At 42.3% G+C, this 124,577-nt stretch overlaps 2 protein-coding genes across 6 annotated transcripts; one reads left to right on the top strand and one right to left on the bottom strand.

The window, feature by feature from the left end:
• Positions 1–25,120: 25,120 nt before the first annotated feature.
• LOC115157745 (potassium voltage-gated channel subfamily H member 2-like) lies at positions 25,121–66,112 on the bottom strand. Its single transcript, XM_029706186.1, has 7 exons — positions 65,997–66,112; positions 46,208–46,366; positions 44,663–44,884; positions 44,253–44,510; positions 43,831–44,042; positions 25,580–25,790; positions 25,121–25,185 (listed from the first exon to the last, which is right to left on the bottom strand). Exons 1-7 carry the CDS (start codon positions 66,058–66,060, stop codon positions 25,121–25,123), a joined length of 1,191 nt encoding a protein of 396 aa, XP_029562046.1. The 5' UTR covers positions 66,061–66,112.
• Positions 66,113–75,992: 9,880 nt separating this feature from the next.
• Positions 75,993–115,807, top strand: LOC115157088 (solute carrier family 12 member 7-like). Of its 5 annotated transcripts, none has more exons than XM_029705004.1 (26): positions 75,993–76,205; positions 96,894–96,985; positions 97,199–97,330; positions 101,026–101,172; positions 101,421–101,475; positions 101,672–101,802; positions 102,025–102,266; positions 102,525–102,736; positions 103,386–103,553; positions 103,806–103,904; positions 104,060–104,117; positions 105,255–105,429; positions 105,561–105,679; positions 105,859–105,957; positions 106,704–106,823; positions 108,269–108,373; positions 108,726–108,894; positions 109,867–110,062; positions 111,496–111,665; positions 111,813–111,944; positions 112,072–112,179; positions 112,512–112,646; positions 113,457–113,632; positions 113,998–114,012; positions 114,882–115,015; positions 115,319–115,807. In XM_029705004.1, the coding sequence occupies exons 1-26, from the start codon at positions 76,088–76,090 to the stop codon at positions 115,408–115,410; spliced, it is 3,399 nt and encodes a 1,132-aa protein (XP_029560864.1). In that variant the 5' UTR covers positions 75,993–76,087; the 3' UTR covers positions 115,411–115,807. The 5 variants fall into 5 exon arrangements, with proteins under 5 accessions (XP_029560864.1, XP_029560863.1, XP_029560866.1 ...); XM_029705003.1 differs by having other exon boundaries at positions 96,891–96,985; XM_029705006.1 differs by lacking the exon at positions 112,512–112,646 and having other exon boundaries at positions 96,891–96,985.
• The last annotated feature ends 8,770 nt before the right edge of the window (positions 115,808–124,577 follow it).

Raw genomic sequence — 124,577 nt, 5'->3', positions numbered from 1 at the left:
TGTTAGTATATTTCTGTTTATTCTAGTGTGTCTATTTCTATGTTTAGTTTCTTGGGTTGACCTTCAATTGGAGGCAGCTGTTCCTCATTGCCTCTAATTGAAGGTCCTATTTAGTAGGGGTGTTTTTCCATGGGTTTTGTGGGTAGTTGTCTCTGTGTATTGTCAGTGAACCTTACAGGACTGTTTTCATCGTTTGTTTAGTATAAGTGTTTTTGTTTTTTTCAATAAAAAGAAGATGAGCATACATATACCCGCTGCGTTTTGGTCCCATTGATGTCCTAGGACAAGGATTGGTAAACACTGTTGAAGTGTATAATTGTAATACATGTACGCAGACACAGTATCATTCAAAGACTGGAATTTGATACTCCTGGTATTGGATATGACTGAAAAATAATCTCAAAGACATTCATACCTGAACTGCACATTTTATTTGCCAAGGTAGAGTACATGATCAGTGAATATAAACTCAGCAAAAAAAGAAACGTCCTCTCACTGTCAACTGCATTTATTTTCAGCAAATGTGTAAACATTTGTATGAACATAACAAGATTCAACAACTGAGCCATAAATTGAACAAGTTCCACAGACTTGTGACTAACAGAAATTGAATAATGTGTCCCTGAACAAAGTAAAAAGTAACAGTCAGTATCTGGTGTGGCAGGGGGTGTTAAGTACTGCAGTTCAGCTGCATTAAGTACCAGCTGCATTAAGTACTGCAGTTCATCTCCTCCTCATGGACTGCACCAGATTTGTCAGTTCTTGCTGTGAGATATTACCCCACTCTTCCACCAAGGCACCAACAAGTTCCCGGACATTTCTGGGGGGGGTTCCCAGACATGCTCAATAGGATTGAGATCCGGGCTCTTTGCTGGCCATGGCAGACCACTGACATTCCTGTCTTGCAAGAAATCACACACAGAACGAGCAGTATGGCTGGTGGCATTGTAAAGCTGGAAAGTCATGTCAGGATGAGCCTGCAGGAAGGCTACCACATAAGGGAGGAGGATGTCTTCCCTGTAACGCACAGCGTTGAGATTGCCTGCAATGACAACAAGCTCAGTCTGATGATGCTGTGACACATCGCCCCAGACCATGACGGACCCTCCACCTCCAAATCAATCCCGCTCCAGAGTACAGGCCTCAGTGTAATGCTCATTCCTTCGACGATAAATGCGAATCTGACCATCACCCCTGGTGAGACAAAACCGCGACTCGTCAGTGAAGAGCATTTTTTGCCAGTCCTGTCTGGTCCAGCGACGGTGGGTTTGTGCCCATAGGCGACGTTGTTGCTGGTGATGTCTGGTGAGGACCTGCCTTAAAACAGGCCTACAAGCCCTCAGTTCAGCTTCTCTCAGCCTATTGCGGACAGTCTGAGCACTGATGGAGAGATTGTGCGTTCCTGGTGTAACCCGGGCAGTTGTTGTTGTCACGCGGTCTGCCACTGCGAGGACAATCAGCTGTCCGTCCTGTCTCCCTGTAGCGCTGTCTTAGGCGTCTCACAGTACGGACATTGCAATTTATTGCCCTGGCCACATCTGCAGTCCTCATGCCTCCTTGCAGCATGCCTTAGGCACGTTCACGCAGATGAGCAGGGCCCCTGGGCATCTTTCTTTTGGTGTTTTTCAGAGTCAGTAGAAAGGCCTCTTTGATAACTGTGACCTTAATTGCCTACCGTCTGTAAGCTGTTAGTGTCTTAACGACCGTTCCACAGGTGCATGTTCATTAATTGTTTATGGTTCATGGTTGAACAAGCATGGGAAACAGTGTTTAAACCCTTTACAATGAAGATATGTGAAGTTATTTGGATTTTTACAAATTATCTTTGAAAGACAGGGTCCTGAAAAAGGGATGTTTCTTTTTTTGCTGAGTTTATTAAATGTACAGGCTACAATGTGGGGATCTCATGGATGGTAATAATTACATGTATATACGATTTGCATCCTTGGCACAAAGTTAAATTATATTCTACTCAATCCATAAGCTTCATTAATGTCATTCAGACCGTTTTGAAGTTACAACTGACAATGATAGCCGAGGTTCATAGATAGGTTCTGAACTAAAATATATACCAAATGTTTTAGGGTCCATACACAGATCGGCTACATAGCTAGCTACACATCCATAGGCATACATGTATTTTATCCTCCACTCTACAATAAGCAAGAAAATAGTTTGCTAGCTACGTTACTTCATTTGCATTGCATGGCAAATATCAGCAATGCAAGCTTACAAAATTGTACAATCAATTTGCAGTAAATGCTTTAGCTAGCTAGATTCTTTACATCCACTGTTTCACAAGACGACAGCCTAGTTTGCCTGTTTCAGGAGTCCCTAAAACATTAAACAACCAATATTACAATTTCATACTCACCCCTAAAGCTAGCCAGCTAGCTGGCTAATGTTAGCTAGTCAGCTATCTTGCTAAATGGCGATTTTGGTAAATTAACTTTATGACAAAAAAATATGCATAAACGTTTGTCTCTACATTATCTAATATATTACTCTCAACTGTATATTTTTTGCATGACTCGCTATGATGTTATAATCACTTACATTTGCTTTCATCCTAGTATTTTTGTCAGCCATCTTTGCTGAAGATAGTCTCCAGCCTTGGGTCGCATAGTGTCAAATTCATAATGGTAACCTGTCGCTGTTGGTGATTTGCATGAAGTTGAGAAAAGTTTAACTTTTTCACCGTCTCCCACGCCATCTTGGCGCCGCCCAAAGGTCCCCCGCCCTCTCCGCTTCTCACCTCTTTCCTTCCATTGAAACTGAATGGGAAGCAGTGTTCCACTGCGCAGCCCTGCTTGCTAGTTAACACGGGGCATTAGTAGACTACAGGACACCCAGTAAGTGCACAGGTGTGTTTCTTACGTTAGGTCTAGATACGGTCTGATGCAGAATGGAAAAGGTATGACCCCTTCTGCTGCTAAAAGAGAACTGTGGAGAAAGGGTGCAAAAGAGAGTGATCGAGAGAGAGAGAGTGAGGGAGAGAGATAGAGAGAAGGAGAAAGAAAAAGAGAGTGTGCCGGGGCTAACCTAAAAGAAAAACAACAGGCTGAGGTGAACATGAAATGATACAGACGAATGGAACACAGCCGCAAGTGACACCATAAGTGTCATGTGGACACTTAGCCAGAACTTGTCTACATGGACAAGTTCTGGCCTGGTTTAGATCTTATCTGTCGGAAAGATATCAGTTTGTCTCTGTGAATGGTTCGTCCTCTGACAAATCAATTGTAAATTTCGGTGTTCCTCAAGGTTCCGTTCTAGGACCACTATTGTTTTCACTATATATTTTACCTCTTGGGGATGTCATTCGAAAACATAATGTTAAATTTCACTGCTATGCGGACGACACACAGCTGTACATTTCAATGAAACATGGTGAAGCCCCAAAATTGCCCTCGCTAGAAGCCTGTGTTTCAGACATAAGGAAGTGGATGGCTGCAAATTTTCTACTTTTAAACTCGGACAAAACAGAGATGCTTGTCCTAGGTCCCAAGAAACAAAGAGATCTTCTGTTGAATCTGACAATTAATCTGGATGGTTGTACAGTCGTCTCAAATAAAACTGTGAAGGACCTCGGCGTTACTCTGGACCCTGATCTCTCTTTTGAAGAACATATCAAGACTGCTTCAAGGACAGCTTTTTTCCATCTACGTAACATTGCAAAAATCAGAAACTTTCTGTCCAAAAATGACGCAGAAAAATTAATCCATGCTTTTGTTACTTCTAGGCTCGACTACTGCAATGCTCTACTTTCCGGCTACCCGGATAAAGCACTAAACAAACTTCAGTTAGTGCTAAATACGGCTGCTAGAATCCTGACTAGAACCAAAAAATTTGATCATATTACTCCAGTGCTAGCTTCCCTACACTGGCTTCCTGTTAAGGCAAGGGCTGATTTCAAGGTTTTACTGCTAACCTACAAAGCATTACATGGGCTTGCTCCTACCTATCTTTCCGATTTGGTCCTGCCGTACATACCTACACGTACGCTACGGTCACAAGACGCAGGCCTCCTAATTGTCCCTAGAATTTCTAAGCAAACGGCTGGAGGTAGGGCTTTCTCCTATAGAGCTCCATTTTTATGGAATGGTCTGCCTACCCATGTGAGAGACGCAGACTCAGTCTCAACCTTTAAGTCTTTACTGAAGACTTATCTCTTCAGTAGGTCCTATGATTAAGTATAGTCTGGCCCAGGAGTGTGAAGGTGAACGGAAAGGCTGGAGCAACGAACCGCCCTTGCTGTCTCTGCCTTGTCGGTTCCCCTCTTCCCACTGGGATTCTCTGCCTCTAACCCTTTTACAGGGGCTGAGTCACTGACTTACTGGTGTTCTTCCATGCCGTCCATGGGAGGGGTGCGTCACTTGAGTAGGTTGAGCCACTGACGTGGTCTTCCTGTCTGGGTTGGCGCCCCCCCCTTGGGTTGTGCCGTGGCAGACATCTTTGTGGGCTATACTCGGCCTTGTCTTCGGACGGTAAGTTGGTGGTTGTAGATATCCCTCTAGTGGTGTGGGGGCTGTGCTTTGGCAAAGTGGGTGGGGTTATATCCTGCCTGTTTGGCCCTGTCCGGGGGTATCATCGGATGGGGCCACAGTGTCTTCTGATCCCTCCTGTCTCAGCCTCCAGTATTTATGCTGCAGTAGTTTATGTGTCGGGGGGCTAGGGTCAGTCTGTTACATCTGGAGTATTCTCTTGTCTTATCCAGTGTCCTGTGTGAATGTAAATATGCTCTCTCTAATTCTCTCTTTCTTTCTCTCTTTCTCTCGGAGGACCTGAGCCCTAGGACTACCTGGCATGATGACTCCTTGCTGTCCCCAGTCCACCTGGCCATGCTGCTGCTCCAGTTTCAACTGTTCTGCCTGCGGCTACGGAACCCTGACCTGTTCACCGGACGTGCTTGTTGCACCCTCGACAATTACTATGATTATTATTATTTGACCATGCTGGTCATTTACGAACATTTTAACATCTTGACCATGTTCTGTTATAATATCCACCCGGCACAGCCAGAAGAGGACTGGCCACCCCTCATAGCCTGGTTCCTCTCTAGGTTTCTTCCTAGGTTTTTGGCCTTTCTCAGGAGTTTTTCCTAGGGAGTTTTTCCCAGCCACCGTGCTTCTTTCACATGCATTGCTTGCTGTTTGGGGTTTTAGGCTGGGTTTCTGTACAGCACTTTGAGATTTCAGCTGATGTACGAAGGGCTATATAAATAAATTTGATTTGATTTGATTTGATTTGATTTGACAAGGAAGGAGGGACTAAGAGAAAGAGAATAGAGGAGAAGTAGAGCATGATGTCAGAGCAAATCAAATCACGTTTTATTGGTCACATACACATATTTAGCAGACGCAATTGCAGGTGTAGTGAAATGCTTGTGTTCCCAGCTCCAACAGTGCAGTAGTATCTAACAATTCACACAATACACACGAATCTAAAAGTAAAATAATGGAATTAAGAAATATACTGCTCAAACAAAATACAGGGAACACTTAAACAACACATCCTAGATCTGAATGAAAGAAATAATCTTATTAAATACTTTTTTCTTTACATAGTTGAATGTGCTGACAACAAAATCACACAAAAAGAATCAATGGAAATCCAATTTATCAACCCATGGAGGTCTGGATTTGGAGTCACACTCAAAATTAAAGTGGAAAACCACACTACAGGCTGATCCAACTTTGATGTAATGTCCTTAAAACAAGTCAAAATGAGGCTCAGTAGTGTGTGTGGCCTCCACGTGCCTGTATGACCTCCCTACAACGCCTGGGCATGCTCCTGATGAGATGGCGGATGGTCGCCTGAGGGATCTCCTCCCAGACCTGGACTAAAGCATCCGCCAACTCCTGGACAGTCTGTGGTGCAACGAGGCGTTGGTGGATGGAGCGAGACATGATGTCCCAGATGTGCTCAATTGGATTCAGGACTGGGGAATGGGCGGGCCAATCCATAGTATCAATGCCTACCTCTTGCAGGAACTGCTGACACACTCCACCCACATGAGGTCTAGCATTGTCTTGCATTAGGAGGAACCCAGGGCCAACCGCACCAGCATATGGTCTCACAAGGGGTCTGAGGATCTCATCTCGGTACCTAATGGCAGTCAGGCTACCTCTGGCGAGCACATGGAGGGCTGTGCGGCCCCCCAAAGAAATGCCACCCCACACCATGACTGACCCACCGCCAAACCGGTCATGCTGGAGGATGTTGCAGGCAGCAGAATGTTCTCCACGGCGTCTCCAGACTCTGTCACGTCTGTCACGTGCTCAGTGTGAACCTGCTTTCATCTGTGAAGAGCACAGGGCGCCAGTGGCGAATTTGCCAATCTTGGTGTTCTCTGGCAAATGCCAAACGTCCTGCACCTGTGGACGTCGGGCCCTCATACCACCCTCATGGAGTCTGTTTCTGACCGTTTGAGCAGACACATGCACATTTGTGGCCTGCTGGAGGTTATTTTGCAGGGCTTTGGCAGTGCTCCACCTTGCACAAAGGCGGAGGTAGCGGTCCTGCTGCTGGGTTGTTGCCCTCCTACGACCTCCTCCACATCTCCTGATGTACTGGCCTGTCTCCTGGTAGCGCCTCCATGCTCTGGACACTACGCTGACAGACACAGCAAACCTTCTTGCCACAGCTTGCATTGATGTGCCATCCTGGATGAGCTGCACTACCTGAGCCACTTGTGTGGGTTGTAGACTCCGTCTCATGCTACACTAGAGTGAAAGCACCGCCAGCATTCAAAAGTGACCAAAACATCAGCCAGGAAGCATAGGAACTGAGAAGTGGTCTGTGGTCCCCACCTGCAGAACCACTCCTTTATTGGGGGTGTCTTGCTAATTGCCTATAATTTCCACCTGTTGTCTATTCCATTTGCACAACAGCATGTTAAATTTATTGTCAATCAGTGTTGCTTCCTAAGTGGACAGTTTGATTTCACAGAAGTGTGATTGACTTGGAGTTACATTGTGTTGTTTAAGTGTTCCCTTTATTTTTTTGAACGGTGTATATTAATATTAGGACGTGCAATGCATTGACTAAAATACAGTAGAATATAATACAGTATATACATATGAAATGAGTAAATCAGTATGTAAACATTATTAACGTGACTAGTGTTCCATTATTAAAGTGACTAGTGTTCCATTATTAAAGTGACCAGTGATTCCATGTCTAAGTATATAGGGTAGTAACCGGGTGGTAGCTGGCTAGTTGTGGCTCTTTAACAGTCTGATGGCCTGGAAATTGACGCTGTCTCTCGGTCCCAACTTCGATGCAGCAGAGGAGCAAATAACATACTCTTATTGCTGGGTATTTATTGGGGCAGAAACTATTATCCCTCAGCTCATTACGTCTGTCCAGGGATACTGCTAAGCACTCTGCACAGCTGGAACTAATGTGGGTACAAGTTATACTGTCAGGCAAATGACACGGGACCCAAATAAGCCTGTTACTAAGGCTACTGCTACTACTGTATTACTAACCCCCGGTACTGTGCTACAGCATTGGAGAATTGAAGTATTGTTACTACAGCCTATTATATTATTATTAGCCTGGTCCCAGATCTGTTTGTGCTTTTGTCAACTCCATTGCTGTCATTGTCGAGCCAAAGCCAATTCCATAAGCAGTTGGTAAGAGAGCAGAAACAGAGGGCCACCCTGCTTAATTTACCTACAATATACTACTGCAATGACAGTTGTAAACTACACCTGTACTTCTTGCTGTTGTCTTACTAATCAAACTTTATTTGCTACATGCGCCGAATACAACAAGTATAGACTTTACCGTGAAATGCTTACTTATAAGCCCTTAGCCAACAGTAGAGTTCAAGAAGAAGAAAATATTAGTAGGCTAAAATAAAAAGTAATAATAAAAAGTAACACAATAGGAATAACAATAACGAGGCTAAATACAGGGGGCACTGGTACCGAGTCAGTGTGCAGTGGTACACGCTAGTTGAGGTAATCTGTACATGTAGGTGGGGGTGAAGTGACTATGTATAGGTAACAAACAAACAGCGAGCAGCAGTAGTTTACATGGGGGGGGGGGGGGGGGGGGGGTCAATGTAAATTGTCAGATGGCGATTTTTATGAATTGTTCAGCAGTCTAATGGCTTGGGGGTAGAAGCTGTTGAGGAGCCTTTTGGTCCTAGACTTGGCGCTCCAGTACCGCTTGCCGTGCGGTAGCAGAGAAAAAAAGTCTATAACTTGGGTGACTGGAGTCTCTGACAATTTTATGGGCTTTCCTCTGACACTGCTTATTATATAGGTCCTGGATGGCAGGAAGCTTGGCCCCAGTGATGTACTGGGCCGTTCGCACTAGAGGTCGACCGATTAATCGGAATGGCCGATTAATTAGGGCCGATTTCAAGTTTTCATAACAATCGGTAATCGTTATTTTTGGACACCGATTTGCCGATTTCAAAAATAAATAAATGTACACCTTTATTTAACTAGGCAAGTCAGTTAAGAATACATTCTTATTTTCAATGACGGCCTAGGAACGGTGGGTTAACTGCCTTGTTCAGGGGCAGAACGACAGGTTTTTACCTTGTCAGCTCGGGGATTCAATCTTGCAACCTTACGGTTAACTAGTCCAACGCTCTAACCACCTGCTTTACATTGCACTCTACGAGGAGCCTGCCTGTTACGCGAATGCAGTAAGAAGCCAAGGTAAGTTGCTAGCTAGCATTAAACTTATCTTATAAAAAAACAATCAATCATAATCACTAGTTATTTACACATGGTTGATGATATTACTAGTTTATCTAGCCTGTCCTGCGTTGCATATAATCGAAGCGGTGCGCATTCGCGAAAAAGGACTGTCATTGCTCCAACATGTACCTAACCATAAACATCAATTCCTTTCTTAAAATCAATACACAGAAGTATATATTTTTAAACCTGAATATTTAGCTATAAGAAATCCAGGTTAGTTGGCAATATTAACCAGGTGAAATTTGTGTCACTTCTCTTGCGTTCATTGCATGCAGAGTCAGGGTATATGCAACAGTTTGGGCCGCCTGGCTCGTTGCAAACTAATTTGACAGAATTTTACGTAATTATGACATAACATTAAAGGTTGTGCAATGTACCAGGAATATTTAGACTTATGGATGCCACCAGTTAGAAAAAACTTTATGTTTTCGAGATGATAGTTTCCAGATTCGACCATATTAATGACCTAAGGCTCGTATTTCTGTGTGTTTATTATATAATAATTAAGTCTATGATTTGATAGAGCAGTCTGACTGAGCGGTGGTAGGCACCAGCAGGCTCATAAGCATTCATTCAAACAGCACTTTTGTGCGTTTTGCCAGCAGCGCGTCGCAAAGCTTCAAGCATTGCGCTGTTTATGACTTCAAGCCTATCAACTCCCAAGATTAGGCTGGTGTAACCGATGTGAAATGGCTAGCTAGTTAACGGGGTGCGCGCTAATAGCATTTCAAACGTAATTCGCTCTGAGACTTGGAATAGTTGTTCTCCTTGCTCTGCATGGGTAACGCTGCTTCGAGGGTGGCTGTTGTCGATGTGTTCCTGGTTCAAGCCCAGGTAGGAGCGAGGAGAGGGACGGAAGCTATACTGTTACACTGGCAATACTAAAGTGCCTATAAGAACATCCAATAGTCAAAGGTATATGAAATACAAATCGTATAGAGAGAAATAGTCCTATAATTCCTATAATAACTACAACCTAAAACTTCTTACCTGGGAATATTGAAGACTCGTGTTAAAAGGAACCACCAGCTTTCATATGTTCTCATGTTCTGAGCAAGGCACTTTAAACGTTAGCTTTCTTACATGGCACATATTGCACTTTACTTTCTTCTCCAACACTTTGTTTTTGCATTATTTAAACCAAATTGAACATGTTTCATTATTTATTTGAGGCTAAATAGATTTTATTGATGTATTATATTAAGTTAAAATAAGTGTTCATTCAATATTGTTGTAATTGTCATTATTACAAATACCTTTTTTTGGTCCTCCAATAATCGGTATCGGCGTTGAAAAATCATAAATCGGTCGACCTCTAGTTCGCACTACCCTCTGTATCGCCTTACGGTCAGATGCCGAGCAGTTACCATACCAGGCGGTGATGCAACCGGTCAGGACGCTCTCGATGATGCAGATGTAAAACCTTTTGAGGATCTGGGGGCCCATGCCAAATCTTTTTAGTCTCCTGAGGGGGAAAATATTTTGTCGTGCCCTCTTCATGACTGTCTTGGTATGTTTGGACCATGATAGTTCATTGGTGATGTGGACACCAAGGAACTTGAAACTATCGACCTGCTCCACTACAGCCCCGTTGATGTTAAATGGGGGCCTGTTCGGCCTTTTCCTTTAGTCCACAATCAGCTCCTTTGTCTTGCTCACATTGAGGGAGAGGTTGTTGTCCTGGCACCACACTGCCAGTTCTCTGACCTCCTCCCTATAGGCCGTCTCATTGTTGTCGGTGATCAGGCCTACCACTGTTGTGTCATCAGCAAACTTAGTGATGGTGTTGGAGTTGTGTTTGGCCACGTAGTCGTGGGTGAACAGGGAATACAGGAGGAGACTAAGTACACACCCTTGAGGGGCCCCAGTGTTAAGGGTCAGCGTGGCAGATGTGTTGTTGCCTACTCTTACCACCTGGGGGCGGCCCTTCAGGAAGTCCAGGACCCAGTTTCAGAGGGAGGTGTTTAGTCCCAGAGTCCTTAGCTTAGTGATGAGCTTCGTGGGCACTGTGGTGTTGAATGCTGAGCTGTAGTCGATGAACAGCATTCTCACATAGGTGTCCTTTTGTCCAGGTGCGAAAGGGCGGTGTGGAGTGCGATTGAGATTGCGTCATCTGTGGATCTGTTGGGGCGGTATGCAAATTGGAGTGGGTCTAGGGTGTCTGGGAGGATGCTGCCTTTCAAAGCACTTCATGGCAACCGACGTGAGTGCCACGGAGCGGTAATCATTTAGGCAGGTTACCTTCGCTTCCTTGGGCACAGGAACTATGGCGGTCTGCTTGAAACATCCATCTGGCCCAGCGGCTTTGTGAATGTTGACATGTTTTAAGGTTTTGTTCACATCGGCTACCGAGAGCGTTATCACACAGTCATCCAGAACAGCTGGTGCTCTTGTGCATGATTCAGTGTTGCTTGCTTTGAAGCAAGCATAAAAAGGCATTTAGCTCCTCTGGTAGGCTGCATCACTGGGCAGCTCGCGTCTAGGTTTCCCTTTGTAGTCCAGTAATAGTTTTCAAGCCCTGCCACATCTGACGAGCGTCAGAGCCGGGGTAGTAGGATTCAATCTTAATCCTATATTGACGCTTTGCTTGTTTGATGGTTTGTCTGAGGGCATAACGGGATTTATTTTCCGCTCCTTGAAAGCAGCTCATGCCTTTAGCTCGATGCGGATGTTGCCTGTAATCCATGGCTTCTGGTTGGGATATGTACATACAGTCACTGTGGGGACGACATCATTGATGCACTTATTGATGAAGCTGATGACTGAGGTGGTGTATTCCTCAATGCCATTGGATGAATCCCGGAACATATTCCAGTCTATGCTAGCAAAACAGTCCTGTAGTGTCGCATCTGCGTCATCTGATCACTTCCTTATTGAGCAAGTCACTGGTATTTCCTGCTTTAGTTTTTGCTTGTAAGCAGGAATCAGGAGGATATAATTGTGGTCAGATTTGCCAAATGGAGGGCGGAGGAGAGCTTTGTATGCATCTCTGTGTGTGGAGTAAAGGTGGTCTATGATTTTTTTTCCCGGGTTGCACATGCTGGTAAAAATTTTGAAAACTGATTTAAGTTTTCCTGCATTAAAGTCCCCGGCCACTAGGAGCGCCGCTTCTTGGTGAGCATTTTCTTCTTTGCTTATGGCCTTACAGAGTTGGTTGAGAGTGGTCTTAGTGCCAGTTTCGCTTTGTGGTGGTAAATAGACGGCTATGAATAATACAGATGAGAACTGTCTTGGTAGATAGTGTGGTCTACAGCTTATCATAAGGTACTCTACCTCAGGTGAGCAATACCTCAAGACTTTTTTAATATTAGACATCGCACACCAGCTGTTATTGACAAAAAGACACACACCCCCACCCCTCGTCTTACCAGAGGTAGCGTCTCTGTTCTGCCGGTGCATGGAAAATCCCGCCAGCTCTATATTGTCCGTTTCTTCGTTCAGCCACATCTCACTGAAACATAAGATGTTACAGTTTTTAAAGTCCCGTTGGTAAGATAATCTTAAAAGTAGGTCATCAATTTTATTTTCTAACGATTGCACGTTAGCAAGGAGAATGGAAGGCATTGGGAGTTTACTCGTTCGCCTCCGGATTCTCAGATGGATCCCCGATCTGCGTCCCCTTTTCCGGTGGCTTTTCTTCATGCAAAAGGTGTGGATCTGGGCCTGTTCCAGTGAAAGCAGGATATCCTTCTCGTCGGACTTGTTAAAGGAAAAAGCTTCTTCCAGTCCACGGTGAGTAATCGCTTTTCTTATGTTCAGAAGTTATTTTTGGTCATAAGAGATGGTAGCAGCAACATTATGTACACAATTATTTTTTAACTAAGTTACACAAAACGCAAAAATAAAATAAAAAATTGCCCAATTGGTAGGAGAATGTAAAACGTCAGCCATGTTCTTCAGCGCCATCTTTTACTACTAGTACTTATTGTGTTGTTGATGGTAATGTTTGTGAAATTCTTCAGTAATTACTCATAATTAGACATTTCTTCAGAGCAGAGTTCTCTTAACTTTGTTGAGTCTAGTCAAACACCTGAGTAAATGACGAGAGATAACTTTAATAATATGCACATCACACTATTAGAGGAAACCATGTGTAAAGTTCCCTCCAGCAAAGTACAGCAGCCTTAAATGCTGGATGTTTGACTGTATCTTGTACCACTGAGTCTCCTCTTCTCATATGTTTGTTTGCGCACTTCACAAATGAGTAACAAGTGGATATGTTGTCAGTATCTGGTTCCTACCCTCAATTGCAAACTGAAAATGAACATTTCAGTTCAGACTGCATCTTGCTATACCTCTCCAGTGCTCTTCCTACAGTAGATGTTGATGGATTCTTTTTCTCTCTGTTGATTTCGTCCTAAATTGAAAATACGTGATTTGGGGACTTTGGGGGTTTCTGAGATGGATTCAATCAGCATCTCTACAGAGATTTGTCATTCTGACTGATGGTTCCGAGAATGGAACCACCAGTCAACCGGATTCCTGTCACCATGCCTTATTAATCACAGCTCGACACCTCCTCTCTCGGTCCTTAAGCATCTCCAGGCCAGATGAGTCAAACCCTGACTCTCCCCTTGAAGCAGGTCAGAGTCCTTGGAAGCCATCCAATAGCAAGAGGGATGGGGCCTTCATCTGCCTCCAACCTCATCAACACTCTAGATTAGTCCAACCAGCTGTAACAGTGCATGACCTAAAGTGCACCCAAAGTCTGTGTCCCAAATGCCAATCCTATTCCCTATATACACTGAGTGTAACAAAACATTAGGAACACTTTCCTAATATTGAGCTACACCCTGTTTTGCCCTCAGAACAGCCTCAATTTGTCGGGACATGGACTACAAGGTGTCAAAAGCGTTCCACAGGCATGCTGGCCCACGTTGACTCCAATGCTTCCCACAGTTGTGTCAAGTTGGCTGGATGTCCATTGGGTGGTGGACCATTCATGATTCACAGGGGAAAATGTTGAGTTCCTAATGTGTGGTACACTCAGTGTAGTGCATTACTTTTGACCACAGCCTTATGGGCCCTGGTCAAAAGTAGTGCACTAAAAGCGTAGGATGACATTTTGGATGCACCCTGAAACAGATGACCCCCCATTCTACTTCAACATTCTATGTCAGCAAAGACCTGACTTGGGTTCGCGTGAACAGCGCTACCCTGGTGAAAATATCTTCTCCCATTGTCCTTTACAAAGTGTCATATAACTGAGTCATCACTTATGAACAGAGGGAGGCAACAGTGGACTGGGTTTATTCAGACTCACAGAGCAATAACAGTAATACAACAAGTTATCTTTAGCCACTCTGGTATTGGGCAGATTTTATGAGTGACTTCAGATGTGGGAGACTGAGGTGTTCATCTATTCTGTTCTATACATTTTCAGTATCTGCACTCTAGGTTTCTGATAAACAAATCAAATTGTATTTGTCACATGCGCCAAATACAACAGGTGTAGATTTTACAGTGAAATGCCAACTTACAAGCCCTTAACCAACAATGCAGTTTTAAGAAAAATACGTGTCAAGAAAGTACTTAGTAAAATCAACTCAAGTAAAAAAATATATATAATAATAATAAATAACTGAAAAATAACTAATAATTAAGGAGCAACAACAAAATAACAGTAGAGAGGCTACAGTAGAGAGGCTACATACAGTGTATAAGGTAGTTGTTGTGGAATTGTTAGGTTATATTACTTGTTAGATATTACTGCATGGTCGGAACTAGAAGCACAAGCATTTCGCTACACTTGCATTAACATCTGCTAACCATGTGTATGTGACAAATAAATTTAATTTGATTTTGATTTGATACAGGGGTACTGGTAGAGAGTCAATGTGCGAGGGCACAGGTTAGTTGAGGTAATAGGTACAAGTAAAGTGACTGAGTATGTGCATGGATAATAAACAGAGAGTAGCGGCAACATAAAAATGGGGGGGGGGGGTGACAATGCAAATAGTCCAGGTAGCCATTTGATTAGCTGTTCAGGAGTTTTATAGCATTGGGGTAGAAGCTGGTAAGAACCCGTTTGGACCTAGACTTGGCACTCCGGTACCGCTTGCCGTGCGGTAGCAGAGAGAAAAGTCAATAACTAGGGTGGTTGGAGTCTTTGGCAATTTTTAGGACCTTCCTCTGACACCGCCTGGTATAGAGGTCCTGGATGGCAGGAAGCTTGGCCCCAGTGATGTACTTTGCCGTACGCACTACCCTCTGTAGTGCCTTGCGGTCGGAGGCCGAGCAGTTGCCATACCAGGCGGTGATGCAACCAGTCAGGATGCTCTCGATAGTGCAGCTGTAGAACTTTTTGAGGATCTGGGGACACATGGCAAATCTTTTCAGTCTCCTGAGGGGGAATAGGCATTGTCGTGCCCTCTTCAAGACTGTCTTGGGGTGTTTGGACAATGATAGTTCGTTGGTGATGTGGACACCAAGGAACTTGAAACTCTCAACCCGCTCCACTACAGCCCCGTCGATGTTAATAGGGGCCTGTTCGGCCCACCCTTTCCTGTAGTCCACGATCAGCTCCTTTGTCTTGATCACAGCACGCTGCCAGGTCTCTGACCTCCTCTCTATAGCCTGTCTCCTCGTTGTCAGTGATCAGGCCTACCATTGTTGTTAGTGATCAGGCCTACCATTGTTGTGTCGTCGGCAAACTTAATGATGATGTTGGAGTCGTGCATGGCCATGCAGTCATGGCTAAACAGGAAGTACAGGAGGGGACTGAGCACGCACCCCTGAGGGGCCCCATTTTGAGGATCAGAGTGGCAGATCTGTTGTTACCTACCCTTACCACCTGGGGGCAGCCTGTCAGGATATCCAGGATCCATTTGCAAAGGGAGGTGTTTAATCCAAGGGTCCTTAGCTTAGTGATGAGCTTTAAGGGCACTATGGTGTTGAACGCTGAGCTGTAGTCAATGAATAGCATTCTCATGTAGGTGTTCCTTTTGTCAAGGTGGGAAGGGCAGTGTGGAGTGCAATAAAAATTGCATCATCTGTGGATCTGTTGGGGTGGTATGCAAATTGGAGTGGGTCTAGGGTTTCTGGGATGATGGTGTTGATGTGAGCCATGACCAGCCTTTCAAAGCACTTCATGGCTACAGACGTGAGTGCTACGGGTTGGTAGTCATTTAGGCAGGTTCCCTTGGTGTTCTTGGGCACAGGGACTATGGTGTTCTGCTTGAAACATGTTGGTATTACAGACTCAGTCAGGGACAGGTTGAAAATGTCAGTGAAGACACTTGTCAGTTGGTACATGTCCTGGTAATCCGTCAGGTCCTGCGGCCTTGTGAATGTTGACCTGTTTAAAGGTCTTACTCACATTGGCCACGGAGAGCGTGATCACACAGTCGTCCGGAACAGCTGATTCTCTCATGGATGCTTCAGTGTTGCTTGCTTCGAAGCAAGCATAGATGTTATTTAGCTTATCTGGTAGGCTTGTGTCACTGGCCAGCTCACGGCTATGCTTCCCTTTGCAGTCCGTAATAGTTTGCAAGCCCTACCACATCCAACGAGCGTTGGAGCCAGTGTAGTTCGATTCAATCTTAGTCTTGTATTGACACTTTGCCTGTTTGATGGTTCGTCGGAGGGCATAGCGGGATTTCTTATAAGCATCCGGGTTAGAGCCTCGCTCCTTGAAAGCGGCAGCTTTACCCTTTAGCTCAGTGCGGATGTTGCCTGTAATCCATGGCTTCTGGTTGGGATATGTTTGTACAGTCACTGTGGGGATGACGTCATAGATGCACTTATTGATGAAGTCAGTGACTGATGTGGTGTACTCCTCAATGCCATCGGAAGAATCCCGGAACATATTCCAGTTTGTGCAAGCAAAACAGTCCTGTAGCTTAGCATCTGCGTCATCTGACCACTTCCTTATTGAGCGAGTCACTTGTACTTCCTGCTTTAGTTTTTGTTTGTAAGCAGGAATCAGGAGGATAGAGTTATGGTCAGATTTGCCAAATGGAGGGTGAGGGAGAGCTTTGTAGACGTCTGTGTGTGGAGTAAAGGTGGTCTAGAGTTTTTTTCCTCTGGTTGCACATTTAACATGCTGGTAGAAATTAGGTAAAACAGATTTAAGTTTCCCTGCATTAAAGTCCCCGGCCACTAGGAGTGCCGCCTCTGGATGAGCATTTTCTTGTTTGGTTATGGCCCTATACAGCTTGTTGAGTGCTGTCTTTGTGTCAGCATCGGTTTGTGGTGGTAAATAGACAGCTATGAAAAATATAGATGAAAACACTCTTGGTAAATAGTGTGGTCAATAGCTTATCATGAGATACTCTACCTCAGGCAAGTAAAACCTTGAGACTTCCTTAATATTACATTTAGTGCCCCTTGTCTTACCGGAGGTAGCTGTTCTGTCTTGCAGATGGACCGAAACCCAGCCAGCTATATGTTATTCATGTTGTCGTTCAGCCACGACTAGGTGAAACATAAGATATTAGTTATTAATGTCCCGTTGGTAGGATAGTCTTGATCGGAGTTCATCCACTTCATTATCCAATGATTGCACGTTGGTTAATAGGACTGATGGTAAAGGCGGATTACTCACTCGCCGTCAGATCCTTACAAGGCACTGCAACCTACGTCCCCGATATCTCCGTCTCTTCTTCATGCGAATGACAGGCATTTGGGCCTTGTCAGGTGTCTGAAGTCAATTCTTCGCGCCCGACCAGTTAAAGAAAAAATCTTTGTCCAGTACGAGGTGAGTAATCGCTGTCCTGATATCTAGAAGCTCTTTTCGGTCATAAGAGACGGTGGCAGAAACAAAATAAGTTACAAATAACGTGAAAACACACCCACAATAGCGCAATTGGTTAGGAGCCCGTAAAACAGCAGCCATCTCCTCCGGTGACATCTTAATGGACCAATGTTGGATACCAGCTGAAACATCAAACAAATACATAGACACTAAAGACTGCTCATTGACAACAGCACAGATATAGGATCTTAAATACATTTGTACTGTATTTTAGGCTTAAAAAGGCCTCTGAAGTTTGTAATTTCCACTTTAGCAATTTCTCACTTGATTTTCCCTTACAGTAAAATGTATCAACCTCTACAAAAATGTCCATTAATTATAACCGACATGTCCTGTTGCTGCAGGATAATTTTCCTGCTGTAGCAAACTGGCTCAAATTAAGATCCTACATCTGTTCACAAGACAATATCATTACTAAATTATATTATACCCAGTGCTAGGGGATTGACATAACTTTGCAAAGTATCACTGACATACAGTAGACGATGAGGGAATACTTCCAACATCCAAACCTCTATTTGTCCTTTTGTGGTAGAAACTTCTAGTCACAGTAACAAGCAAGCGCCTCTGCTTTACCGCACAGCACAAGGGAAGCCCACTTACCCAGCCTGAAATAAATCTCCCCGCACAAGGGCCCCTGGGACATGGGATGCCATTTGACATTTGCCTGATGAAGTATAGTGTTCAAGGGCACTGTTTTGCCAAAATGGATGTTGGTGCCTTGACCGGGGAAACTCCCCTTCAGTGCACTATACTTAGTTTGATGAGCTCTTTGGTCTTCAACACCATAACCGATCTGTGTCTCAAAGTATGGAGCTTACTATGATGAACCATTACTATAATTAATCTCATGAGACCCATTTTGCTATTTTTTTGGACAGCAGGCAAACATATTTTTTCACCTTTGCGAAACATTGCTGGATTTGTTTTAAATTCACCAAGCTTTGCAGCAAGAGGCTTGTATTCTTTCTGTTAACACTATGGAGAGATTAATGGCATGCAGAAGATAAAACTAAACACTGTCTCTCGCAGACTTACGACACTCAATTCCAGCATGTAATGCTAGCAGTATCTGTTTACAACATCAGATTCCTCCCAATTTCTAAGGGCTGCTCAGGGGTGAAGTTTCCTCTAGGTACAGATATAGGATCAGCTTCCCCTCCCCCAATTCTAACCTAAAGCCTCAGTGCAGTCAAAAACATGATTTCCTTGTGTTTTATACATATATATTTCCACACTATGAGGTTGGAATAATAATGTGAAATTGTGAAAATGCTGATAATGCCCTTATAGTGTAAGAGCTGTTTGAAAAGACCGCCTGAAATTTCTGCCTGTTTTGGTGGGATGGAGTTTCACCAGGCGGTAAATTAGTTAATAGACCAAAAAGAAAGAGAGTTCCAAACCACTCTGAGGAAGACGTCAGCTTGACGTCGGAACTTCAGTCACCCGTTTGCATCGTGTATAATGGATTAAAGTAAGCTAAAAGAAATCAAATCGCTCCTTTTTTGTTGTTGAGTGCTCCAACTCCTTTCTACTTCATATTGGTCCATTTGGAAGTGTTTCTTTTTTTAATTGGGCACAGGAGAGGGTAATCTATTTTTGGATTCGCCCTTTTTCAGGTTTTACTATATCATTTCTTCCATTGTAGACAAATTTCCTCATCTGCTTGCATGCACCTCCCCTATAATCAAGGTGTTTTGCTAGTTCCATTATGCACTACACTTTTCCAAACACTAACTATACTACAGGCCAGTATCATCTACCAGTCTAACTGTCTATCCTGCCCTCTATCCACAAACAAACATCGTTTGTCCAGATCTGCAATATGCTAACTAGCAATCATACCACATATAAAATCCTTCAAAGCTGCACCCATTTTCAATGTAAGCGGAGAGGACTTGTGTGTCATTGCGCATGAAAGAACAGTGAAGACATGAGACACGCAGCTCAAAAAGCTCCCCTATTGATCTAGTTTAGAGACAATAGAATTATCCTACCTAGACTAGCCTAGAACAACACAATGCAATGAATAATTGCATTATTGTTTTCAAGCGAGTACAACATTCTACTCTAGGCTGTAAACTGTAGTTAAAATGTCATTTGAATAATGGAGAAAAAGCCCTGTGATTTGAATATTAAATTCCATTTGGATCAGTTGCGGGTCTACTCCTGACAGTTTATAAGGCCTAGAAAGCCACAGTAGCAGGCCAGTCTGGCTGTATTTTAAGTACTGAGATGCGCTGTCTGTTGCAGATCATCATTTTCCCAAGTTGTCCTATATTAATGTGGCCACATATGCTCCTAGCAGGCCCAGTTATTCAAATGTCTCCTGTAGGCTACCTGCGCACGTTAGTCCAAAATATAATTCAGGCATCCAAACTGTGCAGATTGTGGTATTGAAAACGCAAACCATGATGTTGAAGCACCTGAAGTCAGTATGATTTGCATTGGAACAGAAACCTGTTGGTGGAAAATGTTGCATATATTTTCACTGATCATATTCTCATCTGATCATTGTCTGCAGCCCGCTCTGACCATAGTGTAGGTCTAATGAAACAGGCAGGGAAAGATACCTTGTCCGTGGTGGTCGACAAACCCTCAGCATTCTGGTCTACAGCCCTGTGTGGCATCTACTGTGCCACAAAAGCATGCTGAAGTGGCAAAGTTGATATCCACGTTTATAAACACAGGGTCACTACAGTTATTATTATTTGTGGTCATAAACATTATTTGGAATTAAATCTACGAGAGGGGAGGGTGTGACCCTTTTTTTACAGTACAGTGGAGGGTTGTGTGAAAATATTTATTACGCAGGGTTGGGTAGGTTACTTTGTACATGTAATCCGTTAAAGTTACAAGTTACCTATCCAAAATTGTAATCAGTAAGGTAACTTTTGGATTACACAAACTCAGTAATGTAATCCGATTACATTCCATTACATTTAGATTATTTTCCCCTTAAGAGGCATTAGAAGAAGACAAAAATGTATGTTACAAATTGAAAGACATCTATTGCAGGATACATGAATGTTAAAGTTTACATAGCTGGCCATATATGGACGTTCAATTTTACTTTATGGGTTGGTTATGTAGGCTTCTTCTAACCCATCACTTTCTACTACATATAATAATACAATTCATTCAAATCAAATCAAAGTTTATTTGTCACGTGCGCCGAATACAACAGGTATTCCTTGCAGTGAAATGCTTACTTACAGGCTCTAACCAATAGCACAAAAAAGGCATTAGGTGAACAATGGGTAAGTAAAGAAATAAAAACAACAGTAAAGACAGTGAAAAATAACAGAAGCGAGGCTATATACAGTAGCGAGTCTATAAAAGTAGCAAGGCTACATACAGACACCGGTTAGTCGGGCTGATTGAGGTAGTATGTACAGTCGTGGCCAAAAGTTTTGAGAATGACACAAATATTAATTTTCACAAAGTCTGCTGCCTCAGTTTGTATGATGGCAATTTGCATATACTCCAGAATGTTATGAAGAGTGATCAGATTAATTGCAAAGTCCCTCTTTGCCATGCAAATGAACTGAATCGCCCAAAAACATTTCCACTGCATTTCAGCCCTGCCACAAAAGGACCAGCTGACATCATGTCAGTGATCCTCTCATTAACACAGGTGTGAGTGTTGACGAGGACAAGGCTGGAGATCACTCTGTTATGCTGATTGTTATTCGAACTCAGACTGGAATCTTCAAAATGAGGGTGGTGCTTGGAATCATTGTTCTTCCTATGTCAACCATGGTTACCTGCAAGGAAACACGTTCCGTCATCATTGCTTTGCACAAAAAGGGCTTTACTGGCAAGGATATTGCTGCCAGTAAGATTTAACCTAAATCAACCATTTATTGGATCAACAATGAGAGCGGTTCAATTGTTGTGAAGAAGGTTTCAGGGCGCCCAAGAAAGTCCAGCAAGCTCCAGGACCATCTCCTAAAGTTGATTCAGCTGTGGGATCGGGGCACCACCAGTACAGAGCTTGCTCAGGAATGGCAGCAGGCAGGTGTGAGTGCATCTGCACGCACAGTGAGGTGAAGACTTTTGGAGGATGGCCTGTTGTCTAGAAGGGCAGCAAAGAAGCCACTTCTCTCCAGGAAAAACATCAGGGACAGACTGATATTCTGTAAAAGGTACAGGGATTGGACTGCTGAGGACTGGGGTAAAGTCATTTTCTCTGATGAATCCCCTTTCCGATTGTTTGGGGCATCCAGAAAAAAGTGGAAAAAAGAAGACAAGGTGAGCGCTACCATCAGTCCTGTGTCATGCCAACAGTAAAGCATCCTGAGACCATTCATGTGTGGGGTTGCTTCTCAGCCAAGGGAGTGGGCTCACTCACAATTTTGCCTAAGAACACAGCCATGAATAAAGAATGGTACCAACCCATCCTCTGAGAGCAACTTCTCCCAACCATCCAGGAACAGTTTGGTGACGAACAATGCCTTTTCCAGCACGATGGAGCAACTTACCATAATGCAAAAGTGATAACTAAGTGGCTTGGGGAACAAAACATCGATATTTTGGGTCCATGGCCAGGAAACTCCCCAGACCTTAATCCCATTGAGAACTTTTGGTCAATCCTCAAGAGGCGGGTGGACAAACAAAAACCCACAAATTCTGACAAACTCCAAGCATTGATTATGCAAGAATGGGCTGCCATCAGTCAGGATGTGGCCCAGAAGTTAATTGACAGCATGCCAGGGCGGATCTTGAAAAAGAAGGGTCAACACTGCAAATATTGACTCTTTGCATCAACTTCATGTAATTGTCAATAAAAGCCTTTAACACTTATGAAATGCTTGTAATTATACTTCAGTATTCCATAGTAACATCTGACAAAAATATCTAAAGACACTGAAGCAGCAAACTGTGTGAAAATGAATATTTGTGTTATTCTCAAAACTTTTGGCCACGACTGTACATGTAGATATAGTTAAAGTGACTATGCATATATTATGAACAGAGAGTAGCAGTAGCGTAAAAGAGGGGTTGGTGGGTGGTGGGATACAATTCAGATAGCCCGGTTAGCCAATGTGCGGGAGCACTGGTTGGTCGGGCCAATTGAGGTAGTATGCACATGAATGTGTAGTTAAAGTGACTATGCATATATGATAAACAGATAAACACAATGCAAATAGTCCGGGTAGCCATTTGATTACCTGTTCAGGAGTCTTATGGCTTGGGGGTAAAAACTGTTGAGAAGCCATTTTGTCCTAGACTTGGCACTCTGGTACCGCTTGCCATGCAGTAGTAGAGAGAACAGTCTATGACTGGGGTGGCTGGGGCCTTTGACAATTTTTAGGGCCTTCCTCTGACACCGCCTGGTGTAGAGGTCCTGGATGGCAGGCAGATTAGCCCCAGTGATGTACTGGGCCGTACGCACTACCCTCTGTAGTGCCTTGCGGTCGGAGGCCGAGCAATTGTCGTACCAGGCAGTGATGCAACCAGTCAGGATGCTCTCGATGTTGCAGCTGTAGAACCTTTGGAAGATCTCAGGATCTCAGGGCCAAATTAAATTACATCTTTACATTAAAAACCAAAGTCTATCAGAATTGCAGTCATTCCAATAAATGTTATACCCCTTGATCTTCAAGAATAGGACTTGGAAATATGGAAGTACAGATTAGCCAAATTGTTTTACGTGAGCATGACCCCAAAACTAAGGACTTATTAGCCAGTCCTACTGTGTTGTTTATGGAGGACTGATTGGGCTCATTGATTTGAGTTGAAAAATAAATGCTGTGCTCATGGAATGGCATGCTTTGTCAAGAGTGTGCATCAAGGCAAAGGGTGGCTACTTTGAAGAATCTAAAATGTATTTCGATTTGTTTAACACTTTTTTGGTTACTACATGATTCCTTATGTGTTATTTCATAGTTCTGATGTCTTCACTATTATTCTACAATGTATAAAATAGTACAAATAAATAAAAACCCTTGAATGAGTAGGTGTGTCCAAACTTTTGACTGGTATTGTATATATAATTTATAAGTAAAAAAATAGATGTAGCAACTACTGGTTGCCCCTTTAAGTCTATCAAAAGTGTACAGGTTTGAGCATGTGTCCATTAGGCCTATGGATTTTTTTTGTTTTTGTCAGCATGAATTAGATTGAGCAATAAAAGCCCCACTTTTATTCCATAGGCTGGGATCCACACTATGCAGCTGTTGCAAGAGTGCATTTTTCACTGGCTGTTCACTGGTTTCAAAAACAATGATTGATAGGCAGCTTAAACTTCTTGATTTCAACCATTATTGGGTTCAAACACACATTTAGATTTGTGAACAGCCATTCACAACAACCACAATCCGTAAGACGTAAATAGCTATATGAGAGAGCAGCAGTGTGATTCACATCAATGCGCTTACATTATGTAGATATCAATAAGAAGTGATATCCGTATCGCCGTAGACTACACCACTACTGTCATCCTCACCGCCAAGCGTGTATTTAAGTTGCATATTGTTTGGATGCCGACAGTAGTTGCATCATTGTAAGACATAGCTTGGACTGTAGCCTACAAAAGCCTATTCCTGCTCTTTTCCCGCGATCCATCAAACACATTTTGTGTGTCATCATAGTGGTCTCTGACTTGTGGTCAGACTCGCTCAGATGGAACAAACTTAAACTTGTGCCTTTTTTCAATGCTGATTTGAATGTCATTGAGAAAACAGAGAAGTGTCCAAAAAATGTTGACAAACATCCTTTCTGAATTTAAAAGTAATCCTTGAAGTAATCATCTAGTTTTTCAAAAGTATCGGTAATCTGATTACAACAGTTTTGCTCGTAATGGATTACAGTTAGCATTTATTTTGTAATCCCTTACATGTAACGGATTACATGTAATCTGTTACTCCCCAACCCTGTTTTTACGTTGGGGAGGGGGTCCATTGTTTTATGACACCTCGAGTTGGAGCGTCACTGACTGGAGTTAGCATAAAATAAACTTTAATGGATCAAATTAACACAAAATGGCCTTAATTACAGTAAAACACACCAAGGAACCACAACCTGTCTGGTTTTAAACTAACCTCTACAGACTGAAGCAAACTGAATAGGCTTTATACTGATGTAAGTACACTGTCTGGAACCATATGAATCTTCTTTGAATAAGTCTCAGGTATGACACAAACTGTTCAAGAACCCTGTGCAGGTGAGTTAGAGAACCAATGACCCAAACAACTGTAAAAAAATAAGGTAATAGGCTCTATACGCTATTAAGGTAATACACAGATAATGTAGGCAAATGCACATAGCAAAATAACAGTTGTGAAACTCCTTCAACAGCAATTAATTAGCCTCTGTTTTACTGAACAATAATCCTTGACAGACCAAATGTTAAAATGAAAAAAATCCTAAAAGTAAGGATTTATTTGGATGTCCTTCGTCTCTCCCAACAGATAAGGTCTCAGTCCCACTACTCACCTCCTGAGCCACAATGCTGGAGATGTGGACAGCCCTCTTCACCCGCGTGTTCCTGCGCTCATTACTGACCACTGGCACCCCGTACTGGGATATATGGCCCTTTCCCCTGAGGGACATGATGGCAGTGCCCTCCTCTTCCCTCTATCTCTTTCTCCTCCACGCGACTGCCTCCTATCCTCCCAGACTCATCTCCCCAACCTCACACCCCCATCCCCTCCCCCTGGGAGAGCTCACACTCACAGGCTCTCCCTGTGATTCTCTGTGCTGTGAATCCACACAGGACTGTTTAGGATTCTGTCCAACTCCAAAGAGAGATGGACCATAAGTTTTGTCTATCTATGTTATTCTTTTGTGGGTGAGTCATGTCACTCATTTCAGTTTAGGTCTAGAAGCAAAATGCTAATGTTCCTTCTCTTAACAATCTGACGGGTCACGGGACAAGAGGTGCACCAGTGTGGTTCCACCTAATGAGCATCGTTGTGATCTTCATGGTCCTTTCTTATCATTTTCTTCTATAATGCCTCCTCCACTCCCTTCTCTGCCTTGTTCAGGATCAGAGTATCAGTTAAGCAATGTCCAGAGCCAGAGGTCTCTCTCTCTGAGTAGTCTCCACTGTACTTTTTTAGTTGCTTCGCTGTATCTGTGAGGTCCCACTTACCCTTCTCTCCCCCTCTCTCTTTTTCCATCTTCATTCCCATATTCTCTCTCCCTCTTTCTCTTTCCCGCCTCTGTAATTGCAGCTGGCTCTCTGATCCTCCTCTCCTCCTCCTCTCCACTCCATCCTCAGGCCAGCTGCACGACTTGATTGATTTCCCCAAATGAACACCAACAGGCATCCATAAACCTTCTCTCCCTCCTTCGTTGTCTCCCTTAGTCACACACAAGCCACATACTGTATGTTAATGCTCTTAAAAAAATGCATGTAAACAGTGTTAATATTTTTTAATTGAAGATTGCTGCGGTTGAAGCAGCAACAGTGGCAAGGATAATTCCCCCACTGACACCAGGTAGTAGCGATCCTTTCACTGCACTCACCATCCAGCTGCTAACATGTGTTAAATCTAAGCTGATGTTGTATGTTAAATAATGTTTTATTATTTTGGACTCCGATACACCAGACACTGTAGTATAGTCAATAGAGACCTTCTCAACAGGTCAATGACTACAGACTGATTCTCCTCTAGTATTTAAACAAGTACTGTTTTCCACATCTTGGCTAACTCAGGCATGACCTTGGGGCAAACATTGTTACTCTAAACCAATCTCATCTTTTATTGATGCTGACAAAACATTATTGGGCTGATAAAATACATTCCATTTCAACCACTGTGAATAGGAATATAGATTATCAACACAGAGATAATCAATCACCATAACTTCGCCACATTTTCGCCCTCCAATTCTCATACATTTTAGAACGCACTTGTGTGAAGAAAAGCAGCTCGCCAAAGTATAGATGGCAGTCAGTCCGTGAGGAATTCATTTCAGCCTAATCTCAACTGGGAAGTATAGTATTGGGATTTAACAATCAATCCAGTTGATAATGTGTGTAAAGAGAACCCATGCTTCGTTATCTTTCCATCCCATCTATAACCTTCCATAAGCCAGGAGCTCATCTTGCATCTGTGTTACCGCCAGTCAATTCAGCCTTACCCAAGGGCACTATCGATGTGAAGAAGAATCTATGGTCTACCAGAGAGTGACTGGGAGCAATGTTATTTATTACCTTGCCCAGGGGAGTTAAGCTATTTGAGCAAAACTGCTAATAAGCCGGGATTCTCTAAAAGGCTACACAGTCAGTAGGCGTTAAAAATCAACATGTTTGAGCTGAGCCTCCGCATTCAAAGGCAAAGCTTTTAAGAGAGTGTTTTAAACTAGTATGCCAACAGTGTTGTAAACTCTAATATCTTTAAAAAAAATACTCAACTTTTGCTCATAAGTACTGGATATTTGAACTATTGGTCAACTATTGTGCAGAGTAACCAATAAAAGTACTATTACTGTCAGGAAATGAAATGTCCATGAACAAAGCGACTATTGTCTATGAATCACAATAAAATTCCCCAAAAAATACACACACATTAAATAGCTGACATGTGGGGAAAGATCACTGGTTTGAATCCCCGAGGTGACTAGGGGAAAAATATGTCGATGTGCCCTTGAGCAAGGCACTTAACCCTAATTGCCCCTGTAAGTCGCTCTGAATAAAAGCATCTGCTAAATGACTAAAAAGTTGTTAGTCAGAGCTGTACTTTCCCAGACAAAACATAAGCTATATCCTATATGCCAAATGTGTTACAGTAAAATATCAGTGTTAAGCACTGAGTCTGCAGTACACACACAGTGCTCTCAATTTTGCTTCTGCTTGCTAAAACTGGAACTATTACGTGAGTGATTCACTCGAGTAGAAACATGATAAAATTTACCTAGGTTTAAAATGTAGCACATTATTGAAAAAGAAATACAGAAATATCTAATTTACATAAGTATACACATCCCTGAGTCAATACTTTGTAGAAGCACCTTTGGCAGCAATTACAGCTTTGAGTCGTCTTGGGTATGTCTATCAGCTTTCCACATCTGAATTTGGGGATTATCTTCCATTCTTCCTTGCAGATTTTCTCAAGCTCTGTTAAGTTAGGGAGTGGCGGTGAACAGCAATCTTCAAGTCTTTGCACAGATTTTCAATGGGATTCAAGTCTGGGCTTTGGCTGGGCCACTCAAGGACTTTCACATTCTTGTTCTGAAGCCATTCCAGTATTGCTTTGGCTGTATATGTGGGGTCAATGTCCTGCTGGAACATAAATCTTCATCCCAGTCAAAGGTCGTTTGCACTCTGAAGCAGGTTCTCATCAAGATTAAGGATTTGCCTGTATTTGACTCCATTTATTGTTCCCTCTATTCTTACTAGTCTCCTAGTCCCTGCCGCTGAAAAGCATCCCAATAGCATGATGCTGCCACCACCATGCTTCACTGTAGAGATGGTGTTAGACAGGTGATGAGCTGTGCCTGGTTTTCTCCAGACATAGTGCTTCATATTCAGGCCAAATAGTTACATTTTTGTTTCATCAGACAACAGAATATTTAGCCTTATGCTCTCAGAGTCTTTCACATTCCTTTTGCAAACTCCAGGCATGCTGTCATGTGCTTTTTTTTCTCAGGAGTGGCTTCACACTCCCACAAAGCCCAGATTGGTGATGTGCTGTAGAGACTGTTGTCCTTCTGGCAGGTTCTCCCATCTCAGCCAAGGAACTCTGTAGTTCTGCCAGAATGGCCATTGGGTTCTTGGTCATCTCCCTGACCAAGGTCCTTTTTCCACAGTTGCAATGTTAAGTCAGATGGCCAGCTCTATGCAGAGTCTGGGTAGTTCCAATTTCTTTTATATTTCCCAACAAATGGAGACATGTGTGCTCTTGGAAACTTGTAACACTCTATAAATGGTTTTATACCCTTCCCCAGCTATATGCCCTATCACAATTGTATCTGGGAGATCTACGGATAGTTCTTTGGACATCATGGTATAGTTTCTGCTCTGACATGCACTGTCAACTGTTGGGACATTATATAGACAGGTGAGTATCTTTCAAAATCATTTCCAAACTATTGAATTGGCCACAGGTGGACTCCAATTAAGTTTAAGTCACACCTCAAGGATGATCAAAGGACATTTGGAGTGTCATAACAAAGGGGTGTGAATACTTAAGTAAATTCAATATTTATGTATTTCATTTTCAATACACTTGCAAGCATTTCACTGTAATTATGGGGTATTGTGGATTCAGGCTGTAAGAAAACAAAATGTGGAATAAGTCAAAGGGTATGAATACTTTCTGAAGGCACTGTAGCTTGTAAAAACAGAGGAGTTTCTTCATGTTCTTCATGAGTCTTCATATTTGACACAGTCCATAAAAAGAACCAAAGAATTTCCTTCCAATCTCTTTTTTTCAACAGCAATATGCATCCAGCTGCTATGCAACGGCTCAATGCACAGAATTAACATTCCCAATTCAACTCCAGATGCAGTTCACTTGCATCTCAGCAGGGTCTATTCTTCACCTTGACATCTCCTCGGAGATATGCTTTATTATGGACACACTTGAGTTAGAACCATCTACAATCTCAGGTTCTAGGGCTTCGTTGCATCATTTAGCTACACTCCCCTCCATATGTATTTGGACAATGAAGCTTGCATTTTATATGTGGCGGCTCTATACTCCAGCATTTTGAATTTGAGATCAAATGTTTCATTTGCGGCGACAGTACAGAATGTCACCTTTTATTTGAGGGTATTTTCATATGTACAATATATACAGTGCATTCGGAAACTATTCAGACCCCTTCACTTTTTCCACATTTTGTTACTTTGCAGCCTTATTCTAAAAAGGATTAAATCATTGTTTTCCCTCATCAATCTACACACAGTACCCATAATGGCAGAGCATAAACAGGTTCAGAAATTTTAGCAAAATTAATTACAAGTAAAAAACTGAAATATCACATTTACATAGGTATTCAGACCCTTCACTCAGTACTTTGTTGAAGCACCTTTGGCAGTGATTACAGCCTTGAGTCTTATTTGGTATGACACTAAAAGCTCGGCACACCTGTATTTTGGGAGTTTCTCCCATTCTTCTCTGCAGATCCTCTCAAGCTCTGTCAGGATGGATGGGGAGTGTTGCTGCACAGCTATTTTCAGGTCTCTCCAGAGATGTTCAATCGGGTTCTAGTCCGGGCTCTGGCTGGGCCAATCAAGGACATTGAGACTTGTCCCAAAGCCACTCCTGCATTGTCTTGACTGTGTACTTAGGGTCATTGTCCTATTGGAAGGTGAATCTTCGTCTTCTGTCTGAGGTCCTGACCGCTCTGGAGCAGGTTTTCATCAAGGATCTCTCTGTACTTTGCTCTGTTCATCTTTGCCTCGATCCTGACTAGTCTCCCAGTCCCTGACGCTGAAAAACATTCCCACAGCATGGTGCTACCACCACCATGCTTCACCGTAGGGATGGTGCCAGGTTTCCTCCAGAAGTGACGCTTGGCGTTCAGGCCAAAGAGTTCAATCTTGGTTTCATCAGACCAGATAATCTTGTTTCTCATGGTCTGAGAGTCTTTAAGTGCCTTTTGGGCTGTCATATGGCTTTTACTGAGGAGTGGCTTCAATCTGGTCACTCTACCATAAAGGCCTGATTGGTGGAGTGCTGCAGAGATGGTTGTCCTTCTGGAAGGTTCTCCCATCTCCACAGAGGAACTCTAGAGCTCTGTCAGAGTGACCATCAGGTTCTTGGTACCCTCCCTGATCAAGGCCCTTCACCCCCCCGATTGCTCAGTTTGGCCGGGAGGCCAGCTCTAGGAAGAGTCTTGGTGGTTCCAAACTTCTTCCATTTAAGAATGATGGAGGCCACTGTGTTCTTGGAAACCTTCAATGCTGCAGACATTTTTTGGTACCCTTCCCCAGATCTGTGCCTCGACACAATCCCGTCTCGTAGCTCTATGGACAATTCCTTCGACCTCATGGCTTGGTTGTTGCTCTGACATGCACTGTCAACTGTGGGACCATATATCGACAGGTTTGTGCCTTTCCAAATCATGTCCAATCAATAGAATTTACCACAGGTGGACTCCAATCAAGTTGAAGAAACATCTCAAGGATGATCAATGGAAACAGGATGCACCGGAGCTCAATTTCGAGTCTTATAGCAAAGGGTCTGAAAACGTATTTACATAAGGTATCTGTTTTTTGTGTTTAATAAACTTGCAAACATTTCTACAAACCTGTTTTCACTTTGTCGTTATGGGGTATTGTGTGAAGATTGCTGAGGAAAATGTTTTATTTAATCAATTTTAGAATACGGCTGTAAAATAACAAAATGTGGAAAAGGTCAAGGGGTCTGAATACTTTCCGAAGGCACTGTATACAAAAGTATTTAGACACCCCTTCAAATTACTGGATTCAGCTATTTCAGCCACACCCTTTGCTGCGAGGTGTATGAAATCGAGCACAAAGCTATTCAATCTCCATAGACAAATATTGGCAGTAAAATGGCCTTACTAAAGAGCTCTGACTTTCAACGTGGCACTGCCATAGGATGCCACCTTTCCAACAAATCAGTTCTTCAAATTTCTGCCCTGCTAGAGCTGCCAGGTCAACAGTAAGTGCTGTTATTGTGAAGTGGAAATGTCTCAGAGCAACAACGGCTCACCCGCGAAGTGGTAGGCCACAGAAGCTCACCGAACAGAACCACCGAGTGCTGAAGCACATAGCACGTAAAAATCATCTGTACTCGGTTGCAACACTCACTGCTGAGTTCCAAACTGCCTTTGGAAGCAACGTCAGCACAATAACTTTTCGGCGGGAGCTCAATGGCATGGCCGAGCAGCCGCGCACAAGCCTTTTACACGGAGGTCACCATGTGCAATGCCAAGCATCGGCTGGAGAGGTGTAAAGCTCTCCGCCATTGGACTCTGGAGCAGTGGAACCGCGTTCTCTGGAGTGATGAATTACACTTCACCATCTGGAAAGTCTGACGGATGAATCTGGGTTTGGCGGATACCAGGAGATTGCTACCTTCCCCAATGCATAGTGCCAACTGTAAAGTTTGGTGGAGGAGTAATAATGGTCTGGGGCTGTTTTTCATGATTCGGGCTAGGCCCCTTAGTTCCAGTGAAGGGAAACCTTAATACTACAGCATACAATGAAATTCTAGACGCTTCTGTGCTTCCAACTTTGTGGCAACAGTTTGGGGAAGGCCTCTTCCTGTTTCAGCATGACAATACCCCCATGCACAAAGCGAGGTCCATACAGAAATGGTTTGTCGAGATCAGTGTGGAAGAACTTGACTGTCCTGCACAGAGCCCTGACCTCAATCCCATCGAACACCTTTGGGATGAATTGGAACGCAGACTGCAAGCCAAGCCTAATCGCCCAACATCATAGCCCGATCTCACTATTGCTCGTTGTGGCTGAATGGAAGCAAGTCTAGTGGAAAGTCTTCCCAGAAGAATGGATGCTGTTGTAGCAGCAACGGCGGGGACCAACTCCATATTAATGCCCATGATTTTGGAATGAGATGTTCAACGAGCAGGTGTCCACATACTTTTGGTCATATAGTGTATCTGTTTTATGTAAACACTATGTATCTAGTCCCCCCATTTGTGGAAGTCATAAATATTTGGACCAATTCACTTATAGTGTATTAAAGTAGTCAAAAGTTTAGTATTTGGTCCAATATTCTTTGCACACAATGACTACATCAAGCTTGTGACTTTACAAACTCATTGGATGGATTTGCAGTTTGTTTTGGGTTATGTTTTGCCCAATAGGAACTGAGTATTTTGTGTAGATCGTTGACAAAAAAACATTTAAATCTATTTTAATCCCACTTTGTAACACGTGGAAAAAGTTAAGAGGCGTGTGAATATTTTCTGAAGGTACCTAGTCCCCCCATTTGAGGAAGTCATACTGTACATAAAGTTGTTTCATTTCTAAAAGGTAAAACAGATACATTGGGGTCTAAAATTAATCGACAGCCTTGATAAAGATGAGGAAAAATAACAGTTTAAAATAAATCATTAAAATACAGAGGTATTTTGTATGCTCCAAAAAATGTATTAGCAATTTCTTTGTGGATTTTGATGTGTGCTTGCGGTTATTGTCTTGCTGAGTGTCCCCGATTTTCATTTACTATGTTGCGTCTAGTCTATGAGACCAGCCTGGTGGCCCTTCTTAAGGTCAATGGCATCATGAACTTTATCAAGTACCAGGACATTTTAGCCAAAAACCTGGTTGCCTGTGCCAGGAAGCTGAAACTTGACAGCAAGTGGATTTACCAGCAAAACAATAACCCCAAGCACACATCAACATCCACAAAGAAATGGTTAATTGTGCACAAAATCAACATTTTGCAATGGCCATCTGTCTCTGGACATAAACCCCATTGCATTTTTTAAAATACAATAAAGCTCAGTATTTGTATTATTTATGTTAATTAACCAGTCATTTTTGCTCATCCTTATCAAGGGTCCAAATAATTATGAACCCCACTGTATATATGCGTCCTCCATCCATTACCTGTATCCAAATGTGTCTGAGCCTTAGCAATAAGAAAAATATTCCAACATTGGGGGACACTGGAAGAGATGGCAAGGTTGTCCTTTACTGTACATGATATAGTATCCAAAAACATCTCTCACACAAAAAAATATATATACAGTTGAAGTCGGAAGTTTACATACACCTTAGCCAAATACATTTAAACTCCGTTTTTCACAATTCCTGACATTTAATCCTAATAAAAATTCCCTGTCTTAGGTCAGTTAGGATCACCACCTTATTTTAAGAGTGTGAAATGTCAGAATAATAGTGGAGAGAATGATTTATTTCAGCTTTTATTGCTTTCATCACATTCCCAGTGGGTCAGAAGTTTACATACACTCAATTAGTATTTGGTAGCATTGCCTTTAAATTGTTTAACTTCGGTCAAACATTTTGGGTAGCCTTCCACAAGCTTCCCACAATAAGTTGGGTGAATTTTGGCCCATTTCTCCTGACAGAGCTGGTGTAACTGAGTCAGGTTTGTAGGCCTCCTTGCTCGCACACGCTTTTCAGTTCTGCCCACAAATTTTATATAGCATTGAGCTCAGGGCTTTGTGATGGCCACTCCAATACCTTGACTTTGTTGTCTTTAAGCCATTTTTCCACAACTTTGGAAGTATGCTTGGGGTCATTGTCCATTTGGAAGACCCATTTGCGACCAAGCTTTAACTTCCTGACTGATGTCTTGAGATGTTGCTTCAATATAGCCACATCATTTTCCCTCCTCATGATGCCATCTATGTTGTGAAGTGCACCAGTCCCTCCTGCAGCAAAGCACCCCCACAACATGATGCTGCCACCCCGTGCTTCACGGTTGGGATGGTGTTCCTTGGCTTGCAAGCCTCCCCCTGTCACGCCATGACCTTAGATTGCCGTTTATTTTCTCTTTTTTGGGGTTAGGTCAGGGTGTGATGTGGGGTGGGCATTCTATGCCATTCTGTTTTCTATTTCTTTGTGTTGAGCCAAGTATGGTTCCTAATCAGAGGCAGCTGTCTATTGTTGTCTCTGATTAGGAATCATACTTAGGCTGCCCCTTTTCCCTCCTTCTGTGTGGGATCTTGTTTCTGTCAGCTCAGTAAGCATGCAGAACGTAATGTTCGTTTTTCCTTGGTTTGTTATTTTGTTTGAGTGTTCTGAGTTACAATAAATATAAATATGAGCACTTTCCACGATGCACCTTGGTCTACTCATTTTGACGATCGTCACACCCCCTTTTTCCTCCAAACACAACAATGGTCATTATGGCCAAACAATTCTATTTTTGTTTCATCAGACCAGAGGACATTTCTCCAAAAAGTACGATCTTTGTCCCCATGTGCAGTTGCAGACCGTAGTCTGAATTTTTTTATGGCGGTTTTGGAGCAGTGGCTTCTTCCTTGCTGAGCGGCCTTTCCGGTTATGGCGATTTAGGCCTCATTTTACTGTGGATATAGATACTTTTGTATCTGTTTCCTCCAGCATCTTCACAAGGTCCTTCGCTGTTATTCTGGGATTGATTTGCACATTTCGCACCAAAATATGTTCATCTCTAGGACGCGTCTCCTTCCTGAGCGGTATGACGGCTCCGGGGTCCCGTGGTGTTTATACTTGTGTACTATTGTTTGTACAGATGAACGTGGTGCCTTCAGGCATTTGGAAATTGCTCCCAAGGATGAACCAGACTTGTGGAGGTATACAATTTTTTTTCTGAGGTCTTGGCTGATTTCTTTTGATTTTCCCATGATGTCAAGCAAAGAGGCACGGAGTTTGAAGATAGGCCTTGAAATACATCCACAGGTACACCTCCAATTGACTCAAATGATGTCAATTAGCCTATCAGAAGCTTCTAAACCCATGACATCATTTTCTGTTATTTTCCAAGCTGTTCAAAGGCACAGTCAACATAGTGTATTTAAACTTCTGACCCACTGGAATTGTGATACAGTGAATTATAAGTGAAATAATCTGTCTGTAAACAATTGTTGGAAAAATTACTTGTGTCATGCACAAAGTAGATGTCCTAACCGACTTGCCAAAACTATAGTTTGTTAACAAGTAATTTGTGAAGTGGTTGAAAAAGGAGTTTTAATGACTCCAACCTAAGTGTATGTAAACTTCCAACTTCAACTGTATATATTGATAATTTGATCATTGCCTTGAGTTTTCATCAAGTAAAACAAATATTTGCAGAGTTATGGTGTCTCTTATCCAATACTGAATTACAATCACCTCACATTTCTGTGCCATGTACAGTAAATCTATCCATCCACAGTAACACACCAGAGCATTGCGGTGCACTGTACAGGGTGTAAATAAATTCTATGCATGCATATGTCTCAGCTGTCCCTAGACCTAATTAAAGTTTGCTGTAGTAAACAAGCTCCCAGCACACAGATTGATTTGACTGCCCGGGCCCTCCTGCAGTACAGTATAACTAATCTGTATGACCATGGACTGTCTCACTGACTTATAACTCCAGCCAGGCTGTTCTGTTCTGTTCTGCCTCACTGGGATAAGCCCCACTCTGAATATGGATGGGAGAGGAGAACTGGGTAAGCGTATGATGCTAACGATTAATTGAGAATGGGTGAGGGCTGGGTTAGTGAATGATGCTAACAATTAATTGAGGATGCCCTGCATAGGTATGCTAGATCTAGCTCACTGTTGATGTCATGGGAGAACTATTATAGTAAATGAGACTCTGGGGCTGTAGGGAGGGATTACCTGTGTTTCTGTGTCTATGCAACAGTAGTGTCACCAGCTTAGTTTTACTGGCAGTATTTCACTGCCTTTAAAATATTGACTATATGTTGAGATTAAGCGTATTCTACTCCAGTCAACACTGTTAGTGTCTTTTATTTAGTACAGTAAAAAAAATAAAAAATGATTCATGAGCTTGAGGTAAACATAAACTACTGTCCTGCTGAAGCCCTGCTAAACATCCCTGAAAACCTGGAGGTCTCCATTTTAGTTTGCAAAACCCTTTCAAATTTCTTTCAACCATTGCAAAGCTGTAGTTCAGACTGAAGTCGGCAGAACAATCAGTGAACTCCAGACAGATAGGTGACTCACAGTGACTTTGATTGGAGCACTGTGTGATTGGAGGTTGTATTTGTGTGTCCTGGGTGTCCTAACACCTCAGTTACTCATACATCCCAGAACACTGCTCCTAGGACCGAGGAAAATGTGTGAAAAATAACAAGCTCCAGCCAAAACAATATGGTTTTATAACATTTCCTACAGACTCAAATTTGAACCCAGAACCAAATCAGCTGCTTGGCTGTCACAAGAGACAACCTTAAGACCAAAGGAACAAGCTAAGATACTTACAGTATTTGCCTCCTTTCTGATTGTCTCTATTTTAGAATATTTTTGACACTAAATGTTAACAGATCTTCAGGTAAGGGAAACTGAGTTTGCAAAGAAAAAAAAAATGGATACTTATTTTATTTATTTAATTAACACAGTCATGCAACAACCAATTCCCCATTGTGAAAAACAAATTGCCCCCTTACACACTCAATAACTGGTTAGCTGGTTAGCTGCAATGACTGCAACCAAATGCTTCTTGTTGTTGTTGATCCGTCTCTCACATCATCATTGTGGAGGAATGTTGGGCCACTCTTGCATGCAGAACTCCTTTAACTCAGCAACATTTGTGGGTTTTCTAGCATGAACTGCTCATTTCAAATCCTGCCACATCTCAATTGGGATTAGGTCTGGACTTTTACTAGGCCAGGTATTCTCAAACTGGGGTACGCGCAATGCCGTTTGGGGTAGGCCAAATAAAAATGTGCTTGACATTTAAAAATATATTTTTTATTTTTATTCTTCACATTTTCAAACAGTCCATTTATATTTTCCAACGGGGCTATACATTTGGGTGAGTTTTTTTTCCTCACCTGAGTAGCCTCTTTTCACTGCCAAAAATCAAATGAAACCATCTAGTGTTCAACAAAATAACAACACAATGTCAAATACAGGTAGCCTAGTCAAATAATTAACATCCAATCACATTAACCGTTACTCTCTCGCGGGAATTCCACTAACGTAGCTGCTGCTCATTCCGTTTGCTCGAAAATGGATAAATGATTTTAAAAAGTAAGCCCCCCCCTTCCAAGGAGACACATAACAGCTTACTGGTAGTACTGCTACAACCAGCAGTACTACACCTGCACCTGTCGATGACACAAGTTGTTCTGCTTCCACAAGCACATCCAATGCTAGCATTAGTAATTCTACATTTGTTGTTAGCCCAGCTAGTATGGACACTGAAATTTGTGAATTTGATGCAGTCGAAGAGCTACTGCCTCCTTACCCGGGAAAGTACCGAACAACAGACAGGGACGCTGGACCATCGAAGAGGAGCAAATACGATGAGAACTACATTGATTTGGGGTTCACTTATATTGGGAGTAATACCTTTCCTCAGCCACAGTGTGTTATATGTGCAAAAGTACTATCTCACAACTCGATGAAACCTTCACTATTGCGCAGACATTTAGAAACTAAACATGACAATTTGAAAAATAAGCCACAGGAGTTTTTTGAGTAAGAATTAAGACGACTTTCGAGTAGTAAGACATGTATAAAAGCAAGAGAAACCATTAATAAGAAGGGGCTAGAAGCATCTTACAGTTGAAGTCGGAAGTTTACATACACTTAGGTTGGAGTCATTAAAACTCGTTTTTCAGCCACTTCACAAATTTCTTGTTAACAACAACTTTAGTTTTGGCAAGTTGGTTAGGACATCTACTTTGTGCATGACACAAGTAATTTTTCCAACAATTGTTTACAGACAGATTATTTCACTTATAATTCACTGTATCACAATTCCAGTGGGTCAGAAGTTTACATACACTAAGTTGACTGTGCCTTTAAACAGCTTGGAAAATTCTAAAACATGTCATGGCTTTAGAAGCTTCTGATAGGCTAATTGACATCATTTGAGTCAATTGGAGGTGTACCTGGGGATGTATTTCAAGGCCTACCTTCAAACTCAGTGCCTCTTTGCTTGACATCATGGAAAAATCAAAAGAAATAAGCAAAGACCTCAGCAATTTCCCAACACCTGAAGGTACCACGTTTATCTGTACAAACAATAGTATGCAAGTATAAACACCATGGGACCACACAGCCGTCATACCACTCAGGAAGGAGACGCGTTCTGTCTCCTAGAGATGAACGTACTTTGGTGCGAAAAGTGCAAATCATTCCCAGAAAAACAGCAAAGGATCTTGTGAAGATGCTGAAGGAAACAGGTACAAAAGTATCTATATCCACAGTAAAACGAGTTCTATATCAACATAACCTGAAAGGCTGCTCAGCAATGAAGAAGCCACTGCTCCAAAACCACCATAAAAAAACGACTACGGTTTGCAACTGCACATGGGGACAAAGATCCTACTTTTTGGAGAAATGTCCTCTGGTCTGATGAAACAAAAATAGAACTGTTTGGCCATAATGACCATCGTGGTGTTTGGAGGAAAAAGGGGGAGGCTTGCAAGCCGAAGAACACCATCCCAACCGTGAAGCACGGGGGTGGCAGCATCATGTTGTGGGGGTGCATTGCTGCAGGAGGGACTGGTGCACTTCACAACATAGATGGCATCATGAGGAGGGAAAATGATGTGGCTATATTGAAGCAACATCTCAAGACATCAGTCAGGAAGTTAAAGCATGGTCGCAAATGGGTCTTCCAAATGGACAATGACCCCAAGCATACTTCCAAAGTTGTGGAAAAATGGCTTAAGGACAACAAAGTCAAGGTATTGGAGTGGCCAACACAAAGCCCTGACCTCAATCCTATAGAACATTTGTGGGCAGAACTGAAAAAGCGTGTGTGAGCAAGGAGGCCAAGAAACCTGACTCAGTTACACCAGCTCTGTCAGGAGGAATGGGCCAAAATTCACCCAATTTATTGTGGGAAGCTTGTGGAAGGCTAACCGAAACATTTGACCCAAGTTAAACAATTTAAAGGCAATGCTACCAAATACTAATTGAGTGTATGTAAACTTCTGACCCACTGGGAATATGATGAAAGAAATAAAAGCTGAAATAAATCACTATTATCATTCTGACATTTCACATTCTTAAAATAAAGTGGTGATCGTAACTGACCTAAGACAGGGAATATTTACTAGGATTAAATGTCAGAAATTGTGAAAAACTGAGTTTAAATGTATTTGGCTAAGGTGTATGTAAACTTCTGACTTCAACTGTAGATGTACAGAGGGGTCTGGAATTATTGACACCCTTGATAAAGATCAGCAATAATGACTGTATGAAATACACTACATGACCAAAGGTATGTGGAAACCTGCTCGTTGCACACCTCATTCCAAAATCATGGGCATTAATATGGAGTTGGTCCCCCCTTTGCTGCTATAACAGCCTACACTCTTCTGGGAATGCTTTCCACTAGATGCTGGAACATTGCTGCGGGGACTTGCTTTCCATTCAGCCTCAAGAGCATTAGTGAGGTCGGGCACTGATGTTGGGCGATTAGGCCTGGCTCGCAGTCGGCGTTCCAATTCATCCCAAAGGTGTTCGATGGGATTGATGCCAGGGCTCTGTGCAGGCCAGTTAAGTTCTTCCACACCGATCTCAATAAACCATTTCTGTATGGACCTCGCTTTGGCCACGAAGGCATTATCATGCTGAAACAGGAAGGGGCCTCCCCAAACTGGTGCCACAAAATTGGAAGCACAGAATAGTCTACAATATCATTGTATGCTGTAGCGTTAAGATTTCCCTTCACTAGAACTAAGGGGCCTAGCCTGAACCATGAAAAACAGCCCCAGACCATTATTCCTCCTCCACCAAACTTTACAGTTAGCACTATGAATTTGGGCAGGTAGCAATCTCTCGGCATCTGCCAAACCCAGATTCGTCCATCGGACTGCCAGATAGTGAAGCGTGATTCATCACTACAGAAAACACGTTTCCACTGCTCGGTAGTTAGTGTTGCAAACGAGGACAGCCGATTTTTACGCATTACGCGCTTCAGCGGTCACATTCTGTGAGCTTGTGTGGCCTACCACTTCACGGCTGAGCCTTTGTTGCTCCTAGACGTTTCCACTTCACAATAACAGCACGTACAGTTGACCGGGGCAGCTCTAGCAGGGCAGAAATTTGACGAACTGACTTGTTAGAAAGATGGCATCCTAAGATGATGCCACCTTAGAAGTTACTGAGCTCTTCACTAAGGCCATTCTACTGCCAATATTTGCTCGACTTCATACACCTGTCAGCAACGGGTGAGGCTGAAATAGCCAAATCCACTATTTTGAAGGCTTGTCCACATACTTGTGTATGTACAATGTAAATAATTCAAATACTGAGCAATATTCTACTCAATTTTCTGGGGTGAAAATTATATTATTTTATACTAATACAATTGCTCAGAGAAAGAGATTTTGTTCAACAAGGAAAAATGTTCTCAAAGGAGTAGGGGTGAAAATCATAGACACCCCTAAAGATTCTTAGAAATGAGATAGTCAAAAGCGTAGTATTTGGTCCCATATTCCTGGAACTCAATGACTACATCAAGCTTGTGACTCTACAAACTTGTTGGATGCATTTGCAGTTTGTTTTGGTTGTGTTTACAGATTATTTTGTGACCAATATAAATTAATGGTAAATAATATATTGTGTCATTTTGGAGACACTTCTATTGTAAATAATGATAGAATATGTTTCTAAGCACTTCTACATTAATGCCGATGCTACCATGATTGCGGATAATCCTGAATTAATCGTGAATAATGATGAAAGTTACAGAGGGTCAAAGATCATAATGGTGAAAGGTCAGCGTGACTTGAATTAATATCCATGGGGCAACCATTGCCTAATACATCAGTGTTACAATACACACAGGGCCTATTCTCAATTAGATTTTCTCAACTCCTCCATCCTCTCTCCTCCGTCCTCTCTCGCCTCCTTTTGAAAACGGTCAAGGGTAATCAGGGAGCGGAAGCGAGGAGAGGAAACGTGGATGAAAATGCGCTTGTATGAAATGAGATTCTGCTTCTCCACTCGCACGTCATCAGGCAAATGTCGTTTATAGGTGTGGATCCCAAAATAAATGTGTAAAGTGCTTAAAACAAATTAAGTTAGTTGTGCACAAGACTTTATAGATAAAAACAATATTATTGTTTTAAACGTGTGCATGTTTTCTCCTCCGACAAAACAAAAGCTGAAACAAAGGGGGTGTGGCAGATTTCAAAACACTTCCGCGAAGGACTCACGTAGGGTATACATGACCGTCCTCGATGAAAAGTGGCTTTCGAGGAGCGGAGGGCCTTTTCTCATTTGGACAAGTCTGTCCTCCACCATCTCTCCGTCCTTTCTCCTCTGTGACCTGGAAAACAATAAGTGGTCGAGTGGTCGAGGATAGTGTCAATTCGTTAGTAGGCAAACGGTTGACGGTCCTCCCCTCATCGATAGCCTCCTTTTGGTGAGGAAGTACAATTCTACAGTGGTGGAAAAAGTACCCAACTGTCATACTTGAGTAAAAGTAAAGATATCTTAATAGAAAATGACTCAAGTAAAAGTAAAGGTCAACCCAGTAAAATTCTACTTGAGTAAAAGTCTAAAATTATTTGGTTTAAAATATACTTAAGTATCAAAAGTAAAAGTATAAATAATTTCAAATTCCTTATATTAAGCAAACCAGATGGCACCATTTTCTTGTTTTTTTAATTTACGGAAAGCCAGGTGCACACTCCAAAACTCACATATCATTTACAAACAAAGCACTTGTGTTTAGTGAGTCCACCAGATCAGAGGCAATAGGGATGACCAGTTCGGTTGATAAGTGTGTGAATTTGACTATTTTCCTGTCCTGCTAAGCATTGAAAATGAAACAAGTACTTTTGGGTTTCAAAGAAAATGTATGGAGTAAAAAGTACAATATTTTCTTAAGAAATGTAGTAAAGTAAAAGTAGTCAAACATATAAATAGTAAAGTACAGATACCCCAAAAAATGACTTAAGTAGTACTTTAAAGTATTTTTGCTTAAGTACTTTACACCACTGCAAGTGTATGCTACCTGAGTCCTTCGCGAAAAAAGTTTGGAAATCTGCCACACTCTCTTTGAATCAGCTACTGTTTTCTCAAAGGAGAAAAGCATGCAAACATAAAAAAACTAAATTCTACTTACCATAATTTCCGGACTATTAAGCGCACCTGAATATAAGCCGCACCCACTGAATTTAAAAAACATATATATTTTGAACATAAATAAGCCGCACATGTCTATAAGCCGCAGGTGCCTACCGGTACATTGAAACAAATGAACTTTACACAGGCTTTAACGAAACACGGCTTGTAACAAAAAATAAAAAATTTGCAGTAAGCTTTAGTTGTCTTTTTGCACTGAGTCAATTCCTCACGCTGCTGTTTCCAACGTCTTATCATCAACTCATTAATACCAAGCTCCCGTGCAGCAGCTCTATTTCCTTTTCCAACAGCCAGATCAATCGCCTTCAACTTGAAAGCTGCATCATATGCATTTCTCCGTGTCTTTGCCATGATGAGGGTGACAAAATGACTACCGTAATCAGAATGATGGGAAGTTTGAGAGCGCTCGATTTAATCTAAACAGTAAACAAAAAAGTTGTTTGACCTTAACCCGTTCGGCAATTTCATTGGTCTAATGAAAGCTTCATGGCGCCAAAAAACTGAGCATGTCACAGAATGTGTTTTTTTGGAAGAAAAAAAATTAAAAGGGGGAAAAATCCATATATTAGCCGCGTCATTGTTTAAGCCGCGGGGTTCAAAGCCTGGGAAAAAAGTTGCGGCTTATAGTCTGGAATTTACGGTATCCTTTTATCTATAAAATGACTTGCACAACTAGCTAAGAGATGTTTTTATCACTTTAGACATTTATTTTAGGATTCCACCCTGTAAACATCAATAAGAGTCTCATTTCATAAAAGTGCATTTTTGACCACTTTCCCTCTCCTCGCCACCTCTCCTCGATTACCTCTGACCTTTTCCAAAAGGAGGCCAGAGAACGGAAGAGAGAGGACGCAAGAGTTAAGCAAACCAATTGAGAAAAGGCTATGGACACTCTTCAGTTTGCCTACTAACGAATTGACATCTCCTCAACCACTCAACCACTTGGTTTCCGGGTCACATTGGAGAGAGAACGGTGGAGACTTTAGCCCAAATGAGAAAAGGCCCCATGACTAGTGAACCTCATCATATCTCTCTCTTCACAGCTGTCCACTCCATTAGGCAGGATTAATCAAACTCCTCCCAGGTGGTGTGGTGGGCTGCAAGCCTGCTACAGTGTGTTACTGGGCTGCTACACTGTGTATAATATCGCTTCAGCTCTGTCCAACCGCCAGAAGTGTTTGAACAAGAAACATTAGTGTTGAAAGAAACGGAAATGCTTCCATTTGAAATTGAAGATGCTCTGAGCTGCATCTTCACTCCTAGTACTAGAGTGATGCTGGTGTATAGGGTCTGTGAGAGTTTTCAGGCCTTTTGATTTAGACCTGAGCACTTTGTGAGGTGACTTTGTTCAACAAAATCACTTAAATTAGTGGATAAGCTGATTGAGGCACAATACAAAAGCAACCGACTCCATGTTTTGCAATATAACCATAGTCATTTCGTCAACCTCTGTACTCTACAGTGACAAGTTCACCAGCAGCGATTGAATTTAGAGCAAACCTATCTGGATAGTGCTGCCACCATCAGGACAGATACTGCAATGGCAGACTACTTAAGGAGCAAGGTGTCTGTGAAAGCCTCTCGATACTGCAGTTTGTCATGAAATAGTGTCATCCCATCCATACACATCCACTAGTAAGAGAAGAGCAGCGACTAACCTGAGTGACTTTCTCAGTGACCCCGTGTGTGCGGTCCATTAGTTTACAGGGGGCGATGATGTCAATCTCCGCAGACGGGAGGGCCACCAAGGGGTCTGGCCTGTTGTCCAGTGGGTTGAGCTGGGTCACGTGACTTAAGGTCCGGAAGCGGATAAGGTTGGGGTCAGACGTGGAGTCAGATGTAACATTACGCGGACTGGACTTCATTCCGCCTGAGAAGGAATAAATATAGATGGATATTTCATTGCCTGTGACTTAAGAGTTGAATGTGCTGAGTGCAAGATACAGCATAAGGAGATATTGAACAGATGGAACATAAATGTAAGACAAGCATTAATCAATTACATGTTCTTTGATCCTCAAATTTCGTTATGCCACCCGCGCTTTAAACCTCCTTCGTGTGTCCCATACATGTCCTCTACCTGTGCTGCTGGGCCGCGTCTGGAGCTTCCCGTGCCAGCTGGACCGTCCCCTGCGTGTCTTGATGCCGTCCACAGATGAGGCGTGCAGCGGGCTGCAGAGACTCTCATAGGAGCGGCTGGGCATCACGCTGCAGTTGGAGCCACACTCCTCGTCCACCCAGAGGCAGTGCAGCCTGGGGGAGGACTGGGAGAAGCCCATGGCCAGGGACAGGGCTTGAGGGGCATCAGAGGGGTCCCCGGTGGGAGAGACGGGGTCACCTATAAACATGCCATTTAGCAGACACTTTTATCCAAAGCAACTTACAATGAGTGCATATATTTTTGTATTTGACCACAGTGAGAATCAAGCCCACAAGCATGTTATTGCTAGCATGATACTTTTACCAACTGAGCCACACAGGTCTACTCACCTCCCAGCAAGGCCCTCTGGTCCTCGTCCCAGAGTAGTACCCCGGTGCCCCCCAGCCGCCGCCGCTCTGGCAGGGACAGCAGCTTGTCCAGGGCTACAGACTCATGCCCCAGGGCAGAGCGGTCCCGCTGGTGGCCCAGCTCGGAGTCATCCTCCAGGGAATGTTTACTGCTGCTGAGGGAGCGGAGCAGGGCGGAGGGTAGGCGGAACCTATGCCGACGTGCTGCAGGTCAGAGGGGAAAGGTCAGAGGGAAAAGGAGATAGGTTTCTGACTACATTACACACCGCACCAACATCATTAGTAAAACAATGACTTAATTACTACACTCTTAGAAAAAAAGGTACTGAATTGTACTTAAAGGGGTACTAACGCATGTGACTGTAGTGGTACCCTGTGTCCATTGTGCCATTAGTTATAGGTACATAATTGTAACCAGTTTGAGGTTAAAAGTTTGTTCCTTTATTTTATTTTTTTAAATAAGATATTTTTGTGGATTTTTCCTTCCTCTATGGGATCGGTCCCCCTCCCCATGGGACGGTTGAGCTAACGTTGAGGTTGTAAGTAACAAAATAATTCCCAGGACATAGACATATCTGATACAGGCAGAAAGCTTACATTCTTGTTAATCTAACTGCACTGTCCAATTTACAGGTGCTTTTACAGTGAAATAATACCATGCTATTGTTTGAGGAGAGTGCACAATTATGAACTTGAAATTGTATTAATAAACCAATTAGGTACATTTGGGCAGTCGTGTACATCATTTTGAACAGATATACAATGGTTCATTGGATCAGTCAAAAACTTTGCACATACACGGCTGCCATCTAGCGGCCAAAATATAAATTGTCCTTGGGCTTGAATAATACATTATGGCCTTTCTCTTGCATTTCAAATAATAATAAAACATGTTTTTTTCTTTATATTATCTTTTACCATGTCTAATGTGTTATATTCTCCTTCATTAATTTCACAATTCCACAAACTTCAAAGTGTTTCCTTTCAAAAGGTATCAAGAATATGCTTCAGGTCCTGAGCTACAAACAGTTAGATTTGGGTATGTCATTTTAGGCAAAAATTTAAAAAAAGGTCAGATCCTTAAGAGGTTTTAAGGTCACTACAATATTAATTAGAGCTCTTTGTTGTCTCTTATGTAAGCCTTTATAAAGACTTCAGAACTGAAAGCCAAAAAGCTCAACTTTAATTAACATAAACAGAGACCACAAACACTTCCACTCACAGGTGGCCAAAAAGAACAAACTGAAATCCACGCCCCACTAAGCCACGCCTCCAATGATTGTACAAAAATTGACCATTATAATACAGTACATTATCCACACATACCGGAAATGGTACCGAACAGTACCATGTGAGATCATATGTGTACCTCTGAAGGTGCAAGATATGCATTTCTATCTTCTTGTACCCAAGAGAAAAATACTGTACCCTAAAAACTCTGGACCCCACTCATTACCTCAATCTCTTCCTGACTTACTAGAACTAGATTTTTTAAGGTTTTCCACACAGAGGATCTTCATTGTTTACCTAGGGGAAGCCAGGGGATGGGCAGCTTGTTGAGCTCTCTGGTCGGGGAGCTGGGAATAGGTGGATCAGTGGGCAGCTCAAAGTTGAGGATGAACATGATCACCAAGCCATCCTCATTCTTCACTGGCACCACATCAATTTTACAGGAGAAACACATACCTGAACACAGAGACACACACATCACCACCAAAGTGAGAAAACACCTGTATTTAAAGCACATGAATGCATACCAAAGTTCTCCTCTAGAGAGAGACACACAACAGCAGATGGCCAACTGGGCAAAAACTGGTTGAATCAATGTTGTTTCCACGTCATTCAAAAAAACGATCAATGTGATGGCATTGAATCAACGTGGAAAACTGATTGGATTTGCAAAAAGTCATCAACTTAAGGGCATTTCGTATTTTTGTCCTACAACTTTTAACCTAAATTCAATGAGATTATTATATATTTTGTTGATTTCACATTGAATTCAACAAAAATGAATGATCTGCTGTTATCATTCAATATTCAGGATAGTATTGTAATAGGCTCCATAATAATGTAAATAACGTATTTTGATGTAATTTGCTGAGAGAGAGAGGCACTGACTCCTCCACATCGTCCACCTGGCAGAGCGCTACAGCTATGCCAGGAGCCAAATCAATCTGGCTTCCCCTGGGAGAATGGGAGAGAGAGAGAGAGAGGTCACTGACTGACTGTGGAGGGATGGGGAGGAGGTAGTCAGATAACGGGTTAGCAGGAAGGACACATAGGACAGGCCTGACAGGAACAGTAGGAATATACTGTATCATCATCATCCCCTCCCGGATTAGAGCTCTAACATGGCCCCTTATCTTACCTAATTCATCTCATTGAAATCACACAGTCATCTACTGTACTGCAAAACCATCTGCTACTGAACACTTTGTTCCGGGACGCACCACATCCTAAATCTGTACAGATTTATATGCACATTGGTTTAGTCACCTTTTACATGTGGAGCACACCTGAGAATACTTCAATTGCTAGGTATAATAACAATGGTGACCCTATCAAAAACTGAGTGAAGGTCTTCAAGGGACTTTACTGAAATCACTGGTTGGAATTAAAAGTGTTCAAGTGGAAAATATGACCTAAATACATTTTTAAGACTACTGGTGAACATTTTTAAATAAACATTAGCATAATGTATATCATATTTTCTGCACCTGCAGGGGATCAGTAGACTATATTACAAAAGAGCCAAGGACAATTATCAGGGGCAATATGGAAAATGGATCATACTTCTCATGAAGACCACAAGCACCATATAAACCAAAATAAATTATATGATTATATCCCCCCTCCCATCTCTCTTTTCCTCTCTCTCCATCTCAGTCCCCCCCCCCCCCCCTTCTCTTTCTTCTTTCCACCCTACCTCTCCCTCATCATCACAAACTCTGAATTACTCATTGGAGATTTCTCTCTCTCTTTCCCTTCATGAAATATTTACATATTAGCCTGAGGAGAGAGCTGAACTATTGATCTGTCTGTTCCTCCACTATTTCATCTCTGTCTGCAATAACACTGGCAGGCAGGGGACAGCAGAGTTGTTCAAACCGTTTAAAACTTCGCCAAGACCAGAGATGAGAGATGCCTGACACAATGATGGATATACATGCTAGACTCAGCCAATAAAACTACTCATCTAGCCTGCATGAATGCATATCATTAAGTGATGGAGGAACAATGACAAATCAATGACAGACAGCTCTTGCATTCCAGCAGTGCCCAACTCAGATAAGCAGCTGAGAATGAGTCCGTCTGATATACACTACCGTTCAAAAGTTTGGGGTCACTTAGAAATTCCCTTGTTTTTGAAAGAAAACACATTTTTGGTCCATTAAAATAACAGTAAATTGATCAGAAATACAACATTAACAATGTCTACACTGTAAGTGACTATTGTAGCTGGAAACGGCTGATTTTTTATGGAATATCTACATAGGCGTACAGAGGCCCACTATCAGCAACCATCACTCCTGTGTTCCAATGGCACGTTGTGTTAATAGCTAATCCAAGTTGATCATTTTAAAAGGCTAATTGATCATTAGAAAACCCTTTTGGAATTATGTTAGCACAGCTGAAAACTGGCCTTCTTTAGACTTGTTGAGTATCTGGAGCATCAGCATTTGTGGGTTCGATTACAGGCTCAAAATGGCCAGAAACAAAGACTTTCTACTGAAACTCGTCAATCTATTCTTGTTCTGAGAAATGAAGGTTATTCTAATGTGAGAAACTACCAAGAAACTGAAGATCTCGTACAACGTTGTGTATCTTCACAGAACAGCGCAAACTGGATCTAACCAGAACAGAAAGAGGAGTGGAAGGCCCCGGTGCACAACTGAGCAAGAGGACAAGTACATTAGAGTGTCTAGTTTGGAAACAGACGCCTCACAAGTCCTCAACTGGCAGCTTCATTAAATAGTACCCGCAAAACACCAGTCTCAACGTCAGCAGTGATGAGGCGACTCCGGGATGCTGGCCTTCTAGACAGAGTAACAAAGAAAAATAATATATTAAATATTCACAAAACCAAATTCATCACAAGTGTGGACACTGGATTGGATCATTGACTGGGTACTAATGATTGATACTAGGTGTGGATACTGTTCATGAAGATGACACTTAAAGACATCCAGTGATATTTGAACTTTTCCTGTTGGAAAGCGATAAACCAAGTATAAATACAGTAAAGCACACACACGAAAGGGTATCAAAAATTTGTTTTGAGAAAAATAATGTTTTTTAGACAACTGCAAACTTCAAGGAGTAGAGCATTCAAGGAGTTGGTCTGTTGGTGCCCGCTGATGTCATCGGCCTCCAGCCTTGCTTGAGGAACACTAGAGGAGCAATAGAGAGCAAAAGAGGAACCCCTCCCCCCATGTCATGAGGCACCTGGACCACCTATTGAAATGCCACTTGTGCCTTTTGTTAAGTAAACAAGTGTTAAATGAGGTGAAAATGAGAGTAGGACTTTAAGGGTTTGCCAGAATAGAGCTGGCTGTGGTCCTGTTCAAAAGTAATGCACTATCTAGGGAATAGGGTGCCATTTGAAATGTAGCCTATCTATTAGAGTTAATGAGCCTTGGGGATAATTGGACAATTAATGCTAATAAAACACTGATTCTGCTCTCAGGGGAGAATCACCTTATTATCTGTGGAAGGAAGTCATCATTGTTCTCACTGAGGAGAATTAGAGATAGAGACTAGGACCTAGGCCCTATTGGAAATAAGAAGTGTTCATCAATGTGAAGCCCTTAAAACAACAATTACTTTGTGTGAGGTTCTCTATCGAATACCTAAGAAAAGGAAAACAAGAATTCCTCTAAAACAGATTTTAAGACAGATCCACCTTTGGCCCATCCACAAAATCCTACTGAAACAATGTTTCACTTCAACAATAGTCAAACAGTTTGATTTAGTTTGGATTCCGAGGATACCTTTGGCCTGCTAAAAATAAAGCACCAACAACCACTGAGCCAATCCTTCATTCAGAAATATACAGTTATTTTAGAGCCAAAAAAATAATCCCACTATCGGAATTTGGCTTTACGTGTGAACACACATCTATGAAAAGTTAGACATGACTAATGTACACTCATAATAGCCATTCACAACGCCCTGTAAGTCATCATCACTCTACCTAATAATAACCTTAGGAGTCAGCCAATAATAGATCAGTGAGATTTACAGTGTGTGGGGTCATTCCTCACCCATAGAATATTAATCTGGTTTGGTGTGAGTGCCTTACATTGAGCCTTCCACAGCATCTTTCTAACATCACACTTTCCACATCTCTGATGTTATTGATCTGCATTATATTTTACTACACACAACATCAATTCAGGGCTGGGGATGGCAGAATTACCGGATAACCATGTAACCAACGGTTATGGATGAAGACCGTCGTGAAAATAAAATAACTGTCATAACTGTTTAAATCAGTGGAGGCTCCTCAGAGGAGGAAGGGGAGGACCATCCTACTCAGTGAATTTCAGAAAAATGTAAATAGTAAAACATAAAAAAAGTGATCCTTTTTAGATAAAACTATAGTAAATATATTCACATCACCAAATAATTTATTAAAACACACTGTTTTGCAATGAAGGTCTACAGTAGCCTCAGAATCACTGTAAGGTAGCATCATAGTGTAACCGGAGGACAGCTAGCTTCTGTCCTCCTCTGGGTACATCGACTTCAATACAAAACCTAGGAGGCTCATGGTTCTCACCCCCTATCCATAGACTTACACAGTAATTATGACAACTTCGGGAGGATGTCCTCCAACCTATCAGAGCTCTTGCAGCATCAATTGACATGTTGTCCACCTAATCAAACGATCAGAGAATTAATCTAGTCCTGAAAGCATAAACTACAGCTAGCTAACACTGCAGTGTATAAAATGTGGTGAGTAGTTGACTCAAAGAGAACAAAAGATAATAGTTGAATAGTTTTGAACAAATTAATTTCTTTCAAAATGAAAGAGAAGCAAGAGAGAGAATTAATAGTATATATTTTTTACTTTCACGTACTTAGCTAGCGTCGAATGCAGCTAGCTAGTTTAGCCTATTCAAACACCTGGCTCAAACATAGAATGATTCTATGTTAGCTACCTGGCGATGGCTATCCAACACTGGAACTCTTCCAAGTCAAGGTAAGCTTTTGGTTTTATTAATTTATTGCCACAGGGGCCCGCTGGTGTAACTGCCAAATTGCTTGCTGCATGACTGTAGCGATTTACTAAAGCGTTAGTTCTAGTAGCTACAGTGCATTCGGAAAGTATTCAGACCCCTTGACTTTTTACACATTGTGTTACTTTACAGCCACCAAGACTCTTCTTAGGGCTGGCCGCCTGGCCAAACTGTGCAATCGGGCGAGAAGGGCCTTGGTCAGGGAGGGGACCAAGAACCCGATGGTCACTCTGACAGAGCTCCAGAGTTCCACTGTGGAGATGGGAGAACCTTCCAGAAGGACAACCATCTCTGCAGCACTCCACCAATCAGGCCTTTACGGTAGAGTGGCCAGACGGAAGCCACTCCTCAGTAAAAGGCACATGACAGCCCGCTTGAAGTTTTCCAAAAGGCACCTAAAGGACTCTTAGACCATGAAAAACAAGGTTCTCTGATGAAACCAAGATTGAACTCTTTGGCCTGAATGCCAAGCGTCACATCTGTAGGAAACCAGGCACCGTTCATCACCTGGTCAATACCATCCCTACGGTGAAGCATGGTGGTGGCAGCATCATGCTGTGGGAATGTTTTTCAGAGGCAGGGACTGGGAAACTAGATGGGATCAAGGGAAAGATGAACGGAGCAAAGTAGAGAGATCCTTGATCCCTGCTCCAGAGCGCTACGACCTCCGACTGGAGCGAAGGTTCACCTTTCAACAGGACAAAGACCCTAAGCACACAGCCAAGACAACGCAGGAGCGGCTTCGGGACAAGTCTCTGAATGTCCTTGAGTGGCCCAGCCAGAGCCCGGACTTGAACCCGATTGAACATCTCTGGAGAGACGTGAGAATAGCTGTGCAGCTACGCTCCCTATCCAACCTGACAGAGCTTGAGAGGATCTGCAGAGAAGAATGGGAGAAACTCCCCAAATACAGGTGTGCCAAGCTTGTAGCTTTATACCCAAGAAGACTCGCGGCTGTAATCGCTGCCAAAGGTGCTTCAACAAAGTACTGAGTAAAGAGTCTGAAAACCTATGTAAATATGATATTTCAGTTTTAGATTTTTTCATACATTTGCAAAAAATTCAAAAAACCTGTATTTGCTTTGTCATTATGGGGTAATGTGGGGAGATTGATGAGGGGAAAAAACTATTTCATCAATTTTAGAATAAGGCAGTAACATAAAATGTGGAAAAAGTGATGTGGTCTAAACTCTTTCCTAATGTATAAAATTGAGCACCAATCAATGCCATCTCCATAGACAAACATTGTCCGTAGAATGGCATTACTGAAGATCTCAGTGATTTTCAACGTGGCACCGTCATAGGATGCTACTTTCCTTCAAATCTCTACCCTGCTAGAACTGCCCCAGTCAACTGTAAGTGCTGTTATTGTGAAAGGGAAATGTCTAGGAGCAACAACTGCTCAGCCGCGAGGATGTAGCCAACACAAGCTCACAGTACAGGACAGCCGAGTGGTCCTTCCACATATTTTCCCCAATTTCGCACTAATGCAATTCCACAAAATATACAACATGCATAGCAGCAGATTAGCAAAAAAATGTAATAGCACATTATCCAAACAGGTTGTCGCATAGAAGCCTTTAGCCTAACGTATTTACTTCACACAACGGCGCAATAAATTCAAAGCACGCGCACAATTGACACTGCCAGACTGCACACACAACCCGAATGCAGTTAATAAACTCTACAGGAAACCTCTACAGTATAGCCTATAAAATAACATGTACCTCTTTGAGCTGTTATTGTGACTCTTCGGACAGTCACACATTTTATAGGACAATGCACAATTCACTTCATAGGCATCTAAGTCACAGACATGAAATCTGTGAGGAGAGCCAGCTCTCCTGTCCTAGAGCCAAGGCTATTTCCCTATCCAATCCCAATACCACTGAAACCCAAAATGCAGATTCCTGTCTCACATGAAAATTCCTAACTTTATTCTGTAATCCATAGGTTGTAAAGCATTATCAAAGCACGTCTCTCGCCTATGCATGTCAAAACACAGCTATAACATTATCCCCGCTGTCTCGTACTTGCTGCCCATGAGAGCTTCACTAGAGAATGTGTGAATAACAAACGGTTTGAGAGTAGATATGGATATGTTTAAAACAGAGTTGGTCCTCGTTAAGAATAAGATACCTTCCCACTGGGCACAGACGTCAGCTCAACGTTTATTCCACGTTGGTTCAATGTAATTTCATTGAAATGCCGTGTAAACAACGTTGTTTACACCAGTGTGTGCCCAGTGGGTTGATATTTAAACTACTTCCACTCTTCATCTTCATTATCTGTATAATCATCAGCTAGATTTTGCCAAATATAGGAGATATTCTGTCTCGGGGTGCGCTTTGTGCGTCTTGAGCGTGCTCTGTGTCGAGATAACCTACTGCTGGAATGCGCTGAATTAATAGAGGACTGATATCGCTCCGTATTTATGAACGGCCGGTCTCGCAATTCACAACAATGTCATTGGTGAGAAAAGATAGTTACCCTATCATTACTAAATATCAGTTGAATTTGCTCTGAAATCTTTACATAATGGTGCTGCCAAGCCGACAAGGTGGCACAGCACCCATCTCGGGAGAGAGCTGACGCTTAATTAAACCAACTAGTAAAAACCTAAAACGGACCCTTACCTTAACCAAACCCTCAACCCTGACCCTAATTTTTTAAATTCTGAAATGAAATATAGATTTGGGCGTGTGTCTTTATAGCGATCAAGAATTGAACCTCTGCATTTTTTGAGCTTCAACGCTGCCATTGGACATGACTCAACACAACCGCAACACAGGCAGTATAGCAGCTTTCGCTGATTTAAAAGGAAGCATTCCCTCCCTGTCTGATGGCAATGCTGGACGCCCCCCTGGCTGTAGTGTAGCAGAGCCGTGATTTGAGGAGAACCCTGGCATAGTGACCATCTTGGTTTTAAATGGGTACTTCCGATTGTTGCTGTACTTCCTGGGACTATCGGGATAAATATGAATTATTTTCGGTATTGAAACTTGGTGGATTTTCGGGAAAATATTCATCCCTACTCCCTATCTGCCTATGCAACTTTATTTTTGTTTTACACAAAATGCTCTCAAACGTTTAAAAACACCCTCCACGGCATTCAGCGTGTTTATTATGAAAGCTGAATGTCAAAACGGTCAAGTGAACCAAAGAGAGTAATTAAGGGGAGAGACTGGGGAGCTCAGCTCATCATCAGACCTAAATCTAAAAAGGTCTCCCAGGCCTCTCTCTCTCTCTCCCTCTCTCCCTCCCGCAGGTCTTGGAATGGGTGTGAGGTTCTAGAGTCAAGTTCGGGACAGGATGGGACAAAATCGACAGCCCACAGGAATGGGCAGCATAGGAATAGTTATAAACTGAGGGGGGCAGATGGGTTAGAAATATGTCATGTGTGGAGCATTGCAACCAACAAAAACTGTGTATAGGCCTAATATAGTTTACTTAATAAAAATCGGAACAATTTCTGCATATTGCACCTTTAATAAAACACAATTTCCACCACGCTAGAATGGCTAATGCTACTTGAGCCAAACAGGTTGCAGCAGTCTTTGTACTGCAGTTTAACAGACGCCCGGCCCAGAAAGACAATTTCCATACGTAACAGTATAGCTTCCGTCCCTCTCCTCGCCCCTACCTGGGCTCAAACCAGGGACCCTCTGCACACATCAACAACAGCCACCCTCAAAGCATCGTTACCCATCGCGCCACAAAAGCCACGGCCCTTGAAGAGCAAGGGGAACAATTTCTTCAAGGTCTCAGAGCGAGTGACGTCACCAATTGAAACGCTATTAGCGCACACCTCGCTAACTATTTCACATCGGTTACACTCACCCCCCTTTTCCGCAGCAACGGGTCATGGCACCAATGTAACAGTATAGCTTGCGTCCCTCCCTGGGCTTGAACCGGGGACCCTCTGCACACATTGACAACAGCCACCCTCGAAGCATCGTTACGCATCGCGCCACAAAAGCCACGGCCCTTGAAGAGCAAGGGGTCTCAGAGGTCTCAGTGAGTGACGTCACCGATTGAAACGCTATTAGCGCACACTCCGCTAACTAGCTAGCCATTTCAGGTCGGTTACACATACACTGCCACATATAGAAGTCAGATTTGAAAATTCCTAATAAGACATCACCTTTGTGCACAAAACGTCCATTCAATTATTCAAATAATTGTTGCAGAGGCAGATTCTTTTAAATTTTTATTATTCATCCAATGTCTGCCATGTTTTTGGATGATGTGATGACGTCATCGCTGCTCGAGCTGCTCCCGGTGCACACTGTGTGCTAGTGTGCATGTGATGTTGGTCTGTATAAACCAGATGCAACCCGAATATAGACGGTCCATGAATCGGCGTATGTGAATATCAATAGATTACCTTGAAAACAACGGGTAGACATCTTGGATGCAGTCTCCAGTTCTTATTATACCTCAGTAGTGTACAGCCAGCTGCATACTTGTCTTCGGTCTCTCTTTATGTAGTGTTGCCTCTCTTGTCGTGATGTGTGTTTTGTCCTATATTTTTATTTTATTTATTTGTATTTTTAATCCCAGCCCCTGTCCCTGCAGGAGGTCTTTTGGTAGGCCGTCATTGTAAATAAGAATGTGTTCTTAACTGACTTAACTGCCTAGTTAAATAAAGGTGAAATAAAACATTTCAAAATACAGTCCAGTTGGACACAGATGACATAATAGGAATAATAGTGCCACCTGCCAGCTGGTTGGGCTAGTGGAAACCCCCAGAGCAGGGGACAAACAGACGAGCACTTAACAGAGGAAGATATTTCAGATTACTACAAGTACACATGAGCATGGGACAGGACTGATTTTAATCGGGATGGGAAAGTTCTGGGGTTATAGAACTGTTGCAGGATCAAGACAGCACGGGAAAATTTTGACAGGACAAGACAGGAATGAATTTTCACTCCTGTGTCAACCTCTAACTCGGTATCCCAGTCACCGGTATTCAACCATAGTGAGAACCCCTCTGATCGTTACAAAATAATGGGCTTTCTAATAGCTAACCTTAGAGTTAAGAAGAGACAGTCATTCAAACTACACTCTTTTCAAGAAGAAAATAACTGTACACTTAACACTAAAAGTAGTTTTGGTATTACAGTACGTTGAACTGTGACATAAGCCATAGTTGTAAAAAACAGTCGTTTCCCAAATCGGACTTCCGAGATTGGTTTATTTCAGTGACAAGCCAGTATAACAGAACCCCAGTTTAGAGTAGATACTGTTCTTCCCATTACAGCGGGACAATTTCATTACCCCATGCCCAGACGTAGTAATAAACGACTCACACTGCGGCCTGTGGCAGAAATTGCACTGCAGATTTATAATATATCCTGTTCTGCTCCTACTGTATGCATCTGTCAACCTATGACATCAGAGAAATATCACTGAATCGTGACTTGTTTTGAATGAGAACTTCAGGAAGGCTGTAGGCTACAGTATGTCTAGAAACGTCAGAATAGTGACATACACCAATTCACAGGTTAGCGTGAAGAAATCACTCCATGAGATATGTTTATAGAACAACATCATTCTTATGACAATAACATTAGTGTAAATATATTTTGGGACGTGTAATATGTCCATAGCATTCTGATTTAGACCCGAAAAAGGATCTCATTAAGTTCTGTTTAGTTGTGGTCATATGTCTATATGACATGTTATTATCCTCATGGGGGCTTCCATCTCATACAGTAGCTAAAGAAATAGTAAGTACGTAGCCTTAGCTTGTGCGAGCCAGAACGGCTAATAGGGCAGGAACCCATCTCCTGTTTCTGTAGCATGAGGCAGCTTGACGTACAAGTACACCCCGTGGACAGGACCCTAGTCTATCGCGGGGCCATACCCCAAATCTATCTCCTTAATGCTGAGTGCCAAGCGGATATGCATCAGGTCCCATTTTTATGTCTTTCATATGACTCGTCGAGGGAATGAACTCGCAACCTTCAAAAAAACATATTACATGTTTTGTCATGCATCAGACGCTCTTATCCAGAGCAGTATAGTATATCATATATCTCAACACACACATCAATTCAGGCAAATGCTCTCTCTGTACTGTATAGCCAATAGACTTTACCAAGACAAGTGTGTTACTCTTATTAGCATAACTATAGTTTTAATTTTAAGATTAAGATTATGTGTCTCTAATGTCCATGCTAATGTTTTAGATACATGCAAATTGTAATGTATTTTTGTCTGTGGTCTTTTTCATTATGTCACGGACCCCAGGAAGACTAGCTGTCGCCATTGTCGTCGGCTAATGGGGATCCTTATAAAAATCATAAATTACTTCATGGGTTGAATGCTCTGGTTGTAGTACAGGACATCATGATAACCAAGACTTTAAATTTGTATTATTGACTATGGTGATTCTACAGGAAAAGAGTGAAAGAGCCACAGTAACTAATTTCCTGTAATAATTACCAGCTTGGCTTGGCCCTATCCCCCTTTAACAGGATTTAGCATTTATCCTCCACTCCTAAACCAGATTAAGGTCCCATAATAATGACCCAAATAGAAATCATTACTCTCTTCCAAGTCTTCTGCTCTAATGCTAATAATGAGAGGATGGAATCTTCAGGAGTTCCAGTCCCAAATCTCTGTCTCGTGGATGGAAGGCAGCCAAAAGACATGGCGCGAAAACACGCTGCTCCCAAATTGAAAAGCCAATTACACACAAACCACAGGAGAGATAGACGACCAGTGTAATGTGCCAGTGCGTCCTTGTGCTTCATGTGGTGCCTCACACAGAGAAGCAACTAGAGAGGGATTACTACCATATCAATGTGCTTTAGATGGGGGGTTAGTGTAGGCACTGAAACCCAACTATAGTTACACTTCAGTACAGCTAACTGGACCCTAAATATTGACTCAACATAGGATGTCAACGGAAATTATTTATCCTCTCTCTATGTACAGTTGAAGTCAGAAGTTTACATACACCTTGGCCAACAACATTTAAACTCAGTTTTTCAAAATTCCTGACATTTAATCCTAGTAAAAAAAATCCCTGTTTTAGGTCAGTTAGGATCACCACTTTATTTTTAGAATGTGAAATGTCAGAATAATAGTAGAGATAATTATTTATTTCAGCTTTTATTTCTTTCATCACATTCCCAGTGGGTCAGAAGTTTACATACACTCAATTAGTATTTGGTAGCATCGCCTTTAAATTGTTTTTGGGTCAAACATTTTGGGTAGCCTTCCACAAGCTTCCTACAATAAGTTGGGTGAATTTTGGCCCATTCCTCCTGACAGAGCTGGAGTAACTGAGTCAGGTTTGTAGGCCTCCTTGCTCGCACACGTTTTTTCAGTTCTGCCCACACATTTTCTATAGGATTGAGGTCAGGGCTTTGTGATGGCCACCCCAATACCTTGACTTTGTTGTCCTTGCCACAACTTTGGAAGTATGCTTGGGGTCATTGTCCATTTGGAAGACCCATTTGCGACCATGCTTTAACTTCCTGACATGTCTTGAGATGTTGCGTCAATATATCCACATCCACATATTGTTCCTTCCTCATGATGCCATCTATGTTGAAGTGCACCAGTCCCTCCTGCAGCAAATAACTCCCACTACACAATGCTGCCACCCCCGTGCTTCACGGTTGGGATGGTGTTCTTCAGCTTGCAAGTCTCCCCCTTTTTCCTCCAAACATAACGATGGTCATTATGGCCAAACAGTTCTATTTTTCTTTCATCAGAACTGAGGGCATTTGTCCAAAAAGTAAGATCTTTGTCCCCATGTGCAGTTGCAAACCGTAGTCTGGCTTTTTTATGGCGGTTTTGGAGCAGTGGCTTCTTCCTTGCTGAGCGGCCATTCAGGTTATGGCGATATAGGACTCGTTTTACTGTGGATATAGATACTTCTGTACCTGTTTCCTCCAGCATCTTCACAAGGTCATTTGCTGTTGTTCTGGGATTGATTTGCACTTTTTACACCAAAGTACATTAATCTCTAGGAGACAGAACGCATCTCCTTCCTGAGTGGTATGACGGCTGCATGGTCCCGTGGTGTTTATACTTGCGTACTATTGTTTGTACAGATGAACGCGGTACCTTCAGGTGTTTGGAAATTGCTCCCAAGGATGAACCAGACTTGTGGAGGTCTACCATTTTAGCTGATTCAGGTCTTAGCTGATTTCTTTTGATTTTCCCATGATGTCAAGCAAAGAGGCACTGAGTTTGAAGATAGGCCTTGAAATACATCCACAGGTACACCTCCAATTGACTCAAATGATGTCAATTAGCCTATCAGAAGCTTCTAAACCCATGACATCATTTTCTGTTATTTTCCAAGCTGTTCAAAAGGCACAGTCAACATAGTGTATGTAAACTTCTGACCCACTGGAATTGTGATACAGTGAATTATAAGTGAAATAATCTGCCTGTAAACAATTGTTGGAAAAATGACTTGTGTCATGCATTAAGTAGATGTCCTAACCGACTTGCCAAAACTATAGTTTGTTATCAAGAAATTTGTGGAGTGGTTGAAAAACGAGTTTTAATGACTCCAACCTAAGCGTATGTGTCACGTCCTGACCCTTGTAAGATGTCATTTTCTATAGTAGAGTAGGTTTGGGCGTGACAGGGGGTGTTTTTGGTTGGTTTTCTATGTTTTCTATTTCTATGTTTAAATTCTAGGTTTCTATTTCTATGTTGTTGTTTTTTGGGATGATCTCCAATTAGAGGCAGCTGGTCCTCGTTGTCTCTAATTGGAGATCATATTTAAGTAGTTTTTTTTTCCACCTGTGTTTGTGGGCAGTTATTTTCTGTTTAGTCTCTGTACCTGACAGAACTGTATTCTGATCGTTTGTTATTTTGTGTTTCAGTTAATAAATATCATAATGAGCACTCAACACGCTGCGCATTGGTCCCCTCTATATGACAGCCGTTACAGTATGTAAACTTCCGACTTCAACTGTACATAATATACTATACACAGCTGTTTTGACTTTGAGCCCAGTTTGAAAGGACAATACATCCAATAATTTACTAAAAGCACAACAATGAGCATGCATTTAATTGACTGCTACTACTTCAAACTGCTAGTAGTAATCTAAATGCAGATTGCTTGCTTAAAAATACTCATCCCAGTACAGGGAGATGAGATGTCATCATATCCAAAGTTACCTTGAGCCTCAATCACCCTGGAAGAAAGCTTTACCATGCGGTAACTTTACACTATCATATTTCAAAGCAGATTAAATTGGGCTTGTTCTATGATCCAAAGAGATTTAGGCAGCAGGGAGATGCTAACCTGAGCTTTGTTGTGCTTGAACTGGGCCCAGAAGACAGCATTCACAAAATCCAGATACATTTTGGAATAGTTCCCCTGTTACTCCTCCGCAATGTAATTCACAAGAAAATCAACATTAAGCTGCTGCGACATTCTTTACAGAAAAAAACAATCCAATTAGCACCCCCCCCCCCAAAAAAAACACCCGGTACATTATCATTTACGGCGCATACTCTCATGGGGTTAACTAGGATTAAACTGAGGATGTAGTGAACACCAAGGTTATCTCCATAGCCATTAGGATATTCCAGCTATATTCTACAGTATTATCTACACCTTTAGCGAGGTCATTACTACAATCCCCTCAAGGAGATCTCAGTCACTCAGGAACTCACTAAATAGGCACTGTATTTTGATACTCAACATTATATGGCTCAAAGGTGTAAAATACATCAGTTGCCTGCAACTTTTAAATGCAACACATTGCAGCGTTACCAGGTTTCACACTGATTTCCGGGGATTGCTGCTCATTTCTGAGAATAGGTTTACTGATTTGCAGCAGGTAGCCTAGTGGTTAGAGCATTGGGCCAGTAACTGAAAGGTTGCTAGATTGAATCCCTGAGCTGACAAGGTAAAAATCTGTCGTTCTGCCCCTGAACAAGGCAGTTAACCCACTGTTCCCAGGCCATCATTGTAAATAAGTATTTGTTCTTAACTGACTTGCCTAGTTAAATAAAAAAATTTGTCGTCAGTATATTTGAGTTCCTGGGATGAATGACTACTCTGGTGGGCAATTCACCTGTGCTTTAATGACCTCTCATGAGAGATGAACTGTGAGGACTGAGACACACTGTGTAAAAATTTTTGTTTCCAAAGACCATTTCAATCTAGTGGGAGTTTAGGTATATTAGTAGGGTCTCTCACTGTGTATATGATGAGATCATCGATTCACCTGCCTGCATGAGAGCTTGGCTGACTATGAACTCCCTGATCTTAACTAACGAATGACTGAATCCAATGCCTATGCATGCTGTGCCACTGTTATTAAATTTAGCTCAGTCTACTTTGATAAAGAATGTTATGCAAAAGGATTTATAATTATGAATGTATTAATCTCTCGTAAAAAATGAACACCTACGTACGGTATAAGTCTCCAGCACACAAAAAGTTAAATCTGCCATTTACATGATACAATACTGTCTCCCGCCCCCTGCTCTGCTTCTCCTAGCCTTGAAACAGACAGAGGGCATTGTGTGTTTTAGACTCTTATGCAACTATTTGAAAATCCAGGGGTTACCTTTGGGATTTGAGCGCCATAGTGAGTAATCGTCCTTCAAGCCATCCCCAGCTAGCACATTTGGTTCCTTGGAAGTTTTTGGTTTCACATTGGTCTGGGAACAAAGCCATATGTTTCTTGACCAGTAAAAGTGAACGTTTTTTAAACGTTCTGACAACAGAAGTGAAAATATTGCCTGTTCTGCGAACATACATTTTTAGGTTGCAGGGAGGTTCTGAGAATGTTTTACTATGGTTCCCTAAAAGTTTTCCTGGGAGGTTTTATTAACGTTCTGAGAATGGAAATGATAGGTTATTTGATGGTAATTAAAAAAAATGTTCTGAGAACATTCTAAATGTTGTGAATAAAATGTAAAGGTTATTTGGAGATTGTTGAATAACTTCCTCAAAACCTTCACTGAATGTTACAATAACACTGCTAGCTTAGTTTGGGTTAACTTTTTTGAACTCCAAGCACAGATAGGACACATGGAAATTAATTTGCTTAAGCCGGGTGTACACGAGTTTGGCCCCGATTTAGCTGTGCCAGACAGGTTTTGGAGATCGGAAACAAAATCCCCATGTCGTTCCCTACTCGGGGTAAGCGGCCGTTCCCAACGCTTGGTTAATGTGAGCGGATCAGAGACGCAATCTGAGGGCTACCGATCCGGTCTTTGAGCAGTCCCAGACATCCCGATATTTTCAAACACTTGATTTTATCGGCACTAAATCTGCAATGCTCTTGTAGTATGAGATATGCAACGACAAGATTTGAGATCGGTGATCAGAAACAGCCAATTAGAGCTCTCCAGAGGAGGAGCTAGTGAGATGGTAGAGCATGGTGTGGCTCAGTTGGTAGAGCATGGTGAGCATGGTGTTTGCAACGCCAGGGTTGTGGGTTCGATTCCCACGGGGGCAAAAAAAAAAGTATGAAATGTATGCATTCACTACTGTAAGTCGCTCTGGATAAGAGCGTCTGCTAAATTACTAAAATGTAAATGTAAATGCCGTATCAGATCACCCAGAATGTGTACTCTCGAGCAGGAGCAATGACCAGTACTAGTATGCGTTTGTACTTGCCATAGTGTCAAATTGTTACAGCTCTGACAAGCTCTTTACACACAATGTTATTCAACTCAAAATGTATTGGCTAGATATTTCAACTCATTATGGCAAGCGTGAATGTCTGACTGAAAATGTTTATGAGGCTGCTTTGAGCCAAAGCTCGTTCTAGCTATCTAATCACATGACATCCTTGTTGCGTGAGACAGTGTCGTATCGAGAATCATCACGTCCAAGTGAAGAATCTTCTAGTGTGTGATGGCCCGTCTGTGCCACTACATTGGCAAGACAAAAAACTACAGGAAAGATGGTTGTTTAATGTGAGAGGCTCAGCAATGTTAGAATTTTAAAAGTTGTGTAGTGTCCACCTGGCATTAGGCATGCAAACACATTTATTTTATTGTGTCACAGCATCACTGAAATTTAAACCTATGATCATCTGTTCTCTATTCATGGAATTAGTCCACTGCGCCACCAGGATGTAGCTAGCATGCCATGTTTTTTTAAACTCACACAAAGCTGTTCATTTTTGTCTATTCAAAAGGACCCCATTTTAAAGAGAACAAGCACTCATTAAGATCAGGTGTGGCCAATTAGTGGGCGTGGCCAACACACCTGAACACACTTAACAAGATAGAGGATAGAGAGAGTTTTGTTGACTGAGAACGGAATGTATGTTTTTAAATAACATTCTTAGAAAGTTATTTAAATGTTTTCTTGTGTTTTTTTTATGTTACCCTAGTGGTTAAAAGCGCTGGTTTGAATCCCCGAGCAGACTAGGTGAAAAATTGGTCGATGTGCCCTTGAGCAAGGCACTTAACCCTAATTGCTCCTGTAAGTCGCTCTGGATAAGAGCGGCTGCTAAATGACTAAAAATGTACTGTAAATATAAACATTGCTTTAAATTGAAGAACCATGAGGAAAACTGTGGGAAACATTATGCTGAAGTACTGATATTCTCACAGAAGAACGTTTTTTTCATAACATTGTCAGAACAATTTGAGAACATTACTTTAAATAAAACCATGAAAAAACCTGTAGGAAACGTTATACTGAAGTATTGAAATTCCCACAGAAGAACGTTGTTTCAAAACGTCCTCTGAGCTATTGGAGAACATTTCCCATGTCAAACCATTTGGAGAACGTTCCTAGAACATTACAAAAAATTTAACCATGTTTGAACTTTTAGGTAACGTTCTGTTTAAAGTTAAAAAAATATATTTTGTCAAGTTCCTTAAAACTGTTGAGGCCAGGGGGCAGGATCTTATCCCGGTATTGGGATTCATTGTCATGTGACCATGGCGGGGAATTCAAAACTGCAAGAGTAATCATTTCAAATAATCAAATAATCAACTATTTTCCTCCATTTGAAAGATATATCTCCTAAATCTAACCACGCTGTCCGATTTTCAGAGGCTTTACGGAGAATGCATAAAGTTAGGTTATGTGAGGAGAGTACATTGACAATAGCTGCATGTAATGTTTAGCCAATTCAAAGAAGGGCATCAACAGACAGAAAACTAGCTAGAATTATGCACTTACCTTTGACAATCTGCATCAGATGACACTCATAGGACATTATGTTAGACAATACATGCATTTTTAGTTCCATCAAGTTCATATTTATATCCAAAAACAGCATTTACAGTCACGGTGAAATTCAGAATTTTTTCGGCTCGAATGCTCCCAGTAAATCCAGCATTACAAATCACGGAATTACTATTCGAAAACATTGGTAAATTATAATATTGTCATTCAAAGAATAATATATTATCATCTCGTAATTGCTACCGAATGGCCAGATCTCAAAATAACTTTACTGGGAAATCACATTTTGCTATAAACTGGGTACTATGCTAACAACATAAGCTAAGCTATAAGCTAAGCTAAGCTATACCGTTAGCATTAGCATCATCTAATATCGATAATAACATTCTAAATATCCCCTTACCTTTGATTATCTCCATCAGAAGGCGCTGCCAGCGATCCCAGGTCCAGAACAAATGTGGTTTCTTTTGATAAAGTTCATAATTTATGTCCAAATAGTTAGCGTTCAGTAGGCTCCCACAAAATGAGGTGGGCAGTGTAAAGTCACGCCGAAAAGCTAAAAAAAACCTAGTAAATCTATTTATGTTTGTTCAAACATGTCAAACGTTGTTTAGCATTAATCTTTTGGTCCATTTTTAACGTGAAACATCAGTAAACATCAGTAATATTTTCACACAACCTATCAAGTGTCTAGAATAAACGATTATGACAAAGACACTCTTCTCAGATTCATGCGCAGGCGCAAAAAATGAAGTGATGACGTGTCAACTTGTAAGCATTCTAATTCGGTCTGTATTCATCACAGATGCTTCAAACAACTTTCTAAAGATCGTTGACATCTAGTGGAAGCCTTAGGAGTTGCGAACTGAATCCTTTCTCACTATGGTATCTTTAAAACAATGACACTAAATAGTACAGTCACAAAATTCTCATTTTTTTAATCTATTTTTCACAGGTTTTTGCCTGCAATATGAGTTTTGTTATACTTACAGACACCATTCAAACTGTTTTAGAAAATTCAGAGTGTTTTCTATCCGAATGTGTTAATAATATGCATATCCTAGCTTCTGAGTTGGTGTAGGAGGCAGTTAAAAATGGGCACATATTTTTTTCAAAATTCTCAATACTGCCCCCGTGGCCCGTAGAGGTTAAATGTGCTGAGAATGTCCCAAAGACAAGCAACTATCCTCCACCATAGGACAACCACACTCCCTACAAGCTCTAAGAAACATAACACTGAATGTTATGAGTGAGCTGGGTCACAACTCATTGTCTTTTGTTACTATTGTTTTGATTCCGCTATTCCCACCTGCCCTGTGTAGGGTGTGTGTGTGTGTGTGTGTGTGTGTGTGTGTGTGTGTGAAGGGGGCTGTGTGTGCTGTGTTTCTGAGTGTAGGAGGCATCATGTCCATTTAGAGTACAGTGGAGAGGCATGAGGCAGGCACTGAAGAGAGCAATCAAGATGTCATAAAAACACTATCTATAGTTCATTGCTTTCCTATCTCTTCTTGTAATTGGCACAGCTGTGTGCTGGAACCTATGAGAGAAATCATAGTGTCACATAAGCACATGGACCATTTGGACATTGAGAGGGGAAATGGAATGTTCAATATGCACAACTCATTCTCCAGCTATATGGTCCAAAAACATCATCCATTTCTGTACCATCGTCAAGACAGTGTTGTGGTCCTTATGACAGAGCATTCAAGTGTTACTAAACTAGGATTAACCAATACCCAAAGCCTTTAAAAGGATCTCATTATCTCAATAAAAGCCTCTGGCATAACCTAACAAAATCACCCAAAATGAAAGATTAAACACTGATGAATGAAATACTTTATAACCACTATTCCTATGTGTGTTTTATGTTTAAAAATAAAATGAGTCATGCTGAAGCCCTGGCGGCTGTGCCGGGTCGTACCATCTTTGGCGTAGAGGGAGATCTCCACCTTCCTCTCCTCGGAGCCCAGCAGAGCCTTGGCCATTTGGGCCACGGCAGGCCTCTTGGTGTGCGGCCCGTACAGGAAGCTGCAGGTGCACGGCTTCTGCATGACCTCAGCGCGCGTGTACCCGCACATGCCACAGAAGGCGTCGTTACAGAAGATGATGGCGCAGTTCTCCACGCGAGCATTGGCGATGATGAACTTGCGATCTGAGGAGGGAGGGAGTAATAGATCAATATTGTTTTAATCTAAAGAGTCATTGCAATTTGTCATCACATATAATACAGTCTACTACAGCTAAAACAGGTTTTTAGAAATGTTTGCAAATGTATTAAAATACAAAACTAAAAAAATCACATTCACATAAGTATTCAGACCCCTACTCAGTACTTTGTTGAAGCACCTTTGGCAGCGATTACAGCCTAGAGTCTTCTTGGGTACGGCACTACAAGCTTGGCACACCTGTATTTGGGGAGCTTCTCCCATTCTTCTCTGCACATCCTCTCAAGCTCTGTCAGGTTGGATGGGGACTGCCGCTGCACAGCTATTTTCAGGTCTCTCCAGAGATGTTCAATCGGGTTCAAGGGCTCCGGCTGGGCCACTCAAGGACATTCAGAGACTTGTCCCGAAGCCACTCCTGCGTGGGCTTGGCTGTGTGCTTAGGGTTGATGTCCTGATGGAAGGTGAACCTTTGCTCCAGTCGGAAGTCCTGCGCGCTCTGGAAGAGGTTTTCATCAAGGATCTCTCTGTACTTTGCTCTGTTCATCTTTCCCTCGATCCTGACTAGTCTCCCAGTCCCTGCTGCTGAAAAACATCCCCACATCATGATGCTGCTACTTACTTGTTAGATATTACTGCATGGTCGGAACTAGAAGAACAAGCATTTTGCTACACTCGCATTAACATCTGCTAACCATGTGTATGTCACAATTAAAATTTGATTTGAACATGCTTCACCGTAGGGATTGTGCCAGGTTTCCTCCAGACGTGACGCTTGGCGTTCAGGCCAAAGAGTTCAATCTTGGTTTCATCAGACCAGAAAATCTTGTTTCTCATGGTATGAGAGTCCTTTAGGTGCCTTTTGGCAAACTCCAAGTGGGCTGTCATGTGCCTTTCACTGAGGTGGCTTGGTGGAGGCCTGATTGGTGGAGTGCTGCAGAGATTGTAGTCCTTCTGGAAGGTTCTCCCATCTCCACAGAGGAAACCTGGAGCTTTGTCAGAGTGACAATCAGACTCTTGGTCACCTCCCTGACCAAGGCCCTTCTCCACTGATTGTTCAGTTTGGCCAGGAGGCCAGCTCTAGGAAGAGTCTTGGTGGTTCCAAACATCTTCCATTTAAGAATGATGGAGGCCACTGTGTTCCTCGGGACCTTCAAATGTTCAGAAATGTTTTGGTACCCTTCCCCAGATCTGTGCCTCAACACAATCCTGTTTCGAAGCTCTATGGACAATTCCTTCGACCTCATGGCTTGGTTTTTGCTCTGACATGCACTGTCAGCTGTGGGACTTTATATAGACAGGTGTGTGCCTTTCCAAATCATGTCCAGTCAGTTGAATTTACCACATGTGGACTCCAACCAAGTTGTAGAAACATGTCAAGGATAATCAATGGAAACAGAATGCACCTGAGCTCAATTCCGAGTCTCATAGCAAAGGGTCTGAATACTTCTGTTTTGAATTTTTTATACATTTGCAAACATTTCTAAAAACATGTTTTTGCTTTGTCATTGTGGGTATTGTGTGTAGATTGTTGAGGAAAATTTTTTATTTCATCTATTTTAGAATAAGGCTGTAACGTAACAAAATGTGGAAAAAGTCAAGGGGTCTGAATACTTTCTGAATGCACTGTATTTCCCTTCATAGTTTGCTTGCCTATGCATGACCATCCATCATCCACATACCTCATTTTTACCAAACTTAGCTTTTTTGTGTCAGCAATTGGACATTGTTCTTAGGGGGGGCTAGTTACCCCACATTACCCTATGCTTACTGGATACATATAAAGCAATCATTCATTCCAGCCTTATTGATTGAACCTTTCGTAAACTAAAATACAATTTAAATTGGTTATTCTACTTGACCAAACATGCCATATCAGTGACACCAAGGCATGTAACCCTGCATGAGAACTAAGATGGGAGAATCTGTAAGGTGCAAATCTGTTTTCACATTCAACTGCTAAACTTGCTGTTTATATCAAAACTATAAACTGTTTAGAGCCTTAGAAAAACAAGTAGATGACGTTTTGGTATCAAAATATGTCCCCAGAAGGAAACATTCAGTGATGGATTTTAGTTATTGAAATGTAGCTGCTTTACTCTCTCCCATCCTGCTTAGAAATGCAGCTCGGGTTCTTCAGGTCCTGCTGTGATATAAGCCATATTTATGCTCTGACAGACACTGCTGCCCTATTTATATCCACTTGAAATATTGGTCTCCCAGTAAATGTCAGGTAGAAATGTAGCCATGCCTTTATCATTAGACTATGTGTGTAAAATTCTAATACCAAGAGGGTAAACATAGAATTACCCCTGAGATTACACAATCAAATGTGCGGCATACTGTACATCTTTAATCTTCATCTATATTATTTGGTTCAATATTTGCAAAGTCATATCAAGGCTAAATTTTGCAGAGACAATACGCTCCTTTTTACAGGACAATCATAACACTATATAATAGAAAGTGGTCACATCTCATGAAACCTTTAACTTTATTGAACACAGGCTGACTACCTACAATAATAGCCTAGTATTTTCATTTTAATCGGGACAAATTGCATTTAAGAAGCATTTTGCAAATCGAAAGACACGGTTTGCATTACATTTCAAACCACAGCATGGTTCCCCAAAATTAATCAATATTGAAGAAAAAAAGTTCTTACTCTGTCCTTCGAATTTTCGGATGATTGTATCCAGAAAAGTGTTCTGGGGAGCCACGTGTCCCCGCCGAACCGGCATCTTTTGGGCGGTATTTCCCTCGGTTTGGAAAGTTGGACCGCAGGCTCTTGTCTAGATCTCGCACTCTGCACCACTGTAGCCCCTATAAAAATCCCAAAGTAGCTGGAAACATGTCACAGCCACCACCAAGTCCTGCGACGTGACGTGTCAACTACTTTTTTAATCACTTTCTAAAGCAGACACTCCGACGATTGTATTTATACATTACCCAAACAAATAGTATATTTGGCCGTGTATCAACCGACCTGCTTTGATGTTTACGGATGATGTATCCATCCTTTACTTTCCTGCTTGGAAGTAGCACCGCCTCTTCAGTGAAATCGGCAATTCCAAATCACAGGTGCCAACAGGACTGTTGCTGCCCATTAGTAGATCATCTTTGACATTACTGCTCTATTATCCTGTTTCACTGTCAGACCGTGGCTGCAACCTCTGCTTTTGAAATGACGATGGTCTATCAAATAATGGATCGAGTTTTCAGGTATATAATCATTTTGGGGAGGGGGAGTTGGGATATGCAAGAAACTAATTGCTGTTAGTGTAACAGGACAAATAGAAGTACCCCCTGCATCTCTGGCAGATGCGTCATGCCCATTTTTTTGTGTTATTTCTCTGCAATACTACTAGCCACCTAGCAATTGTATGAAGTTGGCTTCAGCTAGCCCAGATAGGTTCCCAAACTCTCAACCTCATAACTAGCTGCCAAGAAGCTATTTCAGCTAGCTTGTCTAATTATCTTAGCTAGCATGCCTGCTGGCAAGGTTGGTTGATTTTAGAAAAGAAAGCAATAACTAAATGTCCTGAATAATACTCAAATTCTTTTCAAACATTTACACAATTGTTTTTGCAGAGATGCAGAGAAGCATATTTTCTTTAAAAAAAAGTCAGGATACAGACAGCTCAAGTGGTATGCTTAGATATGTAGAAAAAAAAATGTTTTGCATAGAATTAAGCACACTGATTATGGCTCTAGGTTGCAGGAAACAGCTGTTTCAGGTGTTTGGAAAAGGCAAAATTCTCCAACTTTCACCTCGCTCCCCTCCTGACCTCCACCCTGGCCTATGTCATGTACATTGGTCTCCCCCTAATTTAATGTACTTTGTGCCCCATAGGATTTTTGTCTCTGTCCATTGTCCAATGAGTGTTTTTGTCTTCTTGTTGTTATACAGTCAAACTCAGGTTGACAATTTCAGAAATTACTTTATGGAACAGGAGATTTCCTTTCTGTGTGTTAAAAATGGATTGTGATATTGCAAAGGGTAAAACTTCTACATATAGGCCTCGATCAGAGATTCATGCTTTGTTAATTATTTAAAATATATGCTATTAAATAGCATAATTTACTCACCACCAGGACTATGCTCATTCACATTGGACCATGTGCCATCATTCCAGACTGAATAATGAAGGGTGTGATTGCCATCTAGAGACACAGAAAGCACATTACTAGAGGGTTTATGGTAGGTTACAGTATGACCCTATGACCAGCAGGTGGCAACAGCAGGTTATAAATGGCCAGGTTTGAATGCTAAACATTTTAGGATTTTGCTCTCATATGCAATTGACCTCGTCTGTTTATGCTCCACTGTCTACAGGTTCTGCTTTGGCATTTGATTCAGCCATTATGTTCATTACACTTAACAATGGCTATAACGGAAATATGAAGCTCTACCTGTGTGAAAGCTTGTCTCTCAAACCAGGGCCCGAGAGACAAGCTTACACCCAGGTTGAAGTTCATATTTCCTTTATAGCCCTTGTTATCAAAATCAAATCAAATTTATTTATATAGCCCTTCGTATATCAGCTGAAATCTCAAAGTGCTGTACAGAAACCCAGCCTAAAACCCCAAACAGCAAGCAATGCATGTGAAAGAAGCACGGTGGCTAGGAAAAACTCCCTAGGAAAAACTCCCTAGAAAGGCCAAAAACCTAGGAAGAAACCTAGAGAGGAACCAGGCTATGAGGGGTGGCCAGTCCTCTTCTGGCTGTGCCGGGTGGATATTATAACAGAACATGGTCAAGATGTTAAAATGTTCATAAATGACCAGCATGGTCAAATAATAATAATCATTGTAGTTGTCGAGGGTGCAACAAGCACGTCCAGTGAACAGGTCAGGGTTCCGTAGCCGCAGGCAGAACAGTTGAAACTGGAGCAGCAGCATGGCCAGGTGGACTGGGGACAGCAAGGAGTCATCATGCCAGGTAGTCCCGAGGCATGGTCCTAGGGCTCAGGTCCTCCGAGAGAAAGAAAGAAAGAGAGAAAGAGAGAATTAGAGAGAGCATATTTAAATTCACACAGGACACCGGATAAGACGAGAATACTCCAGATGTAACAGACTGACCCTAGCCCCCCGGCACATAAACTACTGCAGCATAAATACTGGAGGCTGAGACAGGAGGGATCAGAAGACACTGTGGCCCCATCCGATGATACCCCCGGACAGGGCCAAACAGGCAGGATATAACCCCACCCATTTTGCCAAAGCACAGCCCCCACACCACTAGAGGGATGTCTACAACCACCAACTTACCGTCCGAAGACAAGGCCGAGTATAGCCCACAAAATCTCCGCCATGGCACAACCCAAGGGGGGGCGCCAACCCAGACAGGAAGACCACGTCAGTGACTCAACCCACTCAAGTGACGCACCCCTCCCATGGACGGCATGGAAGAACAGCAGTAAGTCAGTGACTCAGCCCCTGTAATAGGGTTAGAGGCAGAGAATCCCAGTGGAAAGAGGGGAACCGGCAAGGCAGAGACAGCAAGGGCGGTTCGTTGCTCCAGCCTTTCCGTTCACCTTCACACTCCTGGGCCAGACTACACTTAATCATAGGACCTACTGAAGAGATAAGTCTTCAGTAAAGACTTAAAGGTTGAGACTGAGTCTGCGTCTCTCACATGGGTAGGCAGACCATTCCATAAAAATGGAGCTCTATAGGAGAAAGCCCTACCTCCAGCCGTTTGCTTAGAAATTCTAGGGACAATTAGGAGGCCTGCGTCTTGTGACCGTAGCGTACGTGTAGGTATGTACGGCAGGACCAAATCGGAAAAAGATAGGTAGGAGCAAGCCCATGTAATGCTTTGTAGGTTAGCAGTAAAACCTTGAAATCAGCCCTTGCCTTAACAGGAAGCCAGTGTAGGGAGGCTAGCACTGGAGTAATATGATCACATTTTTTGGTTCTAGTCAGGATTCTAGCAGCCGTATGTAGCACTAACTGAAGTTTGTTTAGTGCTTTATCCGGGTAGCCGGAAAGTAGAGCATTGTAGTAGTCCAGCCTAGAAGTAACAAAAGCATGGATTAATTTTTCTGCGTCATTTTTGGACAGAAAGTTTCTGATTTTTGCAATGTTACGTAGATGGAAAAAAGCTGTCCTTGAAACAGTCTTGATATGTTCTTCAAAAGAGAGATCAGGGTCCAGAGTAACACCGAGGTCCTTCACAGTTTTATTTGAGACGACTGTACAACCATCCAGATTAATTGTCAGATTGAACAGAAGATCTCTTTGTTTCTTGGGACCTAGAACAAGCATCTCTGTTTTGTCCGAGTTTAAAAGTAGAAAGTTTGCAGCCATCCACTTCCTTATGTCTGAAACACAGGCTTCTAGCGAGGGCAATTTTGGAGCTTCACCATGTTTCATTGAAATGTACAGCTGTGTGTCGTCCGCATAGCAGTGAAATTTAACATTATGTTTTCGAATGACATCCCCAAGAGGTAAAATATATAGTGAAAACAATAGTGGTCCTAAAACGGAACCTTGAGGAACACCGAAATTTACAATTGATTTGTCAGAGGACAAACCATTCACAGAGACAAACTGATATCTTTCCGACAGATAAGATCTAAACCAGGCCAGAACTTGTCCATGTAGACCAATTTGGGTTTCCAATCTCTCCAAAAGAATGTGGTGATCGATGGTATCAAAAGCGGCACTAAGATCTAGGAGCACGAGAACAGATGCAGAGCCTCGGTCTGACGTCATTAAAAGGTCATTTACCACCTTCACAAGTGCAGTCTCAGTGCTATGATGGGGTCTAAAACCAGACTGAAGCGTTTCGTATACATTGTTTGTCTTCAGGAAGGCAGTGAGTTGCTGTGCAACAGCTTTTTCTAAAAATTTTGAGAGGAATGGAAGATTCGATATAGGCCGATAGTTTTTTATAATTTCTGGGTCAAGATTCGGCTTTTTTTTTTTGGTTATGTCCGCAAGGATGGGTTTTCCGCCATCTTGGAACATTTGGTATAATGTGCTCTTAGCAAAGAATTCCGTATGCTTTGCCTGTTCCTTTCTGACTGTAGGCCTAGTCCCTAACTAAATTGTGAAGGATATGTTTCTATGTCAAAACATTGCCCATTGACAAGCCAGCCAAATTTAACCTAAGGTTTTTTTTGTATTCCAATGCTACTTTTTTCTATCCAAACTATAAAATGATCCAACTGGTAAGACTACAGATGATTGACAACATGACAAATTGGACTATACTACAGCATTTTCCAAATAGTTTCTGTCCTGTAGACATTTGCTTTTCAATTGAAGTACAGTTGTTTTTGTCAATACTGTATGAGCTTTGACAATCAACTGCCTATATGGACTGCCAAAGGAGCACTTAATGACCCTCACAGTCTTACAAGGCATTTAGCCTCTTATCTTCCCATGACAAAGTTTATGGCCATACTTCTAGCACATACCCAGAACACAGTGGGATTTACAGACTTCGGGTAAGTTGAGCCAATGGCAAGTTGAGCAAATGGTGAATGTGCATAAAGTTGGCAGAATTCATACTATCTGACGTCATTAGCACTATCCACTGAGTTCTAAACTACATCACGCAATATGGTTTAATGTGCCAATAAATCAGCACAATGTACTTTTTGTTCAGTCTTGAAGCTAAAAATTGGGATAATGTATACTTTGCTAATGACCATACCAAAAAAAAAGTAACGGAGAGCAATGTACAATACAGCGAACTTAGAAAAACGAGGAATTTGTGCTAAGTGCATGGGGGACACCATCTTTATGCACCTCCACTTGTCACGGGTGTCGTATGGATTGGACCAAAACGCAGCGGGAACGTGTATACTCATCTTCTTTTTTTATTGAAGGAGGAAAACGTATACAAAACCAACGAAACAGTCCTGTAAAGGCTACTAGGCTACACAAAGAACAACTAACCACAAAACCCATAGAAAAACACCCCTACTAAATAGGACCATCAATTAGAGGCAACGAGGAACAGCTGCCTCCAATTGAAGGTCAAAACAATAAACTAGACATAGAAATAGGAAAAAATAGAACATAGAAATACAAAACATAGAACACAACCCAAAAACCTCGACAACACAAAACAAACACACCCCTGCCACATCCTTACCAAACTACAATAACAAATAACCCCTTATACTGGTCAGGACGTGACACCGCTATTGAAGTGTTTTCTTAACAGGCATAATGCAAGGCATTGTCGCTGAGGTATGAGGAAACAACAGGGCCTGGCCCATGTTAAAAAAGTACAAAGTGTTAATAAGGTGTTAAGACTGAGTTAAAAGATGCTTAAAATGATTAAACAACAAAAAGTGATTGTGATTGTATTTGGGAAATAAAGATAGACATGGTTTAAAAAAAATAGTGGTACCATTTCATTCAGCAGCATACCACCCTGCATCTCACTAGTGGCTGCTTCTGAAGCTAAGCAGGGTTGGTCCCTAGATGGGAGACCAGATGCTGCTGGAAATGGTCTTGGAAGGCCAGTAGGCAGGTCAAATTACTATTATTTTTTAAAATAAAAGTATCACAATAATAAAAGTATCTCAATACCCCAGGGCAGTGACACTACCCTGTGTAGAGTTCCGTCTTTTGGATGGGATGTTAAATGGGTGTCCTGACTCTCCGTGGTCACTAAAGATCCACTTATTGTAAGAGTAGGGGTGTTAACCCTGGTGTCCTGGCTAAATTCCCAAGCTATCATGATCACCTGATCATCCCCAGCTTACATTTGGCTCATTCCCCAGGTTGTTGCTGTAAATGAGAATGTGTTTGCAGTCAACTTACCTGGAAAAAATAAAAATTCAGTACATGAATTTGTAGGTGCTTAAGTTACCCAGTCCTGTGGCTCAACTTAGCCCTGGGGTAATTTGTGTCAAGAGGACACTTTTTTGGGACAAGCTTCGTTTTCAAAACTGTAATGTTGAAATGAATTCTGATTATTTCCAGGGAAGCACAACACCCTGAAATTTATGTACATATCTTTCTTAGAAAGAATACTAAATTTCCCTTGATGGAGTAATGCTGAATGTAAAAATTGTCTCAACAAAAAAATGGCTCAGCAATGATTACTGGAAGATGTATTTAAAAATTTCAGTTAAATCGCCCAGTAGTAGATTTGAGATTATTACTATTTTGTTGTGTTTAACGTTATTCGTATGGTTTTTCCAGAATCTTCATTGTCATTAATAGCCTTTGGTCTTTTAAATCCTTATCTTTTCCAATTGTTCCATATGTTTTCTCTGGGGCACACTCAGGCTGATGTTTATTCCCATGCGTTACCTTTAGGGCTTTTTGTGTTGATTGCCGTTTACCCCAGGGGGCCACTCTCCCTCTCTCTCGACTGGTAGGGTCAGTTTAGCATTCAACATCTCTGAATTACCCAGCAGGCTTTGCTCTGTGGGAAAGGAAACACCACTTTGTTTACCAGTGCTAATATGTAGTAGTCTACTGGCCTACAAAGGGGCGAAAAATATAGGAAGGAAGACAAAATCCTGTGTCAATGTACCATAGTTCTACAATGTAAGTTACAAATAAAGGGCTCTTTTCAGTAAAGGGAGAGTTGTTCAGGAAGAGGTGCCCCCAGTGACATTAGGAGTCTTGTCTATTGTAGGTGCTATAGCCTAGATAGGGATGAGGTTGAGTGTAGTAAGGAAGGAGGACTTTCTCTGGGGGAGGAGCTGTAGAACAATCCTTATTTGGAGAGAGCCTGGTCACATGGGGACAGAATCTAAGCAATAAAGGTGAGAGAGACAGAAGTAGTGAGCACTTCGAACTGTGTCTTGAAAAGGTGAGAGGGACTAGAGTAGTTTACTTTCTCAGAATAGAGCCAATGCGGTGAGGGGATAAAATGCCCACCAACTTCACTGTGGTTCCTGTTGAGGATGGCGGGGCCGGGAAGTCAACTCTGGAAGGTGTGTTTAGTGAGGAAGATGAAGAAGACATTTCTCCACGACGACCCTACTCAGGTGAGGACACACTATGTTGACGTTTTCAGGACAGGCTCAGACAAGCAGAGTAGAATCTGTAGAACAGCTGAACATGTTCACTTTAACTTAGCTTTGGGACACAACATTCCTCAGGGAGTCCAACCAATACACAGACTCCCAATTTTGTGTCCCAAAGCTAACTGGCCCTTGACTTACAGAATTCTGATATGATATATGGCTTTGTTTGTTTGTTTATTTTTCTCTGGCCTAAGGAGACGAACATACTTTTTATGACAAGAGTGAACTTTTTGTCATTTTCACAAGAAATCAACTCCTGAGATGTAACAAAAACAAGTGAGGGCTTTCTGAGATCTTCCTTGCCTTTTGCTCTCTCTCTTTCTCTTTCCACCTCTCACTCTTTCACTCAGTCAATTCATTGACACATATCTTTCTTCCTCTTAATGTGAAATCAATATGGATAGTAGTCTGTTATCTTCCAAGGTTTCTCAGCCTTACATTCCACAGTGGAAGTCACTGCCAAAATGCCACTCGTCTGTCAAGTATTAACTTGCTGTAAACCAGTAGAGCTCCACTGTTCTCTTCCTGTTGGAAGGGAGAGTGGGTTAGGATTAGTTTTTTGAAATGTCACAGGCTGACTGTCTGCTCTTTACTACTGTAACTATACTATTTTAGTATTTGCACATGGCACTCTTGTAGTAATCTCAGATTCTGAGGTGTTTTTTCACTTGTGTAGCTTTAAAATATATATTTATTGAGGAAAGAGGCCTTTTTGATTGTCTGCTGTCAGCCCTCACTGACTTTGTATGGAAGGGATATCTATTCACGGGGGGATTATATACCCCAGATGTTTGTTTGTTTGTTGGAGTGTGTGGATGTGTTTGTGCTTGCGTGGGTGTCTGCCTGTGTTTTTCCGAACAAACTCTTCCCACATTAAAAAAACTGTAGTATTTACTGTAGTGTTTAGTACTTACTGTCATGTTTGGGACATGACTGTAGTATTTACTGTAGTGTTTAGTACTTACTGTCATGTTTGGGACATGACTGTAGTATTTACTGTAGTGTTTAGTACTTACTGTCATGTTTGGGACATGACTGTAGTATTTACTGTAGTGTTTAGTACTTACTGTCATGTTTGGGACATGACTGTAGTATTTACTGTAGTGTTTTGCGTACATGTCTGTAGTATATTGTATTATTTACTGTAGTGTTTTGCGTACATGACTGTACTATAGTATAAATACTCTAGTATTACTATAGATAATTACTATAGTATATACTATAGTTTTTTATGTTTTTGTGGACGTAACTGTAGTATTTACTATAGTGTTTTATTTTATAATCTTTGACATAGAAGTGGGGGCTTTCTCCTTGAGGAAACGTACTGGACAATAGTAAAAGAGCACATTTCCATAACCTATAGGAAGATAAGACTGGAGTCTGAACGGATAGTTCAGAGCTTCTGCTCTTCTCCCGAGTGGCGCAGAGGTCTAAGGCACTGCATCTCAGTGCAAGAGACATCACTACAGTCCCTGGTTCAAATCCAGGCTGTATCACATCCGTCCGTGATTGGGAATCCCATAGGGCGGCGCACAATTGGCCCAGCGTCGTCTGGGTTTGGCCGGGGTAGGCCGTCATTGAAAATAAGAATTTGTTCTTAACTGACTTGCCTAGTTAATTAAAGGTAAAAAAAATAATTTAAAACCTTTAAGGAACACGATATATGGTCTATACTTGGCATGTAGTTTTCCCACTCATGGTTGGCACAAATTAGGATATGGGGGATGGGAATGGGTGGGGTATATTCAAAGTAAATACTGTGGTATTACTATAGTAAAAAGCTGTAGTGTTTTTGTGGAAACTTTAGTGTTTCTTTTGTGGATAACGTTGTAGTATTTAATATAGTATTTTACAGTACGTTATAAAATTCTATAATTATATAAATTATATAATGCAAAAATACAAAACACACTCAAGAAAAACAATCACATTCATCAACAAAGAGGTCCTCAATCAACACTGAACTGCCCGAAAGGCACCAGAACATCCAGTTGTAGGGAACTCTGAAGATTGTTCCGTACATTGGGTGGGAAGAAACTAAAAGGCTGTAGCAACAGATGGAATTTCCAGAGTTAGCCATCCCTGTGATCGGGTATGGTAACTCGTACTTCTATGGGCTTTATAAATGAATTAAAGGCAGTGTTTCGTTTTACGCAACGTCGAAGAGGGCCATCCCACTTTATGATTGAGCAAGCAGTGATTTGTTACTTTCCCTCTGGCCAGTTCAGTTAAGTGAGTTTAGCTTCCAGGTGCCACCATTGCTGCCTGAGTGGGGATATGAGATATTAGAATACAATATTGGCCTCACAAAGGGGTAAGGAGGGGTCAGAGAGGTCAGGAGCAGTACAAAAGGTCATTGAGGAAGGTAGAACTAGCGCTTGTGTATGATAATTTTTTGAGTAAAATTCTATGGGATTTACAGTACTTGGTTTTTGGCAATTGTAGTGCCCAATTGAGTAAAGTCAAACACAAACCTTTCTTTAATACTAAGAACTGGTGCCTTCATTTAAATCTAGCTGCAGATTAACATTCCCAGTGTCACTGAGAGTGGAGCTCTTTACCTTTCTGGCTGCTGTTTGTAAAGGCAGTACAGTATGAGTCACACAGGATACATGTAAGGGAAGGCTATGGGCTGTGGTCACTTTTGGGCTGTAGTCAGCAGTAGGAATGTTCCACTCAGTCCCAGATAACCAGCTCTATCTGTGTTAAATCATGTGCTCTCCTCTATGTTCTCACGCCAACAGTACCTGTACACAGTGCTGTCTCCACAAAATACATCCAGTATAAACAACTTTTTTCCAAATGGGCTGCCTCAGGGTAAGGCTTCACAGAATTGTTTTTCTTTAACTGACATTATGGGTCTCTCCCTGAAATGCACTAAATACTGTATACTGTCCATAAATGCTTTTTTGTTTTGTCATACAACTTTACTTCATCAAAGTCAGAAGACCTGTGGGCCAATTGTAACCATTGAAAGCCACCAGATTATCGCCAGCTGATCTCTAATTAAACCATCAATACACTCTAAAATCACCCGCAAAGCTGATCTAAATTTCAACCAACATTAGCCAGGAATTTACCATTCCTAACGCGGATGTCAAGGATGTCTTTTAGTCTTGATTGCAGCCCAAAAAAATGTACGACTATTTCGCCCTCTGGTTGGTATTATCATCAGAACAATTTAGTCCTACTTTATGAGCATTCTAAGGGCGATTTATCTATTTGACAATCATCCCATTCAACTGAAATTAAGTATTTCCTCATGTACCACAGCAAATCAACTGAAGCAATTTACCAAACACATTGTATAAATGGAAAACTAATGTTCTGCTCTATTTTATTTGTTTCCAAGTTATGTCATCCATTAAATATAACTGTCTTTAAAATAAAATTCTCTGATATGGTAATTTCTTATCAAGATCGGGGGTCAGTCCATACTTGAAATGTGTAACTAACTCAACTAAATCATGATTGAGTTATGTAATCAATATTTTTTATCAAATTAAAATGTGGTCTATAAAGTTATTTTGAATGGCATACATTATATTATTTTGTCATTTAAAGTGAAACTTTTTAAGAATTATAGACCTACTGCTTCTATATTTTTATACTTAAATAAGTATTTTTACATTCATCAGCCTTACGGTTTCCGATGCTCCTAATGGGTTGATATTTCAATGGGAGCGGGAGTAGAGAATCTTGACCAGCTGTCTGGTATCATAATCACTTGACACGGTAACAACGAGAGATCAACTGATCTGCTGGTTTGTCCTTGTGTGTTTTTAGTTGCAGTCATGCTTAGTTTACCCTGCGGGTGCATGTAATCTTTCGTTTTAAGAAATCCAGCGGTAACCTTGCAGGAGCGTGTTAAATTCTGCCTGTTGGTTGCAATCGAGCCTGTCTTTCTAATCCAGTATGTGGATTGCCAAACATATTTGATTCTCTGTTGATTTCATTCAGTGAGCCTGAGTCTGAGGCAGTGTGAGTGGCTTGTCTGGACAAGACAGGACAGTTATCCCTGTCATTCATAATTGTGTTTATCAATGAGGAAGAGTTGGGCCTACTTCCTTTTTGGAAATGTAGGATGACAATTGAGCTACAGAACCATGGTAGGCTACATGCTAATTATTTTTACTTAACTTTGCTTCCTGTTCTGAAAACTACCTCCATTGACATGCCAATTAAACTTAAGACAATTTCAGACTTGGGATGAGGATGAAATTACCATCTGTTGGGCATATCTGTTTTTCTGTGTCTGTGTTCCTAGAGAGAGAGAGAGAAGACAGAGGGGCTCTGTGGTTACAGTCAGGCTAACCACACTGTTTACAATGTGATCTTCCAATCAATTTCTGTGAGAAATGTTGTCTCTGCACTGACTTACTGTAGGTTCTTATCCTACGTACATAGAGACATAAATTGATGACTAAGGCTGTTGAAATCCTGTTCACAGGACACTGCGGGCCAACACACAGTCATCCTGAAGCTCCTTAAAGGTGGCTGGCTACAAGCTCCACTCTGGCGATAGACGTGCAAGGGCGGAGCCAGGTTTTTGGGGGCAGCGCTCACTTTTGTCCACATCGTCGTTGCGTTCCACCCAGAGAGGAAGTCTGTCTTGTGTAGTACATATCTACTAGGGGGCTTGGGGAGCCAGAGTAGTTTACCAAGCAAGAGGGTCCTTGTGTAGTGTATATCCACTAGGGGGAGCCAGAGTAGTTTACCAAGCAAGAGGGTCCTTGTGTAGTGTATATCCACTAGGGGGAGCCAGAGTAGCTTACCAAGCAAGAGGGTCCTTGTGTAGTGTATATCCACTAGGGGGAGCCAGAGTAGCTTACCAAGCAAGAGGGTCCTTGTGTAGTGTATATCCACTATGGGGAGCCAGAGTAGTTTACCAAGCAAGAGGGTCCTTGTGTAGTGTATATCCACTAGGGGGAGCCAGAGTAGCTTACAAAGCACGAGGGTCCTTGTGTAGTGTATATCCACTAGGGGGAGCCAGAGTAGTTTACCAAGCAAGAGGGTCCTTGTGTAGTGTCTATCCACTAGGGGGAGCCAGAGTAGTTTACCAAGCACGAGGGTCCTTGTGTAGTGTATATCCACTATGGGGAGCCAGAGTAGTTTACCAAGCAAGAGGGTCCTTGTGTAGTGTATATCCACTAGGGGGAGCCAGAGTAGCTTACGAAGCAAGAGGGTCCTTGTGTAGTGTATATCCACTTTGGGGAGCCAGAGTAGCTTACCAAGCACGAGGGTCCTTGTATAGTGGATGTCCACTAGGGGGAGCCAGAGTAGCTTACGAAGCAAGAGGGTCCTTGTGTAGTGTATATTCACTAGGGGGAGCCAGAGTAGTTTACCAAGCAAGAGGATCCTTGTGTAGTGTATATCCACTAGGGGGAGCCAGAGTAGTTTACCAAGCAAGAGGGTCCTTGTGTAGTGTATATCCACTAGGGGGAGCCAGAGTAGTTTACCAAGCACGAGGGTCCTTGTATAGTGGATGTCCACTAGGGGGAGCCAGAGTAGCTTACAAAGCAAGAGGGTCCTTGTGTAGTGTATATCCACTAGGGGGAGCCAGAGTAGCTTACCAAGCAAGAGGGTCCGAGGCACTCTAACTGTAGCTAGCAACAAAATTTAAACTTCCGGATCCGGTGTTATATGCCTTTTTGTTGACGAATACTATTTAGCTAGCTACATGTCTGACTAGTGTTGGTGTTCTATGCTTTACAACACTACTTATTAGCCACAGAAGCAGATGCAAACATGTCTCTCTAAGAATTGCAATTGCTAGAGCCTGAACAGCGAGTTGAAGTGCTCTTACTAAGAGAGGACGATGGAGAATGCATGTCTCTTGTCCAACCTATGTGAAACATTGACGTTTTTGTGTGTGTGAAACAAGACCTTTTTAATACTTTCGAATGTCGGTTGCCAGATTTGACAATTTGCTTCAGCGGCGTGCCCTTTATCTCACACAAGAGAAATTTACAGCTTGCCCGTAAGAGCTGCAGGATGGCTGTCTGTGTCTTGCTGCAAGTTATAAGCTAGAAATCTTTACAGGTTGTACCATCGTCACGGAAGTGTGCCAGGCTATCTGGCATGTCCTGAAGGAGGATTTTGTTGCTTATCCTTCCGTGGCAAAATGGGCAGAAATCGTCAGAGAGTTTGGGGATCGTTGGAGTTATCCGTTTTGTGCAGGAGCTGTCGACGGAAAACATATTCGGATGCGAGCTCCAACGAGCTCGGGCAGCGAGTACTACAACTACAAGGCCTTTTCCTCAATAGTCCTGATGGCAGTCTGCAAAGCAAGGCACCGCTTCACCATGATCAACATGGTCGGAAGGGAGATGTGGGAATCTTCTCACAGAGAAAGTTTGGCTCCCAACTCATTGCATTCCAGCTGCCGCTACCAAGACCAGAGTGCTTGCTGGGGACCCAAACACAGAGCCCATATGTCTTTGGAGAGGAGGCATTCCCTCTGAGGGCAAACCTGATGCGACCATATCCAGGTAAGATACGCTAAATACATGTGACTATACATATGATGTGAAAAGAGTAAGATGATGGGGGCCTACAGTATGTCCAAAGCATAGGCTACACAGTTGTTACAGTACACATTTGATAGCTTTCATGTTCCTGTTCAATACTAATGGAGTACGCTTCTTTTATTCAAAGGTTCTTCAGGCCTCGATGACGGCAAGAATATCGACAACTGCCGCCACTCAAGAACCAGAAGAACTTCAGAGAAATGTTTTGGGATCCTTGCTGGAATATGGAGGGTCCTGGGACGAGCTCTTGAGGTTGCCTCAGAGAAAGCTGAGACCATTGTGAAGGCCTGCATGGCCCTCCACAACTACCTTTGCACCACAGACACTACTGACACTGACAACATGGTACGTCCACCCCACGTTTGTTGACCACTCCACAACGACTGGGGACCTGCGTCCAGGAGAGTGGAGACGGGTGGTAGAAGGGGACACCAGCTACCTGGACTCAAGAAACATGTCGGCAGACAGGGCAACCAGTGTTGCTATAGACGTGCGCAACAACCTAGAGAACTACTTCCTCACACCAGCTGGTCAAGTGTCTTTCCAGGATGCTGCGATCACGCGTGGCACCCTACAGTAAATGTTGGAGTGTGGTTTGCAAAATATGTTCTCTTCCTCTGGTTGATTACTGTTTTATATGTCATGTTGTGAGCTCCACACTTTGTTTTGCAGTTGGATTTGGCTGTTTTACTTATTCACACTTTACAAATCACATAGTCTACCATAATGACAGTTTATCCTTGTGTTTTAGTTTGTAATATCTTTTTTGGAGGCTAGACCCTTGTGAAATTTACGTAACCTTCTGTTTTGTGTAGTGACCTTTCAATGAATGGCTGATCAGCTGTAGACAATAAGGCTAGACCCTGGAGCCATTTACCTAATTAACATAATACAAGGTTGTACATAGTCGTGTGAAGTGACCTTTTAATGGAGACCTTCCTGTTATGGTACATGGGTGAGAATGGCTGTCCTACTGTAGACAGTAAGGACAGACCCCCAAGACATGAACCTCATCTACAGTTGAAGTCGGAAGTTCACATACACCTTAACCAAATACACGTAAACTCCGTTTTTCACAATTTCTGACATTTAATCCTAGGAAATATTCCCTGTCTTAGGTCAGTTACGATCACCACTTTATTTTAAGAATGTGAAATGTCAGAATAATAATAGTGATTTATTTCAGCTTTTATTTCTTTCATCATATTCGCAGTGGGTCAGAAGTTTACATACACTCAATTAGTATTTGGTAGCATTGCCTTTAAATTGTTTAACTTGGGTCAAATGTTTCGGTTAGCCTTCCACAAGCTTCCCACGATAAACTGGGTGAATTTTGGCCCATTCCTCCTGACAGAGCTGGTGTAACTGAGTCAGGTTTGTAGGCCTCCTTGCTCTCAGATGCTTTTTCAGTTCTGCCCACAAATGTTCTATATGATTGATGTCAGGGCTTTGTGATGGCCACTCCAATACCTTGACTTTGTTGTCCTTAAGCCATTTTTCCACAACTTTGGAAGTATGCTTGGGGTCATTGTCCATTTGGAAGACCCATTTGCGACCGAGCTTTAACTTCCTGACTGATGTCTTGAAATGTTGCTTCAATATATCCACATAATTTTCCTAACTCATGATGCCATCTATTTTGAGAAGTGTACCATTCCCTCCTGCAGCAAAGCACCCCCACAACATGATGATGCTACCCCCGTGCTTCACGGTTGGGATGGTGTTCTTCGGCTTGCAAGCATAATCCTTTTTCCTCCAAACATAACAATGGTCATTATGGCCAAACTGTTCTATTTTTGTTTCATCAGACCAGAGGACATTTCTCCAAAAAGTACGGTCTTTGTCCCCACGTGCAGTTGCAAACCGTAGTCTGGCTTTTTTATGACGGTTTAGGAGCAGTGGCTTCTTCCTTGCTGAGCGGCCTTTCAGGTTATGTCGATATTGGACTTGTTTTACTGTGGATACAGATATTTTTGTACCTGTTTCCTCCAGCATCTTCACAGGGTCATTTGCTGTTGTTTTGGGATTGATTTGCACTTTTTTCACCTACAGTGGGGGAAAAAAGTATTTGATCCCCTGCTGATTTTGTACGTTTGCCCACTTACAAAGAAATGATCAGTCTATAATTTTAATGGTAGGTTTATTTGAACCGTGAGAGACAGAATAACAACAAACAAATCCAGAGAAACGCATGTAAAAAATGTTATAAAATGATTTGTATTTTAATGAGGGAAATAAGTATTTGACCCCTCTGCAAAACATGACTTAGTACTTGGTGGCAAAACCCTTGTTGGCAATCACAGAGGTCAGACGTTTCTTGTAGTTTGCCACCAGGTTTGCACACATCTCAGGATGGATTTTGTCCCACTCCTCTTTGCAGATCTTCTCCAAGTCATTAAGGTTTCGAGGCTGACGTTTGGCAACTCGAACCTTCAGCTCCCTCCACAGATTTTCTATGGGATTAAGGTCTGGAGACTGACTAGGCCACTCCAGGACTTTAATGTGCTTCTTCTTGAGCCACTACTTTGTTGCCTTGGCCATGTGTTTTGGGTCATTGTCATGCTGGAATACCCAAAGCAGAAAACACCCCAAAGCATAATATTTCCACCTCCATGTTTGACGGTGGAGATGGTGTTCTTGGGGTCATATGCAGCATTCCTCCTCCTCCAAACACGGCGAGTTGAGTTGATGCCAAAGCACTCCATTTTGGTCTCATCTGACCACAACACTTTCACCAGTTGCCCTCTGAATCATTCAGATGTTCATTGTCAAACTTCAGACGGGCATGTATATGTATTCTTGAGCAGGGGGACCTTGTGGGCGCTGCAGGATTTCAGTCCTTCACGGCGTAGTGTTACCAATTGTTTTCTTGGTGTCTATGGTCCCAGCTGCCTTGAGATCATTGACAAGATCCTCCCGTGTAGTTCTGGGCTGATTCCTCACCTTTCTCATGATCATTGCAACCCCACGAGGTGAGATCTTGCATGGAGCCCCAGGCCGAGGGATATTGACAGTTCTTTTGTGTTTCTTTAATTTGCGAATAATCGCACCAAATGTTGTCACCTTCTCACCAAGCTGCTTGGCGATGGTCTTGTAACCCATTCCAGCCTTGTGTAGGTCTACAATCTTGTCCCTGACATCCTTGGAGAGCTCTTTGGTCTTGGCCATGGTGGAGAGTTTGGAATCTGATTGAATGCTTCTGTGGACAGGTGTCTTTTTTACAGGTAACAAGCTGAGGTTAGGAGCACTCCCTTTAAGAGTGTACTCCTAATCTCAGCTCGTTACCTGTATAAAAGACACCTGGGAGCCAGAAATCTTTCTGATTGAGAGGGGGTCAAATACTTATTTCCCTCATTAAAATGCAAATCAATTTATAACATTTTTGACATGCGTTTTTCTGGATATTTTTGTTGTTATTCTGTCTCTCACTGTTCAAATAAACCTACCATTAAAATGATAGACTGATCCTTTCTTTATCAGTGGGCAAACGTACAAAATCAGCAGGGGATCAAATACTTTTTTCCCCCCACTGTAAGTACGTTCATCTCTAGGAGACAGAACGCGTCTCCTTCCTGAGCGGTATGACGGCTGCGTGGTCCCATGGTGTTATTACTCGCGTGCTATTGTTTGTACAGATGAACGTGGTACTTTCAGGTGTTTGGAAATTGCTCCCAAGGATGAACCAGACTTGTGGAGGTCTACAATTTTGAAGGTAGGCCTTGAAATACATCCACAGGTACACCTCCAATTGACTCAAATGATGTCAATTAGCCTATCAGAAGCTTCTAAAGCCATGACATCATTTTCTGGACTTTTTCCAAGCTGTTTAAAGGCACAGTCAACTTAGTGTATGTAAACTTCTGACCCACTGGAATTGTGATACTGTGAATTATAAGTGAAATAATCTGTCTGTAAACAATTGTTGGAAAAATTACTTGTGTCATGCACAAAGTAGATGTCCTAACCGACTTGCCAGAACTATAGTGTGTTAATAAGAAATGTGTGGAGTGGTTGAAAAATGAGGGTGGGGCAATGCAAATAGTCTGGATAGCCATTTGATTAGATGTTCAGGAGTCCTATGGCTTGGGGATAGAAGCTGTTTATAAGCTTCTTGGAGCTAGACTTGGCGCTCCGGTACCGCTTGTTGTGCGGTAGCAGAGAGAACAGTCTATTACTAGGGTGGCTGGAGTCTTGACCAATTTTTAGGACCTTCCTCTGACACCGCCTGGTATAGAGGTCCTGGATGGCAGGAAGCTTGGCCCCAGTGATGTACAGGGCCGTACGCAGTACCCTCTGTAGTGCCTTGCGGTCGGAGGCCGAGCAGTTGCCATACCAGGCTGTGATGCAACCCATCAGGATGCTCTCGATGGTGCAGCTGTAGAACCTTTTGAGGATCTGAGGACCCATGGCAAATATTTTCAGTCTCCTGAGCTGGAATAGGTTTTGGTGTGGTGTATTCATGCATCTCAATAAACTATAACCTTAATACTTTTTTCCTTGTACAGTTGTGTAGATAGATGAAGGTAGTAGGATCAGTGATGAATCTATCTCAGACTTACTCCCATCTGAGCTACCTGCCATGGCTACCTCATTCTCAGTACAGCTTTGCACTTCCACCAACCAAACGCACCACTGCGTTCACTTTCGAAACCGAATGTTATGATCGAACACAAAATACAAAAAATGTCAGTGTCCAAAATCAAATTCGCCGCCCGAAGCGACCTCAAAGGAGCGTATTACAAGGAGCCGCCCCTTTTGTGATGAAAAACGACATTGCAATGCTGTGCTACGCTCCGTGCCCTCCGTCTTTGTAGTGTGTGAATTGAGCTTAACACTCAATAATTAGCCTATACCCTTGGGGCATTCAACTGTTGTGTTACTGCCTGTCACAATAAGAGCCCAATACAGAGCTCTACAAACAAAGTCCTCTGCCATGTCGTCTGTATGCACGTGTGATGGCATTCAACTTTGACCTGCTACTTGTAGCCACTGTCATTTGCATCACCATTCATAACAATGGCGCTCTCACTCTGTTTTGTCCTCTGTCGTTCTGGGTTGAAGATATACAGTATTTTGTTGTCAGTGAACCTACATTATGTTGCATATCTTGTTTACAGTAATTGAACACACCGGTAGTTGTTATCATATAGTCTTATGGTGTTCTGCATGGTGCTACATGATACTGTTGTCAGATAAGAGAATATCTGTCTTTACTGTAGACATGGTCTACTCAGCTGTACCTTATAGCTGTATCTCATGTGATCGGAGCAGATAACAACATAAATGAATAATAACTATCTAGGTTACTCTGAGGGAGGAACCAGGGAGAATGAGAGTAAATTGAGACAACGTTTGTTGCCTGCCTACTGTTCTGTTTCCTAGGCCCTAGTGTTCCATTTCCAACAATCCCCTTGTAATCCCCTTCCCCTCCAGGTTCCTATCCCAGATATTTAGTGGCGTACAGGATGTCAAAAAGTTATGACGCAAGTGGACTGTTGGGAGCCCTTTTTATGTGGAAATAGTCGTCCTTTCAGGAAAAGGATGTTTGTTTGTGATGCTTGAAAGCTCTCTATTAAACGTACAGTATGTTTCCCACATTGTTCTTTCATTCAGGAAAAACAGACTCCGTGTCAAGAGACAGTCATCCCTTTTTTCCATTTATCAATTGGACTTTGTCAAAGACTTTGGTCATGAGGCCTTAATGTGTATTCCAAAAAACATAAATTATAACGACACAGGGCGAGACCCAGATGCAGACACAGTGTAACGATGTAGGCTGAGAGTCTGGAAGCAAGTTCAGGGGGTGAATACTTTTAATAAATAAATGAACAGAACAAGAAACACAAACAATGCACCAACATGAAACAGGAACATAAACAATGACAACTGGGGAAGAAACCAAAGGGAGTGACATATATAGGGCAGGTAATCAAGGAGGTGATGGAGTCCAGGTGAGTGTCATTATGCGCAAATGCGCGTAACAATGGTGACAGGTGTGCGCCATAAACGAGCAGCCTGGTGACCTAGAGGGAGCACACGTGACAGTACCCCGGCGCGCGGCTTCAGCTGCAGGACGCCGACCAAGATGATGATGATTCCGGGGATCAGGAGCAGACCAGTCACCTCTGCTAAGGCGCGGGACCCTGTCGATCCGGCTAATGGCAGAGAACTCATGTATAAATACGCTGGGGAAGATGGGCGACACCTGGAGGGGGTGGAGACAAGCACAAAGACAGGTGAAACAGATCAGGGTGTGACCGAAATAGGACAGCACTCCAGTAAATAAACTTAAATTGACATATTTTTATTGCCGCCCAAACGTTTCAAGTATGAACCCTTCTTCAGAATAAAAGGCAATGGCAGTCAATGTCACAACAAGACCACACAGGTGGGCATAATATGTATTCCAATGTAAGGTCCATTGATTAATATGCGTGAATGAAACGGAGTCAGAAAGGACATTGTAGACTAATATGAGTGGTTTCAATATGTATTTATGACCTTTATTTAACAATCTTACTGGTGGATATAAGCCTAGAGGAGAATGACGTGTTTGAGAACTAGAAGCCCAAATGAAGGTGCCCGCTAGCTGCAGTCCACATCGTCACATGTTCTCTCTGTGACTTTTTCACGCACTGTTCATTTTTTTACTTTACCCGTAATTCTGTTACCAAATTTAGCATCTGCACTGTTCTTTCAGTACATGTTTTTTTTTGTGTGTGTGTGGAAATGGTTAAAAGTAGTCCTTATGCATATAGTTGTATGGTTGGTTTAACTTTACAATCATTGCTTTTGTTGTGGCATACATTTTAAAGTGAAATATCTGAGTCTCAGCGTAATTCCGTTACTGTGGAATTGCCCTTTAGTCCAAGTTCTGTTGCTAATGAAAGTGTGTCTGGTCAAGTTACTGTAGCTGCAAAGAGTGTCAATAAGCTTTAATTCTGAACGCTTGAATCAGAGCTCTTGTGAAACGGGGACCTCTTTTGGCAAGGCTTTTCATAGCGTGGCATGTGGGATAGAGCTTTTCATTGAAACATAAGTAGTACCTCATCTAATAGTGTGCTGTGTCATTTGAAATATGGCATCAGATGTGCTAGTCATCACCACGGCAGACCTTTCAATGTCACTGTCAGAGGCCCTTCAGGTCCATGTTATTTATATGCCAGACAACAACTCAGCAGTCTATTGACTTTGGTGTGGCTTGCACTTTTCACTTTCCAGAGGATTGGGTATACATGGATGGATTATTTCTTCACGTCCTCTGTCTCAGCTACTCCATAATGATTTCCATTTGAGCTGTTAAATGTAAAAAGTACAGAAGACTCGAGGATTACGTTTGAGGATTTTTGCGGCCTGTGTACTGTGTACTGTGTACACACTTTATGCTAAGCTAATAGCTGAGTGGAATAAATGTGTCAAATCAAATTGTATTTGTCACAATCACGTGTTTAGCAGATGTTATTGCGGATGTAGCGAAATTCTTGTGTCTCTAGCTCTAACAGTGCAGTAATATCTAACAAGTAATATCTAACAATTTCACAACAATACACACATCTAAAGTAAAGGAATGGAATTTTAGAATATATAAATATTGGGCGAGCAATGTCAGAGCGGCATAGACTAACATGCAGTAGAATAGGACAGAATACAGTATATACATATGAGATGAGTAATGCAAAATATGTAAACATTATTAAAGTGACTAGTGTTCCATTATTAAAGTGCCCAGTGATTCCAAGTCTATGTATATAGGGCATCAGCCTCTAATGTGCTAGTGATGGCTATTTAACCGAATTTAACAGTCTGATGACCTTGAGATAGAAGCTGTTTTTCTGTCTCTTGGTTCCAGTTTTGATGCACCTGTCCTGACCTCGTCTTGTGGATGATAGCGGGGTGAAAAGGCAGTGGCTCGGGTGGTTGTTGTCCTTGATTATCTTTTTGGCCTTCCTGTGACATTGGGTGCTGTAGGTGTCCTGGAGGGCAGGTAGTTTGCCCCCGGTGATGCATTGGGCAGACCACACCACCCTCTGGAGAGCCCTGCGGTTGAGGGTGGTGCAGTTGCCGTACCAAGCTGTGATACAACACGACAGGATTCTCTCAATTGTGTGTGTGTGTGTATGTGTGTGTGTGTGTGTAGGGTCATGCTCTGTAAGCTCATTGAGCTGTGTTTCAGGGCACAGAATTAAAGTAGCTAAAGCTGCACCCTCCCCCTCCCTTCCCCTCTCCCTCCTCTACCCCTCCCTCCAGTGAGTGGATGAGGGGTCAAGAGCGCAAGGGCTGATGCTGCTCCACTGCCTCCAGACAGGACAGAGAAAGGATGTCCACAACTCTGGAGCATCTGATTCCCAGGGCACCAAAGACACCTTAACCAAATCTGCTACAGAAAGCTACCTAGCACAGAACAGACAGACATTCATAGAGAACTGTGTTACACAGATTCAAGTCAACTCAGTTGAAGGGGGGCTAGGCAGAGCAGATTGAGGTCTGTAACTACTGAGGTTTACAGTAGCATACTGGAAGAGTGTTGTGGACCCCAGCTGCACCTCCCCCCTGGTATGGAGCGTGGGGAGGGTTCACGACGATCAGGTGAGCTCATCTGTGTGATAAACCCTATGAAATAATCAGGCTAGGCATATTTGCATATTCATAATCTGGTCTGTAGTAAGAATTTTGCTCATGACCACAGCTGTTTGTCTTGTTGTGGAAGCTTTGGTTAAGCCACCATCATGTATGTGTTTGTTCGGTCTGTCCTTGTGTATTGTACTGTAGTTGTTAGTCTGTGGTACATATATCTGTGTTTACATTAGTGCTGGGGGGCACCGAGGGTTAAATATAGGGATTTGATATCTCTCTCTGTGTCTGTGCGTCTTACCTTCAGGCTCAGGTGTGCTAGGCTAGGCAGCTTATGAATCTGTCACTGTGGAGGCTTAACGAGTTATAAACAGCTCTCATTGTCATTTATTATCATAGAGGCCGCAACACTTCACTTCCCACTACCTGATGAGATTGTGTTGTTGTTGTGGACAGATTTTTCAACATTTGGGTGGCTTTAAATAGTGAAAATGTCTGTTAAATCAGCCAAATGGTTAATATTTGAGAGAGACAGATTTTGTCTACATTGGAGTTAAATTAAGATATTCCTAGTGTCTGAAATTCTTACCTTGAAGTTATTCACTTAAGGCAACGGCAAAATGTCTTATTATCATACAATTTGGCAAGCACTTCTACTGTATGTTCAGAGCTGTTCATCTCAGTCAACATAACAAACATACTGTAAATCAATAGGATTATCTCCCAGAATGAATGCATAAACCTGAACCTGTCCACCTCCCTAGATTGACACTGTGTCAACTCCCCTCTGTCTAATTTATCGATGTAGCCTGATATAACTGGTACCTCTGCCTTCCCTGTGTGTGGAATGAACAGAGCAGATGGCGATGGATGGTTCTACCACTGCCCTCGTCTTCTCATCGGAAGACTTTCCTCAGCCTACTGTAAAATGTCCTGGCTGTCTGTCAATTGTACACTGCTCAAAAAAATAAAGGGAACACTTTTAAACAACACAATGTAACTCCAAGTCAATCACACTTCTGTGAAATCAAACTGTCCACTTAGGAAGCAACACTGATTGACAATAAATTTCACATGCTGTTGTGCAAATGGAATAGACAACAGGTGGAAATTATAGGCAATTAGCAAGACACCCCCAATAAAGGAGTGATTCTGCAGGTGGACCACAGACCACTTCTCAGTTCCTATGCTTCCTGGCTGATGTTTTGGTCATTTTTGAATGCTGGCGGTGCTTTCACTCTAGTGGTAGCATGAGACGGAGTCTACAACCCACACAAGTGGCTCAGGTAGTGCAGCTCATCCAGGATGGCACATCAATGCGAGCTGTGGCAAGAAGGTTTGCTGTGTCTGTCAGCGTAATGTCCAGAGCATGGAGGCGCTACCAGGAGACAGGCCAGTACATCAGGAGACGTGGAGGAGGCCGTAGGAGGGCAACAACCCAGCAGCAGGACCGCTACCTCCGCCTTTGTGCAAGGAGGAGCAGGAGAAGCACTGCCAGAGCCCTGCAAAATGACCTCCAGCAGGCCACAAATGTGCATGTGTCTGCTCAAACGGTCAGAAACAGACTCCATGAGGGTGGTATGAGGGCCCGACGTCCACAGGTGGGGGTTGTGCTTACAGCCCAACACCGTGCAGGACGTTTGGCATTTGCCAGAGAACACCAAGATTGGCAAATTCGCCACTGGCGCCCTGTGCTCGTCACAGATGAAAGCAGGTTCACACTGAGCACGTGACAGACGTGACAGAGTCTGGAGACGCCGTGGAGAACGTTCTGCTGCCTGCAACATCCTCCAGCATGACCGGTTTGGCAGTGGGTCAGTCATGGTGTGGGGTGGCATTTCTTTGGGGGGCCGCACAGCCCTCCATGTGCTCGCCAGAGGTAGCCTGACTGCCATTAGGTATCGAGATGAGATCCTCAGACCCCTTGTGAGACCATATGCTGGTGCGGTTGGCCCTGGGTTCCTCCTAATGCAAGACAATGCTAGACCTCATGTGGCTGGAGTGTGTCAGCAGTTCCTGCAAGAGGAAGGCATTGATGCCATGGACTGGCCCGCCCGTTCCCCAGACCTGAATCCAATTGAGCACATCTGGGACATCATGTCTCGCTCCATCCACCAACGCCACGTTGCACCACAGACTGTCCAGGAGTTGGCGGATGCTTTAGTCCAGGTCTGGGAGGAGATCCCTCAGGAGACCATCCGCCACCTCATCAGGAGCATGCCCAGGCGTTGTAGGGAGGTCATACAGGCATGTGGAGGCCACACACACTACTGAGACTCGTTTTGACTTGTTTTAAGGACATTACATCAAAGTTGGATCAGCCTGTAGTGTGGTTCTCCACTTTAATTTTGAGTGTGACTCCAAATCCAGACCTCCATGGGTTGATAAATTGGATTTCCATTGATTATTTTTGTGTGATTTTGTTGTCAGCACATTCAGCTATGTAAAGAAAAAAGTATTTAATAAGATTATTTCTTTCATTCAGATCTAGGATGTGTTGTTTAAGTGTTCCCTTTATTTTTTTGAGCAGTATATTTAGTGTGCTAGTTTTGCTTTGCCAAACTCATGTCGTTAGAGACAGCGACTGTGGAAAGAGACTACCCACTGGAAACAAACTGTTTGAATCAACATTGTTTCAACGTAATTTGTCAACGTATTGTGATGTGGAATCTCTACCTGGAAAAAAATATATTGGATTCGAATCACAGGATTATGTCATCATTGTAACCAATCTTTAGCATAGACAAACCTTGTAAAATATGTTGAATTTTAACCTTTGAAACAATATCAGATCTTCAACATTATATCTACTATATGTATATCATCACTTTTGCTATACAGTAAATAGCCTATTAACTTATCGTCACGTTAAAAAATGATGTTGGATTCACGTCTCCAACTAAACCCCAAATAAAAGTTAAAGAATAGGACTAAGCCATTGGCTCAGATTAAATTATCCAAGCATTATACATGATATGACCAAAAGTATGTGGACAACATCTCATTCCAACATCATGGGCATTAATATGGAATCGGTTTCCCCTTTGTGGCTATAACAGCCTCCACTCTTCTGGGAAGGCTTTCCACTCGATGATGGAACATTGGAAAGGGCCTCCCCAAACTGTTACCACAAAGTTGGAAGGACATAATCGTTTAGAATGTCATTGTATGCTGTAAAATTAAAATGTCCCTTCACTGGAACTAAGGGCCCTAGCCTGAATCATAAAAATCAGCCCCAGACCATTATTCCTCCTCCACAAAACTTTACAGTTGAAATAATGCATTCGGGCTAGGTAGCGTTCCCCTGGCATTCGCCAAACCAAATTCGTCCGCCGGACTGCCAGATGGTGAAGCGTGATTCATCACTCTAAAGAACACGTTTCCTCTGCTCCAGAGTCCTATGGCGGTGAGCTTTACACCAGTCCAGCCAACGCTAGTCATTGCGCATGGTGAACTTAGGCTTGTGTGCGGCTGCTCAGCCATGGAAACTCATTTCATGAAGCTCCCGACGATCAGCTATTGCGCTGACCTTGCTTCCAGAGGCAGTTTGGATCACTGTAGTGAGTGTTCCTACCGAGGACAGATGATTTTTACGCTCTTCAGCACTTGGCGGTCCCATTCTGTGAGCTTGTGTGGCCGACCACTTTGCGGCTGAGCCTTTGTTGCTCCTAGATATTTCCACTTCACAATAACAGCACTTACGAAGAGTGCTGTCAGTTTGTCAAATTTCGGCCCCCGAAATTTGACAAACTGACTTGTTGGAAAGGTGGCATCCTATGACGGCGCCACGTTGAAAGTCACTGAGCTCTTCGTTAAGGCCGTTCTACTGCCAATGTTTCACTATGAGATTGCATGGTTGTGTGCTCGATTTTATACACCTGGCAGCAACGGATGTGGCTGAAATAGCCGAATCCACTAATTTGAAAGGTTGCCTACTGTAACTATAAATGTCTTCTTATGCAATCATAGAAACCGTGCATGTCTGTGGAGATCTTCACAATTGCTATAATAATCTTTGCAGAATCTCGAACAGCATCGATCACTTGCACTATGTAATTGTTATATAATCTCAACTGCAATCCAGGTCATTTGGTTGTTGTAACGTATACGATTGGAGTCAGGAAGAAAGTGCAGAAGGTGAGTTTAATGATGCGAGAAGGCAGATTAACAAAACAGGAGACGCGTACTGACCAAAACCAACACAGCCTGATGACTGAGGCTACTGAGGGTTAAATAAAGGGAGAGTAATCAAGGTGATGAGATCCAGGTGTGCATAACGATGGGGAGCAGGTGTGCATAACGATGGTTGCCAGGTGTGCGTGATGATAGTTGTCAGGACTGGTGGTTAGTAGACTGGCGCCGTCTAGCGCTGGAGTAGGCGTGACAGTTGTGCTATTAGATGAAGCACAGTGATAACACATTAAGTCAGGGTTTCCCAAGCTCAGTCCGCAGGGCCCCAAGGGGTGGAAGTTTTGGTTTTTGCCCAAACACTACACAGCTGATTCAAATAATCAGCTAATCATCAAGCTTTGAATCAGCTGTGTAGTGTTAGGGTAAAAACAAAGATGTGCACTCCTTGGGGTTTGGGAAACACTGCATTTCAGTTGTTGTATAAATATCTGACATTGTATTCCCATTTGAACTTTGCTGTGTTTTTAAATGGTTGAAAGCGCAATGATAACACATTTGAGAATTCAACAAACTTCTGGCTGTCTTTTTGAGTGGATGAATAAAGGTTGAAATCTCATTGATCAACATCTCAATCAAATATGACCCAATTTCCATGTTGGAATTACGTGGTGTGTCCAGTGTGTACAAACTAAATATGTATTGCAAAGAAATCCAATACTTGAGAAATTGTGCGCTTTTCATTGAAACCCTCTTGGGACATAACGTCCCATCTCATTTACAAGGAAGTCTCTGTAATGGAAATGGTTGATATGTTGTGATGATTAATAGCAGATTGGCGAAACTCCTTTTATGGAACTGTCTGCTGTTATAGGCCTGAATACTACACTTCATAATGAGATGATAACATTGAAATGTTCCTTATCACTGCATCTCATCTCTTATTTTACACCAGGTGGAGAGGAATCATGGGAAAATAACATTGTATTACAGTATCACAAAAAGAGAAAGTTTTGTTCAGGGTAGTTTGTCCTTATTCATCATACTGTACAGGAGATCTACAGTGTCATTCTCATTGAACAGTGTCATTAGCAGCCTCATCAGCGGCACACGATAGCATTGATTTCTCTCGTCACAGCATAACCCCATAGGACATTACTACGGCAATGACAATCAACATGACTTTGTCTGGACTGTCGAGCTTTTCTTTATCAGTTGCAGAGGAAAGTGGTGTTTGTGTTGTTTCATAAGAAATGTAGTTAAAAAAAATTGCCAATATTTTGGTACCATGAAATCAATAAGATACCATGAAATCAGTAAGATACCATGAAATCAGTAAGATACCATGAAATCAATAGTGATTGGACAGACAAGTATAGTAGAGATGTTTTCTTTCTCCTTTTCTGTTGTCTCCCAGGAGATGTCACTCCCAGAGAGAGCAGCCCTTTCATCAACAACACTGACCACGACCAAGAAAACTACTACGATGGCAAGAACATGGCTCTCTTTGAGGTAATCCACATGTCAAGACTTTTGATATCATCATATAATTCATTACCACATAGGTTTTATGCCACTTTAATGTAAAGTGATAGCGACGTGCTTACATGGATTATATTGTAGAGTACATATCATAAAAACATTTGTTGCTTTTTTTTGTTCTGTACTTGGATGTCTTCAATGCCATGACGTCCCGATTCAATTTCGTTGTATCCTTATTGACAGGAAGAGATTGAGAGCAACCCCATGGTGTCCTCCCTCCTCAACAAGCTGGCTAACTACACCAACCTCACCCAGGGGGTCACTGAGCATGAGGAGTATGAAAATGAGGAGGGGGTTACAAAGATTAGAGTCAAGGTACGGACCACATGACCGTTGTGCATTATTGAGAAGTTATCCTGGTGGGTACTTTGTGGGAGACCTCGCTAAAGATGTACAGTAGTAGACAGACATTGTATTAACTGTCAATCCACTTGACAAGGACATTGTTGTTGGATCACAATAACATCTATATTATTGTGCATACCAACATGAGTTGGCTAGGTTAGTGTGGTAGCTATGCAACAGCACCTCTGAGAGCAGAGCGCATGTGAGAATATAAAGCAGCATTCTTCTGACCAACCAACCAAAGAAATACTCCTACTGTTGCTATTCAGCGTCACAGCGCCAACACGAGGCCACAGAAACCAACCATGCTTCTGTCCCCTGACAATTACCCCAGTACCTCTCCCTGCTGGAGATCTGATTGGCTCAGGGGGGGGAGGTTGTGGAGACAGAGTGGATAGTGAGGATGCCACTCCAGGTTGTGAACGGTCTATGAACAAGGGCCACATTGACCCTGGTAAAAAGGCGTATAGGAGAACCAACAGCAGTATTGAGAGAGGGCTGTGTTGTGTTATGGGATATATGGTATGTACTGTATTCATGCAGTGTCTTTGTGTGTGAGGGGGGGGCTGTCGATGTGACGTGTGTGTGTGTGTGGGGGGGGGGGGGGGGGGGGGGGGTGTCTGACCTAGAAAGAGTGGGGGCCGTTGCACCTTTGGAGTATAACAGGGGGTGCTTATGTCATCAGGCGGTGGATGACACATTGGAGTTGTTCATTTATCCTGTGGTGATCGGGGAATGGATTGTATGGCTGTAATGAAGTCCAGCAGATCATTGTTAAGGTAGCCTGTTACTGTACACTGTGTAGCATTATGTCTGACTGTTATATTTGGGTATTCATGCTTTCCAAACTGGACAAGCACACAGAGCAAATATAGTATAATTTCACTGAATAGTTCTGTTGTTAATTTCTCTGGAGAACTGCAAAGGACTTCAAATACTTTACTGTTATGACATATGAGCATGAGTTGGGCATGCGGAAAATAGGCTGGGCACTGTGGAAGGATTCTCTACTGATGTTTTGTTACTAATGTCTTGTTACTGATGTCTTGTTACTGGTGTTTTGTTCGAAGGACATTGCAATGTCTTTTAGCAATACATCTGACTACTCATTGTCTGAAAAGCCAATGCAAACTGTATCCTAATGCCACTCTCTCCCTAAACCCCCATAAATATAATTATTTACGTTCTAAATTCTAAACTATGACGCACATTTATACTGCAAACAATATATCAGTTGTGTTTACATAACTTTATCAGACAATATTTGTAAAATTTCATTTGCAAACACAGGAGGATGTATGTGTGATGCAACAGGCTAAACCACAACAACTTATGTGATGGAAATAGTTTCAGGAGGATTGGGGTGATATGGATGGCATGTGACAGTGTTGAGTATGTGTAGTTTTATGAGAGTAACCCAGCTAAATGATGGGGTTGCCTGAGACTATGTTTGTAGTCGTGAGAAAATATTTGTATTCGTGTCGCTACAGGGCACTGTTAAGCAGCTGACTTCAGACCATTGACTTCACCATTGTTGTGTTTTTTATGCTGCCAGTGACCGGATTCTGACTGAAATGGTTTTGATGGTTGCTAATGAGCCAATTGTAAAATAAACATTTTCGAAATAGTGTACGGCTCTGATAATAGTCAGCGCAAGTCTTTTTGCCCACATTACAATTGTAGACCAAAAATTATCTCAGTATTTATTGTGGCTGATTTTATTTGATTTATTAGGATCCCCACTAGCTAGTCTTACTGGGTCCGACACATTACATAAGAGACATTACAGGCAAAATACTTTAGAATTTACATTTACACCGTCATAGGATGCCACCTTTCCAACAAGTCAGTTTGTCAAAATTCTGCCCTGCTAGAGCTGTCGCGGTCAACTGTATGTGCTGTTATTGTGAAGTGGAAACGTCTAGGAGCAATAACGTCTCAGCCGCGAAGTGGTAGGCCACACAAGCTCACAGAACGGGACCGCCGATTACTGAACTGTTCATCGGGAGCTTCATGGAATGGGTTTCCATAGCAGAATAGCCTAAGATCGCAATGCCAAGATTCGGTTGGAGTTGTGTAAAGCTCGCCGCCATTGGACTCTGGAGCAGTGAAAACACGTTCTCTGGAGTCATGAATCGCGCTTCACCATCTAGTAGTGCGACTGACAAATCGGGGTTTGGAGGATGCAAGGAGAACGCTACTTGCCCCAATGAATAGTGCCAACTGTAAAGTTTGGTGGAGGAGGATTCCTTGCTTCCAACTTTGTGGCAACAGTTTGGGGAAGGCTCTTTCCTGTTTCAGTATGACAATGCCCCCTTGCACAAAGCGAGGTCCATACAGAAATGGTTTGTCGAAATCGGAGTGGAAGAACTTGACTGGCCTGCACAGAACCCTGACCTCAACCCCATCGAACACCTTTGGGATGAATTGGAACACCAATTGCGAGCCATGCCTAATCGCCCAACGTCAGTGCCCGACCTCACTAATGCTCTTGTGGCTGAATGGAGGCAAGTCCCCACAGCAATGTTCCAGCATCTAGTGGAAATCCTTCCCAGAAGAGTCTATTGGCAGCAAAGAGGGGACCAACTCCGCATTAATGCCCATGATTTTGGAATTGGATGTTCGACGAGCAGGTGTCCACATACTTTTGGTCTTGTAGTGTACACAACAACATGGGGGAGTGGTGTTGTGCCGTGAGGTGTTGCTTTATTTGTTTTTTGAAACCAAGCTTGCTGTTCACTTGCACTATATAAGATGGGAGTGCCATGGACTAAGTGTGTGTGTCAGTGCTGTGTGTAAGTTGACTATGCAAATAATATGGGATTTCCAACGCATTGTTTCTTTTATGAAAACAAGAAGTCATGTAGTCAGTCTTTCCTCAACTTTTAGCCAAGCCAAGAGAGACAGGCATGCATAGTATTAACATTAGCCCTCTGATTACAATGTAGAGTAAGACGTGTCGCTCTGTTCTGGGCCAGCTGCAGCTTAACTAGGTCTTTCTTCACAGCACTTGACCATATGACTGGATGATAATCAAGATAAGAGAACTAGAGCATGGAAGACTTGCTTTGTGGAGTGTGGTGTCAAAAAAGCAGAGCATCTTTTTATTACTGTCACGTTCGTCATATGAAGGAGACCAAGGCGCAGCGTGGGTATCGTTCCACATCTTTATTTATATGTGAAACTATGCAAGACATACAATAAACTATAAACAAAACAACAAACCGTGACGAAGAGGTGCAACATACACTTACTCAAAATAATCTCCCACAAACACAAGTGGGAAAAAACACTACTTAAATATGATCTCCAATTAGAGACAACGATGACCAGCTGCCTCTAATTGGGAATCATATGAAAACCCCAACATAGAAAAAATAAACTAGAACACAACATAGAAAAATGAAACTAGACAAAACCCCCCAGTCACGCCCTGACCTACTCTACCATAGAAAAATACGAGCTCTCTATGGTCAGGACGTGACAATTACAGACAATTGACCTTGTATTCTCAGCTGTATTTTACAGGATTGTACAATATTGTATTGTATGCTGTATTGTGACATTACAGTACATCTTACAAGGCCCTGCTGTACCATAAGCTGACTCATGGTAATCCTACTGTACCTCTCTTCTTCCCTGGCCCTCTACGTTGGCACCTCCAGAGTCCTCAGATGGGCACATTCATCGGCGTGTACCTGCCCTGCATGCAGAACATCCTGGGAGTCATCCTCTTCCTGCGTCTCACCTGGATCGTTGGCACCGCCGGCATCTTGGAGTCTTTCGCCATTGTCGTCATGTGTTGCACCTGTGTGAGTACTATGTAATAATACAAATGGGGTACTAAGGTGTGAGTACTAAGGTGTGAGTACTACTGGGCTTAACTACTTATATACAAACACTCCTCCGTTTTGGGGAGTTCAGGTACTAAACTGTGGTATTCTCTGCTAATCTTAGTTTTCTCTGCCATGAATGAAGCGGTCTCATTTTGCTCCCTGAGGACATTGTAACCAAACACCAACCAATGCTAGTCTTTTAAAAAAAATTCCCTCTCTTACAGACCATGCTGACAGCGATATCCATGAGTGCTATTGCAACAAATGGGGTAGTGCCAGGTAATGTCAGTTCAACTTATTTTCCACCTTGAATAAGAAACCTCAACCTCTGCTTTTATGGTTATTTAGCACTATAGAACTGTCATCGTTTAACCATGGTTGATTATTATCACTATTGCATTGGAGCTATAGTCTGTAGCTGACTTCTTTTCCTCTCCAGTCCTTTTACCCGTATCTGTTCTCTTGCCTCATGCAGCCGGAGGCTCCTACTACATGATCTCCAGGTCTTTGGGACCAGAGTTTGGTGGGGCTGTGGGCTTGTGTTTTTACCTGGGAACCACATTCGCTGGCTCCATGTACATCCTGGGAACTATTGAAATCCTTCTGGTAAGGATAAAACAATGCCTGGTCATGATATAGGAAGTACACAATGTTTAGAGGCAGGTGTTTTTCATTACCACATGACTCTTCCAGGAGTTGGTACCTTGTAACAGCCTATAACAATGGCTTAGACTTTTTCCTGGACATGTCACATGGGCCGGGAAAACTCTTGGCCCAAACAATGTTTCATGAAGGTAGTGTCCAAGCTTACTCCTATTCTTGTTCCAGACGTACATCGTGCCGAACGCTGCAGTGTTTGTGGCGGAGAAGAAGGAGGGCGAGGCGGAGGCCATGCTGAATAACATGCGTGTGTACGGGACTTGCTGCCTGGCTCTCATGGCTCTGGTGGTGTTTGTGGGAGTCAAATATGTCAACAAGCTGGCCCTGGTCTTCCTGGCCTGTGTGGTGCTCTCCATCATGGCCATCTACGCCGGAGTCATCAAGACCGTCATAGAACCACCAGACTTCCCGTGAGTTAGATAGTTCATCTATAGGCACAAGCGATGCTAGTGTCTGTGTTTGTCTGGTCAGATTCATATTCACAATGTAAAGGACAATCATCAGTCATCTGATCTTATAGGGCTGAATTCTAACGTGATCACACATCGATATCAGTGAGACAGATGTTTATAGACTCTTTACAGTGGTTACAGTGGCCAAAAGGAAAAGATTCTTAGTTCTTTACACTAGAAAATATCCTGATGAATACATGTATATATTTCCCACAGAATCTGTCTCCTGGGGAACCGTTCCTTGCAGAACCACAACTTTGAGAAGTGTGTGAAGACAGAGGTGATCAAGAACGTGACGTACACCACTAAGCTGTGGGAGCTGTTCTGTGACAGCCGCCACCTCAACGCCACCTGTGACGAGTACTTCACCCTGAACAATGTCACTGAAATCCAGGGCATCCCAGGCCTGCTCAGTGGGGTTATCAAAGGTCAGTGGAGCACCAAGACAAATTTCTCAAAAACAATTGTTGCGTGGTAATAAAGTTATCTGATTCTGTTTCAGAGCACACTTATTGGTACTACTACTACTTGCTTACTACTTACTCACTTACCAAATTATTATTGGCATATTTTATCATAGCCATATCATCTGGTTTGATCAACCTGGGGCTCAATAAGGAAGTCAAACTAGTCGGGGCATGGATTTTACAAGGTGTCAAAAGTGTTCCTCAGGGATGCTAGCCCATTTTGAGTGCAATGCTTCCCACAGTTGTCAAGTTGGCTGGATGTCCTTTGGTTGGTGGACCATTACTGATACAAACTGGTGCGTCTGGCACCTACTACCATACCCCATTCGAAGGAACTGAAATATTGTCTCTTGCCCAGTCACCCTCTGAATGGCACATATACACAATCCATGTCTCAATTGTTTCAAGGCTTAAAAATCCTTCTTTAACATGTCTCCTCCCCTTCAACTACACTGGATGAAGTGGATTTAACAAGTGACATTAATAAGGGATCATAGCTTTCACCTGGATTCACCTGGTCAGTCTGTCATGGAAAGAGCAGGTGTCCTTAATGTTTTGAACACTCAGATTATAGTCTACTATAATGCGTCTCCTCTGTGTCCCCTGTTAGACAACATGTGGGGGGACTACGGGCCCAGTGGGATGTTGGTAGAGAGGAAGAGGCAGTCGTCTGTTCCAGCCCAGGATAACTCCAGAGATATCTACATGCCTTACGTCTTCAACGACATCTCCACCTTCTTCACTCTGCTGGTGGGAATCTACTTCCCCTCCGTCACAGGTTGGTATAGTAGCCATATTGTCACCAGAGATATCATCGTGTAGCTACCACCATATGACATAATTTATTGTTTGTCATCCTCACGCTGATTGTAAGGGTGTTACTGTAACTTATGCTTTGGAAGAGTTACTGTAACTTACGCTTTGGTGTTTTTAGTTTTGGTGTTGTTTTCTGCTGCGGAGACAACATTTAAGTATGTTGGTGATTTCCTGAATTTCAGCTTCTGAATAATCGATGTGTGTTCAATCACAGGAATCATGGCGGGCTCCAACAGATCTGGAGACCTCCGAGATGCCCAGAGGTCTATTCCTTTCGGCACCATCCTAGCCATAGCAACCACTTCTTTCATTTGTATCCTTGGAGAAACCATAGATATGATGACGTGCGTGTGTGGAGTGGTGTGCATGCATGGAGTGCTGGCATGTGTGTTTTAGTGTGGGAGAGGGTATGTCTTGTGCATTTGTTAACTTTGACAACACTATTTCTTTCTTAACCCCAAATCCCAGACATGACCTGTGTTGTGCTATTTGGGGCCTGTATCGAGGGTGTCGTTTTGAGAGACAAGTAACTACTATTCCACAGTTATTATTTACGACATGGCATTAGTTGTTATGACATTCTGTACAGTAGCATTGATGCAGAAGCCATCCCTGCTGTGTATAACTTGTATATTAAAGACCTTTGTGTCATTCATACAATTTGTAAGTCGCTCTGGATAAGAGCGTCTGCTAAATGACTTAAATGTAAATGTAAATTCATACAGTGCCTTCAGAAAGTATTTACACCTTTTGACATTTTCCACATTTTGTTGTGATACAGCCACATTTTTGGCACTGATCTACACACGATACCCCATACTCTCAAAGTGGAATTTTGTTTGTAGAACGTTTTTTAAATCAATAAAAAATGTAAAGCTGAAATGTCTTTAGTCAATAACTATTCAGCCCCTTTGTTATGGCAAGCCTAAATAAGTTAAGGAGTAAAAATGTGCTTAACAAATTGCATAATAAGTTGAATGGACCATCTCTGTACCACAATATAGAATTATCTGTAATGTTTCTCAATCGAGTAGTGGATTTCAAGCCCAGTTTCAACCACAAAGATCAGGGATGTTTGGACTAAGTGTGTGTGTCACATTGATTAGTAGATGTGTAAAAAGAAAAGAAAGCCGACGCTGAATATGCCTTTGAGCATGGTGAAGTAATTAATTAGGCTTTCGATGGTGTATCAATACACCCAGTCACTACAAAGATACAAGTGTCTTTCCTAATTCAGTTGCCTGAGAGGAAGGAAACTGCTCAGGGATTTCACCATGAGGCCATGTTATGGGTATGCTAATGTAGTTACAGTTTTGACTTAAAAAGCGTCTTGAAAATCTATGTCAAGACGTGAAAATTGCTGTCTAGCAATGATCAACAATGAACTTGACAGAGCTTGAAGAATGTTCTAAAGAATAATGGGCAAATATTGTACAATCCAGGTGTGAAAAGCTCTTAGAGATTTACTCAAAAGGACTGACAGCTGTAGTCGCCGCCAAAGGTGCTTCTATAAAGTATTGACTCAGGGGTGTGAATACTTATGTTATTAGATTTCATTTTCAATCAATTCGCAAAACTTTCTAAAAACATGTTTTCACTTTGTCATTATGGGTTACAGTACCTGTGTTTGTATAACATTCAACTGTGTCTGTTTCCGCTACAGATTTGGGGACTCTGTCAAGAAGAACTTGGTGATTGGAACTCTGGCATGGCCTTCTCCATGGGTGATCGTGATTGGCTCCTTCTTCTCTTGCTGTGGGGCAGGGCTGCAGAGTCTTACTGGTGCCCCTCGTCTGCTGCAGGCCATAGCACGTGACGGGATTGTCCCCTTTCTGCAGGTAAGAAGGTCCTAAAGACTGTGCTATGCCCCTTGCTATTGCATCTCAATAACATAAACACTTCAGCTAGTTTCTCTATCTCTTTATTTTTCTCGCTCCTTCTCCATCTCTCTCTCTCTCCCCTCCTCCAGGTGTTTGGTCATGGTAAAGCCAATGGGGAACCTACCTGGGCCCTCTTGATGACCGCTGGGATCTGTGAGATTGGAATCCTCATTGCGTCACTGGATGCTGTTGCCCCCATTCTCTCAATGTGAGTGTGTTCAGTATGTGTGTTCTAGGCGATACTGCAAATGTGAGCTTGTGTCTTTCTCTCTATAGTAATGGGATGGGAGTGTTTTATCCTGTCAGTTGTGTACAGTATTAGCTCATTGTCCTTTTGGAAGCCTATAAGACACTTCTATTCATCTTCCCTGTGGGGCTGGGTTGCAGGTTTTTCCTGATGTGCTACCTGTTTGTCAATCTGGCCTGTGCTGTCCAGACACTGCTCCGCACTCCCAACTGGAGGCCCAGGTTTAAGTTCTACCATTGGTGAGTTCATATTTTCCATGCCAAAAGTGTCAATTCAGGGATCTTAGACTCTGGACCAATATTAAGTTACAGCCCAGCACTAACACACCTAACACATCCAATCAACTAATCACTCAGTAACATACTGAGGCGCGCAAAGGCGCACAACTCAAATGACACAGACAAGACATGACTCACCGTGCTCCAACACAACGTGGGAAGTATGAACAAAGGAAAGCATTAACAGAGTGAAACAGAGTCTCTAACTCGTGAGTGTTGCAATGATTCTGTGCACTGAAACAGCGTTTCACTCTCGTAGGCTAGAGACAAATAAATCACCGCATTTATGTTTGGAACCGATTATACGGAAAGACCTTTCCATACAAACATTTTCCTACAGAACTGGGAATGAACTATAAACAGTGGCTTATTGCTAACAAAGGAGCTAAATAATTATATAGTCATGTGCAGTGTTGAGTATAATGCTTCTTGAAATAAATGGCAAAATGCACATGGGAAATAGAAAGTGCTATTTGGATGTAGAGACCAATGGCAGATTAGACAGTGTGAGTGTTCGTGACAAGTGGGCATAAATCCACATCATCACACACTTGATTAGTTAAATCAGGTGTGTCAGTGCTGGGCTAGAACAAAAGCCTGCACTGCTCAAACATGCCCAAGATCAGGATGTAGTAACACTGACCTAATGCCTATCCAAACAATAAGCCCATTCAATAAGCTGTTGTCCTGTTCTCTGGTCCCTGCAGGACGCTGTCGTTCCTGGGGATGAGTCTGTGTGTCTCCCTCATGTTCATCTCCTCCTGGTACTATGCTCTGGTAGCCATGTCCATCGCTGGATGCATCTATAAGTACATTGAGTACAGAGGGTAAGATTTTGGTTTTCCAATAACAGCTCAATAACATTAAACTACTGTAATTACATTAGTAATGTCCCCACTCAAATCAAATCAAATTTTATTGGTCATGTACACATGGTTAGTAGATGTTAATGTGAGTGTAGAGAAATGCTTGTGCTTCTAGTTCCGACAGTGCTGTAATATTTAACAAGTAATGAAAGGCGATGGAGTAAGAATATATACATATAAATATATGGATGCGCGATGGCAGAGCGGCATAGGCAAGATGCAATAGATGGTATAAAATACAGTATATACATATGAGATGAGTAATGCAGGATATGTAAACATTATTAAAGTGGCATTACTTAAAGTGACTAGTGATACCTTTATTAAATCAGTTTATTAAAGTGGCCAGTGATTTGAGTCTGTATGTTGGCAGCAGCCTCTCTATGTTAGTGATGGCTGTTTAACAGTCTGATGGCCTTGAGATAGAAGCTGTTTTTCAGTCTCTCGCTCCCAGCTTTGATGCACCTGTACTGACCTCGCCTTCTGGATGATCTCGTGTGGTTGATGTCCTTGATGATCGCTTTGGCCTTCCTGTGACATCGGGTGCTGTAGGTGTGCTGGAGGGCAGGTAGTGTACCCCCGGTGATGCGTTGTGCAGACCGCACTACCCTCTGGAGAGCCTTGCGCTTGAGGGCGGTGCAGTTGCCATACCAGGCGGTGATACAGCCCGACAGGATGCTCTCGATTGTGCATCTGTAAAAGTTTGGGTTTTAGGTGACGAGCCACATTTCTTCAGCCTCCTGAGGTTGAAGAGGTGCTGTTGCGCTTTCTTCACCACGCTGTCAGTGTGGGTGGACCATTTCAGTTTGTCCGTGATGTGTACACCGAGGAACTTAAAACTTTCCACCTTCTCCACTACTGTCCCATTGATGTGGATAGGGGGCTGCTCCCTCTGCTGTTTCCTGAAGTCCACGATCATCTCCTTTGTTTTGTTGACGTTGAGTGTGAGGTTATTTTCCTGACACCACACTCTGAGGGCCCTCACCTCCTCCCTGTAGACTGTCTCGTCGTTGTTGGTTATCAAGCCTACCCCTGTAGTGTCGTCAGCAAACTTGATGATTGAGTTGGAGGCGTGCATGACCACGCAGTCATGGGTGAACAGGGAGTACGGGAGAGGGCTGCGAATACACCCTTGTGTAGCCCCAGTGTTGAGGATCAGCGCCATGGAGATGTTGTTTCCTAAGGGAGATGTCCCCACGGAATTAAATATAACACAGTATTATATCTCTATGTAGAGTCCATGCCTTTCTTTAACCCATTTTCTGGACCGTGTTTTGTAATTATACAGTTTGGTTACAGTTTGGTGTATTGGCATTGGTATCTAAATGTGTGAGATTTCTGTAATCCTAACAGGTTTTGTGTAGTGCTCCTGCCTTTAAGTCTCTCTCTGATCTCTTTCTTCTCAGGGCAGAGAAGGAGTGGGGAGACGGGATCAGAGGTCTCTCCCTGAACGCTGCCCGCTACGCTCTGATCCGCCTGGAGGAAGTGCAGCCACACACTAAGAACTGGAGGTGAGATGCTGAGAGCAGTGTAGAGCATAGGGTGAGGATGACTCCTGAGGGCCAGAGTCATACTCACTTATGTCATTTTCCACTTAGACACATTGTACATTAACTTTTTAAATATGAAGAACATTTATTTGACGTTTGAGACCCATAATGTGCGCACATGAATGATATCTCCTTCATTGGTCTAATGTTTCTGTACTTTAGGTTTGCAGTGCAGAGCTGTCACTCTAAAAACTGATGGATGATGACTGACATTTGGTTGTCTTGCTGTCCTGCCTGATGACCTAGTTTAGTGGCTTGCCTTGATGTCTATTTATCTGAACATACACTGACTGTACTGTATCTCTCCCCCCAGGCCTCAGTTACTGGTGCTACTGAAGCTGGATTCAGACTTGGGGGTGAAACACCCTCGTCTGCTGTCCTTTACCACCCAGCTGAAGGCAGGGAAAGGTCTGACCATTGTCAGTTCTGTGTTGGAGGGCACCTACATGACCCTGGGGGCTGAGGCCAAGAGCGCAGAGCAGGTGAGAGACACTAATATCACATGACCAGGGTGGCAGAGAATCAGTGTTCAGACAAGGTGAGATGTGCAGAATAGCCGCAGTTGAAAGAGATTCACCCTTGGCTACTGATTCTCAGACCCGTCCAATATGATCAATAAAACTGCATTACTAGTGTTTTGTGCTCGCTGGAAGCAGGTGTAATTTAGCCACCCACTCAGATAGTAAAGAGACTCCATCTGCAGTTTATAAAGCCAAGTGCTAGTGTAAGTAATATTATCCCTGACTCTGACATTCTTACTCCTGTGCGGTCACCACATTGGGGGGTATGGAGTTCTCAATTCATTATCCCATAAAAGAGAATTCTGCCACCTGCTGGGAGGTCAGATGGGTGTGATAAAATATCATAGAGGCAAACCGTTAGAGATGAATAATATACTCAGTAAGTTACAATATTAATTTACAATTAAACTGGTGAAGAGAATTACATTATCTCTGTTTCCCTCACGCTCTGTCTTCTTCCTCATCCCAGATTACAGTCTGATGAAAGCTGCCTTTCCGTTTTTGCTCTGTTATTCTACCCTCCAGCCATGGTCAATGATACATTCTGACTGGTCTAATTCAAGCACAAAGAGGTCAATAAAATGCTATGTGAGGCCAAACGCCAATGGCTCTGTAGAAATTCCTGCAGTCAGCTATATAGATGTTTCCATTTATTAGCCACACATGTTAAAACATGATTTTGGTCACTCACTCTTGACTTCATGTCCAAGTTTAGAAAGCATTCATAAAGCTTACAATGCCAAAAAAGCCTCGTTCATACTTTCTGCATACTTTCTGTAGTATACTTGCATCAAAATGTTTTATCTACTATGAGTGTCTTGCAAGTGTAAAAATAGTATTTATGGAAACTATTTATATTCACTCTGTCATCCATTGATCCATTTTCCTCTTTCATTCTCTTTCCTCCTGGTTGTTCCTCTTCACTTGGTGCAGAACGTCAAGTCAGCCATGCACGCGGAGCGTACCAAAGGTTTCTGCCACGTGGTGGTGTCCTCTAACCTGCGGGATGGTTTCTCCCATCTGATCCAGTCGGCAGGGCTGGGGGGCATGAAACACAACGCCGTCCTCATGGCCTGGCCAAGGGGCTGGAAACAGGCTGAGGACTCCTACCCCTGGAAGAACTTCATTGGTCAGCAGTCACTTCATACTATACTCTAACATACTTACTTTACTATAATAGTCTACAGTACCCTTTAGTAGCATCATCAAGTATGTCTGACTAAAGTAGTTTCTCCAGAAGACATTCACATAATTTTTCAAATGTAACCTAGCTAGTTACACAACAGGGCCATAAGTGTGTGGACACCCCTTCAAATTAGTGGATTCGGCTATTTCAGCCACAACCGTTGCTGACAGGTTTATAAAATCGAGCACACAGCAATGCAATTTCCATTGAAAAACATTGGCATTAGAATGGCCCATACTGAAGAGCTCAGTGACTTTCAACGCAGCATCATCATAGGATGCCACCTTTCTAACAAGTCAGTTTGTGAAATATCTGCCCTGCTAAAGCTTCCCCGGTCAACTGTAAGTGCTGTTTTTGTGAAGTGGAAACATCTAGGAGCAACAACGGCTCAGCCGCGAAGTGATAGGCCACACAAGCTCACAGAACAGGACCGCCGATTGCTGAAGCGCGTAGCAATCATCTGTCCTCGGTTGCAACACTCACTACCGAGTTCCAAACTGCCTTTGGAAGCAACGACGTCACAAGAACTGTTCATCGGAAGCTTCATGAAATGCAGCCGCACACAAATGCAGCCGCACACAAGCCTAAGATCACACTGCGCTATGCCAAGTGTCGGCTGGAGTGGTGTAAAGCTCGTCAACATTGTACCCTGGAGCAGTGGAAGTGCATTTTCTGGAGTGATGAATCATGCTTCACCATCTGGCAGTCCGACGGATGAATCTGGGTTTGGAGGATGCCAGGAGAACGCTACCTGCCTGAATGCATAGTGCCAACTGTAAAGTTTGGTTGAGGAGGAATAATGGTCTGGGGCTGTTTTTCATGGTTCAGTTATGGGAAGGCCCCTTCCTGTTTCAGCATGACAATGCCCCTGTGCACAAAGCAAGGTCCATACTGAAATGGTTTGTCGAGATCGGTGTGGAAGAACTTAACTGGCCTACACAGAGTCCTGACCTCAACCCCATCAAACACCTTTGGGATGAATTGGAACGCCGACTGCGAGCCAGGCCTAATCGTCCAACATCAGTGCTTGACCTCACTAATACTCTTGTGGCTGAATGGAAGCAAGTCCCAGCAGCAATGTTCCAAAATCTAGTGGAGGTTGTTATAGAAGCAAAGTGGCGACCAACTCAATATTAATGCCTATGATTTTGGAATGAAATGTTCGATGAGCAGGTGTCCACAAAACTCCACATACTTTTGGCCATATATTGTACCTTGAGTGAGATTTGGTTTTGTGTTCTGAGAATATCAAGCAAGTGAATGTCTTATGGTCGAAATCAAGTGTTTTTCCTGACCAAATGACCTGACCAGAGTCTGTCAAAACTGTGGGACCTAATTATATGGGTTTCTTGTTATGTGGGTTCCTTATCCCACAGAGACGGTGAGAGAGACAACGTCAGCCCATCAGGCCCTGCTGGTTGCTAAGAACATTGACAAGTTCCCCAGCAATCAGGACCGTCTGGGGGAGGGCACTATAGATGTGTGGTGGATCGTCCATGATGGAGGTCTTCTCATGCTGCTGCCTTTCTTACTGCGCCAACACAAGGTACTGTGACAAGGGCACCATATACCCATGGGTACTGTTGCTTTGTAAAAAAATATATAATAATAAATAAACTGCTTTCTAATGGAGGCCAGATTTTCACAAAGTGAATTGCAGGGGGTCATTAAACAATTTCCTTCTCCGTCCCAGGTGTGGAGGAAGTGTAAGATGCGTATCTTCACCGTGGCTCAGATGGATGACAACAGTATTCAGATGAAGAAGGACCTGCAGATGTTCCTTTACCACCTCCGTCTCAATGCTGTAGTGGAGGTGGTGGAGATGGTAAGCAGCTGCACTCACACTCACTCAATCATACGTGTTATATAGGATCAATAAGAAACAGTTTGTCAGGGTTTTGCCCAAAATATTGTGCCAAATTCTTCATATTGCTTTGTATTTCTGTCCTCAGCACGATAGTGACATTGCAGCCTTCACCTATGAGAAGACTCTGGTGATGGAGCAGCGATCTCAGATGCTGAAACAGATGCAGCTGTCCAGGAACGAGAGGGAGAGAGAGGTAACGTGGTGCTCTACTCTGTCTGGCTCTAACTCTGTCACTATAACCAGGTGGTTCAATAGTGAATAAAGCATCATTTATATTGACATGCAAACACATGATCACTGCTTTGAATGTTAACTGTAGGCCTATGCAAAGTGTTTAAAACAAAGACAGCGATTGCACTTCACGCACGGGACAGATTATATCTGTGGCCCTTCCTGTTACAGTAGTTATTTACTTCCTTGTCGTGTGGGGCTCGTAATATTGGCCGACTGTTGTGACATTTTGGCCTGTCCTGATTTCTTGCTGCTGTGTTGGATGTTCTGGGCTCGCATTGGGTTGGGCTTCAGATTCAGAGCATCACAGACGAGTCGCGTATCTCCATCAAGAGGAAGAAGTCATCAGTGGTGGAGACACTAAAGGCCCCAAACACACTACAGGTCCCAAGCCTGTCCATTTCCAGGGACATGCGGGAGGATGAGGAGGTAGCCAAGCAGCCATGTGATGTCCCATAAACATCCCATAAGCATCTCCCTCTCCCTCGCCACCCTCTAGCCCATCCTCATACCTGTATCTGACATGGACAGAGCCGCAGCTATTAAATACCCCAAAAATTGCTGTGATTTGTGAATTCTTGAGGAACTCTTAAGGAATGACAGAGATGTTCCAGTAGCAGTGTACTCCAATGCTGTATGTGTTTCTGGAAGCAGTGCTGGGAAGCATTGTCTGTGACAAAATAATTAAATTTAACTGAATTATAGGATCTCTATTGCTGTGGCCCTCTCCGCGTCATTGTCACCGCACACCTCGATTAACTTACCTGAGAGTTATCGGCTTTATAGCAGCTATTAGACTTAGATCTTTTTAGAACTAAGAACTTAGAGCGTTTTAGAAAACTGCCAACCCCAACCCTTCAACTTATTTACAATTTTCAACTTCACTACAATTTATTTGCAATATATTTTTATTATTGTTTGCTGTAGTACACTTAATTTTGTTCCTATGTAATGCATGTTTTTAAGTCACTTTGTTATTTTCATGTTGAGGCATTGAAATGTATTTCATTACTTTTCCGTGGAGGAGACAAATGAAGTAATGCAACAATGAGAATATCATCCCTAATACATTGTGGATCTTTTGTTAGGAGTAACATTATCATTCTTGTCGGCAATGCAAAACAAGGATAATCTCCATTCTACAGTTGTGCCGGCCTGCTGATCCTGTCTGATGGGAGGCACCACTTTGTTTAGCATGCTGCCTGGGTCTGTAGTAAAACCAGTGTTGTTATTCCCCAGGCTCAGCTGATCACTAAGCTGGGCACTAAGTCGCACGGCAACCTCAACGACAACGCTACCGCCACGCCCGACCACCGCGTCCACATGACCTGGACCAAAGACAAGCTGATCACCGAGAGGAACCGTAACCGCAGCGAACCCAACGTGGGCGTGAAGGACCTGTTTAATATGAAACCGTAGGTATCTCCCCCTAGAGGCTCCAGGCTCACACTGCAGCACGCTGTGGGACCAGAAGTAGCCCTTTCACACTACTCAGTCTAGCCAAGCCGTGCTGTTCTGTACTGGCCTTATTATGGTACTGGGAATTCCATAGATGCACCTGTCTACTGCACAGATACTAAATCATAGCTACAATAGCTACTGTTATTTGAAATAGAGAGTGTGTCATGTACCATTACTTGAACTAGTCTTTGTTCTTAGGACGTTATATAGTGAATAACCTGGCATCAGTCTGTAATCCATCATTGATGCCCAGTTGTCCCTATTTGTCTATGAAAGAATGTGATTAACCTTTATATATGTTTTGTTTCCTCCCTTCTAGCGAGTGGGAGAGTCTGTAAGTCAAGTTTCCCTTTGTCTCAACTGTGTGATGGTGTGTGTGTGCCTGCATGTGTGTGTGATCCTTTCCATGTCATGACCTTACAGTTTTTATTGGAGAAGCGAGGGTTGTGTGAAGTCTTTCTTCACTTCTCTCCTCCTCCTCCTCGCAGTTGATCTGCATGGAACGGATAGCGTTCTCTCTGCATGCATGACCTTGCCTAACTTGCCGAGACTGTTTGCTATAATCATAAGGATATTATATATAACATATATGCCTTGATGTATCGGTTAGTGAGGCGTGATATTATTACTAAAGACAAATCATCAAAGTTCATCTATCATGCAATTACTTCTACCTACAATATTCATGAAGTAGATGTTTCTTAAGCCTACTGATACAATGCTACTGTAACCATGACATGAACCTGATCTCTATGCTTCTGTTGTATCAACATGACATAACTCCTGACAAAGTCAACCATGAACACTGTCAGAACAATATAATATATGGTATGTCTATACCGTAGCATGTCTATTGAGGCATTCAATATACAATGACTTAGGGTAGCTAATTGGCTTTCTGTCAATTCTTGGTAAGCGTGTGATTAAATTTGAGTCATGACGCCGTCAAGTCACTTATCATGAATGCTTATGACAGGTGTGATATCATGTTTATAATAGCATCCTGTAGTAGGATATAAGGCATAGTCTAAGGTTGTGTCTCAAATGGCAACCAATACACTACTTTTGACAGGGCCCATTGGGCTCATACGGCTCTGGCCAACAGTAATGCATTATAAAAGGAATAGGGTGCCTTTTGGGACACAGCCCAAGTAGAAGACATGTAAGAATTGTTTTTGCTGACTTCAACCTGTACTCTCATAGGAACCAGTCTAACGTGCGTAGGATGCACACCGCGGTCAAGTTGAACGAGGTTGTGGTCAACAAGTCCCAAGGAGCTCAGCTGGTGCTGCTGAACATGCCTGGGCCGCCCAAAAACAAGGGAGGAGATGAGAATTGTATCCTTTTTTTAAACCACTAGTATACTCTGAACTGGACAACTGAGTGTCCACTTTATTTGTCAGTATCATCTTACAGTAATATAGACTGACATGGATGGAAGCTATATGCTGTTTTGGACACCATAAAGTAGTTTGGGGCATCCCCAGCTGAATGAAATTCCAGACAATTTTAGGTTATTGCCCTCATTATTTTTACTTTTGACATTTCAAATGACTGTACCATAGGTGCCATTAGTACTCTTCCACGTCAATCTCTATATCCAAACTGCAGTTGTTTCTCCTTTACCCCATGGCCTATAGACATGGAGTTCCTGGAGGTGCTTATGGATGGGCTGGACCGGGTGCTGCTGGTGCGTGGCGGAGGCAGGGAGGTGATCACCATCTATTCTTAGCGCCAGCAGACACAGGGCGGGCATGGCGCAGCCTCAGAGCCTCCGGTGTGGCCGGCCAGCCAAGTGGCTGGGCCTCAGCCTCTGCCACAGTGCCAGGAGAGGAGCTGGGCGCCCCCTACAGTATGGGAGGACAGTAGGGGGCTACCTCCACTCTTAGAGCAGGCTGAGCACACACCGCTGCTGACTGGTGGAGGACATCAGAGGGCACTCTGGATCATCCTCCCTTTTTATTTCTTGTCATATTCCTTTCAGGTTTTCCAAGTCAGTTGTCATGAATAGGAGAGTTGTTTCAGTAGAACAAAGTGCATGAGTAATGATGTTAGATTGGATAGAGACGTCCTCTGATGACATAGCTCAGGGCACTAATGCAGTATGGTTTAGTCCAGTGATTCCCAAATTGGGCGAGCGAGGAGTCAGCGGAGGGGGAGGGGGGGGGGGGGGGGGGGGGGGTGCCCTGAGCTATGTGCCCTGAGCTATGTGTCCTGAGCTATGTGCCCTGAGCTATGTCATCAGAGGGTGTCTCTTGTTGACATAGCCCCCCACTCTGTCCGGCTTTCAACTTACTCTTGAAAGTTGTAATAGTACTTACTCATGAAAGTTGTAATAGTAGAATGCCCAAGTTGCAATTTGGGTAGTAGTAATGCATTGGGTAGTTTTCCTTTTGTCATTGCATACCTTAGAGAGCTACGTATAACTTGTCATAAATGTCCAGATCAACTAGCCCATGGCAGCTAATGGTTTTTAGCTTTTGCCCATAGAAATAGACTTGGCACGCGTGCAGGATGTTCCCCAATGCCGGAATGAAAAGGTTTGGGAACCCCTGGTCTAGCCTTTAGCTGATATGGGATGTAGCTTATAAGTTCGGATGGTAGACAGGTGTTTAAATCCCAGGTTGGGCAGCCTACTGCAGTTGTGCCCTTGAGCGAGCCATTTTCCGTGAATCGCCTCAGTATCCAGTTGTGTATATGAGCCATTTGTGCAAAACATAATGAATTATGAAATGATTAAATGTCCTCACAAATTTTACTTATTGAGATTTGTTTGAGCACAATTTTCTATTATAGGAATACAGTATTTTCATCTCAATTTGATGAAATACACAATGGCATAGGGAGGCCACAATACAAATATGTAGTTTTGTTACACTAAATTATATTGGTTATGTTTTATTTTACAGTACTATTTAAGGTAATTATTAAGTAACTGTTATGTAATTACATTTTTTCCCATAGAATGTCTATGTAAATACTTGATAAAACAGCTTTAAAATAAAGCCATAGCCAGGAGATATGAATATACTATACACAATAGTTATGTATTTGAAATAGTTCTCACCAAAGCAAAGCTCTTGAGATTTTTGTGGTCCATTGTGGTGACCAAACTTAATATACTGTACATTAAGATAATTACCAGGCTTTATTTGATCTAATCAAATGACAGTCCTTTATGGTTTGGATTCTGTGTCAGAGATGAGGCAGAACAGAAGTCAAACTGTACATTCTGACCCTCGAATGTCTATGGTTGCATCCTAAATGGCACCCTATTCCCTATTTAGTGCACTACTTTTGACCAGAGCCCTACAGATGAGGGATCTTAATTTGAGCCAGTTTGCTACAGCAGGAAAATAGTCCTGCAGCAACAGGAAATGTGAATTATTATGTGACTTATAATTAATGGACATTTTTGTAGGGGTTGATATATTTTTCAGAAGGGAAAATCAAGTCTGAAATTTCAAAGTGTAAATTACAAACTTTAGAAGCCTTTTTAAACCTTAAATACACTACACATTAAGTTCTCCTGCAACAGAGTCATCAAATTAAGAGCCTACATCTGTATCAGCTCTGGTCAAAAGTAAGGCACTATATATGAAATAGAGTGCAATTTGGGAGGCAACCTATCATTTAGGTGTTATATGGGGAATGAACTGTACAGTACATTGGGTTATACTGAAATGTGTATAACCGAGTGACATAGTATCCATGTCATGTCACATTTTGCTGCACAGCATGACATGTGTGTGTTGTCTAGTGCAACATTAGACCTACTGCACTGTATGCCATTATTGATTCTTTTTTCAATTCACTAAATCGGGTGACTGACTACTTCTGCTGTTTACATATCACAGTGTACTAGGAAACATAGTACTTTATTTAATTGTCTGCGTTGCTGTGTACTGTGCTCACCAACTGTGTAGCAGCACAACGCCAGATTCCAACAGTACATGTACACTTAAATAGGAAAGCAGCCATTGTGTGTCGATATTGAGATCATTCATGTTTCTTGTATTGATTTATTTAATGTACTGTGACTGTCTGCACTCTGTCAACAGATGTTGGATGTGAATTCATGTGTTTCCCGTGGGATACTGTAAACGTTTATTTATGTCCCCATTGAGTATTGCAGGTAAACATAGGACTATGGGGTCGACATTGTTGTACTCTCCACCAATGCTTATGCTGTCTACAGTACCTACCTATATGTTTGTTTGAATCCAATCTCGTGAGGTTATAGTGTGTTTTGAGGGAGCCTGTATGTGTCTGCGGTCTGCACCATATGAAATGATGCAAGACATACTGTATGTTATTTGTCACTAAGATTTAGCTGATGTTGTTTTTAACAATAAGTGTTAGCTGAATATGCAAGAACTATACGACTATGACCTGCTCTATGACATGGTGTCTAAATCCATCATATAAGACAGATGGTAGATGAATGCAAAGATTGTTTTGCACTATTTTATATTAAACTATAGATTTATTTGACGGTATTGCATATTGCTGTCCTATTATATTCTGTAATCCACCTTATAGAAATACACTGGGAGATAAAGTACAAACATGTCAGCTGATTCTCCTCATATGATATGTACTGATACGAGCCCTATAGGTTCAGATGTGCCAAAGATATTTTGAATTAATGAAAGACTGAGTTAATGTATTTCAATTTAAAGTTAACAGCATATCATAATAGTATAGAGTATGTAATATCTGATATCTCTAAGTAAACTCTTAAGCCTCATTTACTCGTCCATAGTAAGTGTTTAATGAAAACTAAAATGAGAAATGTAAGTATGGTTTTCCCTCTACATCAACAATCAGTAGGTAGCATAATATTTACTGTTTCCTTTCATCTTCTGTAACTCTTTAGATTTTTTTTCTCCCTTTAAAAAAAATTGTATTGAGAAACTAGACTGTTTGAGAAGACTTGATTGTTGGAGTTTGAGAAAATGAATGAATTTGCTGGAAGTTGTCCTTACCATTTCATAACGTTTGATTCCACAGCTGTCATTGTATCTATAAGTGACCATAACTGTTTAGGAATAAACAAGCTATAGCCTACATATTTAAGAGACTGTGTGAATAATGTGAATATAATCTGAAAAACGACTGGGGCCATAAAGAAGTTGTACCAAGTTCTTGTTTTTATGTTTCTGGGTTTGTCCAGCAGAGGACATTGCTTACAATAGAAAAATGGCTCAAAACATTTTATGGGAGAGGTCTTGTTGGCAATCAGAATAATGTGAAAACTTCCCACTGTCAATAACTTGCAAAGGTTTAGCACTCGTGACAGTGAGAACTAAACTGGACCAGTCTGTTATCAGTAGCAATTGAAAGGCTTTTATTAAATTGGACTGGAAAACTGTACTGCACTCTAAGTTTTTACTTTTATCCAACATCCACTATCATAGCCTACCATAAAAGCATCATGATATACATTTGAAAACACTTTCCAACATGTAACTGTTGAAGCATATCCTATGACATTTCCCATGATACTGTCTTATTTGCTGCTTGGGAGCTTTCCACTAGCAAGGATTATTATCATGTGGCTGGGAATCAACGCCTAACAACCCCTGAAACTGTCCCAACAGCCCAGCACAAACAGCTACTGTGTTAAACCAACTTATGTAAGTCCTTCCAGACTAAAGGGTCACAGACACAATGCTAACTAATGTTCTAGAAATAAGTTTAATGCCTCTAACAACATGCATTTGTATCCCAAAGCACATGAGAATTTAATTCAAGTGAGCCATGTTTATTGATGTTAATGTTGTTTGTGATTAGTGTTTTCCCAATTAGGACAGTAACAGCCACCCATTACTTGTCAGAGAAGCCCTCACTAAAAGTTTCCTCCCTCACAGACAGTTTTCAAATACAGGTGTGACGTGATGCGTGAGCAAACCAGACAAATTAGGAAATGAGGATCGGCCAGGAACTTCCAGAAAAACTAAGATCTCCATGATGTTTTGTTTCCCTTTATGGGTTAACTATTATCACAGGATGTTTTTCAATTATTTCCCACGTACTTGGCCCACTTATAAATGGCATGATGGGGGTGTTGTACCATGCTGTACCATAGCAGCCAGATTTCCCTGGGACTACTAGAGCCTTGTACTGCATGTCTTGTTCTCTATTTAGAGTCTGACTGGGGAAGGGGAACCTCTGTTTTTGTTCACAGGCTGCTTTTAGCATCCTTAGAGAAATAATGCTATGAGAACTGAACTGAACAAACTGATTTAGTATTGGGGGTACAGAAGGGTGACATGGGTTTTGAGATTATACAGTTACATTGGAGAGCTTTATGTCACACTCAAAACAGTTACCCAGTTATCAAACTGTTCAGCTTTTGTATGTACTTTGCCAAGACGTAGTTTCACTGTTGTTATCTTGAAACATTTAATGTAGGAAGCCCCCATCCCAAATCCATGCCCATCCTCTCCTCTCCTGGATGTTTGATGGTCTGTGACTAAAGAGAGCAAACTGTGGACCAGCTCAGTGTCACCCTGGGTACCCCACAGATATCAACCTGTTCAAAGCCTGACAGAATTCTAAAATAATGGGTCCCATTTTTAACCATTGTACACACCCCAATCCCAGAGCCCAGTCTATAAGAGGTTGCTTCAGAGACATGGGGGTGGAGGAGGCAACCCTCTATGGAAATTGTTTTTCTCACTCACATTATAGACATTTCCCTACAGGCATTATGGTAAGGCATTATTGTATGCAGGAGGACACTTAAGACAGTGTGGAGTAGCCTAGTGGTTAAGAGTGTTTGGCCAGAAACTGTAAGGTTGCTAGTTTGAATCCCCAGGCCGACTATGACTAGGTGAAAAAACTGTAAGAGGCCCTTGAGCAAGGCACTTAACCCTCATTGCTCCTGTATGTCACTCTGGATAAGAGCGTCTGCTAAATGACTGAAATGAAAATGGAGTTTAGCTGTTTACCATACAGTAGATCACACCTCATAAATTGATTACAACTGAAATATGTTTATCACAAACTGTGATATTACCAGAGATTGTATCAAATACTGGGGGCTAAAGTGTGTATTGGTGGGGGGCTGTGTGTGTGCAGAATGTCCATGGCAAATGTACATTTTGTGGCTTCATTTTCTACATATTTGAAAGCTTCTTTGAAGTCATCTTGTGCTCAATCAGAATTGAACTAATTCAATTGATTAAGATTGGTAATGGCAATTGCTGACCCATGGTTTGAAAGATCAGAATTACATGCACTGTCCTGACTTAGCCCTCCTCTGTAAGCTGCTAGCTAACCCAGTCACATCCCACAAATGGCATTCCACACAAGTCACATTTCAATTTTTTTCAAGCACTGTGAATACTAAGGCTGTTCTTGGGGAAAATCCACTTTCAGTACGTAAGCCATTACCGCGGTTACCAAAGCAATCAGTCAACAACCTATAACAACAGTAGGGACACAGCAGGGGATCTGGCCTCCCATCATGTTAAAGAAAGCAAGTCTCACTTCTCATTTCTCAGATCTAAACTCACCATGTAAGCCGACTCAAAGCAGGCATTGGGAAAATATTAATCCACTCTCCACTTTTAAGCCTGAAATGACCAATTCAAACTCATTCTACTGTAACGAGTATGATAAAACTGTGAGTTGAATAGGCTTACAACATAAAAAGGAAAGGCTTTTTATCTACCTCTGAGAAGGATGATAGTGGTCTCATATACAGATACTGATGCTTTTGATAGCCACGGTTTGTGCCTTCCTTAGCCACAGTTTAATTTAACAACAACATACAGGTTTGTCATCATGGGCAGATTGGCGATTAAGAGTACACTGTGAATGGAATCCTTGACCCTGGAGATCAAATGAACAGTGAATGAATGGACAGTGTCCTGCTTGCCCATTGAAACTCCCATTCCTTTCCACTGCCTCGAACAGTTAGATTTGGAACCATGTGAATTGTCCGAGAGGATGCAGACCTGTAGCCTGATATCGCACAATATGACATCGCACAAGAATATCACCTGCCCTTCCACAGAGCCTCTTTCACCACCAGCCACATGAGCCATGTGTGCCCTGGCCAAATCACTTTAAGTAATTTGCGGGACATTAACATTAAAGTTGATTTGACCCTCGTTCTAAATTTAGCCAATCTAACTAAACGTGTTGAGTGCCTCTTTGTAACATCTCTATTGGTGTCTAGGACAGAATACTGAATCTCAGATCAAGAATGTGAACATTTTTGTTGTATGAATAAAGAGAGGTTGTTGTTCGCTAGGTTTTGATAGAGAACCAAATTACTTAGGCTTTAATAACGTATCAGCTGCATCTTGCTGAGAGTGGAATTCAACTAAGCCCTGGGATGTAAAATAATGTTCTCAATGCTTAGTTATCATCAAAATGCTTGTCGAAGGTGAAAGTGATGTGAAGAATGTACACTCAGTGCAGACTGAGGAATGGGTGTTAATTTAGATTCCGTTGGGTTTACTAGATTCAAACTGGGATAGTTTGGAGCAAAAAGATAAAGAAGCATGCTGTGACTGCAATCTTTCTATCACATTACTCTACTGGCGATAACATTAATTGCCAACAATTCATTCACAATCTGCCAACGGAGTAATGGGTTAACTCTACAGGTCAGGGATTGTAACTTGTGAGAGACAGCCAATAGCTGACCAAGGGCAATAACACTGCTGTGTCATTAGCTAGCTGTGTCTTGTCTCAACTTAAGGCCCTGGCCGCTACACTTAACCCCAGGGGTCGGAGGTCGCCTGACACCAGACCTTGTTGATAACAAATTATTTCTGTTGAGTGGCTTCAGTAAGAAAAGGCTCTGCGACCTGGCTTGTTAAAGCATGGTACAGAACAGCCAAATGATCATTATATTGCAGGGGGGGATACAGAGGTTGAGGAGACAGGTGCTCCTGCTAGAAAATAATATCTCATGCAGGTGTCACTACTCGCAAGCCTTAAAGCCTAATGAGAGGACCCCCCCTCCAAAATAAAATGGAGAAGGGTGGTATTTGTGGTTCCAAAAATAAGTAGGCTAAACTCTGAGTAATATCTGTTAATGAATCTAGGCCTTGAATTAAATACTATAAATCAGATGAGTTATACATTTTTAAACATATTGTAAGAATTACACGGCACAGAGTTATATGATGGTACAATGCCGTCTCTATAGTGAAATAAATGCTCTTTGCAAGTTTCAGCAGAACATCTTCATTGACATGACAACAACAAATCAGTTATCTAAGATAGATAAGATCTGACCTTGTACCGTATTGTCCTTAGGAGATTAGAAGAGCATATAAACTCCAATCATCAGGGAGAAACAATCATGTCTGCATTCCCCACAGTTTAAATGTAGAGTAGGGAACCTTTACCAGAAAACCATTATCATTCTGACACCTACTAATTGTAGGTGTTAACAACCCAACTATTTTCACTGAAACCAGCCTCTTCTGTGTTCTTGGCGAGGGAAAGGTTGTTACATGCAGATAGCTGTGAATGCAGCTTTGGGGCAGTATGATTCTTACAATGTTCTTACAATGGTATTCTGTTATAGTGCAATGGTTTTCCATAACACGGCTCACTTTCTTTGTCAGTGCGTGACTATGCCACTAGTTCCTCTATTACAGAATTAAATGGTTTTGGTTTAGCTATGTAATGGTTTTGGTTTGGGTATGTAATGGTTTTGGTTTGGGTATGTAATCATGTTGGTTTGGGTATGTAATGGTTTGGGTATGTAATCATGTTGGTTTGGGTATGTAATCATGTTGGTTTGGGTATGTAATCATGTTGGTTTGGGTATGTAATGGTTTTGGTATGTAATCATGTTGGTTTGGGTATGTAATGGCTTTGGTTTGGGTATGTAATCATGTTGGTTTGGGTATGTAATGGTTTTGGTTTGGGTATGTAATCATGTTGGTTTGGGTATGTAATCATGTTGGTTTGGGTATGTAATGGTTTGGGTATGTAATCATGTTGGTTTGGGTATGTAATCATGTTGGTTTGGGTATGTAATGGTTTTGGTATGTAATCATGTTGGTTTGGGTATGTAATGGTTTTGTCAGGATGTGTTTTGTGAGACAGAGGAAAGTGTGGCTGACTGATTAGAGGACTTCAGCTAAAATAACAATTAGGCAAATTGTCTGAGTAAATTGTTTTCAAGTCGGTGCAAGTAAATTAACAACATAAATCTTCATCAGGATTGCTTTCATTAGAGCTTTCTTTCCCTCTCCCAGTTTTCTTGGAAACACCATGTCATAAACTGGGTATGTAATAAATCAGTTGATAAACAATTATTAAATCATGTTAGATTGACCAATGACCATCCAAGATTGATGTTAACTTCTCCATGATCCTTTTAAGAGACCACATCCAATTTCAAACTCTGTTCTGGAGGAATCTGGTTCAGTTGCAGATCAACTGACATCAGCTCATAATAGCATATTGTGTCAGGTATTTGTGGGGATGCCTGGCATGGTCCACATGCCAACAGGGTACACCTTGCTAATGCTACCCTTGTCTCCAGCAGGTCCAGTTCATGGAGTCTGCCACAGATTAGCATCTAGACAGGGTGCTGAGAGTAATGTGATACAGGGTCTATGGAAAGGCCTTAACAGACCCCAGTGGTTGATGACAGCTAAACATCAAACAGACTTGCAAGGTCTTCACCTATGACCTTATTACTAAACTTCCCTGTCACAGTGCCACTACCTGTTGTTAGGTATCAGCCATGAAAGGATGTTTACCATTCATTTTGAAATATCTGACAAATATTTATTACCTTTATTTAACTAGGCAAGTCAGTTAAGAACAAATTCTTATTTTCAATGACGGCCTATGAACAGTGGGTTAACTACCTTGTTCAGGGGCAGAACGACAGATTGTTACCTTGTCAGCTCA

This window comes from Salmo trutta, chromosome 21 (assembly GCF_901001165.1).
Source record: "Salmo trutta chromosome 21, fSalTru1.1, whole genome shotgun sequence".
Lineage (NCBI taxonomy): Eukaryota > Metazoa > Chordata > Actinopteri > Salmoniformes > Salmonidae > Salmo > Salmo trutta.
The sequence above is the reverse complement of the archived record's forward strand: the minus strand, read 5'-3'. Positions and strand labels throughout refer to the sequence as shown.

Bases quoted from the DNA above. Each gene is read 5' to 3' on its own strand.
- LOC115157088 (XM_029705003.1), top strand. From the start codon at position 76,088: ATGCCCACCAACTTCACTGTGGTTCCTGTTGAGGATGGCGGGGCCGGG. The intron at 104,118-105,254 runs GTAACTACTATT...TTTCCGCTACAG, and splicing joins GGTGTCGTTTTGAGAGACAA to ATTTGGGGACTCTGTCAAGA. The intron at 105,430-105,560 runs GTAAGAAGGTCC...CCCCTCCTCCAG, and splicing joins GGATTGTCCCCTTTCTGCAG to GTGTTTGGTCATGGTAAAGC.
- LOC115157745 (XM_029706186.1), bottom strand. From the start codon at position 66,060: ATGGCCAAGGCTCTGCTGGGCTCCGAGGAGAGGAAGGTGGAGATCTCC. The intron at 46,367-65,996 runs GTACGACCCGGC...CTCTGTGTTCAG, and splicing joins CTCCCTCTACGCCAAAGATG to GTATGTGTTTCTCCTGTAAA. The intron at 25,791-43,830 runs GTTAGTCGCTGC...TGTGTGACTAAG, and splicing joins TCACTGAGAAAGTCACTCAG to GGAGACAACGAAGGAGGGAG.